Consider the following 144,179-nt stretch of genomic DNA (forward strand, 5'->3'; position numbering starts at 1 on the left):
TAAATCGAATCACACTTTTCGCGTGAGTTGTGTGAGATATCGGACGTTGCTTTACACTACACTTGACACAGGGCAAATTCCAATCGAAAGTGATCATCCCTATGCCCTACTCACAACGAAGGCAGAGCTCTTGATGTGGGCACTCTGAAGTAGGGCTGAAACAATTAGTCGACGCTATCGACAATGTCGACAATAAAAATTTGTCAACAAAAATTTTCGTTGTCGAATAGTCAATTGATCTCATTTAACATAACATGAAATCACATTAAACTCTAATGATGACGTGTGAGATCAGCACTGCTGTAACGATGGCTGGCACTGGCAATGATGATGATGAAGACGAAGACGATGAATTGAAGAACCCAAGTGCAATTTTATTAATTAAAGTGAGAACCAATAAACCCTAACTATAAACATGAATGAAACATAAACAAAACATGAACTTGACTATAACATGACTATAACATAACATGACATGACATGACATGACATGACATGACATGACATGACCTGACCTGACCTGACCTGACCTGACCTGACCTGACCTGACAACTTTACACCAAACAATACTTGACAAGGGACAATGTAAAACATGAGGGCTTAAATATTAGACATGGAAGAACACATGACAAAGATGACCAATGAATGGACAGAACTCTAAACAAGATAATAAAACAATCAACCAATGAAAACAAGACACAAGAACATGGAGGGAAACAGGAATCACATGACTAGGGAACCACATGACATGAACCAGGAACTAGAAATAAACTTTTCAAAATAAAAGACATGAAAAACATGAATTAACAAAATACACATGACAACTGCAGTTCATGCCTGACTGAGGAGAGGAAGAATTACACAGCTCACAGTCCAGATGCACTCTAAACTTTCACAGCTTCAGGTGATGTAGATCGCAAAGTATGAGGGAATTATAATGCAAAAATTCAAAATAAGTAAATACAGAAACACACTCGTTGTGGAATAAGTGGAGCTGAAGCAGCCTCTCCGCTGAAGCAAAACTTGTGCGTCGAGCATCTTTAAAGGAAACACCCCAATGCAGTTATATTTAATGCGTTATAACTTTTTTAAAGTTCAAATAATACGGAAGCAGATCATGTAAATAACTCCAAACTCCAAAACTGGCATTTCTCTGTGGGGTCAGTGCCTCTTCTATGAGTTGCGTGAAATGTGTCCCAGTCTTAGGGGGATAGATAGAAACTGCACCCTGCTGATGCACATTCTGTCTGGGACGCTCGTTCCTCGAGCGCGCATGCTTAATGCAGCTAGATTGTAACGTGATGGCTCGCGACTTATTGAATCATAATATATGTCACTGTGCATTTCTTATCATGAAGAAAATTGGCAATACACAGCTTTATTAATAAGAGAGATTAAAGATGGATTGAAGTGAACAGAAAGGTGAGAGAGGGTAGTCTTCGCCCCATTATACACTGCAGCAAAATACGTTCTTTATTTGTTTTGGCTTGTTTTCCAATATAAATATCTAAAACTCCTTTAAAACAACGTACATTTTATTTAGCAGCTATACTGCAGAAGTATCTGAGAATGCTTTTAATATAAATATTAAATATACAAATATTTCAAAACATCTAAAAATCCTTTAAAAAAAAGATGCATTCACCTGATAAGCAGCATACAAGATAATTAGACTTGCTTTTAGAGAATAAATCTTGAATATAAGTGTATTTTGTCTTTACTGCACTCGCAGTAGTATAACCAGGTGAAAAAATACACTTATTTACAAAATACACTTATATTTAAGATACATTTTCTTTAAAGCAAGTCTAAATATCTTATATGTTGCTTCTCAAGTAAATGTATCTTGTTTTAAGGATACAGAGCGGTTATCTGAGTTACCGTAGACTTTGTCAGTTTGAACCAGTCTGGCCATTCTCTGTTGACCTCTCTCTTCAACAAGGCATTTCTGTCCACAGAACTGCTGCTCACTGGATGCTTTTTGTTTCTGGCACCATTCTGAGTAAATTCTAGAGACTGTTGTGCATGAAAATCCCAGGAGATCAGCAGTTACAGAAATACTCAAACCAGCCCGTGTGGCACCAATAATCATGCCACAGTCCAAATCACTGAGATCACCTTTTTTCCCCATTCTGATGGTTGATGTGAACATTAACTGAAGCTCCTGATCCGTATCTGTATGATTTTATGCACTGCACTGCTGCCACATGATTGGTTGATTAGATAATCACATAGATGATTGTTGGTGCCAGACAGGCTGGTTTGAGTATTTCTGTAACTGCTGATCTCCTGGGATTTTGACACACAACAGTCTCTAGAATTTACGAATGGTGAAAAAACTAGAGGGGTAGCTCTGTGGATGGAAATGCCTTGTTGATGAGAGAGGTCAATAGAGAATGGCCAGATTGGTTCAAACTGACAAAGTCTACGGTAACTCAGATAACCGCTCTGTACAATTGTGGTGAGAAGAATAGGGGTTTCCGTTTTTTGGCGGCACGAGGGGGACCAACAAAATATTAGGCAGGTTGTTTTAATGTTGTGGCTGATCTGTGTATATAGAGTATATATACATAAACACACACACACATGCTAAAAGTGATTCATAAAGAGACTTTCAGTTTTCACATCTAAATGTGCCATTGTTATATTTTATGGTCAGGTCTATGGTCAGTCAATAATAATTATAAAAGGCTTGTTTCAAGAACACTAGAAGTGAAGTGGCTATCCCTGTTTTAGCTAGGTTTATGTTCAATAATATACTTTTTACATAATTTACCAAATTTAGTTTATTTTATTATTTTATGTATGCTTTTTATTGGTAACATTTGTATCATGCATTGATATTAACTATGGTCCCATTCAATCATACCCTCATAAGTTTCATGCAGTCAGTGCTGAGTGAACCAGGGCACTTTGCCTTTAGCTCTTTGGATAGACCTCAGCAGTGCTGGAATTTCTCAAATGCAGGGTGAGGCTGCGAACATCCCACAGACATACTACTGTATATAAATATAATGCCAGACTCTAGTGTTGGTTCAGTTGCTCTATGTGTGTGTGTGTGTGTGTGTGTGTGTGTGTGTGTGTGTGTGTGTGTGTGTGTGTGTGTGGGTGGGTGTGTTAAATGAACCACAGACTCAGGAGGGAAGGGTGGTACTATAGAGTCATGTAAGGCCAACCCATGGTAAAAGCAGACTAAACATTCCATGTGAATTAGAGGCTACTGGGCCACACACCCTATAGTGCCAAAGGCCTTAATCAAGATCCTCTGCAATTCTTCCACATCCAATAACTTATTCTATTTAGAGAAGACATTTATATTAATACATTGACTTCTTTGATACACTGAAAACATTTTAATTAAATATAGCTAAGACAAAATATGCTATTAAATAAAGGATTCTATAAAAGAATGATTTGCATTGTTATATTCTTCCAGCATCAATTTCAATGACAAATAATTAATGAGATAAAACTTTGAAGTTCTTTAATCTATTAAGTCTGACCTGATAAAACAACAATATATTTTGTCACCATTCACTTGCATTGTATGGACTTACGGAGATGAGATATTCTTCTAGAAATCTTTGTGTTCATTGTGGATTGTGCAGCTCCTGTTTATCTGGTTATGTAAAGCACACACACACAGCTGTGAAATGCAAAGTGCCAGGTGGACACATTCTTGAGTATTATTTATAACCAGAGAGGTAATTATTGCCATTATCACAATATAAGCTGGGACAGTATACAACATGACTAGTAACAACATTAGAAGCACAAACATTCAAATGAACATGAATCATTCACAGTAACCTCAATGCTTGCATCATATAACCTCTAGGTGGCGCCATTGTCCTATCAATTCTACGAGCAAGACAGCCATCCCTCAATTTTGTGAGAGTTTTTTGAGCAATATGCAATGTAAATCCAGGAAAACAGCCTAATGTCTCAAGAGACAGTGATGAAGTACTAGCTTTCTGAGTTTCGTCTTGTGGGTATCAGGGTTTACCATCTAATTTCATATGCTTGACAGAGGGTGTGAGTCTTCATTGTGATTTAAAACATCTCTGAAACAAAGTGACACAAAACAAACACAATGTCTGATTTAAATGCACAGGACAAAGTTATCAAGCTGTCATGAGACACATACACAAAGGGAGGTACTCAGGCAGGTACAGTACATATATTCTGCTCCTGCCCACACAAAAAGTGCACAATATCGCCTGGCCTTCTGTAATGGGAAAATAAATAGACCTATCCAATGCTGCCATCAGGTGTTTGTCCAGAACTGAAAGGCCATATCAGGAAACATATAGAGGCTATAACTCACACTGTCTCATTTGTTGAGTGTATGTGTGGCTGCGAGAATGAAAATGTGTAGGCTTATGTATTTTTTGTTTTTGTGCGTGGGAGGGAGATAGAGAAAGGTAGAGAAGAGACAGAGCCAGAAAAGATATTTCTGTTTCTGAATATGATATTAGTGTACATAACAGCTTCTGTAATGATGCATACTGTATGCCCACTCATAACCTGATATGGACTATGATGGCTTATACTATTAAGCTCTTATTTTCAAAGGTCATTTATTGAAGTACAACATTATTGGAGGAAAATCACAGCAGGTCAGTTTGAACGCCTCAGTTATCCTCTTCTCCAAACAAAAATACAATTAAACCCCAAACCAGAGGTTATGCTTGTGTATGAAAGAACCCCAGGAAAGTGAACGAGCAAGGCAGAGTCATAAAATGGATGAATGCTTCCTCATTTTATCGCCGTTGAAAGTGCACTTGCCTCCATCCGTCACCATCCTCAAAGTGTAGTGGCTTTGGCACTGCCTGGCAGGGTTATAGCTCATATCCAGATGGACATTACCAACTTTTGGTGCTTAAAATTTCATGACCTTCAGCAGCAGTAGGAGATTTATAGTCGCTGCACGACATCCAGTGCAACACGAAAAGGGTTTATGGAAAACCTCTTGAATTTAGAATTACAGAGAATGGATGTTCTGTACTGTATGTTTTGATGCATTTTATATAAAGACTTACTGAGACAAATATTATCTCTCAGTGACTTGTTCATCTGCCAAAGTGTGTTTATGTGAGGTGTAATCAGGTGCTTCTCAACAGTGAAATCTCTTGTACCATCAGAAGTTAAATTTCCAAATCGTGACTTCATCCCAGTAAACAGCTGGTAAGGATGAGTCTGGAGTCAGTACAGTTCCTTTTTTTCTGACCATGAGTCATGAAGGAGATGCATCTTAATTTATTTAATGAGGTTTTTTTTTTTTTTTTTTTTAAAGATATGAGATTCCTTCTTGCTAAATGCATCACCAACGGATTATCAAGTCTAGTCTGCGCTCATCTGTTGACAGGTTTGGGAAGGTTACTTTAAAAAAGTATTCCACTACAGATTACAGAATACATGCTGTAAAATGTAATTTGAAATTTATTCCATTAGATTACTCAAAATCAGTAATGTAATCTAAATACTTTGGATTACTTCTTCAGTACTGGCAAATTTTTCACTTGTTTTGACTATAAACAAGTAAATAAAGTAAGAAAATTCACTTAAATTTATCTTGCTTTAAGGATATTTTGATATTTTTACAGAAAAACAATATTTAAATTCTCATTAAGAATAAGATTTTTGCAGTAAATCTTTGCTCTAATATCAAAGGTCTTACTCAAGAAAAAAAAGTTATGCTCCAACGTGCATTTTCATCATAGATATATTGGTTGTAGCTTTATATAAGATGTTAAAGGCTACATTGGTTTGTATTTCTTGTCAAAATACCCTAACCTCATAAAAAATATTGACAAGGCGTGTAATCGTGTATTTATTGGATTTATGTTTCATCTGTCAAAGCGTTTCTAACTGTTTTCTTGTTAAGCTGTAGAAACGTGCTCCTCTATTAAGCTCCCAAGGGAAAATTCCTCAATGATGTCATATCCACCTTTTCACTCACAACAGTATTAACTTGTATGAATGTAACACATCTTAAGAAAGTGTTTCACTGCTGTTCGAAAGCTCCTCAGATTGCATCATTTATATGGATACATGTTTTCCAACTGAATAGTCTAAACATTAAATGAACAAATGACAATAAAATGCAAAGTAATCTCTTCAGTAATCAAAGTACTTTTTGAATGTAACTGTATTCCAATTACCAATTATTTAAACTGTAACTGTAGTGGAATACAGTTACTAATACTTTGTATTTTAAATACGTAATCCCGTTACACATATTCCGTTACTCCCCAACCCTGTCTATTGATGCATTATGGGCAATTGGACACACAAGCCACCAGACTCTGACCTTGTGCAGTCAATCTGTGCTGGACATTACAGCATATCACTATCTCTCATAAAACTAAAAATGAACCACAAACTCTTGCATATGATTATGTCCATTTTCTGATATACATTTGAAGATACACAGAAAGACCCACCACTCCCTTCCTTTCCCTGATGCTATTGAAAAATGTCAACAAATAAGCTACTAACAAGTTTTAAAACAAAAGGCACAATTTTGGTGGCATTCTCTTCCTGACTAGCTTAATATTCAGATTCAACTATGTGTAAGGTAGGTGTTAAGTAAGGTAGGTGTTATTTCTCTTGAAAGTCCAAACACTGTGGATCTGTGGTCATATCAAAACATTGTTTAAAAATCCTGACCAGCACGACAAAGTAACATTAGCTCAGGCAGTCAATGGCATGAGTTGGGGGTGGGATTATCTGTTTGTTCATCCAATGGCAGACAAGGGGAATGTTCAGGACATCTGTTGAAAACATTAATTATTTCTACAATTTCATTTGTTGACATTAGTGGTGCAGAAATTACACACTGCAGCTTTAAAAGGATAGTTCACCCAAAAATGAAAAATTCTCTAATTTTTTACTCACCCTAATGATATTAATTTAACATTAATTTAACAGCTGGTGTCATATGGATGACATTTATGCTGACTGTCTGTGATTTTTGGAGCTTCAAAAGAGAAAGGGCAGGGTGTGTGCTTTTGTAATCACCCCATTACTCAGGTCACAAAAGGTGCCAGAAACATCACTCATGGGAGGGGTAGGGACATCCTCTGCACCAGGAGGAAAGAGAGCTCTTTGACATGTTGCAATTACTGTGTAATTTAATTTAATTTATTGTAGCAACAGCGCAGTAATCTCTCTAGACCAAATGGAAAACCTGCGGAAAAAAAGAGGAAAGGATAGAGGCATCCTTGCATGTTTTCTTGAAGATCATCACACTCTTTTGTTCATTGTTCTCTTTGTGAAAAATTGGGTGTGGTGGGATGCAGGGAATTAGATGGTACTATGACAAGCCCGGCCTTGACAGAACTCTCCTTTAAAACACATCTCACCTGTTGTTTGCCTCTCTTTTTCAGCTAAATAAAACTCTTGCTTCCCTCTCTTGCTCTTTGTATAACAAAGTGTTTCTCAACTGGTGGGTCTGTTCCGACAGGGATGCGAAAAAAAAAAAACAAAAAAAAACATTGCTAAGTGCAAATAATAAAATAAAATTAATCATATAATCTTGCATATTTAAGATAACAAAATAAATCGGTTTAAAAAGGAAAAAACGCTTCCCATATCTTTTGTTGTTGACTTTAAAGGTGCACATACACACATCCAAATAATTAGCAAATGTCACTTGTATTGCTCATAATTAGGGTTAGGGATTTGAACAAACCACTAACCACAGTTGGACACTGTTTGAGCTATGAACATTAATTCTATCTCAAATTGTGTGCCTTGTTTAGGAGAGATCACTTTTCAAAGTGATTGAGCTTACAGTTGTTATCTAGTAGACAGACAAACAATCCATAGATATTGAAAAAGGGATCCAAGCCATATCTAGTGACCAGAATACTTATCATAGAGACTTGGGTGTGGGCTCTTTTTACCTGGGCCAGTAAGCATAAGCAACCACTTAAAACACCCTAGCAACCTCACAGGAACATTGCTGAGACCACTGAGAACACTTCAGCTATAAAATAGTAACACCTTGGCAACCACCCACAAAACCATAGCATCATGGCTAGGACTTTTGGACAGACAAGCGCCACTCAATTTTCTTCAGAAAATGTAGAAATCAAGTTGTATCTCATTTTCCTTACAGCTGACAGCCACATGTGAAAACAATCAACAGAGTACTACAGAGGAGACAGATGCTGTTAATAGTAATGGGCTGCCTTAATTCTATAGAAATGTATTTGACCGTGAAAGTTCCAGTCAAACAGCTGAAAATGTTTCTCTCAGCATGAATAACTCTCAAAGATTCAATTAACACCACCTCAGCTTATGCACTGCCATTTATCAAGCACTGGTGCAGCGCAGTGTGTGTTTGTGTGTGTTTAGGGGAGTGGTGCAGAAGGATTTGTTTAGAATGATCTATTGTGTGTGGGAGACAGTAAATGTATTACACTGAGAGGGGCATTAGAAATGGCTGCTTAGCCGGATTACTGTATGCTGCTAGTTTAGTTCTCCCTTCCTCTCCTCCCTTTCATTATATTTTTCTCTCTATCCATCCTCCAGTCGACCCCATTCACTCTTTCTCAAAACTCAGGATGAATTAATGGGGATCAACCATGCTGCATTCTTGATCTAATGTTATACCTAATAATGGGTTTACAGTAACAGTTTATTAATATTCTGAAGAAAATATGAGTGGTGCTTGCCTGAAACTAGTGTTCTGGGTGGTTGCTAGGACATTGCTCTGAGGTTGCTAATGTGTTGCGAATGGTTGCAAAGTCCCTTTCAAAGCAAGTCAGTCCACTCGGGCAGACTGGGCAGCTATTTTCTATGTAAACAAGTGGCATAAAAGTATAGACCTTGTCTACTTCAATTGGGGAAAGACTGTAATCTCCAAAACTGTTGGTCAAGATTATGTACATAGATCAAAGAACATATTTAAAATCAGCAGTACTTCTTTGAAAAATCTGACTTCTTTAACTCAGATCATGCTAAAAAACAATATTTTTCAGGCATGTTCCGCTAATGTGCATGTGCTTTCTTGAGCTGACTGACTGTATCTGTATCCTTTTTACATCCGTTGGCCGTTCCAATTTCTCCCATTTATTTTAATACCAGTGGTCTGTCCCTGCTAAACTGTCTCTGATGGTTGTTAGCACATTGCTATGCAGTTTCTAGAGTGTTCTGGGTAGTTGCCAGGATGTTGCTATGAGGTTGCTAATGTGTTTTGAACAGTTTTTGCACATTGCTATTCAGTTTCTAGAGTGTTCTGGGTGGTTGCCACGACATTACTATGTGGCTGTGAATGTGTTTTGTACGGTTGTTAACACAATGCTATGCAGTTTCTGGTGTGTCCTGTGTGGTTGCTAGGATGTTGCTGTGAGGCTGTTTATGTGTTTTGAATGGTTGTTAGCATGTTGCTATGCAGTTTCTAGAGTGTTCTGGGGGGTTGCCAGGGCATTGCTATCAGGTTGCTAATGTATTTTGAATGTTTGTTAGCATGTTGCTATGCAGTTTCTAGAGTGTTCTGTGTGGTTGCTAGGACATTGCTATAAGGTTGCTGATGTGTTTTTAATATTGTTAGCACATTGATATTCAATTTCTAGTGTGTCCTGTGTGGTTGCTAGGATGTGGCTATGAGGCTGCTAATGTGTTTTGAATGGTTGTTAGCACGTTGATATTCAGTTTCTAGAGTGTTTTGGGAGGTTGCCAGGACATTGCTATGAGGTTGCTAATGTGTTTTGAATGGTTGTTAGCATATAGCTTTGTAGTTCCCAGAGTGTTCTGAGTGGTTGCCAGGATGTTGCTATGAGGTTGCTAATGTGCTTTGAAGGGTTGTTAGGACATGTCCTTTGCAGAATTTTCTAAAATGTTCTGAGTTGTTGCTAGGGAATTGCAATGAGGTTGCTAATATGTTTTAAGTGGTTGTTCGCACACGGCCATGTTTTTCACATGGCAGTTTTTAGAGTGTTCTGTGTGGTTGCTAGGGCAGTGCTAGGTTGCTACTTACTGGCCCAAATCAAAAGAGCCCACTCCCAAGTCTATGTTATATCCTGGCGCCTGGTTATGGCTAAGGTCCCTCCATCAGTGTAAGTCTATGGGATATTTCACCTGTTGTTGTCCGCTAACCAAAAATCTAAGAAAAGTAATAGGCTACCACACCTTTCCTCAACAAGCCACATCATTTGAGGTATCATTCAGATAGTCTGCAGCACGAACAGTGCGGACGAGTTACACTCCTTTTAGTTTAGTCTTAGGTTTAGGCATTTAAAAAAAAAAAAAATCTAGCCTTAGCAAGCACTTATATCTCTTAGTTTAGGGACATGATTCTTCTGTCTCAGCCGATGCCGTACATCCTACACTTCCACTCACAACTCATTGAATCAGCTCAGCTTGTTTCTGAGCCATGCAGAAGGCCCATTGCGTATTCAAACCCAGACCTTCACACAATCTGTCTGGAAACGAAAGCTTAATGAAGAGCCCAGGGGGTTTGGCTATCAGAGTGATGCATGGCAGCATCTGAACGGACACCTTCTCATACTGCTGTAGTGGGTGGGAGAGCAACCCGTTGAAAAACGATTAGAGGGTTAGGAACGTGACCCCTTCAGCTTGCTAATGACATTTCTACAAGCTAGTCCAGGGCTGTCCGCTGCTTTGCTGAAGGGAATATTCATATTGTGCCTCTCACAGGAATGATGCAGAGATGAGGAGCTGTTTATTATTTGAAGATGATTGCTTCTAGTAACTAGTTGATGCTCTTCAGTAACATACTGAGCATGAATTTGGAAAATATTTGAACCTTATACACTGCACAAGGGTGGTTGACATGAAATACTTTTGGGAAGTTGACACTTCAGTGGCCAGTTTTTTAGGGCAAAAAACAAAAACAAAAAACACAACCATTGTAAAATAGTATCAATTCAACCAAACATTTGGAGTGAGAAATGAATGTTTTACAGATTCATGAAAACTGGTATATTTGCATATTCACTTATAATTATTGCCTTGGTCACAAAATCAATATAAGTAACAGAACATGTAAGGCTCCCAGGAGGAAATTATTTGTGATTTGTCCTTTTGAGCAAGCCACTTTCTCATCCTGAGGGGGCTGGTGATAGTAGGATCCAGGTGCAGACAGTAATTTAATGATGAATGGTTCTCAGGGTCACCACGCTGTTTGTAGCCTCTCAGTGAAGACCGAATGGCTGAACCTGCTTGTCTCTCATTGCTTTAGTATGGCAATGATGCCTTGTGGGGTTCCTGTGCTGCAGTCCAACAGGCCATTCAGTAGGTTTAAAGTGAGCTTCACTGACAATTATTGGATACACAAAAGAATTGTGGATGAAATTAAATTAATATGCATTGCTGAAGGCAATTGTGAGCACAGACAGCATTTGTAAAATCAAACATGAAATCAGTGTAATTATCGTTAACAAAAATGAAAACGAAAACTAAATGAAAACATATTTGGAAAAACAAAAGCTACAGTACATAAAAATTCATGTTTTTTGGAACAAATGTTTTATAAAATTATATATAAAATATTTTAAAGCTGAAGTGTGTAATTTCTGCGCCACAGGTTCCACCAAACGGAATTGAAAAATAAACATTGTTTTCAAAAACATGTCAAAATACGCCCCATTTTGAAGTATAAGTCTCTGTGTAAAAATAATGGGTGTATCCCAATCTATGGGCATTTCTCAACTATCCCATGAAAGTAGGCAATCTCAATGTAGTAGGCAAATTGTGTAAAGTGGTTGAAAAAAGCCCATTCTGGTTTGAAAATGCCCACTAATTTGTAAATGCCCACTTTTATGCAGAGACACAAGTCTCCCCCTTTCTGTTGTTGATCGAACAAACCAACCACCCCAACTCACGTCATTGGTTGAATCAGTGTTGTTGTGTTGGGCTAGATGGGCAGCTCAATCATAGAGCTCAGTGAACAGTGTTCACAGTTTTCGAAAAAATTAAGCTATGAATAGCTTACTTATATTAGTTGTCTCCTCGTATTAACCTATATATATATATATACACAGGGTTGGGGAGTAATGGAACACATGTAATGGGAATACGTCTTTAAAATACAAAATATAAGTAACTGTATTCCACTATAGTTAAAAATAAAATAATTGGTAATTAGAATACAGTTACATTCAAAAAGTACTTTGATTACTGAAGAGATTACTTTGCATTTTATTGTCATTCGTTTCATTTAATATTTAGTCCTTTCAGATGGAAAACATTTATACATATAAATTATGTGATCCAAAGTGCATTTGAACAGCGGTGAAACACTTTCTTATGATGTGTTACATTCATACGAGCAGACAGAGAAGTAAGTTTGAAGTATGTTTGGAGCAGAAGAAATAGAAATAAACCTTGTGTAAATTGTCAGCCTTACGCTAAGCTAAAATGCTATTTCTAGCCATTTTACATGCAAGTTACCAGACACAATCATATTTGTTTTATCAAGAAAATTCACATTGGATCATAATTTCTTTTTTCTAGTAAGACCTTTGATATTAGGGTAAAAATCGTATTCTTGATAATAATTCTTGTATTGTTTTCCTGTAAAAATATCTAAAAATCCTTAAAACAAGATCAATTTGATTTATCTTGTTTTAGAAACAACACTGCATAAGATATTTAGGTTTTTCAGAGAATGTATTTTTAACATGTGTATTTTGTCTTTCTGTACTGGCAGAGTTTTTATAGTCAAAACAAGTGAAAAAATCTACCAGTGCTGAAGAAGTAATCCAAAATATTTAGAACACATTACTGATCTTGAGTAATCTAACGAAATACGTTACAAATTACATTTTACAGCATGTATTCTGTAATCTGTAGTGTAATACATTTCAAAAGTAACCCTCCCAACCCTGTGTGTGTATATATATATATATATATATACATTTTATTACAATTTAAAACCTATACAATTAACAATCAAAATGTAAGTAAAATGAAACTAAATGAAAAGGACAAATAAAAAAATAAAAAAATAAAAATAGAAACTAAATTAAAAAGAAAATCCTGTAGACTCTAAATATCTTACATCTTTTTCTAAGAATTTACTCGTTTCTGTTTTGGAGACTCCCACTAAGATACGATTGTGTGTATGTTCAGAGTCTTTGACAGCTCTACAACTTCAGTACCAAAGTACTGCGTGGGCTCTCATCAGGTGTGTGGCGCTGAACAGATGCACACCACAGGTGGGCAGAATGTGTGAGTTGTTTGTGTATATTCATGAGTGTGCCAATGTGTGAATATGGGTCACACTGATGGTAGTCAGAGATGATGAAGAGCCCAGCAGGGGCATTCTGTTTGTATTTCACAAATGCTGCAACCTGAACGAACCTTTAATTAGCACTACTGAACTAACATGACTAATGAGTTTCAGAGGGAGTTCCAAGATTTGCCCACACTTGGACAAGACCACAGTTTTATGAGTGCCCTGTCCTCTGCGCAATAATCTACACTTTTTACAATTGGATGGACAAAAATTCTGATCCCAAAGTCTATGTACATTTTTAGCTAATGTTTTAAATTATTTGCACAACCGTTTGTAAACCACAATATATATATATATATATATATATATATATATATATATATATATATATATATATATATATATACACACTGTGTGACAAGGTTCTTTGTCTCTCTCAAGGAGGAAGCGGAAGCCGGATAACAATTCAATGTGAGTCTTTTATCTGTACACACAAATCTCTTGTTTTGTAGCATAATGCTCCCACACACACACACATTCGCTGGAAGCTCAGCTCTCTCTCCACACTGGCGGTCTGGATTGCCCTTTAAATCACTCTCCGCTTTCACTGCAAACACAAAACAGCTGTTAGAGGTGATTTCCCATAGGTGCCAACCCTTACCACACTCACTCCCTCTGCCTCGCTCTCCACAGACATCGCTCAGCCATGCCCCCATCACCACACACCCCCATCGCCTCACTTAGGCCAGGGAGCCATCCGGCCTGTCACTTACCCCCCCACCCCCATTTCTGGAGAGGAAATCTGCAAAAGCCATCTGTGCCCCCGGACTGTGGACCACCTTGAAATTAAATGGCTGGAGAGCTAGATACCAATGGGTGATCAGCGCTGTAGCAAATTTGGTAGTATAAATGTACACGGGATGGGTTAAAGTGCCTGCATATCTCCACCATTATATGTAGAGAAACAGTATGTGTGAGCTATGAATTAAATTGAACTGTCCTCATTCTACATTATTACGTAAGGGAATTTATAATGGAATTAGCTGCGTTCGGCAACCATTATAAATTAGATAAATGACAAATAACTAGACTATTTGTCTGAATAAAATTCTCCACCATTAAAATCGTAATACAACATCTCGTTGTATCCGCTCACAATTTCTATTGTAAGGAATTAGCTTTAATAAGGGAATTATGATTAAATATCTTATTGGAGTAATATTATTCTCATGGCTTATTGAAAATATTACACATATTTAGGTACAGCTTTGAAGCAACATCTTTTAAAAACAGGGATGAGATTATTTATCAAAATATACCACAGTCAAATTATATTTAAAAGGGGAATATGAATAATTAATCATAACTCGTTATAATCAATTATAAATATTTGGATCGGTTAATAGAATTAACTTGATGTAGCTGAATTAACATTGCAATCAATTAATCTGTTCGTCTGGCGAACACTCAGTATTAAAGTCTATCAACTCTCAGAAAGGATATTTTTCGTGGCCACAGAAAAATAACTCTTTCTTAGCATATAGCTGTGATCAAATCGTTAAATTGATGTTGATTTACAAGCAGACCAGAATCAACTCCCAAGAATGTACAAAAAGGGTTTATTTAACTAAATCTCGAACACATAACTAATCTAAACAAACACATACACACAAATCACGCATACATGGGAAATGGAAAAGTGAAAGTGAATGAAACCAGAACAGAACAGGGGAAAGAAGCTATGACAAGAGTCATTTAACCATCTGAAAGAACCATCAGTTTCTTACTTCAAAGCACCTTTGTTAACAAAGGGGTTCACAGCTTATACTAAACCAGAGGACATTTCTCCAAAAAGTAAGATTTTTGTCCCCATGTGCGCTTTCAAACTGTAGTCTGGCTTTTTTATTGTGGTTTTGGAGCAGTGGTTTCTTCCTTGCTGAGCAGCATTTCAGGTTATGTCGATATAGGACTCGTTTTACTGTGGATATAGATACTTGTCTACCTGTTTTCTCAAGCATCTTAACAAGGTCCTTTGCTGTTGTTCTGGGATTGATTTGCACTTTTTGCACCAAACTACATTCATCTCTAGGAGACAGAATGCATCTCCTTCCTGAGCGGTATGATGGCTGCGTGGTCTCATGGTGTTTATGCTTGCAAACTATTGTTTGTACAGATGAATGTGGTACCTTCAGGCATTTGGAAATTGCTCCCAAGGATGAACCAGACTTGTGGAGGTCCACAATTTTTTTTCTGAGGTCTTGGCTGATTTCTGTTTATTTTCTGATGATGTCAAGCAAAGAGGCACTGATTTTGAAGGTAGGCCTTAAAATACATCCACAGGTACACCTCCAATTCAGTACACCTCCTATCAGAAGCTAATTGACTAATTGTCTAAAGGTTTTAAATCATTTTCTGGAATTTTCCAAGCTGCTTAAAGGCACAGTTAACTTAGTGTATGTAAACTTCTGACCCACTGGAATTGTGATATAGTCAATTAAAAGTGAAAAATGCACAAATTCCTAAACGACTTGCTAAATCTATAGTTTGCTAATATTAAATCTGTGGAGTGGTTAAAAAAATGAGTTTTGCAACCTAAGTGTATGTAAACTTCTGACTTCAATTTACAGGGCATTAGCCTACCCATATGCTTCAGCATACATCATCATAATACATGCTTAAATACAGCATTTTATGCATTTATCACATGCTAAAATCAAAATTTTTAACCAGGCTTTAAGGACATGTATACGAGTTTAAAACAATAAAATTGTCATTACACATGTTCACTTAATTGGAAAACACTCTGGGCTATAAATCATTAAAGTGATATCTGATTAATACTAAATTTACATACCCAGTCCTTGCATGTGTGCACAAAACGAGGTCAAACTACACACATGTAATCCATATGCATCCTTCAAAAATGATCCATAACAAAAACTTGATTTTAACATATGACTCTTCTGAACACATATTTAATGCAAATTATAAGCATTTTGTGTAAAATTGTATATTTACCCAAAAAGAATTCTCAAACGATGAACAAAACCGGGAGCTCTCTTGCACAACATATTTTCTCACGTCTTTAACCAGCACACATGTGCAACACAAGAAAGTGCCAGAAAGCAGATGTCGTAAAACTCCCATGGAGAAAATAAACAAACAATTTTATAATGATTTTCCTTTGTAAATCCTAACTCAAACCTAAACCTTACCATAAAGTCTAAGCTCTTACCCAAACCCTGAACATAACCATTATTTAAATTAGCATAGATAGTATGACCAGGCCCAGATGAAATCTTCTGACTTTTTCACATTTTGTTGCTGATTAGGGTGGAAAATCAGCAGAATTATGTATTAAAACACTGTAAAATGATCTACATCAGTGAATCCCAACTCTGTTCTAGGAGGTCCCCCAACACTTCACATTTTGTATATCTCCCCTATCTGACACAGCCAATTCAGGTCATAGAGTCTCTACTAACGAGCTAATGAGTTGAATCAGGTGTGTTTGATTAGGGAGATATCCAAAATATGTAGTGTTGGGGGGCCTCCAAGAACAGGGTTGGGAACCACTGATCTACATGATTATGAGTAGCAGGAAGCATAATCAAATTAGACAAAATTCTTAACAACTGAACATATAAAGGACCTGGGATGTATAGAACTTTATGAATAATGCAAATTCAAATTTCAAATCGAGTTCTGCGGGCACAGAGTTTGTGTATACTCTGAATATGACTAAACACACACAAACTCATCTTTGATAGTGGAGTTTATAGTGGTACAGAAAAGCATGTTGACCTATTCTGCAATATCCATAGTGATTTATTGGATCCAAAAATGGATTTTCAACAATAAACACTAATATTAAATTGCAATTGTGTTACAACATCCAAAAATGGATTTTCAGCAATAAATACTAATATTAAATTGCAATTGCGTTACAACAAAAACCTGCACTCATGTGATAACACACAGTTGGCCTCTTCCCTCTGGGGGTGGACAGGGCACAGGTTCTGGATTCGAGAGGCTCTCCGGCTACCATGGGTTTGATGGACGATGGGATCTTCAGGTCTAATGAGCTGTGTAGGAAGCAAGTGGAGAGAAGAATATTTCCTGCAGGGAGTCAGCCAAAAACCATTTAACAAAAGGAAATATGCAGGAGGTCCAGCAGAGAGGTGCTTTCATTTTCTCTTCTCTCTTTACCCTTTCCTCCCTCAATTTCCTGCCTCAATTTGTGATTGCAAGGAAAGAAGATATAGGTATATAGAGAAAAACTGTTTCAATCTGCGAGAAGCAGACAGTGCTGGACCAGCATGAGGATTTATGTGTAGGCAGCAGTCAGCTTTCGATATTTTTGGATATGTAATAAAATAACAAGCCGTTCAGAAACAGATAAGAATGAATTTGTATCTGGAGTAGATAATTTAGCTCTTGTTATGGCTGATATTGAGTATTTGAGGGGATTGAGTAGTAATAATTTACACAAGTATTCAGTGCTAGCTTGTACATTATCTACACTACCATTCAAAAGTTTGGGGTCACTTGCCTGAAAAGTTTCTCATGATCTTAAAAACCTTCTGATCTGAAGGCGTATGCTTAAATGTTTGAAATTAGTTTTATAGACAAAAATATAACTGTGCCACCATATTAATTTATTTAATTACAAAACTAAATGTTTTTGAAATGGATGACTTGGACCAAATAATAAAGAAAAGCAGCCACTAAGTGCCCGACATAGATGGGAACTCCTTCAATACTGTTTAAAAAGCATCCCAGGGTGATACCTCAAGAAGTTGGTTTAGAAAATGTCAAGAGTACATGTCTGCAAATTCTAGGCAAAGGGTGGCCACTTTGAATAAAAAAAAAAAAAAAACACAGTTTTGATTTATTTTTTTAAAATATTTTTTCACAACATAATTCCCATAGTTCAATTTATGTTATTCCATAGTTGTGATGACTTTACTATTATTCTAAAATGTGAAAAAAATAAATAAAAATAAAGAATGAGTAAGTGACCCGAAACTTTTGAACGGTAGTGTACATTTATCAAGATGTAAATTATCTCACTGAAAGGAAAGTCTAGCTTAACAATATATATGAAATGTAAAGTGGCAATATGTTAGCATGAAAGAGACAGGGAAGGACACGTTTCATTAAGAAATATTTCATAAAAAATGGAAATTCTGTCATAATTTACTCACATTTATGTCTTTCCAAACTCAAAAAAGAATAAAAAGAACTAACCAGATTGAAAGCAGGTGCATAGCCTAGTGCATATTCAGACCTTTAACCTTCTCCAACAAACCCAAACCCAAACTGTACTATACACAATGACAAACGCACATGCGCACACACACATACACATACATCAACTGCATTAGTGTCTCTGGAGCTTTGGCTCTTCATCCATCTACTCTCAAGATGCTCTATTTGAGATGCACTCAAGGGAAAGCAAGTGGCCCAGATTCACTGGCCGCTATCACCAAGACTTAAAAGCAGACTCTCAGTGTGGCCCATATACAATGAACACAAACCCATCTACTAAGCAGATCTGATCAATTATATATTATCATAACAGCCAGGGCTGGATTTGCGCACGGGCTAAGCTAGGCTGCAGCCAAGGGCCCCACACTGCTGGGGGGCCCCCAAATGTGTATGTGAGTGGTGCAGAGTGAAAGCTGATTGGAGTGGGAGCTTGATTTTGCCTGGAGGGAAGAGTGTTTTTTTCTGAAAGTCAGAGTATCAGACTGTTTCTCTCGTTCAAAGAGTGCTCCATCACGAGCATTACGTATGTTTATAAGATAAAATTAAAAGAAAGAGAAATATTATTGTAATTAAATATTAATTAATTTAATAAAATAAATAATGATGGCTTTGGTAAGACAGGACTTTCTGTCATACAAATGTACAAGTATCATGTTGCATGCACAGACTGCAGAGACTGCTTATTGTTTTAAATGTGGTCATTTAAAATAATATATATATTCTTGGAAATAAGAGTACAATGCCTTTCCAATGATCAAAATATATGAATACAATTTATTTTCCTGATAATTATTTGTTCATATATTTTTTACCCTAATAATTATATACTGTAGAGGTATGCTATTATTTCATGTATGTATGCATGCATATTTAATAGTAAGGTGCAGAATATTAAAAACCCAGAGCTGAGTTTGAATGATTTCAGAATGCTCTGAGCAGAGAAACACTGCCACTCACATACACTGCCAGAGACTATTTAGCAGAGATGGGCCACTTCTATTTTAATGAATGGGAGGAATTGGAACGCCCAACCAAGAAGTTCTAGCACCCAGTGGTCAACGGATGTAGAAAGGAAATCCCGGCCTTACAGGTAAAAGAGCCAATCACCTTTTAGATACAGACATCGCCTCTCAATCAAATACAAGCTACGTTTAGCATAATATGAGGTAAAGAAGCACAATTTATGATTCCAATATTATCAGATTTTATTTTCTGATATTAAATATGTTCTTTGATCATAATCTTGACCGACCGTTTTTGAGATTTCGGTGTCCCCCCATCAAGTAGATAGGAGCTGCACTGGCATGACTGGAAATAGCCTCCCGAGAGCATTCCAAAGATGGCCGACAGTGGACTGACTTACTCGAAAGACTTTGACACTGCTTATGTGTCTCTCTGTATATTTGTAGACAATTGCAGACAGAGTCTGAAGAATTTAATGCTAATGCTATGTTTTCTCAGAAATACCATTAATTTTTATAGGTAGGGCCCCAACAATGAGTCTAGCCTGGGGGTCCCTACCCCTCTAAGTCCAGCCCTGATAACAGCAGCATACAGTTCTTAAGAAAAGAACTGGATGTGCCAGTGCTGTGGAAAAGTATTTGCCCCATCCTGATTTCTTCTGTTTTTGTGTATTTTTCATACTAAATTGTTTTAGATTATTAAACAAGATATAACATAAACAAAGGCAACCTGAGTAAACACAAAATACAGTTTTAATATAAAAAACTAACTGCCCCCTTAAACTTAATAGCTGGTTGTGCCACCTTTAGCAGCAACAACTGCAACCAAATGCTTCTGATAACTGGAGATCATTCTTTCACAACACTGTGGTGGAATTTTGGCCCACTCTTCTTTGCAGAACTGCTTTAGTTCAGCCACATTGGAGGGTTTTTGAGCATAAACTGCCCGTTTAATGTCCTGCCACAGCATCTCAATCGGGTTCAAGTCAGGACTTTGAGTAGGCCACTCCAAACTTTAATTTTGCTTCTTTTGAGCCATTCAAAGGTGGACTTACTCCTATGCTTTGGATCATTGTCTTGCTGCATAATCCAGCTTCGCTTGAGCTTCAACTCACGGACTGATGACCGCAGGTTCACCTTTAAGATTTTCTGGTAGAGAGCAGAATTCACACTTCCCTCAATTACTGCAAGTCGCCCTGGCCCTGAAGCAGCAAAGCATCCCCACACCATCACACTACCACCACCATGCTTGACCGTAGGTATGATGTTCTTTTTGTGGAATTCTGTGTTTGATCTGTGCCAAATGTAATGGGACCCCATCTTCCAAACAGTTCCACTTTTGACTCATCAGTCCACAGAACATACTCCCAAAAGGTTTGAGGATCATCAAGTTGTGTTTTGACAAAATTCAGATGAGCCTTAATGTTCTTCTGGTTAGCAGTGGTTTTCGCCTTGCCACTCTTCCATGGATGCCATTTTTGGCCAGTGTCTTTCTGGTAGTGGAGTCATGAACAGAGACCTTTATTGATGTGAGAGGGCCCTGCAGTTCCTTGGATGTTGTCCTTGGCTTTTTTGTGACTTTCTGGATGAGTCGTCGCTGTACTCTTTGAGGAATTTTGAAAGGCTGGCCACTTCTGGGAAGGTTCACTACTGTGCCAAGTTTTCTCCATTTGGAGATAATGGCTCTCACTGTGGTTCTTTGGAGTCCAAGAGCCTTTGAAATAGCTTTGTAACCATTCCAAGACTGAAGTATTTCAGTCATGTTTTTCATCATCATTTCTGGAATTTCTTTAGACCTCAGCATAGTGTGGTACTGGGTAAGACCTTTTAGCCAACTTCATGCTGCTGAAAAAGTTCTATTTAGGTGTTAATTTGATTGAGCAAGGCTGGCAGTAATCAGGTCTGGGTGTGTCTAGTCCAGCTGAACCCCATTATGAATGCAGTTTCATAGATTTGGGGATTTAGTAACTAAGGGAAAATACTTGCTTATGACCCTTGCTGATGTAAGTGACATGAGAGATTCTAAAGAAAGACATTAAAACTGTCTATAAAAGTCACTCGTCTGCTAACAGCTGCTAACCTCAGTGAGAAATGTATCATCGGAAGGTTATCTAGGATGCCTTAAGTTTTTCTCCAGAACTCCATGTGGCACCAAAATTAAAATATGAGAAAAATAATGAAGTGTCCTCTTGTTTTTGTGTCAAGTGCATGTTTTTGCTGTCTCTGCGCATTAACTGCAACATGAGAAAGTATTTTAACATTAGAAAAATTACAAGTGCAAGAGACACAGACATGTAGTATTTGTTTTAACATGCAAAAAAAAAAAAAAAATTATATAAAACATATTATGGGAACATATTTTGTCAGATTAAAATCACTAGGATGATGGACCAATTTTTGCTTGGACAAACAGTCATTACATAAGACATAGATGATCAATGTTCAAACAGACTGCGTGAGCGGGGTGAATTTCTCATTCTGTGTTCCAAACACACACACTGTGAGGCATTGACGGCAGTCATGATCACACATAGCCATGTTGATTGGCTCTCACTCATTCACACATCCACTCTCCGACACTTTCTCCCACTTATTTGCTTTTTTTTTCTCCTGATACGCATCCCTCTTTCCCCTCAAGAAGCTGCTTCTACTATCAGTCATGTTAAAGCTGCAGAATAAATATCCATCTTTGTGTTCACAAAGCAATTTAGGTTAAATGGGGCTTTTTTGGGACACAAACAAGTGCGTTTGGATCAATTTGTGTTCTGCAGCCATCTGTCAGTGAAAATATGAGGTGGAGTTGATCCTAGGTCACAATACCGGGACATTGGGTAACTAATTTTAGGGCTGGGCTACACTTTTCTGTAGTTCTTAAAATACTTTCTCCAATCCCAGCCCAAAGGTGCGCTTAGTAACATTTGTGTTTTAGATTGTGATGACACCTAGCAGCGTAGATGCAGCCTAATACATAAACAGAAATTCACATTTACCAATGCTGTTGTAAAAAAATACACTAATCACAGTGAGCCATGATTAATTTGATCTGCAAGTGAAAGCATCCAAATGCAGGCAATTATTGAGATAAAGAGAGTAAGATTTGGCTGGTCATGTGATCTCAACATGGCTGCGCTCATGAATGCATGCGAGATGTACAGTAGAATAACGCAGCTTTTTTTATAGCCTTCGAAGTGATAGAATAGACAGTTACTGTCAGAGTGTTGCAGCCCCATAATAGAAAGAAACAGGCCAATCAGCGATATCAGATCGATGTAAATAGAAGACGGGGAAAATAATGAAGTGAATGAGAAGTGTTAGGGTCAGGGAGAAGATTTTGGAGGGAAGTTGAAGGAGAGGAACGAAAATGGGTGCAAGATAGAAAAGGGGGAGATGGGCAGGGAAGATAATGATGAGGCTGAGCTGTGTTGAGTTTGAGAGTGCTCTGACAGTGTCCTTTTAAAACACCCTTTCTGCTTTCTTCAACAGAAATGGAGAGGGAGAGGGAGAGAGAGAGAGAGAGAGAGAGAGAGAGAGCAGCCATCTGTCAAGACCTTACATTGCAGACTTCCAGCTATCTGATAGCACAGACAGAGAGAGAGAGCGAGAGAGAGCGAGAGAGAGAGAGAGAGAGAGAGAGAGAGAGAGAGAGCGAGCGAGCAAGCGAGCCTGACAACTCTGTGTAAAAAGCTGCATTAGAATTCACTGGGCAGAGACAAAATGCATGTAAGGGCAGGACAGAGTGCTGAATCCTGCTGATATTACAAGAAGGCTTTTTAAGCACAAATTATTCAAAAGTGGTCTTTTTATGAGAAAATTCACTTGCTTCACACACACATGTACACTCTGACTCCATTTTGTCCTTGGGGTGGAAAATAAACATTTGCTGCTGGATAGTCTTTGTTCTCAGAGTTTATTGGCATTTCAATAAATTAAAAATGCTGGACAGAGTCAATGGTGTGCTGAAGCTTATGGTTTCCTTGCTGTTTCGAGTTGGTTTTGAAGAATGGCTAATTTATTTAGAAGATAACATAACTTAATATAAATATAATATAAAAGCACAATCCCTCACCTTGGCTGAAAGAAAGCAAGACACCAGCATCTACTAGCATTCTAATGTATGGCTAAGAATTTGAGTTACTTTCTTGACTTCAGCCTGTAAAGGAAAATGTGAGTCATGAATTAACGATGAAATGAATTAATCAATTTGAATAACCTTCACCAGTTCACTGAATTTCTATGTCTACGCTTGAGTTTAAAGACTGCAGACTACATGCTAATGTATTAGCCTTCCAACTGATCAAATAGAAACATTTAATCCCGTATGAGAGTGATAAGGTTTTTAAAATAATATCACTTGGAATCCATCTTTTCTTGATAGGACTCTTGTCCTGGGAGTCCTGAACTGTACCACTGCAGATAGATATATATATATAGAAATATATATATTTTTAATCTTATGAGGCAGCCTTAACAGACATTAATATCTGTAGTTTGACAGTCTCCTTCTATAAACTGTCAGTAACAGTTAATGTATTTTACTCTTAAAAAATGATTGGACAGATTTTGCATAGAATACATCCATATTTCATCTATCTTTCAACAAGTAACAGCACTCAGACTAGGTTGAGACAAGTTCAACTAACATGATTAAGAAAATGTGCAAATCTTACACATGCTAACCCAGCTTCTGTCTCTACACCAGCGTAAAAATGGCTAAAACACTTTTGTAGTAGTCTTTATTATGTGAATTAGTTGGTATAGTGAAAAACCAAAAATAAAAACCAAAAAGGCAAATCTAGTCATTTAAACTATCTTCATTCTTCTCTTCAACAGTCCAATACTCAGTGCTATATCAGTAAATACTAATAAAGTGCAAAGATTTCACTAAATGGTTTTAACCGAGCAAAGCAATCAATGCTATAAAATTTGCAGACTTTGTATGTCAGCAATTTGACTGAGATTTACAAGGCTAAGAATATTATACTATTTTGGCATTAATTATACCAGATGTTCAATTAAAAAGCTTAACTTTTCAGGTAATCTTGCTAAATCTAAGCAAAACCTGACATGCTGTGCCACCGTACACATTCAATGTAAGGTCTAAGTTATTAAGATGAAGTTATTTGTTAAACTTAAATTCATTTTGTTCTATGCTCCCCTTTTCTCTGCCTATCAAGTTCTTTGAAGATATTGATATTATGAGCAAGAATTTATTTAGAAAATCAAGTCAAGAGTCAAGAATAACAAAGAATAACTAAAATGTCTGAAATATGGGACTTTTTTGTTTTTTTGTTTTTGCTGTATTCCTCATTTGTAAGTCACTTTGGATAAAAGTGTCTGATAAGCAAGTAAATGTAAATGTAAATTTTTATGCAATAATGTTTGATAGTTGATAGCTGAGTTCAGCTAGTAATTGAAAAAGAATGTTAATATTTTGGTAGCACTCAACAATAAGTGATTGAGTATTGCTGAAAAGGATGATGAATGGCAACATATAGCATCCATCATCACAGATCTATCTGATTGTGTATTTCTTTGAATAGCTCAGAGCAATGTTTTCTATAATCATAAAAATACAAACAGACATCCTTGCTCATGATTCCAGACCCTGATTATCCTTTTCATTCTGTCTTTCCCAGAATAATCTAGAATAATCACAGCATTATAGCGATAGATCAGCCTGGTCTCCATAGGCCTTGTGTATATGTGTCTGTTCATAAGAAGGAAGTATATCAGTGTGTCTAGTTGAGCACTCAGCTCTGCAATGAGAATGGAGAGGTGAACCATAGGACATCCAATCAGCTGACTACTCTACCCCATCACATCCTCATGACGACACCCTGGCAATAGGTGATAATGATTACTACGCCGTTCTTAATAATCACAACTGGGAGTCAAAATATGCAGGTGCACATCTATTAGGGGTTTGTTAGAATCTCACCCCTGCACTGTCACCCATTATAGTCCTATAATTGGAAACCATCCTTTTCCACTGAATACAAAACTATGAATGAATAATGAAGCCTAAATTATTCTAGCCATAAATTGAAAATAAATCTTCTTCTTTTTTGGCTCACACATGAAAAGTAGCATGTAGCCACAAATGAAAGGATTTCATTTCATAGTGACAAGAGCTGTGGTTAAAATCTGCATTAAGTCCCTTGAGTGTATTGCAAAGCGTTGTTAAGGGAAAAAAAATAAAAAAATAAAAAAGAGCCAGCTGAAAATATTCATGCAATTCAAGCGGGTTCGTTACAGCATGAACACGCTTGATGGCACAGACATTAAAGGAAAACGCTGGCCGTAGAACTGCAGAACTTTCAAAACAGTATTACAAAACATCCTTCTGCAATACTCCAGTAGTCATGAATTTCACACATATAGTGCTTAGGTTGTTTTATGTCAGAGTAAAAGCATATCAAACTCAAGGTTCTCAGCCTTCAAAATGGTTATCTGACTTCTAACTGGTTCAAAATGACTATAAACTACTAGTGGAGTGCTGATGGCAATGATGTAACCATTAAAGAGATAGTTCACCCAAATTGAAAATTAATTTACTCACCTGAATGACTTCCTTTCTTCTGTGGAACACAAAAGGAGATGTAAGGCAGAATGTTATAGACCGACAGCCTCAGTCACCATTTACGTTTATTGAATGAAAAATAATCTGCCAAGCATCCCCTTTTGTGTTCCATGGAAGAAAGTCAAATGATTTACTCAACATAAGGGTGAGTAAATGATTACAAACTTTTCATTTTTGGCTGAACAATCCTTTTTAATCAATTTAAATAAAATTAATAATAATAAAAAAGTATCTGTTTCTCTTTGTGCAATAAAATTGCATCCTTGGAGTTCCTTCTGGTGTACAGTATAATAGTAATATGGCAGAGAGAATGTAACTCACTACACGTCTTGATCGCTACTGCTTTTTATTTCATTTGGCTTTGAAGTGATCTGAAAAGGTAGGACTGAAGGAAAGAGGAGGGTGAGAAAGCAAGGAAGAGTGAGTGAAAGAGACAGAGATTTCACACAGCACCTTCCTTCATTCAGGAAAGATCAAAGGCAACATGATTCCTTTTCTTCTCCGGGATCAGAGATTGTTAATGCGTCTGCTGCTCTATAAAGTGATGTCGTGCTAAGATGAATGCAGCTGGTCAGAATATAACATCCCACATTGAAAATTTCCCCTGTCAAAAACAATTTCTATATTGTACTGTAAGTCCACAACAGCCCTCAATTTTAAAAGGCAAAGCTTTTTTTTTTTTTTAAATTAGCATCTCTTTTTCTGTCTGTAATGGTTGTCTTTGATTTCACCTTGCTTGTAAAGAACCTTTTAAATTAAAAGAGGTGTTTTGGAGCTTTTAGTCCATGTCTATTAGCTTTGAGGTAATCTACGTATATGTTAGTGTACTCCGAAAAGTTTAAAAAATTTACTTATTAGTAGATATCTTTCTATTTTTGGAAAATGGACCAAAATATTTAATGACTCATCTTACACTTTTTTGTCCAACCAGATGCTCTCTAGAATAAGAAAGTCCCACCCCCTAATACCACCTGCAACCGACTAGCAAGCAGCAAATCATGGTTTATGACTGATGTAAACTAGAGTCTGTTGGCTCTTTTAAAAAAGGGATGAGCCGTTCAATATGTCACGCCCAAAAGTACTGTTTAAAAAGGAAATACGTCAACACATGAAAGAAAACTGTGCCTGTCTATTTCTTGGGGTCTTTAAATTGTGTATTTTGTCAGAGGCAAAGCAACCATTACAACTTTATAGAGAAGCTTTCTCCTCTTTCTAGAGTCCCTGGCAGTACATCTGCTCATAGGCGCTGACGTAAGAGAAAGCCTCAAAGGAGCTCTCCGTGGTGCTGATATTTCTGCTGAAGCGTGGTGCTGCTCTTATTGCACAGGATTACAGGCAATGAAATCAACACAAGCCTGCATGTGAAGTGTCCAGCCACCAGACTGATTAAAAGACAGGCCCAGTGGCACTGAAGAGAAAAGAAGGATGAAAATGACAAGGAAGGATAGATACTAATAAAAAAAAAAATTTATAAAGGCCCTCTAAAAAATCTAAAATAAAGTAAAAGGCGAAGTGTGTAATTTCTGTACTACTAGCATCACCAAATGGAATTGCAAAAATGACAGCTGTGTTTACAGTTTTTGGGGAATCAACCTATGTCTCATTTATAGGGGTGAATACAGGGAAAGTGGGACACTTTCTGCTAATTTGTCATTGCAGTTGTTTTTAAAATATGATCCAAATGGCTTTATCAGTGTCATTCTATATTAGAACATAATGTTGTTTTTTTGGTAATGGACACATGTACACATAATGATAGATACATATGCTGTTATGTTATGTGACCTGTTTGTTCTTGTTTTGGGAATTGTTGCTGTGTTTTCTCTTTCTGTTTCTTTGTCTTCCCAGATTGCCACTAATTTGTAAATTCTATGCACCGCCTTTCAGTTACCATTTGCTGTTTCAACAGTGCTGCCTTATAAAACGTCTCTTTTTGCAGTAGCGATTTGTTGCGACTCCGGGCCGGTCGCACTTCACCACGCTCCCCACCAGCCATGTACCAGTTGTCCTTGGTGTTGTTACATGTATTCATCCTAATTCTCTTTTTATATAGAGCTGGCATGGGGACAAATATTTTAGCATAGAAAAATGACACACCACCATTAAAATTGATGTATCAGGCTGATACTTAATGTTTTAAATCTAGTGATAACTGATTATACACAAACTTTCAACTTAAAATGCAACAAGTATCCTCAGTGTTTTGAGGATCTAGGTCTGAGAAACATATTATCAGAATATGCATAGAAAATAAAATATTACTTTCAGAATTACTATGATTATTATTGTGTATCCCCTCCACATATACAGTAGTGCATCTTTGAGCTCCATGGGACAGTAAATGCAACAGAACATGGTTAATGCAAAACTTCCAATCTTAGCTAAAATATTTAACATTTAAACTTTCTTCGGCATGTTAAATTAATTCAAAAGACACCAATACATTTGGTTGTTTTTCAGTGGAAACCTTTTATTTCACATGACACAATAGTGTACCAAGCCATTGAAGAAAACAAAACATCAATTTGACAAAAGGTGCAACATAAAACCTAAAAATAAAGAAATATTTTAAACAACATGAGAAACAAACACATTTAATAAACTATTCACAACATCAAGATCATTTTTTCTCGGTAAGGAAACTGAACATCCATCAATACTGAAAGAATTAAACACCGCACCTGGTAGTGCCTGTAGGTAATTTACAAATGAAATTTAAGGGTTCTTTAACCAAGTCTGGAGTCTTCTGAACCCATTAAGAAAAAAAATGGTGATCAGCAATAAGTTAACCTTTATTTTCAATGTAGTTTTACCATCGAAACATGACAACTGAATGAAATTTGCTAAATGTTACCTCATATTGTGTCATGATTTCCAATGAAATTGTTGATGATTGATAAATGGAAATTGAACACATTTTCAAATGCGGCAAGCGAATTTGCAACACTGCTCAAAGCTGAAATGATGCTGTCGTCTGTGATTGCTTCTTTATATTTTGTTATGGGGCTGAAAAGAGTGCTTTAGGGACTGAGCTGTCTGTATATTGTTTATGGTATAGTACATATGGAGATTTAGTATAAAATGTTCTTCTGAGGGGGTGAAACTGTACAGAGAAAGGAAAAAAAATGTAAAGAGAGGAAAGAAAGAGAGAAAGAAATACGTCGCAAAACATATTCTTCATAAGTATCTTTGTCTTTTTTATTTACCTGATAAGCAAAACATTTTGAGGCCTTTTTCTTTCAGAGAAAGTATTTTAAAAATAAGTGCATTCTGTCTTGTAGCGCTGACAGATTTATCACTTGTTGGAAATTCATGATATATTTTCTGAAATAAAGTCTTAAAAGTATAGTTCACCCAAAAATGAAAATTCTTTCTTCTGAAGAACACAAATTATGATTTTTAGAAGAATATTTCAGCACCATACAAATCAAGTGAATGGGTACCAAAAAACTGACATTCCAAAAAGCACATAAAGTCAACATAAAAGTAATCCATATGACTCCAGTGGTTATATGCATGTTTTCAGAAGTGATATGATTGGTGTGTGTGAGAACAGATCAATATTTAAGTCAATGTTTTGCTAGAAATTCTTCTCCCTGCCCAGTAGGGGGTGGTATGCATTAAGAATGTGAATCATAAAAAGCACAAGAAGAAGAATGTGAACATGATCTGTTTTTTCACCCACACCTATGGTATCGCTTCTGAAGACATTGATTTAACCACTGGAGTCTCATGGATTACTTTTATGCTGATTTATGTGATTTTTGGAGCTTCAAAGTTTTGGTCACCATTCACTGATATTGGTGAGATATTCTTCTAAAAATCTTAATTTGTGTTCAGCAGAAGAAAGAAAGTCATACACATCTGGGATGACATAAGCGTGAGTAAATGATGAGAGAATTTAAATTTTTGGGTGAACTAACCCTTTAATATCTTATGCAGTTTTGCCTCTCAGATATTTTACTGGTAAATAAGATACTCATTAGCAATATGTTTTTTTTTTTTTGTTGTTTTTTTTTTACATTTTGCCTTTGAATTGGACTAGAGGCACAGAGGATCCACAGAGCAACAGATGTGACCATTCTGTGAGTAGAGACAAAGAGAGAGAGATAGAGAAGGAAAAGAAAGAAAAAAAACCCAGACATTAGTTAAAAAAGAAGGGTAGCTACTCATACACTCACATATAATCCAAGCCATTTCTGAACAGTGTGTATGTGTGTGTCAAGCATGTAATAATCATCAATACACCCTCTTACTCTCTCTGAATTTACGTTTTAGCTCAAATTATGTAGATGACCTTGGCCAGCCATAGAACATGTGCTTTATTAAGTAGAGAATTCTCTCATCTCTCATCTCTTCTGACACTGAGCACAGTTCTCTTCTACAGCATTCATCTCTCTTCATTGCTTATTGAAGCTTCAAACCTGCTAATCTCAGTGCATCCAGGACAATTTGCTGTGCCAATACTCTGCAAGCTGTCCATAACTATAAAGCTTGCAATACCAAATGGGGGGTTTGTTTGTGCAAGTTCTCAAACTGCAGGTTTTGCTTCATGAATACCATGTATCTGCACTGAAATAATAAAATCAAAGCTGTGTTTGGGCACATAACCAAAGCCATTGCCCTTGACTGGTTTGGTATTTATATGTTTAAAAATATATTCGCCAGACGTCCATGAAACACTTTTATGGGCCTTTGAAATTTGTGCTCATTTTTAATGAAAAAGTATATCAGTCTATACAGGTTTTTCAATGGTTGATTCTCAAATAAATTATTATTATTATATTTATTACATTTTGTCCCCTACTGTCCTGAATATGTGGTTGAAGTCTAAATAATACAAGTAAATACTCAAATCTACAATAATACATACTTAAAGTGCTTTGTCTTGGTCAATTGAATGATGTCTGTGGGTGGTTATGTACAGTTGTGCTCAGAAGTTTGCATACCCTTGGAGAATTGGTAATATATGTACCATTTTAAAAGAAAATATGAGTGAGCAGGCAAAACACATTTCTTTACTTCTTTTGGGTTCATATTTAACTGTAGGTTATAACAGAATGGCACAATCATAAAACAAAACATGGCAACAAAGAAAAAAATGAAATGACCCCTGTTCAAAAGTCTGCATACTCTTAGTTCTTAATACTGTGTATTGCCCCCTTTAGCATCAATGACAGCATGCAGTCTTTTGTAATAGTTGTCTATGAGGCCCCAAATTCTTGCAAGTGGTATAGCTGCCCATTCGTCTTGGCAAAATGCCTCCAGGTCATGCAAAGTCTTTGGTCGTCTTGCAAGAACCGCACGTTTGAGATCTCCCCAGAGTGGCTTGATGATATTAAGTTCAGCAGACTGTGATGGCCACTCCAGAACCTTCACCTTTTTCTGCTGTAACCACTGGAGGGTCAACTTGGCCTTGTGCTTTGGGTCATGCTGGAAAGTCCAAGAGCGTCCCATGCGCAGCTTTCGTGCAGAAGAATGCAAATTGTCTGCCAGTATTTTCTGATAACATGCTGCATTCATCTTGCCATCAATTTTCACAAGATTCCCCTGCCTTTAGAGCTCACACACCCCCAAAACATCAGTGAGCCACCACCATGCTTCACAGTGGGGATGGTATTCTTTTCACTATAGGCCTTGTTGACCCCTCTCCAAACATAGCGTTTATGGTTGTGACGATAAAGCTCTATTTTGGTCTCGTCACTCCAAATTACAGTGTGCCAGAAGCTGTGGGGTGTGTAAAGGTGTTGTCGGGCATATTGTAACCGGGCTTTTTTGTGGCATTGGTGCAGTAAAAGCTTCTTTCTGGCAGCTCGACCATGCAGCTCATTTTTGTTCAAGTATTGTCGTATTGTGCTCCTTGAAACAACCACACCGTCTTTTTCAAGAGCATCCTGTATTTCTCCTGAGGTTACCTGTGGGTTTTTCTTTATATCCCGAACAATTCTTCTGGAAGTTGTGGCTGAAATTTTTCTTGGTCTGCCTGACCTTGGCTTGGTATCAAGAGATCCCTGAATTCCACTTTTTAATAAGTGATTTAACAGTACTGACTGGCATTTTCAAGGCTTTGGATATCTTTTTATATCCTTTTCCATCTTTATAAAGTTCCATTACCTTGTTACGCAGGTCTTTTGACAGTTTTTTCTGCTCCCCATGGCTCAGTATCTAGCCTGCTCAGTGCATCCATGTGTGAGCTAACAAACTCATTGACTATTTATACACAGACACTAATTGCAATTTAAAAAGCCACAGGTGTGGGAAATTAACCTTTAATTACCATTTAAACCTGTGTGTGTCACCTTGTGTGTCTGTAACAAGGCCAAACATTCAAGGGTATGTAAACTTTTGATCAGGGCCATTTGGGTGATTTCTGTTATCATTATGATTTAAAAAGGAGCCAAACAACTATGTGATGATAAATGGCTTCATATGATCACTATCCTTAAATAAAACACTGTTTTTTTGCATGATCAGTCATATTTTCAAAATCAATGCCAAAATTTCACAATTTCTGCCAGGGTATGCAAACTTTTGAGCACAACTGTAAGTGTGAAGTACCTTGCATTGGCAGAGGGAACACTCAGTGCCGTGTTTGGTCCAAGCGGAGCCACTGAAGCGGGTGACTCCGTACTCATCCACGCAGGTCTTGGTGATGTCATTTTGGACGGTGTCGGCCAGGCAGGGGTCCGCAACGCAGCGTGGACAGCACTCGCCCTCTGGAACCACTGTAAACTCACAGTCAGAGACTGCCGGACACGATATCGACCAGCAGTCCACCTCTCCCCTCTGGAAAAAAAACAAAACACAAAATACACAAAAGCAAATTATACACTTTAAAAAAGAAAGTCATATGGGTTTGAAATGACATGATGCTGAATACATTTTCATTTTTGGGTAAACTATCCCTTTAACATGCCACAATTAACCTGTACAGTTACCAATCAATTGTGTTTGTACTGTATCTGTATGTTTGTGTGTTGTGCTCACTGATCCACAAAGATCCAGAGTGAAGGATCAATATAACATACTGAGTTCTGTCTCCTTAAATGTTCTTGAAGACTTCATGTAATATCAGTTAGATAGCAGGTGATGTGTAAAAATATATATCAAGCCTTTGATTCTTTTTTGATGTTTTGCAAGGACGAACTGATGGATTACCTGGAATGTCAAACCTCTAAGTGTGGGAAGGTCATTCCCATGGGAAAAAAGTGTGAGTATGACTGACAGAGCAAAAGAAACTAAGAGCTATGGTGTGTTTTCATAGTTCACATAAAAAGAAAATTGTCATTATTTACTCACCATTATGTCATTTCAAATCTTTATGCTGTTATCATCACAAATTTAGACATTTTGAAGAAAGTACACACCTCTTTACAATGAGAGTTGATAGTAACCATGGCTGTCAAGCACCAAAAAGGACAAAAAGATACCATCAAAGCACCTTGAGAATAGTCCACACTATATTCCAATTCTTCTGAAGCCATAATATAGCTTTTTGTAGAAAAAAAGACTGAAATTTAAGTTGTTATTTACTGAAAATCTTCCCCTTCATTGCAGCTTTCAAATGTCATTATCTAAAAGAGATTATATTCTAAAACAGTATATTCTTTAAAAAATAATTGTGTTCTACCGAAAAAAAATAGCAGCATAATGATTTGAAATGAATGAGTTTGAGTAAATAATGACAGAATTTTCATTTTTGGGAGAAACTATCCCTTTGAAGTTCAGGCTGCATCCTGTAACAGAGCAGGTTACATTCAGTAGACCTTGATTATGTGAATGCAGTTATTTTTTGCTGTGTCTCCTGGAGTGTTCTAGATTGTTCCGGAAACATCTTTTGTTCCTGCACACCTCATCCTTTTGTATCTTATCTTAAAACACAAAGCACTTTTTCCTCTCTTTTTCCGTGCCTCTCAATCTCTGAATTCTGTGTTTCTTCTACTTCACAGAAAACAAACAAAACTGATGAGAAGTAGGGTTCAAAGTGAAAAAGGGGTTGAAACTGACTTAAAAAAGTGCTGTCTGAAAGAGACTGTGATAACATGTAATAAAACAATAGAATAAAAGCAAAACACACAAAGAGGATGTAGTGAAACCTAATGACAAAAGGAATTTTTCTATAGGCTTGTTGTGCACTGAATTGGTTTGATATTGTTCCAATCTTAAAGATGGCTTAATGGACACAGATGACACCTTTTCCAGGATTAAAAAGGACTTTCAATTGAAAGGACTTTATGGAGCAATTAATCCAGAGCTGGGCTTTAGCCTCAGCCAGGAAAACGTCCTGGTTACTTGCGTAACCTCCGTTCCCTGATGGAGGGAACGAGACGTTGTGTCGATGTAGTGACACTAGGGATCACTCTTGGGAGCCCGAGACACCTCTGGTCTTTGATAAAAGGCCAATGAAAATTGGCGAGTGGTATTTGCATGCCACTCCCCCGGACATACGGGTATAAAAGAAGCTGGTATGCATCCACTCATTCAGGTTTTATGCTGAGGAGCCGAGACAAGGTCCGGCCATTTCAGCAGGTAGTTCAGCATTGTGGCAGGAGGGACACAATGTCTTGTTCCCTCCATCAGGGAACGGAGGTTCCACAAGTAACCAGGACGTTCCCTATCTGTCACTCACTCGATGTTGTGTCGATGTAGTGACACTAGGGGTCCCTATACGAAATGCCACAACTGGCTGAACTGTGTTACGTGAACTGGCGGTGTGTGATGGGCAGACCACTGTGTGCCTCGTAGCCTGCACACTAGGCCGACACGTAACCTCCCCCAACATAGTTATGAGTGTCGAACGGCCCTTTGGGGCCACTCCCCAAAAAAGAAGGGGGATTATCTGACTGGGCCGCCAGGTCTAGTCGGGGGGGGTGTCCCTCCCAAGGGGAGGACACCGCGGAGACCACACCTCGCCCAAAGTGAGGGGGGATATTTAAGTGGAAAAAATATGTCACATGGTCTTGACAACCATGTGGAAAGTCTCAAGGTAGATCCTACACAACGGGGGAGGAGTTACTACAAACATGGAGACTGGGGCAGAGGGGCTCTGCCCAAGGAAGACGCAGTTTGCCAACAGGGAAATGAATTAGCGGAAGATATATATCGCATGGGGTTACTTACAGGGAACTGCAACATGTGGAGCACCTACCCCAGAACAGTGCTCTTAGTTAGCACGTGTACTGGGCCGGCAGCGAGTCTCTCCGAAAACTGGACTGCCACAGGGCTCGGAGGAAGTCAACCAGGGAACATAGTTTGTGAACACTACTGGGAATTAATGGTGCACGTCTTCAGCTCAGAGGAGGTGAAAGGCGCTATATGCAAGCGATACACCCGACCGGCTATCCCGGACTTATCCACTTGTATTGCGTGCCACTACCTGGGACGAAACCGGTTCCATCCGGAGGTTGTAGAACCTTGCAAAGGTGTTGGGTGTTGCCCAGCCTGCTTCTTGGCAAATGTCTGTTAGAGAGGCACCCCTGGCCAGGGCCCAGTAGGCTGCTATCCCCCTGGTAGAATGGGCTCATAGCCGTACCGGGGGCGGCATGTCCTGGGCGTGATATGCCATAGCTATGGCGTCAGTGAGCCAGTTGGCAATCCTCTGCTTGGTGACAGTGCTTCCTTTCCGATGTGCACCAAAGCAGACAAAGAGCTGCTCAGAGAGTCTAAAGCTCTGCGTGCGATCCAAATAGATGTGTAAAGCACGCACCGCACACAGCAACGATAGGGCTGGGTCTGCCTCCTCCTGGGGCAATGCTCGCAGGTTCACCACCTGGTCCCTAAAAGGGGTCATAGGAACCTTGGGCACATAGCCCGGTCAGGGTCTCAGGATCACGTGACAGTAGCCCAGACTGAACTCCAGGCACGTTTCGCTGACAGAGAACGCTTGCAGGTCTCCTATCCTCTTGATGGAAGTGAGCGCAGTCAGGAGGGCAGTCTTCAAGGATAGTGCCTTAAACTCAGCTGACTGCAAAGGCACAAAGGGGGCTCTCTGTAGACCCTGAAGAACTACAGAGAGGTCCCATGAGGGAACGAGGATGTGGAAGACCTAAGTGGCCTACCGCCCACGGTGGTAGACATGATCACTCAGGTTAGGGATCCCTCTACGAAGCACCTATATGCCTTGAAGTGGCGTCTGTTCGCTAAGTGGTGTTCTTCCCGACGCGAAGACCCCCAGAGATGCGCAGTCGGGTCAGTGCTTTCCTTCCTGCAGGAGAGGCTGGAGGGGCGGCTGTCCCCCTCTACCTTGAAGGTGTACGTGGCCGCTATAGCGGCACACCACGATGCAGTTGACGGTAAGTCTCTTGGGAAGCACGACCTGGTCATCAGGTTCCTTAGAGGCACAAGGAGGCTGAATCCTCCCAGACCGCATCTCGTCCCCTTGTGGGACCTCTCCGTGGTCCTTCGGGGCCTACGGGGAGCTCCATTTGAGCCCCTGGAGTCAGTTGAGCTAAAGGCACTCTCCTTGAAGACTGCCCTCCTGACTGCACTCACTTCCATCAAGAGGGTAGGGGATCTGCAGGCGTTCTCTGTCGGTGACACGTGCATGGAGTTCGGTCCGGGATACTCTCACGTGGTACTGAGACCCCGACCGGGCTATGTGCCCAAGGTTTCCACGACCCCATTTCGGGATCAGGTGGTGAACCTGCAAGCACTGCCCCAGGAGGAGGCAGACCCAACCTTGTCATTGCTGTGTCTGGTGCGTGCTTTGTGCATCTATTTGGATTGCATGCAGAGCTTTAGACTCTCTGAGCAGCTCTTTGTCTGCTTTGGAGGACAGCGGAAAGGGAGTGCTGTCAACAAAAACAGAGGATCGCCCACTGGGTCATTGACACCATCGCTTTGGCATATCATGCCCAGGACGTGCCACCCCCCTTGGGGCTATGAGCACACTCTTCTAGGAGTGTGGCGGCCTCCTGGGCTCTGACCAATGGCGCCTCTTTAGCAGACATCTGCAGAGCAGTGGGCTGTGAAACACCCAATACTTTTACGAGGTTCTACAATCTCGGGGTTGAGCCGGTCTCATCCCATGTGTTGTCAGGTACGAGCAGGTAAGTTGCAGGACAGCTGGCCGGGTGTGCCACTTGCGTATAGCGCCTTTCCCCTCCCAGAGGCGAAGACGTGTGCTTTTTACCCCCGGTCGTGTTCACGAAGTCATGGACCCTGGATGTCCTTCCTCCTTAGCCCTGTGGCAGGCGAGTTTGCGGAGAAACTTGTTGCCGGCCCAGTATGTGTGCTAACTTGGCCCTGTACTGGGGTAGGTGCTCCACATGTGCTGGTTGCCCATATGTAACCCCGTGTGATGTATCTTCCTCAAGACGGTTCCCCCGTTGGTGAACCCGCATCTTCCTTTGGGCAGAGACCCCTCTGCCCCTGGTCGCTGTGTTTGTAGAGCCCCTCACCCCTGGGTAGGACCTACCACGGGGACTTCTCCACATGAGACACTGCCGACAAGACTCGGTAAGACCATGTGACATATTTCCACACAATGTCCTCCCCCTTCGGGCAGGGTGTGGTCTCCGCAGTGTCTTCCCCTTGGGAGTGACACCCCCCCCCCCACCGACGCGGATACTATATGGCCCCTAGCTGACCAATATTTCCTTTTGGGGAGAAGAAAGAGAAGAGGCCGCAGCTGGGGCAGCCGGTCCCCATTTTTGGGCAGTCGACTTGTCCCCAAGGTGCAGGGGAACGTACGACGCTCGTAAGAGCATTGGGGGAGGTTACGTGACAGCCGGGTGCCCTGGCTACGAGGCACACAATGGTCTGCCCGTCTCGCACCACCAGTTCATGTAACACAGTTCAGCTAGTTGTGGTGTTTTGTATAGGGACCCCTAGTGTCACTACATCGACACAACGTCGAGTGAGTGAGAGATAGGGAACGTCCTGGTTACTTTCGTAACCTCCGTTCCCTAATGGAGGGAACGAGACGTTGTGTCCCTCCTGCCACAATACTGAACTACCCGCTGAAATGGCCGGCTCCTCAGCACAAAACCTGAATGAGTGGTTGCAAGCCAGCTCCTTTTATGCCCGTATGTCCGGGGGAGTGGCATGCAAATTCCACTCGCCAATTCCCATTGGCCTTTTCTCAAAGATCAGAGGTGTTTGGGGCTCCCAAGGGCGACCCCTAGTGTCACTACATCGACACTCCATCAGGGAATGGAGGTTACAAAAGTAACCAGGACGTAAACAATTGTTGGAAAAATTACTCGTGTCATGCACAAAGTAGATGTCCTAAACAACTTGCCAAAATGTAAAAAATTAGTTTTAATGACTTCAACCTAAGTGTAATATATATATATATATATATATATATATATATATATATATATATATATATATATATATATATATATATATATATATATACACACACACACACACACACACACACACACACACACACACTGTACATAAATATATATAAAATATATATATATAAAATTGCCTTGCCTATAAAATGAAAATAAATAAATAAAAAAACAAATAAATAAAAGTCAGCACAGGCTATTAGAATAGCATAACTCATGGCTTAGCACAACATTTTAGTGTTACTATTCACTATGCAGTAGCACACTGTCATTTGTAATTGTGTTTGCACTGACTGGGCAAAAATACCCAGATTTAGCTTTACATTGTCGTAATGCATTACCACAAAGTTGGCCTCGCATGCTGCACTCACCATGCACTGGCACTGCTGGCAGTTCTCTACCCAGGTTTCTCCATTTCTGTAAGCTAGCAGACTGTTCTGGTGCAAACACTGGGAACTCAGGCGTGGATCACATTCAGGACAACACAGCACGTCCACCGTGGGATTCTCACAATCACACACCATCCGTCTACACATCACCAGCCCTGACTACAACAGGAGATAGAGAGTGAGTAAAATGTGTGTAAAATACTGTATAGTTTAAACCTGTTAAACAAATACAAAGTCACGTTTTCAATAATTGGTTCCAGACTTATGAATTGAATTAAATAAAAAAAATTGTATTTATTTTTCATTTTGCCATCCATAATATATATAATTTTTTACTTCACCCTATTTGTTTCTGTATTGTAATTTCTGTGTATTTCTGTACTGTAATTACTGTATATGCTTTGTCAATATTTTCCATTCTGATAATCATGCCAAAAAAACTTTGTTGACTTGTCCAGCTCACCTGGCAAGAGCAGACCGAACACCTGTCGTCATCCAGCACCCAGATCTGCCCGTTGTGTTTCACTTTTCCATCATGGGCGCAGTCTCCTGTGCAATTCTTGCCATGTGGACACCGGCAGTCGTATCCTCCATCCACGTTAAAGCACACAGTGTCATTAGCACAAGTGTGCCTCCCCATCTCACATTCATCGATGTCTACCAACCAGAAAACAGAGAAAGAAACCAAACATAATTTAACCAGCTGACAGTCACTGTTTAATTCCAGATTTGTGTACTACAGAGCAACATTAAAAAATTTAGCTTTCATTGTTTATTTACAAACACTCATAATAGACAAGTTACCTTCACACGACTCTCCATTGGCTGAGAACATTCCATTGTCATGGTAGCCATCGCGGCACTCGCAGTGGTACCAGCCAGGTAGGTTGATGCAGGTGGCTCGACTGTCACACTCGACAAATCCATCTGAGCACTCATCAATGTCTAAAGAGGCAAGATGGAGACACAGGTAAGAAAACCCAAGACACTTAGGAGAAAATGCATATGTTGCCAAATTTACTTGGACCCGCAGTTCTCAAACTCTTGATGATCAATACCTAAATAATGTCAAGAATTAGCTCAGCGAGTACTGACGTGGACTACCACCCCTGGAGTCGCGAGTTCGAATCCAGGGTGTGCTGAGTGACTCCAGCCAGATCGCTTAAGCAACCGAAATTGTCCCGAAAGTGTCATGGCACTTGTAGGGTCAGTTTGACACTTAAGAGACATACAAGGGAGAACATAATAGAAGTGTTACCGTGCAAAATTTCAACTGAATACTAGAACAGTACAATGCTATGATATGTTAATATGTCACAACTGTTTAATTATAATTACAAAAAACTGCCATGTAGTGCAATGCTCATGTTTTATTACACTAAACTGTACTGTACTGCTTCCAAACCTTTTTCAAATTCTTCAATGGATAAAAATATTCATATGCATATTTGAGTTCTGTCCTTGCAACAAACACAAAGTAAGTGACACAAAAAGAGCTTTGCCATGGCCGTTAATGACATCTCAAAGGAGCATACCCAACAGCTGTAGATAATGATGCTCTTCACAAACAATCCATGTCCTTGGATTCTGCTGTCATAAAGAGCTTTGCACAGCATCTCTCACAGAGCCAGCCAGTTCAATGACAACTCAAAACACAATACAGAGAATTGACTAGTGACTGATCAACTTTAACCTTAGACTACGGATTTACCAAACACTGTTTGGAGTGTTTTTCACCTTACCCATTAGACTTCAAGGGAGAATTTTGTGTTGTACTGTGTTTCAATGTCAAATTTACCGTCTGGAATAAATGCAAGGCATAAAAATAAAATGTAAAATAGAAGTTGATGAATTCTGTGCTTGTGTATGTGCAAGAGAGAAAGAAATTGCATGTGCCTGTAGCCTTGAAACTCTGTGAAAGAGCGCAGAATATGATAAACTGCTTTAACCCTAGTGCTGTGTTTAAATTTTTTTAAACTAATTTGGTGTTCCCGGTCCAAAATGACCGGCCTATTAAAAATTGCTAATAAATCTCTCATTATGCTATATTATCACAAAATATTAAATTAGATCATTTTGTCAACTTGTTTTATTTTAATTAGCACAGGTTTTGTATTTCTGTTTGGAGTTTGGAAGTTTGTTTTGAAATGCTTCTATTTTGTACAAAATGGCACAAAGTCACAATTGTGGTGTTCCCAGTCAAAAATGACCAGCCTATAAAAATTGCTTATAAATCTCTCATTATGCTATATTATCACAAAAATGACCAGCCATTGAAAATGAATGGGACAGATCAAAAATAAGAAAAATTGAGTGTTCAGGAGCATGTTCATCATGTTCATGTTCACATATATGTGCATGTGTGCTTGCAAACATAAAGGCCTCGGGCCTGTGCACGCGCACATACACACACAAACGTGCACTAACACAAACTCTTTTGAGTATTACATGCTTTCTTTTTCACAGAGATTAACTTTATCCTACCCTGAACTCCATCCAACATCCATTCATCCATCCAACATTACCACACACATACACAAACACACACACACTTGTTTTTATATAATTGTGGGGCATATTATGGATTTTATACAGATCTAATGATAATTTCTATTCCCTAACTCTAACCCTACCTCTAAAGCTAACCCTCACAGAAACCTTTTTGCATTTTTACATTTTCAAAAAAACATTGTTTAGTATGTTTAATAAGCCATTTCCCTCGTAGGGACTGCTGGCTGGGCCCCACAAGGTAGGTGATCTCAGGTTTTACTATCCTAGTGGGGACATTTGGACCCCACAATGTAGTATAAACATGTACACACAGACACACACACACACACACACACACATCAGAACTGTCTTTGCCCCACAGTGACTCCTCTCCAGTAGAATCTTTCTTTGATGATCTTTCTTTCATCAAGCATTGTGTGTTTTAAATGCAGAGCACACATTTGCAAGGCACATGCAAAAAGCTATCGTCAGTCATGTGCATGAGGACACAAAACCACCAGGTGTTCGTTGATTTGGTTTGTTGTTGATTAGAAAATATTACAGAAATATGAACAGTGTTTGGTATTTTTGTTCCATGAAATGTTCTTTATATGACAGTGTTAATGTTTAAATAGGCTTAGGCCAGTTTTCTTTGTCACAATGGTCAGATTTGACAGGGAACACAAGTGTTACTTTGTGCCCCTTTTCAGAAAATAAAAGCATTTTAAAATAAAACCATTTCAAAATTAAAGTCCTGTTTCTTGTGATCTTCCCCATTAATTTTCAATGGCCGGTCATCTTTGACCGGGAACACAACAATTCTATTGATTCTATTGGAGAGGGGTCACTGTGGGGCAAAGACCGTTTTGGTGTTTGTGTGTGTGTGCGTGCATGTTTGTGTGTGTGCGTGTGTGGTAATGTTGGATGGATAAATGGATGTTGGATGCAGTTCAGGGTAAGATAAAGTTCATCTCTGTGAAAAAAAGCATGTAATACTCAAAAGAGTTTGTGTGTGTACATGAGTATGTGTGTGTTCATGTGTGCATACATGGGTGTGTGTGTGTGTGTGTGTGCGCATATGTGTGTGTGCATGTGTGTGTGAATGTGCACGTGCACAGATCCGAGCCCTTTATGTTTGCAAGCACATATGTGAACACGAACATGTAAGAAAGCATGTAATACTCAAAAAGTTTGTGTGTGTATGTGAGTATGAGTGTGTTCATGTGTGCATGCATGTGTGTGTGTGTGTGTGTGAGTGTGTGTTAGTGCACATGTGTGTGTGCATGTTTGTGTGTGTATGTGTGTGTGTGTGTGTGTGTGTGAATGTGCACGTGCACAGATCTGGGGCCTTTATGTTTGGAAGCACATATGCACATATGTGAACACGAACATGTAAGAAAGCATGTAATACTCAAAAAGTTTGTGAGTACGTGAGTATGTGTGTGTTCATTTGTGAATGTGCGTGTGCACAGATCCGAGGCCTTTATGTTTGCAAGCACATATGCACATATGTGAACACGAACATGTAAGAAAGCATGTAATACTCAAAAAGTTTGTGCATGTACGTGAGCATGTGTGTGTTTGTGTGTGCGTTTTAGTGTGCATGTATATGTTATTGTGTGTGTGTGTGGTAATGTTGGATGGATAAATGGATGTTGGATGCAGTTCAGGATAAGATAAAGTTCATCTCTGTGAAAAAGAAAGCATGCAATACTCAAAAGAGTTTGTGTGTGTACGTGAGTATGTGTGTGTTCATGTGTGCATTCATGTGTGTGTGTGTAAGTGTGTGTTAGTGCGTATGTGTGTGTGCATGTGTGTGTGTGTGAATGTGTGCATGCAAAGCATGTAATACTCAAAGAGTATGTGTGTGCGTGCGCATGTGTGTGTGTGTGTGTGTATGTGCACAGATCCGAGGCCTTTATGTTTGCAAGCACACATGCACTTATATGAAAATGAACATGTAAGAAAGCATGTAATATTCAAAGAGTTTGTGCATGTACGTGAGTATGTGTGTGTTCATGTGTGCACGCATGTTAGTGTGTGTTAGTGTGCATGTGTGTGTGTATGTGTGCGTGCACAGTTCCGAGGTCTTTATGTTTGCAAGCACACATGAACATATGTGAAAACCTACATATAAAAAAGTATGTAATACTCAAAGAGTTTGTGCATGTACGTGAGCATGTGTGTATTAGTGTGAGTGTGCATGTGCTAGTGTGCATGTTTGTGTGTGTGTGTGTATGTGTGCTTGCACAAATCCAAGACCTTTATGTTTGCAAGCACACATGCACATATGTGAAAAAAAAAAGTTGGCAAAAAGATCTAATCCAATATTTGGTGATAGTATAGCATAATGAGAGATTTATAAGCTATTTTTATAGGCCGGTCATTTCTGACCAGGAACACTAAAAGTGCAACAAGGTGAATTATAAAATTATATATTTTTGGGGGAGGAAGTGGTGATACACTGTGTAAGCAAAGTCAGTAAGTTTAAGTCCAATGGGATATCATTAACTAGCATTTTCAGGCAAAAGAAAATACTTTTCAGGTCAAAATGACCGGAACACAACATGAGGGTTAAGGATCTCATGATTTAGTTTTCCTAGTGCTGCATGTTAGTATTGCATGAGCTGAGAAACCTTTAAAGCATTTCATAAGAAAATACATTTCTGTGAATTTTTCATGTAGATGTTCCAGATTTCTCAAGCATTTTTATATATCTCCCTCCTCTCACTAAGATTTCCACACTTTTGTAAGAATTTCACTCCCTAAACATTAAATCCCTCGTCCTTTATAAATAGAGATAAGAAAAAAAGATGAACAACCGTGAAAATAACCCAAACAATGCTGAATAATACATAGATGTAGGCAGTGCTAATGACATTTATTCATTTTCTTCTTTAAGCACCACCACACACACATGCGCGCATGCTCCACTCATCACCCTCAGAGGAACGGCTGGCATTTGTGCTGTCAGTAAGCAGTAGCAAGTATTGATTGACTGTGTATTCACAGGCAAACCCCCAAGGCTCACGCTGTCCTGCCATCCTGTCACTAATTTGTCAGGGAATGTCACAAATAGACACAATACATAGTCTCCATCTCATTTAGTCCTTCCTTACGCCCCAAACATATGGGTTCCATAAAGGTGAAGTGTGTTTTTCAATATTAAGTAGGCCTACATTCTCCTTCCCCTTCTTAATATGCAGTCAGTGACAACTATAATTAAGCCATTGATATCCCTGAAAAATTAAAAACACTGTAGCTCTGTGCCGCTATTGAAACAACACAGCAACATTGGCTCAACTAATGGTGAAAGGTTAGAGGAGGGACTATCTGTTTGAAAGATAGTCCCAGTGAAAGACAGGGAGAGTGTTCGGGAAACCTGTTTAAAAACAATCATTATTTTTGCAAATCCATTTGGTGACGTTAGTGGTGCAGAAATTATACACTTCACTTTTGAGTGGGTGCAAGCCAATAGTGTATTCTAATTTCAATATTGAGGGGGCCAAATGTAATAATTCAAGAATCAACCATTTAAAAAACCCACATCATTAGAACACTAATCTAAATATAGAGCGGCGGCCAACACTTTTTCAGCCATACTGGTTCTGAAAGTATTTTTCACATTCATTTTCTTCCTAAGTTATTTAATAAAATCATTCATAAAAACGTTCTTAGTCATGAACCAAACCAACTACCTTCGAGGTGTATCATAACATTACAAACACAATTTGATTTGAAGCAAAAAAGTATTGAAAATTGGAAGAAAAAAAAGAGACAAAGGTACAAGACTGTGTACTTAACATTTTTATTGAGAGAATTAATTACTAACCCATGAAGAATTGCATAATCAAATAAAGAACGATGGGACAATATAAAACTATTGATTTAAACTTGTTAAATATACATATAGAATCAATATATTCCACGTATATTGCAAATGATCATATATTTACAAATATATAAGCAGTTTGAGTGTGTAGGGAGAGTGACTTTGTTGCATCATTTGCAGTGTGACATGGAAGTTGGTGGTCGCTGCTGGGCTCTTTTGCTGTGGTTTGTTTGGGATATTCTGGTTGGAGGATTTCCCCCCACAGGATCATGGATAGTGTAGTTATTCATCTCAAATTCTGCTATTAAACAATGTTTTAAAAATGAAGTTGAAATAACACAGATTGATGCCTTCATCAAAAGCTATCGATTAACAGTCTTAGAGCTCACGGTAGGTCTGTCTTTAAAGTTTGTAAGTTATCGTTATTAATAAATTCCCCTATGAGAAAATAAAATGAAAGGGATTTTTACTTTTACTTTATTGTGGGAGACGTGCTCCCTCAATGTGTATGGTGGTTACGGCCCTTGTCTGAATACTGTGCTTTTGCAAAAGATGGCAGACGTAGAGAAGTATTTATTCATAAAATAAAGCTATGATGGAACCCGATACCCCTTTGAAAATTTTACGAGAATGGTTCCATTTTTATCAAAAAAAAAAAGAAAAAAAAAAGAAAAAGAAAAAAGAAAAATTAAGGTCAGGTTTCAGAACACAACATATTTAATACCTGTCCATCAAGTTTGACATTTTTTATCGGTGAGGACAAGGTCCAACCTGAACATACTGTAATTAAAGAGCTAGAGAGGGTCAAGGTGTATAACACACTACAGAACAGAACGGACTCTTTACGAGTGAAAGTGCCAAGCATAACAGATTATCCAATCTCGTTTGAGTGGACTAGAATAGTTATGGGTCCACAGTGGAATCTTCTAGTCTATTTCATCAGGGACAATTCTTCAAACAGTAAGTCATCAATCCTTTCAGTCCCTTCACATCTCGGCTGTTCCCAACCATGCTATCTCCTTTATCTGCCCCGCTCTGATGTTTTTTTCTTCCCTTCATCGATCCCCTCCATCCTCATCCTAATGAACAGATTCACAACAGCTGGGGAGCTCAGCACAGTAGCATGGCCTTAGAAGCAAAAGAGGGACTTTGAATACATTTGTGTGTGTGTGTGTATGTGTGTGTGTGTGTGTGGGCAGGCTTAAGTGGTTTACAAGGACTTTTTTTAGGTTACAAACTGGTAATTACAAAGGTATTATGCTATAAATGTGGTTTATGAGGACATTTTTAGTGTCCCCATAATTCAAACCACTTAAAAAAAACATACTAAACGATGTTGTATTGAAAATGTAAAAATACAGAAAGTTTTTGTGAGGGTTAAGTTTAGGGGTAGGGGTAGGGTTAGGGGATAGAATCTATAGTTCGTACAGTATAAAAATCATTATGTCTATGGAGAGTCCTCATAATGATAGCTGCACCAATGTGTGCGCGCATGAAAGCCTGGTCCAAAGTCATTCCCTAACAAAATCTGGCACTTTTTTTTTAACAGGAAGCTAAAAGGCACACTTTTGAAGAAGTGTGAGAAGACAGATAGCATATCCTCAGAGTTTCCCCAATAGAGTGCAACAGAAGGGTCCCAGAACTAGAACTCCCATTCATTTTCTCCATAGAGATTTTTAAAGATGACGTATAAACCATTCAAGACAAGACCTAACATGAGCTCAGAGGTTGTTAAGCAATGATATATGCTTCTAGAAGCCTCAACTCCAGCAGAACAGAATTTCCTGTGAAGAACTACACTACCTATAATCCTGAAGAGAGATCCACCAATCAAAGAAGTCGCTGTACACTTACAATTCCATACACTCTCAAACTTCCTATCCACCTTATTTTTCAGTGAAACTAGGGCGCCGCAATAATCAACCTTGAATGTGGACCACTTCCGGTATAAGCCACTTCTAGCTATTTTAGTGATACAAATATACTACATTATGCTTCTTTATAATACAGGCTGGCAATATACTGTATGTTGCCATATTATTATCATTAATTATGATCTTCATAAACTCATTGGTTTTGATCTAATCTAGTTTTACAGTATGTTGCATTTTGCCATCGTTGTATCACATTATTGCATAGGCAGAAAGAATGAGAGATCAGGCGCTGACAGGACAGTCCTCCACGCTGTCTGACCAGTGGCGATTTCTCAGGGCCAGAAAAGCCTTCTCTGCTGGTGTAACATGCCTAATAAATAAATATTTTTTCATTATTTCATTCTCATTGACCTTTTTGCCTATGTATTTTCAATCGCTTTCCACTTCTAATTCATCTACAAAGGAATATCAAAAAACAAAAGTTTATCAAATCAGAATTTATTCCTTGATGCTTACAAGCAAAGTGTGACAACTGTCTCACAAATCGCATGCCCGAAAACATGCTCCTTAGCCGAAGCAGCGTGTGAGTCTGAGCTCCACCTCATCAGGCCTTCAGAATTTCCACAGAATCCCTCAACACTGCAGTGAACAGGATTCTAAAGTCAGATTGTCAGATTCATCAGCCAATCAGATTTATTTATTTGCTCTTGGGTGGTGAGGTCTTTAGGATATGTCCCAGTCCAGGCCTTCTAGCTGGCCTTGAGTGACGCAATCACGCTTTAAGTGATGTACGTAATTTGAAAGCGAAGAGTGCAAGATCTAGTTGACGAGTCGGCTGTCACTTCTGTTATTGCCGTTGAGAAAGAGATCCTTATGGATTTAAAAACCTTAGATGATCTGCATGATCATGTGATTGATTAATTAAACAGGAAAGGAGGACTGATTTTCACTTCAAGCAAATTGGTAAGTGCTTTTTGCATTGTTATAGCAACATCAGGAATTTTCTAAGTGTAAATTAGGCTGCTTGAGCATTGTCAGATCAAGTTTTGAAACGTAACTGTGTACCCTGAAGAAACAAAATTTATTGCAAGCAAAATTTTAATCGCAAATATTATTAGAGAGCTTTTTCTTGGTATTAGACCTCCTTGGTTCTGGCTTTCGTGCCACGTAATGTATGATAGGCATACGGTGTCTTATTCATTGTGAAACTGTGTTTTCTTAATGGCATGAATCGCACTGAAGGCCTAGACTTAAAATGCACAGGCTGCGGCTGCGTCTGACACACCTCCACAAACTATACACAACCAGTAGAGAGATGAAAGCCACTGGGCAAATGATGCTTTAACTTTCTTTACACCAAAACTGCATCTTGTTTCATCTTGGCAAATGAATAAACACATTTTTCTTTCCATTCTTGTCAGAGAGCATTCTCACATTCTTAGCAGTGTATAGTAAACTGACACGCAAATCTCACATTCAGCATGGCTTATGAAACATTGCCTTTGGAAATAAATAAATAAAGGCATCATCGGAGGTTATGGAGGTACATATAAATGGAGGTTTACATGGAGACAAGAAAGACTGCATCGTTACGATCTCGGTAAAGAAAGAAGCAGATTTTATTACCGTCTCTGCGATACAACACACAGCAACAAGTAAATGATTTACTTACTCTTTTACTATAAATGCTGACGTTAGAAAATTATCCGACATTGGCACATCATTCTGCTGTACATCCTGTGGTTGTGTGATAGTTTATAAACTTATATCACTAAATTCTGGTATTATTAACATTCTATTTATTTACATTGCAGTCAGTAACAGCTGCTGCTTGCTTCCGCGTTGCAAAATAAGGTGGATACTGTACAGTATTTGAATATCTGAATATTTTTCAATAAACTTTCAATTTATTGTTTTTAAACTTAATATCAGTTACCTGGTCAGTAGTTTTGAAGATTATGGTAATATACAGTATATATAAAGAACAGTTTTATTTGCAATGTTTCATGGGATGTGTAGTTTATCACTTTATAAAATAATGCACACAATAAAATAAAATCAAAGTACACATTCTTGTACCTTTTCAGATTTTCATATACTTTTTTGCTTTAAATCAAATTTTGTAATGTTGTGATTCATTTAGGAGGTGGCTGGTTTAGTTTGATGCCTTAGAACTCTGTACTGAATTTAAAAAAAAAAAAACTTATATTGAGAATTGAATGAGAAAAATACTTCTGGAACCAGGCCATTGAAAATGTGAGCATTAACTGTTACGTTCTATAAGAGTGCCAAGTTAGAGGAACAGATTAAGCCTAATTAAAAGAAATGAACGTTTCTGTTTTGACAAGGCTTTGAGCCTTAATCGGGATAAAACTGAGGTCTGTGCTATACAATAAGGGGAGACATTCAACAACTAAACACTAATTAGCTCCACCTCATTAAACATGATGAGAATCGCCTTGGAATACACAAACCCTATGAAGCAGATATAATCAAAGCGCTTAAATAAACAGAGAGTTGTATGAGAGGATAGAGCCGGCAGCTGTTTTAAATCTCTTTTAATACACAATGTTACACTCCTCCCTGTGGGATTGTCTCACTACCAAAGATCAGAAGATATTCTCATTAAAATTTGATAGGGGGTAGGATTCAATTCTTCCTTTATATTATGAATAAATACTAATAAAAGAATCCCATATTGGCTCAAAGGCAAAGTTAAGGTGTTTGCTGACAGTCTGGGACAGTGGCAAGGCCAGAAATCTCAAAGTGGGTGGACCTTGGTGCCTATTTATTGTGAATATTACGAAGCGTACCCATTTCCACAGCCGTTATGAGCTGTTACACACTAGGTTTAAATGTTTTTTAATGTTAAATACACACTCACAGAATGTCTTTAAAGATCACATCTGTAAAGAGTATGTCAATATAAAAACAAAGCTCAATCCTGGACATTTAGGTAATTTAGAAATCCTGGCCAGACGACCTGTATATGTAGCTGCTGTGTAAGTGGTTTGTGATGGATGTTAAATACCCTGCATACTAAACCACAGAAATGCCATGCAATCTACAGAAACTTATTCCGCACTCCTACGTTGTTAAAAAATGTAAGTGAAACAAAACCATACAATGTGGATCAATTATCTGGGTGCTGAGCGGATCCGTTTACAGTCATGACTGTATTTCACCCATTTCTAATTATATTTAAAACAGTAATATGATGATTATCAAGCATATGAGCTATTTATAGTGCATCGAAATGCAGTTTATTTTATATGAAAGCTATTAGTATATTCTGGCCATTTTGAATGGGTGGACCAGCTGTCAATCTGGGTGGACCAATGCCACGCTGGCCCTTATGTGGCCTCACCCTGGTTTGGGAGATTGCATAAAAGCTGCAATCACTGTAGACATTGTGGGGGACACATCAAATCTGAACACAATCAAGGAACCAGAGAGGATCAGGGTGCAAAATACACTACAGAACAGAATGAAGTCTTCCCAAGTTGGTGTAGACTAAAATAGTGATGTGTCCACAGTGGAATTCTCTACTCTCTTTTATCAGGGATGAATTGCCCAAACATTTAGATCAGTGGTCGACAGATATAGGTTTTTCAATGGTTGATTCTTAAATTATTACATTTAAATTCATTGAATATGGTTATATCCTTACATTGTACCTACTTTTACAAGGTAAAGCTTACTTATTTCTGTCCTCAAGAGCTTGATTTTGCTACACACCCATCGCATAAAGAATTAACAAGTAGCCTGCAGAAACATCACGTTCAAGAGGAAGGACCCCCAAGCCTGAGGCGTTTAACCCCTGAGGACCTAGTATAATTGGGTTTCCTTTATGAAAGAGCACGTATGAAGGATCTGAGCCAAATCAATGGATAATACATGGTGCCAATCTTCTAAGAGGTAAAAGCTAAAATATGAAAAGAAATGTAGACTCCCAACAGCTTCCTTTTCAAAGCAAGATAAAAAGAGGGAAAGACAGAAAAAGAGACACATTTTTTATTGTGAAAATATCTATATGCCAGGATATTTGATAGAGATGATCATTCTCTATCTCTGTGGTTCAGTCGATTACTCTCATTAAAGCGCAGAATAACAATAAAAAGACAAAGATCTTATCAAATAATTTCTCTATTTTACCGGGAGTGTAATATCCCCTGAACTAATGGATTGCTTTGCATATACTGAGCTGGTAGGGAGTTTTAACAAAGTTGGCCATATGTGTTGCCATCAAGCTGGCAGAGAGAGAGAGAGAGAGAGAGAGAAAGAGAGAGAGGCTTACTGACAGAGAGTTTAATAATGAAATTCCTTTAATGCAAGGAATAAGAGGTTTCACAGGGACAGAGAACTGTCTATTCTTTTCCTCTCATGTTTGTTTGTGCAATATTTATCCTCACTCTGCTTTTGTCATAATATTACATTCCCCATCAGAGTAAAAAAAGAACACATGGGGGAGAAACCATAAGGAATTACAGACACCTGAATGAACAAAACAAAGATTAAAACACACACAATTTATCTCTCTCACACATATGAATGCAAAAAAACATACCACAACACAGAGACAAAAAGGCCTCTTCATATGCCAGTTACACAAATACAGGGGATCCATTGACAATTACAGTGTTAGTGGATCATTTAAATCATAACATCGAGATTTAATGTTAAAATGTATATGAATCTATGGGGAAAAGTATATATATTAGGTGCTGTGACTTGACATGTCAAGTTCCCACAAGTATTTCATGTCAACATGTAGCCTACAGTACACATAAGGACAAACTCCTTTATGTGTTAGCTCTCGTCGCAAACACACACACACACACACACACACATATACACATCCACATAACATAGCTGTGAATTTGTATGTCAGCCAGTGCTTCCTCCAAGAACGGTGAGTCAGGCAAACCACACCTTACTCTCTCTCATCTCTATCTCTCCACCAGCTGTCTCATTTAGTCCCCATGCCTCCTCATTTCCTCTCTCTTCAGTCCTCTTTTTCTCTCTCCCTTTATCATGCCTCTGTCACTCACACATAGAAGTGAGGGGGTGCTGGACCCTTTGTAAAATCCATCAGCAGATGGCCTGCTGGCTAATGTTGTGCAAAAGGTTCTGAGGTCTCTCTATCATACACACACACTGATCCCCAGAGCCATAGCTTCATGTCCATGTCTCATCTGCTGTTCCAGAGTTCATTGCACCCTCAGTGGCTTGCTTCTCAACACAAGTCTGATTCCTGTCTGCAACTCATCCTACAACTCTACATCAAGTCAAGGGAGAACTCTAGGCGTTATGTGACAAGTTTCCAGCATCAAGTTATTCTTCTGTCTGCACTAAAAGTGAAATGCAGTACAAAACCAGAAAATCCAATCCATTTATTTGGACGTAAATGTGTAGTAAAACATACAGTGGCCCCAAAATTGTTTGGACACTTAAGCTTCACGTACAAATGTATAAACGTCATTAAAATAGATACAAAATATGAAAAAGTGGCATTTATTTAATAGAAAGATTGCAGAAGCACACAAGTTACCAATCTTGAGTAAGCGCATCACAGTTAGCTAACCACATTGATAAATGAAATGCTACTGTGAATCGTAACTCACCGTGCTAAGAACCATTCGGACCGATAGTCAAAAAGTGTTGTATGACGCAAAACAACTGACCACCAACATGTTTTGTCATGTGCCGCAGTTGTGGTCACTGTAGGTAAGGCAAAAACTCAGATTGTGGAAGAGATGTAATTTACAGTATCAGTTGGCATTTTAGCAATGTAAGAACAATTTTGCCAATGGCCATTGTGTGGGGGGTGGGGGGTAGTGGCCCCCTGTGACCCCCCCAAACTCTGCACAAAATTCAAATTTCACAATGCAACTCATTTTTCGCATATCTGAACGCATACATTTGGATTATTCATAGATGTTATCCAGCAAACTTTAACTATATCCAGCAAACAGCAACTATACATATATACAGCATTCATGTAATAGTGGCAACTTGCACAATACACAGGGTGGCCGAGAAAAGATCTTTGGGCATGAGATAAGTATCTCACCCTGAAAACTATCAAAAATAAATCAGCTCTCCTCAATGGCTTCAGTAGCTCCCAGGATTCAGCTGAGTCCAAACAGTTTAATATGAAACACTTGAGGTGCGACTGCACATTATTTAGACATGCTGCACACTTTTCAATGCACTCTATTTCTTGTACCCTTATGGAAAAGTTATAGGATCTGACCTGTATTGTGTCTTACCTGTCTCACATCTCTTTCCAGTGAAGCCCTGTTGACAGACACAGGTATCAGGAGCAATGCAGGAACCACCATTGAGACACTGGCCCTCACAGAGCGCTGCCCAAACACAAGATACAGGGGTCAATACACATATTTCAGCAAGACTAAACCACATACAGTAAGTACAGATGCACACTGGAAATTTGCCTATTTTTTTTTCTTCTCAACTAGAACTCTGCAAACCATGGGTGGTGCTAGGAGTGGGCTTCCGAGGCCCCAAAAGGTTTAACCTTTTCTTGTTCATGTGTGGCAACTTTTGCCACTAATACATTATTCGTCGAGCTGTAATTCTGCGCTACAATTCAGACATTCTCTCAAAAGCAAGACATTTGACTACTGGCAAAAAGTCTGGCTGGTACACATTATTATGTTACATTACACATCATTTATTCTGCAACAAAGTGAAATTTTATTTAAATTTGTTTAAACTTGTTACTCTTGGGTGGGTCTGAGGCTGAGGTTAGTGGGACCTTTTTAGTTTTAGATCGAGTAATATTTAAAGATCTACTTAATAAAAATGACATTTAAAAAGGACATACAGTAACATTTATAATGGAGTATATCATAGGGCTCTACCAAATAATCGAGTACATAATAGACAATTACAGCTATCTCAATTAAATAACAGAGTGTCTATTTGCACCCTGGTGTAAATAGCATCTGCCACACAGCGCAGCTATTTGCACCCCAATATTCTGGTGAAACCACAGAAATATATACGGCAAACTAAACAATAGATGTTGCTGCAGTGGTGTGGGGTGTAAAGACAGTGTGTGAATGTGTACTATTGTCCTAGCGACCTCTGTTCGAATCTGCGTTTTGTCCCTTTCTTTTTCCCATCTGATTTCCTGTTTCCACTCTTGATATTTCCTTTAATACTACTTAAAAGATAAAAATTAATAGAAATGTTGATTCCATTGCAGTGATTTGGTCACTGTGAATGTCGGGGAGTGCAGAGAAGAGTTTGATAAGGAGGAAGGGTATGTTAATCGCACTCCCACGGCTCCGCATCGCTTGTGTGTAGATTGCATCACTGTATTACTAATATTGTAATAACTTTTTTTTTTTTTTTTTGCCAGAAACCATAGTTCTAGTGCAATTAACCATGATGTTAGTAGAGTGATGTGGTGGTAATATAGTAACCATGGTTAATTGTGTGGTTACTGTAAATTTACAAAAAATACCATGGTGAAACCATGGTTACTGTAGTAAAACCAATGTTATTTTTTCTAAGGTAAGGTTAAGGTTAGGTTTAGGGATAGGGGTTAATGTAGTGTGTCTGTGGGACTCTGAATAAACACAATAAACACACTGCAGTGATACCCATACTGTATGTAAGTATTTAAATATGGGTGCAAATAGTATCTGACACTATTTGCACTGGGGTTTAAATAGCATATAGCATTATTTTCACCAGGGTGCAAATAGCATCTGCCATTAAATAATCAGGAAAAGAGTCAATTACAGAATTACGCTGTGTCAAAATGATTTTATATCAATAGCAGTTTTTTTTTTTTTTTTTTTTTAAGCAGCAGCAGAATTTAAATATTGTAACCTATCACATATATGTCGGATTCTCACTTTTTGTGTATATTTAATTCAAAATTTGAAATAAAAAAATTGTTCGAATTCGAATTCGAAAATTACTGCTAAGAGTCAATGTGAAGTTGACTATTTAGGCACGGTCTTGATTTAATGATGTACAAAAACAGCAATAAAGCAATTAAGGAATACAGTTCTCAGCTTGTTTTGGATGTGTAGCCTACATAAAGAATATGGCATGCAGATACCCCACACAAAATAAGTATTTTAACATAAATCAAAATTACTATATCAAGGACAATAATCGACAATTATGATTTTGTCATAATATTCCAATCTTGTATAAAAAAAGATGGTCCCATATGCACCCACAGTGGTCATTAGGTTTGCTAAAGTATGCATTAGAAGGGAGTGTTTTCAGAAGTCTCAGTTTCTGTGGATAAGAGGTGTAAACATAGAAAAATCAATGTGTTCAACCAAAAACATACAGTATTAGAGTGGGCATGGCCTTATTAAAAGCTAATACTTGTGTGCAATATAGTCCGTAATGCAGGTGTTTGCACTTACCTTTACAGAAAGTGCCGTTACCCACAAATCCTGGTTTACAGGTGCAGCTGTGTCCACCAACCATATTGAAACAAAGAGCATTTTCATCGCAGACATTCAATCCACGTGCACACTCATCATGCTCTGAAAACACAAGGAGTGTGAGTCAGTGTGTATGTTTTGCACACTTTCCACAAACTTTTCGCAAGTTATGCACTTTCCATCCTCCTTTCTGCTGTTTCTTCTCTGAGGGAATACAGCCCCATTTCAAAGATGAAAAGCTTGCAGAAGGAGGGAGAGAGAAAAAGAGACAGAGAGATATAATAAAAGCGCTGAAAGGGGTTGGTGTCAGATGTGTCTGAGCATGGTGCTTGGGGAGTAACTGACACTATCGTACAGAAATATAATAAGCCACAGTCTTTGCAGAAGGTTGTTTGCACATTTGAGAATGCACGATAATGGTTAAAATGATAATCATGATTATTTTGCTTAAAATGTTAATCACGATTATTAATCACGATTATTCTGCCGTTTGATGTTTTATTCATTTATTTATTTATTATTGCAGGGCTGCACGATTTGGACAAAAAAAAAAAAAAATAATTGTTGCTACAGCTTAGATATTGATTCTAAAATAAAAAATACAATTACATTAAACAGCAGCTCTCATGTTGAACAAGGTGTTAAAACTACAAACTAGGTTTTGACCATTATTAAGTGATGATTTGCAAATTCTTTACTTCCAATATAAGGGTTTTCACGCTTAAGTTCTCATTAAAAAATTATTTACTTTTATTATTATTCCAATAAACAACAGTAATATATTTCTGTAATAATTTAGCAGGCGGCAATGCTAAACAGTCTCAAGCATTTATTTTGATGTAAAAAAAAACTGAAGGAAGTGTGTGCTGTTTCTGTTGACAACAGTTTTGACAGGGTCTGTTGCTCCATCCAAACATGGTGAAATTAACTTATCTCCTCCTCAACCCACAAAAACCTGGTGCCATGTGCTGGGGCATAGATTCAAGGGGGGATAGGGGGAATCTATATTTGTTTAAGCCAAATCTACGCCCTTGGCCATGGGTTTAGTTTAGATTTTTTAGACATTTGTAATGGCCAAATGTACCTGAAATTACACAAATGTGCAATGAGGTAAATCTGGAATGCTTTGTAACAACACAAGTTAGCGATGCGCACGAACCGAATCGAACTCAAAGCACAGCTGTTCTGTGTATAATATATAATGAGAGATGGAATTCATGGCTATTCAGCTATATATTTATATAGCAATACATTTATTCAGCTGACTTGCTGCGTAATCAGTAAATGGCTGAACAGACAGAGTTGTTGAATGACTGGTCTCAGAACAATTTGAAAAGCACCTGATTTCCATCCTACCTCCATATACAGTCTCCAAAGGCAGCATGTTCCAGCTTTCTGATGCGAGCCTTATGTAAATCAATCAAAGCGACGCACATACGAAACATACTCGTAAACATCTGCGGCTCCGTATGTCAGTGTGTGCTCGAAAGTGAAAAAGTGATTGGTCAGTGGTGAACAAAAGAGAGCGTGATTGGACACGTGAGGTGAAAATAGACTTCAAAAGCGCTTGTGATTTGGTCTATCATCTGTAGTAACAGAATTATCTGCCTATTATGTAAATTAACAACAATTTGCAACTTTACCTGGCTGATAATTTCTGTTTGCTAGCTCACTAATATCACAGATGGTTATGCTTAATTAACCGCGAGAGGGAGAAATCGTGATCGTGATTAAAATACGATTAATTGTGCAGCCCTATTTGAGATGCTGTCAAAGAGGTTTTGTACTTTTACTCTCTCTATCTGGGAGGCAAAGGCTCAAATAGCTGAAAGGCCAAAAGTTTTTTTATGTGTTTTTGTTTCAGAAGATTACAATTGGTTGCAACTTTTACCATATTCATTTTAGTGAATTACTTTGTTTTGTCTATTTGTTCTAATTAAATGGTTGAAAGAAATAAAACATATTAATTGTTTCGTTTGAGTGACCACTCAAAAATGTTCCCAGATGTCCTCAAGCATTAATATATATATATATATATATATATATATATATATATATATATATATATATATATATATATATTAATAGTGGAATAATAATTTAATTAAATACTGCTGTTTTTCATTATGTTTTCAAATAAAGTTACATAGAATTATGTTCAATTGTTGCATTGTTTATGGTTCTCAAATGCCATAGTTTTACTCCTAAACAAAGTTGTCCTTTACAGTCAAGTGATTTACAAACACTCAAATGAATCATTTAAAATCATCCGTTTAAAGGAAAGATTGGCCTTATATCACAAATCTAAATGAAGTTAATGAAATTTGCTAGCAAATAGTTGGCATCAAAGCTAATAGACATGGACTAAAATCCACAAAACTCCAATTTTGATTTCAATTGTGTGTAAAAAGGTTAAGAAATTGTATGACTCATTTATAATAGTCATAGTAAGACAAGGACAAGGACAAGCTGTTTTCAAAGGTAAGAATGCAGATACTGAAGTTGCAATAATACACAATACTCTATGCCAGCGGTCACCAATTAGCAGACTGGTCCGGACCCCGGATTTGTTCCATCCAAACTGTGTGACATCATGACAACGGTTGCTCCATCTCACCGTTTCTACACTTTAGGTTAGCAGCACGACAAAAAACAGAGCTGTGTACACCACAAGTGCTCCAGGGCGTAGATAGCACTGATCTTTCAGTGCTATATCTTTGAATATTTTTCTCTAGCACCGAACACGCTTCATTAATGCCCTTTCGAGCTCCGTACGAATTGCCTCTCTCCCCCGGCCCACGACATTAGGGGCCGCACAGTACAGCTGCAGACGCGGTTATTTTAACAGCAGTAGACCGCAATGGAGAAATACAGTGAGCAGCAATATAGATGGGCGGCAGAGATAAGGACTGATTTAATAGAGTACTCGCCCGTATAAGTTGGTGTTTTTGCATGTTACAGCTGATGATGTCATTGATAGTGGTAGCTAGCTAACCAACCTTAGGAGGTTTAGCAAACGTAACGTTAACTTTGCTAGTGTCATATCTTTCAAAAAACCTGTTGCCCTTTTCGCACTTGACTAAACGGGCTTGCCAGCAAGCTACATGAAGAGTGTCAACTCTAATAACCTTGATTCTCGTCTGTTATCACATTTTAACACATAACATTATGTTATGAGCTATTTAGTTCATTATTTTATATATATCTAAAGTTTCAGTTCAAAATAAATGCTGCTAGGAGCTCCCTCCATTTTATTTTCAAGAAGAATTTTTTTTTTTTTTTATGTTGTTTTCCAATATTTTTCAAAAGATAAAATTGAAATGTTCTGTTTTGCAGTATTTCAACACATGTTCATAGGCATTTAAAGGACATTTTGTGTTGGAGTTTGTGTGAAAATTTTCATTTTTACTGCAAATGTATATCGGCCCCAAATATCGGTTATCGGTCCCCTTGATTACTAATAATCCTTATCGGCCTGTAAAAATATCGGTCGACCCCTAGCGTGGACTGTAATCATGTGGCCCTATTTTCTCAACACGAGGACAGTCCTCATCTGTGCGCATTGTTGGTGCAGGTGCCTGCCATTGACTGTACCACACAGCAGTCAAATTGCAAATGCATCGAACGCATTCGTACTCGCTCGCAGACAAAAGAATATATTTTGAAAGGCAACGCGGTCGACGGGGTGCGGTCCAATAGTGAACGGGAAAAAATTAAGTATACCCAGGTCTATATGATGGCCTTCAGGTGACCTGATGCAACAAAAAGACTTCACTCAGTCTGTCTGAAATGTCAATGAAATGAAGTCAATGAAAGGTCCTCTCTTGCAGAGCCTCTGTCATTAATATTTCTCTTTGGGGGAAAATGTTCCCAAAGCAGATGGGAGCTGAGAGAATCTCAGAGAGAATTGTGAAGCTACTTCATGAAAACAGAGGTGAAACATCAGTGATCCTCATACATCCATTATACTGAGCAATCAAAAGAGTGAAAGAGAAAAAGATTGAGAGGGAGAGAGAGAGAGAGAGAGAGAGAGAGAGAGAGAGAGAGAGAGAGAGAGAGAGAGAGAGATGTCTGTCTCTGTAATAAACAACTGACTGATAACAGAGAGCAGACATTTATTTCTTTTTTGTTTAGATCTTCTTTCCTAAAGCTGTTTATGAAAAGATGAAAAGAGCGAAGACCCAAAGGAATACGAGTATGAAATTAAGGCTGATAAACAATTTGGTCCAATATCCATCTCCATTAACTCCCCTGATGCCAGCTCTGTTTACCTCAATCAGTGCTATTACTGTCCTGCCAAGAGGAGTGTTTGACTGAGACGGATTGTTCACAGTGGATGTGTTTGTGTGGTCTGATCATCTGAAGAGCTCTCATCTGCTCTAAGTATTGGCTCATCTGCCCATGACAGCTAAAGTGACACCAATTATCCTCCTAATTAGTCATAATAACAAAGATTTTGTCTTTTCCTTTCTTCCTCTCACACATATTCATTCACTTTCTTTCAGATCTGTGGGCTGGCAATGGGAGATTTGTCAGCTATACCGCCAGGTGAATAATAGAAAATCTGAGCTCTCTCTAACTCAATGCTTCTAGGTATGTCTTTAATTATGGGCACTTTTGGCCCTGTGGACTTTTAGAAAAAAAAAAAAAACTTTTGACACTCAAAGTAGTTTATTTAATTTGTATTTGTCTAACTAACAATAGTGCATACATCACAGGATAATTCAGTCATTTTTGTCATTTTATGATCCACCATCTGAGCCAACAAATGTAATTTTTCACCACATCTCAAACTATATTCAGCATTTTGTTTCATAACATTGGTGGATTTCCTTTATGCTGCCTTCATGTCCTTTTTTGGAACTTGAAAGTGTTGGATCACATTAACTTGTATTATACAGATATAAACACCTAATTTCTCATTCAAATTTTTTTGTTTGTGTTCTGTAGAAAAAAAGAAAGTCATTTGAATAAAAGAAGGCATAACTGTGAAAAACATTATGGCGAATTGTTGCTTTAATAAAAATCAACCCATGGGTCATAAAAGTGCACATAGCATATAGAACACCCTTCTATCGCTTCCTCACTCTATTTCCTCTGTGTCATCTCTTCTATCTCTACAGATCCCAATGATTACAGTTGTCTTTTTCTCCAGCACATGTCACTTTCCATTTTCTTAAACTCATCCTCCAGTGAACCAAAACGGCATAATCACCTTAAGTCATAAATCTTTACACACACTCATATCAAAACAAACTTTCAATCTCTAGTGTCTCATTAAAATCTCATTCAAAATTGTATTAAAACATCTAATTAAAATGCACTTTAACTGACGAATGGTGCTGATTGACTGGATGCTCTTTAAACATCTCCGGATGCATCACTAGACAATTCAAAGGTCTTTTCTCTGACGAAGATCAGGTAAACAATTTGAACCCTATTGTTCTTTTCTTTTTTCTTTTTTTAAATAACTGAACAAAATTACATTTGTTCCTATCAAAGATGCCACTTATCAAGCATTCAACTTGTCTAACCAGCTGATCATGATTTCATGATCAATGCCTGCTTTTGGAACTGATGGTTCCAAAATGTCCAAGCTGCTCTTTTCCGTACAATGAAAAAGAATGGCGAATAACAACTTAAATTTCAGTCTGTTCTCACACAAAGCATTCATATGGTTTCAGAAGACTTGGAATATAGCACATGAGTCACATGGATTACTGTCATGATCCCCATCCACTTTAATTGTCTGGAAGGAGGCCACATAAATATTAATCAAAACTTCTCCTTTTGTGTTCCACGGAAGAAATAAAGTTACATGGGTTTGGAATGACATGGGCATAAGTAACAGACATAATTTTCATTTTTGGGTGAAATAAACAGAGGTAAAATCTTTTAGATCTCTGAGCAGGAGGCAAACCAGTGTTTTAAAGAAACATTTACATGAACAGCTCTGTAACAGCACATAAAAGATGATTGGAGACTAACGTCCTTTAAGCTTTAAACATCCGCTGACTGCTCAAGAGGAATTAACGAAGTATTGCGTGAGAGAGACAGAAAGAGCCGAAAGAGAAACCCCAGTATGTGTCTTATTAAATCCAAAATACCCTTCTGAATATTGACAATAACAAAAACTAACTAATGACTGGAACCGTGCATGTAACTGACAAAACATTTTCACTCCTACAAGGTTGTTCATTGCGGAGTAAAGGATGTAATTAGTAAATATCAGTGAGCCAATCATGAAGGCAAGACAGAGCTTTGATGAACAGATATGAAACCTGTATAGGATTAATTACTATAATTTTAGTCATTTCCATAACTTTTGATGTTTTAAATTACAATAAGATGAGCTGATTAAAAGTGAATAATGTCTATTCCTGTTATTAAAAAACTGCTTCAAATGAATTCCAATTTTAACAGATGTGACTGCAGCCTGCAGATTATCTCATAATAATCCCACAGGCAAAATATGCAATAACTCTCTGTGTGTGACTGCACACATGAATAATTGAAAATAATAATGTTTTGCTGGTGTTTGCAATCTGAAAGCAAACACTCCTGGTAATTACAGAATCTGATCCACAGCTTTCTTCCAATCAACAACAGAAACACAATTTTCTGTCACGGTCTCGGTGAGTCCGCTGGTCCAATTTGTCATTACATGTTCTCTCTGTTTGGTTCAGGTGTCGCTGGCTCGCGTAATCAGTGCTGCCATGGAAGCCTTGATTGTTTCCATGGTAACGCTGATCATTCCAGCTTGCTGCGAGCGAGCGGCACCTGATCGCCATTAGTTCATGTTCTTGTGCTAAAAAAAAAGCTGGACACAGCATAATAAATAGAACAGAACGCAGGTATCTTAAGATGTGTTTTTAAAAGTTGAAATTTTTTAACCTGATAAAGCATCTAAAAATTGTGGCGCTCCTGTGTGAGACACTATAAAAAATAGTGAGACATGACACAACAGTCAAATACGCCGATCTAGCACATTTACCAAGAAAACAATGTGAAAACATTGTAGCCTACAGTGCGGATGGATGTAAAAAAGTTGTGAACAGACCCTTTTACAGCTTTCAGCCAGTCAACTACAGCTACACAGCTTTTAGCCAGTCAACAACAGAAACACAACTTTCAACTAATCAACAACAGTTACTGGGCGTTCAGACCAAAAAAGTTGACAAAGTTGACGTTCTTTTTAACTGGAACATTATCTAGAAATTGTGCCGCTTCTGCGCAAGATGCTAAAAAAACAGTGAGACGTGAAGCAACAGGTCAAAGAAGCCCGTCTAGTGCATGCTTACATAGAAAAACTATTTTTTTTAAAAACAGAGTGGGTGGATGCACTGTAAAAAAAAAAAAAAAAAAAAAACTTGATCAATGTGATTAGCTCCTAACTCAGCTTTCAGCCAATCATCACCAGATTCAATCAATAATCAAGAGGGAAGAGGAAAGAGGTGATCAAAGACTAACTACGTTAAATTAATTTGATAACTGCAGCAAAGTAATTTTATCAAATGAATGTAAAGGGCAACAGAACAGCAGGGCACAGTTTTAAATGAAAAGACATCTCTCATCTTTACGTTTTGAGGGAAAGACAAAACCCACAGGAACAATTTCAACAATTACAAACAAAATCTGAACTCAGTTAAGTTCAAATAAGATCAAAGATTGTAATAAGATCAACTGGTAATTAACAGCAGAAACAAGGATTTTAAATTCATTTTACAAACAACCAAAGACTATAATCTTATCACCAGGCTACTTGCTCGAAAAACAAAACAATGAAAAGTAAGCAATGAGGTAACAGAAAGCGTATTCCATAGAGTACTTTTCAATCTAGCCCTTTTCATTACAAAGTCTCAACAAAACACAGTACTCAGATGAACAGAGGTCATTACCTACTCAGAACAACTGCTAGAGAGGCCTGCTACAGACTACTTGAAAAATAATTACAATAAATAATAACAGTACAGCTGAGTGGCCTTGAGCACAAATGGCTTTCTGAGACTATCAGCAGATGCAATTCAAAGCAAATGCTGAAGTGTGGTTGGTGACACAATTTTCAACAAAGTGATGACAGCACCTTCCAGCCTAGGTGCAGTTTTCCTCAGGTGTATTGCATTTGGTGTGTGCTTTTCTGTATGTTTGAGACTGAACCCTTGCTTGTCTCTTCCTTGCAATTAATTCAACTTTAAAATAGGTCACAGAAGAACTAAAGCTCTGTTTTTGCATAGCTGCTCCCCTGTGTTCTGTTTTGGGTCCATATGCTGTACTCTTGAAAAGATTTAATTGCTTTGCTCAAGTTAAAGGTCAGGAGAGTCTACTGTCTGTACTAGCACATCCTTTGCTATCTTTCTTTTTTTCACTCTCTTTCTCTAACTTTTTAGTCTCTTCCTCTGTTTTTCTCTTAACTCATTCCCTTATGAGTGTCCAATATCTAAACAGTTAATTATAAAATTAATCTTACACAGTATCCTGATAATTTTGCTAGCTAAAATGCATAATCTATGTGTAATAAAATATTTAACACAGTTTCCTTATTTTTATTTTTTTTAATCTAGGACATCTGAAAAGATGTGGACACATTTATCAAAATTGTCTGAATATTGTAAGAATTTAATATCATGATCATAAAGTTTTGATGCACTTTGTGCAGTGTATTAAAAAGAGGTGAACCCCCCCCCCCCCGGATATATTGATATATGAGTGTGTACTCACCTGTGCAGGAGTAATCGTCAATACGAACATATCCAGTGTGACACACACACATGAAGGATCCCGGTGTGTTCATACACAGTGTGTTCTCCCTGCAGTAGTGCTTCCCTTCTGCACATTCATCGATATCTGCAGCCATGAAAGAACACCAAATACACTCAGTACTATGGTCTGAATAAAACTCAGTTATCAAAACATTTGGGAAAAACATTGCCAGATTCACCATTCACACTGCAGCTGCGACCCATTAACAGTGTTGGTCAAGAGTGTTGGAAGAGTCATTACATAATGAGCGTTCTGTTATTTGAACATTACTGTTAACACTGTTGCTGGAAACTGCTCAGACTGTAACATAAATAACAGGAACACCAACACCATCTTTGAGTGTTTTAATCAATATTTAAAACCACTGCCTACGACTGATAGGTTCAGTTCGATCATAGCTTGATCTAAATTTGTTTTGCCAGAAAGGTTTAGCAGCCTTGATGATGGAATGAAGACGGAGAAATATAAAATGAACCTCTTATGAAGAGAATGCACTGTACTGTGTATGTGCGTTCTCTATTCAGTTTTTTAACGACATTAGCAAACTATCAGAAAACACAGTGCACCTTTAAACCTTTTCACTTTTTCTTTCTGTCTCTTTCCTCCACCTCTCTCACTTTCTCAGCCTCCAGCCTTTTCTTTTACACTTTTCAGCGTTACACACTTGTCCTTCGGTCCTCCCACTCTCTTCTCCTCTAGAACAGTTTATATAATCTTTCTCACATTTCATAAATCCTCATTGCAGAGCAACATTCTCTTAATCATTATTTTTGTCTTGTTTTCAAGTAAAAAGATCAGAACATTCTTAAAACTACATAACTTTACTTGAGAAGCAAAATCGTATATAATTTTAAGGCTTGATTTCAGAGAATATTTCTTGAAATAAGTTTATCTTTCTAACCCCGCTGGCAAATTCTTGTCTTAAGCATAAATCTAACCACATTTTGTACGGTTTATGCTTAAAACAAGCATTTAAATGGGGTAAGACGAATTTAAACGGGGTAAGACAATAAAAATACATTTTTCAACTTATTATTTTCTTACACAATTTAGCTTCTTAAGTAAATGCATTTAGTTCTAAGGATATTTAGATATTTTACTGGAAAACAAGACAAAAATACTAATTACAAATTTATTTATTTTTTATTGCTGGTGGTCCTTTAGTCCACAGGTTTTTGATGCCAAGGACTCCCAAATATTATGATCACCTCGTGAGGGTCCCCCTTCCAAAAGTATATTGTAAAAGCCGCTACATATTTTCATGTGTAAATATTTATATTGCATGAGAAAAAAATTTAGTGTGATGTTATATAGTATACTACATAATTAAACTACTTAAAATCAAATTCTGTTAATACTTTTTTTCTTTTTACATTTTATTAATTTTCTGTGGACCCTTTAGCACCATGGGGTTCCCCAGACCCAAGTTAAACACCATTGCTTTAGCCAACTTCCCAAGACCATGCTTCAAAAAAAAAAAAAAAAAAAAAAAAAAAATTTCCTCTGAACATATTTACAGTATACAGTAATTCCAATTGAAATTCATTTATTTCAAACAAATGAACAGGAGTTATTTCACAAAGCCATTCTGATATTGTGTTTTCAATGAATACCTATGACAGTATTACAGGGCAGCTGTAAACAAACAACAAAGCCATCAAGGCAATGCATTTGCTTTAACAGTAAACAGTGGTGAGAAATGTACTGTTATCTGTCCCTGTGCGTCTGCCATGGAGGACTCAGAGCTCAAACTGAGGAGGCAAGAATTTACTCATTGCTCTTGTAATTGAAAATGTAACGCCTTTTTTTTTTAGCTGCTTTTGTTCTAGAAAATATAAATCCCCACATTAATTATTCTAAGATATTATTTATTTATTTTTATTTTTTTCATAGTACTGGGATTATTCATATGGCTGTGGGTACTGCAAAATACCAACAACAACATTCCATGCAAACAGGCTGAATTTCTCCCGACAAAATCTTTCATATAGGCGCCCGTTTCAGTTGTTTGTGCATTTTTTTAAAGACTTTCCCTATCCTACTTTAATGAGCAGAGACAGCTATGAGTAAGATATTTTTAGGTTGATTTCCCTGTAAAGTGTAATGAATGATATGACTCCGATTTTATCATGTCACACTGAAATCATAAAGCCTGATAGAATCTTGCTTCCACATTACTTCCACTCTGCTATTATCTCCAGACAGTAACGGAAGCTTTTGCAGCATAAGCAGTGACAATAAGTTATCCTGGATGTCACCTCAAATTGAATATTGATTGCCTATGTCAGAGGCATGAGGCAACGAATCGCAGTGTTAAAGGTGAGAGTCATATTAAGAAAAACTAGGCTGTTTACCTTCCACATCATACTTTAAACTGCAGTTGTCACCATTTTCTTTGCAGTTAATTCAATTCTGTTTCAATTCTGAAGCATTTAGATGACTGCCTTGACATCTAGCAACATGCTCAGCACTAAGTTTCACAGCACACAGGGTAACCAGGGACACAGTCACAAAACAGATTCATGAACAACAGATTTTACAAATGGTTCACATAAGCAGTAAAGTCTAAATGATGACTTGGCATATGTAATTTAATAACATGTTTATAACTGCTTTATAACTTAATACCCATTACTAACAAAAAATAAAATAATAATAATAATAATAAAAAGTACCATGGTACTAATATAGTTTTTTGGACATTTACCATAGTAATACAATGCTTGTTTAGGCATGGCGCCATGTTAATACCATGGTACTCTTTGAAGTACTTTGCCATATCATGTAAATATAATGGTACATGAATATGGTAATCATTCAGAAGTGTGATAAATATATCAAGGTACCATGGTTTTACCATCTGATACCATCACTGTACCATGATACCACCACATACCTTTTGTAAATGTTTTTAATACTGTATGTTCTGTCTTTCCAAAAATACAACACTAATAGCAAATAAAATCCATATAACCAAAAGAGAAAACTTTGTTTGACAGAAGAACATTTGCAGGCAACACACACCACCACTAAGGTAAAACTAAAGCTTGTCTTTAGTCTTGAAAAGAGATATCTAGCGCACACTGGCAGGGCTGCAGTGTGTGTTTAGACAAGGGTACTGCCTATTAAAGCCAGCTATCCATAGGAATCCTTCTTCACATCTGTACATACACACACACACACCCTCACACAGTGTGAACTCCAAGGTTAATTATAGGCATAAGGATAACAGCAGTGTTGAAATATTCATTTGATAAGACACTGAAATCACCAGTTATGCCACTTTCATCTGCAACTCCTCCATTTGTGTTTGCAGCCTGTTTAGAGGAGGAACTACACTGCAGGTTGTGAAAGCCTTGTTATTTGTTTATCAAAAACTGAAAATTAAAAGCATCAGAGAGTAAATCGTAGGTAGGTCAGATAACAGATGCCAGCAGGTGGAGAAACAGAAGGTTTGATGGAATTAGACTGGTTGAGAAACATACACTGTCAGTCAAAAGTTTGGATATGACTAAATTTGTGTTTCTCATAATCTTAAAAACCTTTTTATGTAAAGAATTATGCTTAAATGCTTGACATTAGTTTTGTAGACAAATATAGATTGTGCCTGCAAATGAATTGCTTTAAAAACAAAGATAAAAAAATAGGGTGGCTACTTTGAAGAATCAAAAATCTTAGATAGTTTTGATTTGTTTATATGTGTTGGTCACTACATAATTCCCATGCTTTTTGTGATATTTCATAGTTTCGATGATTTTACAATTATTATAATTCTTTCAGCTGCACCCATTAGGGGTCGCTACAGCGGACCATCCGTGATCCGCATATTTGACTTGGCACAGGTTTTATGCCGGATGCCCTTCCTGATGCAACCCCCAGTGGGTGGGGGACTCTCACTCATACCTACGGGGCAATTTAGAGTCTCCAATTCATTTAACCTGCATGTCTTTGGAGCACCCGGAGGAAACCCACACAAACATGGGGAGAACATGCAAACTCCACACAGAAAGGCCCAGTTGAGCCAGGACTCGAACCCAGGACATTCTTGATTTCACAATTATTCTAAAATTGTGAAAAATGGCAATAATAAAGAAGTAGTAGGTGTGTGCAAATGTTTTATTTGATTTGTAGTGTGGGTTTCTTTGGCAGGTTTGTCTATAGAGGTTTGAACACAATACCTTGGCAGTAAGCGCTGTCATCCCTGAGCGGATGGTATCCGTCCTTGCAGCTGCAGCAAGCTCCTGCCTCTAGATTAATGCAGTCAGAGTTCTCTACGCAATTGTGGCTGTGACCCTCAGTGCAGAAATCGTGCCCTGACAGAGAGTCATGAGAATTTAGAGTTGAAGTGCCCTACACAATGCCCTAATGTGAATTTTAACAGAAAATACATACTTTAAAGACCTCTTTCATTGGTTAGACAAACACAATTTTCTTCCCTGTATGGAAATATTTTGTATTGAAACAGGAAGTTGGGGCAGGACATATTGAAGGGCTTAAGGTAGCCCTTTTTTTACATTAGCTGACTGTCTGCAGTATTTACAGAGTGATTTACAAAATGTTAATACATAGTTAAATTACAGCGTGGCTCCGTGTGTGAACTCAGAATCACTCTACCATTCGATGTCTTTTTAAGTATCACTGTTAAATTGAGGTGTTTCGTGTGTGCGGTTATGTGTGGAGGGTGCAAAAAGTTGATGAAAGCTGTCATGTACACACTTGGATTGGTGCACATACATATTGTTTTGTGTAATGGACAAATGTGACTGGCCTTAATGACTCCAACCACTGCAGAGGTCAGTTTAAGTGTGTGTGCATGTGTGTGTGTGTCGTACCTCTACACAATTTGCAGCAGCGGTCTGTGAGTGTGATTTGCTCTGACTCTGCGCAGTTCAGCTCTGGACAGGAAGCCATCTCAACTCTACGCATACTTCGATCCTGCAACACACAAACATGTGTTTATTCCATTCATACTGAAAGTCAAATTCCACGTTCTGCATAAAATTTGAACATAACGTTCTGGCCCAGTTTATACTTGGCTGTTCGATCACAAAAAGTAAGCCAAGACACATGTTTACACCTAGTAGTAATATGCAAATCAAATGCACCTCCTGGGAACACTTGTGATTGTATTTTGAAGGGAGTGTCGCCATGGGAGTCACTTTGTTAAAAAAGTGGTGGAGAACATATTTACTGTTTTAATAAATAGTCATTCTAGATGACCAATTCAAGGGCTACAATAAATATTTTACACAATTAATTTGATAACTTGATCCATTAACCCAACACTGTAAATCCTGAGATTTTGTTAGTCAGTGAATAAATTCATTGTTCAGCATATCTTAAGCAAGAATGACTGGTTGGTCTCACGGTAAAGTTTTCATCTCTGGTACAAGGAGTTTCAGGTTCTTATATGCCCTAGAATATTTTTTTATTTGATAAATTAAGATTGCATCTGTACAGTGGATGTATATCATAAGTAGGGTACATCTGTTTGGATTTTGCATTGCGATTTAACTGGAAAGCAGAGCAAGCTGTGTAGCAGCCAAGTAAATAATTCACACATCTGCATGCACGAGAGAACATCGCTGCCCACTGTTACTCAACACCTCTCATAACAGCTGTAACAAGCACTCATTATTAGTGGTCGATAGGCCAATACATTTTCTTGAAGGTGCTGAGAATCACCTGCTTGCATGTGAAGCGAATGAGACATGTAAACAACCAGTCACGGTTCGTTTTGTTGTTACGTGCCATCGCATTACTACAATAATGGATTGGTGTGCAACACAGTGTCATTTAAATGGTCCGCATATCAGAACCGCGACAGACGCTTTTGAGCTCATAATGTTAAAGTGCTCGCTTGTTTCATTCTCCCTCTCTCTCCTCAACAGTCTTGTCTAATGATAAAAAGGCAAATATCAATAAAACAAATATCATATATCGTCTGCAAATCTGCGCATATCTCATTTAAACAGATGTAATAACCCAGCCTCACACAACTTCAGCAGATCCAGCATCCTGTGGAGCGCTCATTTATTTACCGCTAACAGTCAATCCTCAGCAGTTCCCTGTCATCTTTAACTTTCTTTTGTAATGATAAAAGGCAAATAATAAAACTTGTATTATATAACGTTTGCAAATATGCAGATATCTCGCTTAAACATGTAATTTACAAACCTCGTGAAAATCCCAAGCATTTTATTCCCCTCGAGCTCTCATCTAATATCTTCCTCTGAAGCTCGTATTCTATCAGCCAGAATCAAAACTTCAGGATCAGGATCAAAAGTTGATCTGATTCACAAATCATAACGGTCAGTCTGTGTCAATCCAAACAGGCAATCCAGGCCGTTTAAACTGTCAGGAGATTGTTGCTCGAACTGGATGCGCACGAGCATGTGTGTGCAACTTCAAGGCTGCGTCCGAAACAAAGAAAATGCTGCCGCTGGAGGCTGTATACAAACTGTTTGGAGACCAGTTTCTTTAAAGAGGTCATGAACAGATAAATAAAAATTACCTTGATCTTTTGACATATAAGAGGTCATTGTACCATAAAAACATCCTGTAATTTTCAGAACTCAAAACTTTCTCGTTAGTCTAAAAACAGCTTATATTAAAGCCAATCTGCCAAAACGACAGGATGTGGAATGTGCCACTTTCTAACGTAACAGTGTGGCTAAACACAATCAATGCCTGCTTCTACATCACTGCCTGTTTAGCCCCGCCCACCGATTCACACATGTAGTAGGTAAATAACGAGAGAGGCAAACGCAGGTTTACGCAGAAACCAAACAATAAAGATGGCTCCGAATACAAGACGCTGTGCATTGCCAAGTTGTGGAAAAACACAGTCTTTGCATTGCCTTACTTCTGATCCCAACATTAAAGAGTGGATGAACTTTATTTTTAATGAAGTTCCAGACCGTGTCACTAAGAACATGGTCCTTTGTTCACTTCATTTTACAGCGGATTCGTTTACAAACAAGGCACAATTCGACGCAGGATTTTCAGAAAGATTGAAACTAAAAGACGATGCTGTGCCGACTATATTGGATCCGACAGTAATGTCGCACCACACAAGTGCGTGTAACTGTTTTTATTACGTGGTCACTATTGCTTTGTCTGTTATTACAGATCGTTTGATATGTACTGAGTATTTATGCATTTTTAACCTAAATCACAGCAGCGTCCATCTATGAAGGATGTAGGCTGTGAAACATACATGCAGCAGTTTACATCGGTGGGCACACAGCTGTCCTTTAGAACTTTGGGACCTAATCATAGAAGCAAAGGTTTTTTAAATATGCAAAACTGTTAGCCAATCATACCAGTGGGCGTTTACTTCCGAGTCTACAATCCGCCACGCCTATTCAAATGGTGTGTTATGATGAGGGGGGTCAAAACAGGACAGAAAATAGCCTATTACTTCTAAAGTATTGTTTTTTGATGTAAAAATCTTGATAACATTATAAGTGGACCTCAGAGAACAGTACAAAATAAAAAATAAAAATGGCTGTTCATGACCCCTTTAAGAGTTCCATTTATTCAAAACAGCTGTCAGTTAAGCCATTAACTGATTAGGCAGCAAGGTAGCAAGTCAGCTGCCTGCATTTTCAGATGCAGCCCAAGGTTAAAACGCTTCACGTGTGCTACAAGTAAATGTCTTATTCACTATGCACTGTATGTACAATTGGTTTGATGTGGTATTTTTTGAGAAAATACGATTGCTAACATGGACATGCCATCCATGGTTGCTGGACTACTGTGTGTACTGTTATTTCCTTCTTCCTAATATATTAACAAATTCTTCATGTGCAAATAAATTACTACAATTTGATGACTTAACAGAAGTTCTGAAGAAACTGCAATCTACCATTTAAAATACATCATTTTTTAGTTTTGTGTGAAATTTAGTAAATATAGTGCTACATTAGCAATTTTATCTTTGTAATTTATTATATTAAATTGTGTGATATATCAGCATTGTATCGGCCACCCTGCTCTCTGGATGTCGGCATCAGCATTAGATTACACTAAAAACGCATATCGGTCGACCACTACTCATTATAACAAACTACAGTACTGGATCACCACTGATAATAACACACATGATCGAAATGGAAACTCCTGCTTAAGATCTGAAGATGTCTTCTGTGTTAGACACTTACCTTTCAAAATTGTTTTTCAAAAGTGGTGGGGACAAAACTGGCAAAGGCAAAAAGTGGTAGGGACATGTCCCACCCATCCCACCTGTAAATGACAGCTATGAGGGTCACTGATTTCATGACAACAGTGACTGCGTCAGTTGAAAAGTACAAAATAATTGGTGCGCCGGTCCTCCCAAATATACTAGAATTTTAACGGGACAGTTATTTTCTTTAAAAGCCACATGTAACCGGCAAAGTTTAAAATCCTTGTTTGAGTACAGTGGTTGATGGAGAAGTGTAGTTGGGACACGCATCATGGTGGATTAGTGATTACACAACAAAAGTAATGTGGTCACATGCATTTCTAACTACCTACAAATGTGGCTTGAGTGATAAGATCACAAAACATTTTGGACACCATTCGCACATGTATTTAGAGCTTTCAATTTGATCGGATCACTCAAAACAGTTTTATGATGTTACTTACCCTGCACTCAAACAGCAGACAGTTTCCCTCAGAGTCGTGTATGCTTTTACGATCCCCATCCACATAAACCCTTCCTCTGAACAGACAGACAGCTAAATAGAGAGATATATACACAGAAGAGAAGCATAACTGAGACAAAAACCAAGATATTAAGAGGATAGAGACAGAGAAAGGATGTTTTATGGGCGGACAGACATGCAGAGAGAAAGACTAGTAAAACATCGATCAGATCAGCATGTTAGATTAAGCCTACCAGAGCGCAGTGTTAAATAAAGCCCTGGTCATCAGTCAAACTGCTATTAGCTCATGGACATTAGCCCTGCTCATTCAAACTCAACATGCTGCACACTGGCCTTGAATTATTAATGATACCAGGGAAAGTGTGTGACTGTGTGTGTGTTGACATTCGCATTTGTGGCAGTGGTAACCAAGCAACACAGGGATGTGGTCAGTTTGTCATCAAGACTGCAGTGTGATTATATAAAAGATTTTGGTGGAAAGAAAGATAGCAGAAAGAGAATCGAGATGATGCAGATATAAGTGAGACACTGAGGTTTTGCCTAGGTTATGGGGACCAGCCAGTGCTTCCCATGAGGAAAATGGCTTTGTAAACATATTAAATAATGTCTTAATGAAAATATAAAAATCCAGAAAGGTTTTTGTTAGGGGTAGGTGTAAGGGTAGAGAAAAGATCTTTAGCTCACTATAAAAACAATAGAAGTCAATGGAAAGTTCCCATCATGATAGAAAAACAAACACATATGTGTGTGGGTACTCACGCTGGCACTCTTTACAGCATGCTCCAGGCATGTAGACTGGAGCTGTATCAGGGGGGCACTGGGGTGGTGGGCAGAAAATACTTTCACACTCCACTGTACCATTCTGCAAGTGAAACACACACACACACACACACACACACACACACACACCATCACCGTACTGACAAAGCTGCACAGAAATTCACATGCAAAATCAGCTATCGTAAATTTCACGAGTATTACTAACAAGTCAGATTGGTTGGCTTCCTGAATAGTTCTTACAAATATTATCAACCTTAAAATCTTTCCAACTTTAAAACTGCAATTCACTCAATCTGTGGGTCTGTTCCAAAACCTAGTGAGCATCCTCCAGAGGCAGCATTTTAAGGCATCATAGGCAAGCTCCTGATTGTCATGGCTCCGGTGAGTTTGTTGGTTTGTTCTATTTGTTTTGTTATTTCTCTCCCTCATGTTTCGCAGGCGCTGCAGGCATGCATGATCAATGTTTCCATGGAATCATGATCATGCCACTAATTAGCACGCTAGCAGCACTTGGTTCTCTGCTGATTCACTCCATACTTAATCCCTTCGTTTTGTCAGTATCTTTGCTAGATAGTTGTTTGGTGTAAAGTAACTTACCTCACTCTCTCTGCCTAGTTGGTCCTGTCTCGTGTATCTGTTTGGTTGCCCATCTCTGCCTATGTGACGGGAGTGTGGTTGTCTTCCAGTTTGTTGTAAGCTTGTACTTTGTGCTCACGAATCTTCAACAGAGGATTCCTCATCTCTGCCCTCGGGTCGGGAGAGTGATTGCCTTCCAGTCTGTTGTGCGCTTGTTGTCTGAACCTCACTACGCTTCAACGGAGGATTCCTCCCGAATCTGCTCCTGGCTACAACGATGCAAACACTCGCCTACGAACACACTATCCCTGGATCTGTCCATTGCGCGGCCATAGCACAGTTTCAAAAGCTAGGTATCTTAATTATGCTGCCTCTTAAGATATCTCGTTCTGACCAAATTCTAAGGTAGCAATATATGTATTCTTCCCTGGGTAAGCGATCCCAGAATGCACCATGATGAGACCGGTGGAAAAATAAATCCAAGACGAATCGACAGAAATTTTGATTATAAATATACTTATAATCCATTCAATACTGAAATGTATCAGTAAAAAACAGTTTAATATGACCCAAAACTGAATATTTTACCCAAAATGTATGTGTACTGTATGTATTTAGGCTCATTAGAAGATCGCGTCGTTTCTCTCGCATCACCTGTATTGAAATCAGTTGCGAGTCGAGTGTCCCATGCGCTGCATGTGAGGAGCACTATTTGAATGATGCACGGAGCTGCCACCTATGTAGTGTTCCAATCGCTCTTTTATGAGGCATCATTTCAGTAAGGATGCTGCCATAGAAGACAGCTGTCTATGTAGCAGGAGACAGTGAAGCAACTCACTAAGTTTTGGAACATTATTATATTTTAAAATTTCCAATAGTCCCAAAACACTTGGATTTTGTATAACTGTCTGTACGCTCAGAGTTTGGAATGACATTTCTCATTCACTGTAGATGAATCTCCCAAAATTATCTTGTATCAGTGTTCAAGCTCCCTTCTTGCCAAGACGTGAGCTTACTGAGCATGTGCAGTTTCTGCATCCATCTATCCAGGCATCGTCTTCTCTGTATATCTCTCCATTTAGGTTGCAGGTCTTTTCACAGTAACAGCCATCCAAGTACTTCATCTTCTCTTCTGCAAGTGCCAACTACAGCATAATGAAGACATGGAGAACAAGAGAGGGGGAGATTGAATAATGAATGAATATGGAGGGATGATATACCAAAAAGAGCAAGTAAAAAAGGACGTAGAGGGAAAGTGGAGATTTAGGATAAAAGCAGCATTTTGTGGTGGTCACCATTAAAAAGACCATACACCAGGGGTGCTCACACTTCTGTGGAATGAGATCTACTTTTTCATGATGTTATTGTAGCAAGATCTACCATACACAATATAAAAATAGTCGGTAGTGATATTTTATGATTCTCTATACCTATATTGATACCACGACAAATAATAATTCTTATTTTATTCAAGACAAGTCAACTGTCTATAATCAAATTTGAACAAAGAAACAAAATAATAAAAAAATAAAAGCAATAAATAGAAACAAATTAAAAACAATAGAACAACAAAAATTCAAATCAGTAGCTTATCAAGTATTACTTATTCAAGTAAACATTCAGAATGAAATTAAATGTGACATAAAACTACTAGCTACTATTCTTCACTGTCTGATTATATTTCATTAATACTTTTTAAAGCTACTAAATGTATCCATCCAAGAGAAGCAAGTGGTTTATTTGTTTTCTTTTTCTTTTTGTTTGATTAATACAAATAAGTCTATTTGATTACATTTCTACCTCAAGTCCGACATTTTGATACAAATCTGCTTTTTTGTCACACTGTTAATATTCACTTTAGACATTACTGACCGTACTTACATTAATACCTCACAAAGATGAAAATTTTTGGCAGAATTTTGAAGTGCATTTGACCATTTAGACGTACATCCGCATTACCATGAGCGCTCTCGGAGCACACACGCATGTAAAGTGCACACCGATAGGCCGCCTGTCAGTCAAACAGAGCATGGCTACAGAAGCAGGGAAATAAAAAGTCCATCTTTACTATTTTTATTATTTGTGTCTTTTCTCTATCTATTCTATTTCCCTTTTGACCTGTTATCAAGATCGACCAGTATTTCTCTTTGACCAGTCGATCAACGTAATGAGTTCCCTGCCACACACTCTGTAAACTACTGAAGCAAAGCCAACAGGCCTCACTAATCCACAAAACTTCTACAAATCTACCTTGTTTGATGTTTTGGCCAGAATATCTTGAAGCTCCATAATCTTCTGCACAAGGCCATGGAAATCGTTGCATGTTGGACAAGCTGCAAATGGGGTGAACATTGATAAATGGCATTTTCAGACTGGCAAATAAACAAATTGTAAAGTTAAATGTATAGTTTACACAAAAGTGAAAATTGTATCATTATTTACTCAAACTCATGTGTTTCAAACCCCTAGAACTTTCTTTCTTTGGTGCAACACAAAAAGAGATGTTAGGCAGGATGTTAAGTCTGTCACCATTAATTTTCATTGCATCTTTTTTCAATTCGATGAAAGTGAACGGTGACTGAGGCTGCCATTCAAACAAACAACCACTTTTGAGTTCCACGGAGGAAGAGAAGTCATATGGGTTTGGAACAATGTAAGGGTGATGACAGATGACAGAATTTTAATTGTTGTGAGAATTATGCCTTCAAGTTGTTGTGTGTCTACCAAGAACATGCACTTACTACGGTTGAGATCTGGACACTGGATGATATATCCATGAGGTATGACCACCAACTGAACATCTTGCATCACACCCTGAGAAAAAGAGAGAAGAAAAAAAGAAAAAAAAAGAGAGGGATAAAAATAGAAACACAGTTAGAATTTCATTTCATTCAATCATGGGTGACACTTTTGGCTGCCAGTATTTATCACAGTAACTGATTAATCATTATGTAGGACCTTTCTAAGTGAGACTAGCCTTATTTCAGTCCAACACAGTCTGGCTTAATGAGACAAGTTTAGAACTTTTATAGATTTTATGGTCTATTTTTTGGAAGTGCAGTAATGTGCTGTACCCTGAAGAACCCATGGGCATCATTTCTTTGACCCAGCCAGACATTTGTTCCTCTGGGAAAGTCCATAGATGGGGTCTCCACAATTTTTTCATATATTCTGACAACAGAGTACAAAAAAGGAGACACAAAACCAGAGTAACCATTGGTAAGGTGAAGAGAATATGTTTTGGGGACACATAGCCTAACACTCTTGCACACTAACTAACAAGAATTTAGGCTGACATTGTGACCTAACCAGGAGAATAAATTGACAAACAATCTGAGTTTTTGTCTGAATTTTTGTCAAGCACAAGAACATTTTTCCAATTGCTTGGTTTTTATTTCTGTGACGTTGTGCAGAGTGGACCCGTCCACTGTAACATCTCATTGGTCCACATCACTCTATATTAAACATCAAATTTATTCTGATTGGCTGAGAATATGTCGCTCATTGCTGTTTAGGACACAGTGTTACTGGTAGCCAAATAAATTAGATGACTGCCAGAACATTCAACTTATTTATTACCTAACTAACAGTTAACTTATTAACTAACACACATAATTCACACTGACACACTAAAAAGCAGCAAATCCATTTATCTTAATGCTTTCTCCTCAAGCCATTTACCTGTTGCAGTCAATATGGAGCACCACCTGAGTGGCACTGAATGCAAAAGACACTTTGTGCCACTGTCCATCTGCAAGACTGTAGGGGAAGACCTCTCTTTGCTGCCGCTGGTCTGCAGTTTGAAACAAGAGACGGATTTCATTACGTAGACCGTTGCTCTCTACCTCCAGAAACCTGTGGAGGAAGCCAAGAAAATTGTATTACTTTAAGAAAACACATAATCATGAAACAGTTGGTTTAGATGAAACTGAAGTTATTGAAAACCAAGAACTCCAGGTAACAACTGCTTCCATAATGTATTTTGTTAATGCTTACGTTCTCATGGATGAGACATTCGGTTAAGCTGCCAAACTGTTGTTATTAAATTCTATAATGTGGCACAGTAGATAAGGGAGATGAAAAGAATGTGTGAGTTCTGAATGAACATAAAAAGGAGCAATGATCCATGAATCTCTTGGCACAGACTTTGAGTGCTGACCTTAAAGAGCTATTAGAATCAATACTGAGTGTGTTCAAGAAATGTCAGTACACGCCACAATCTGAAAAGCTACAGATACTGTATCATCAGAGCAGATTAAATGTTCTCTCAGACTAAATATGCAGATGAGAGAGATATTTTAAAGATATATTTAAAAGACAGACAGACAGACAGACAGACAGATTTTGTAAAGAAATGTATACATACATGCAATATATATTTTATTAAAAATATATAACAAAAATATATAAAAAAAACATTTTGAGGAGCCTTAAAATCAAAAGGTTTTTAAGATCACGAGAACCATAAAATTATGTCGAGAGTGTCCAAATTTTCAACTGGTAATGGTTATACTGACTGCAATTTGCTCTACACTCTTCATGAATATATTACTTTCCAAAATTGCATATTAACTTCTGTGGCCCTGCCTCGAGCACAACTGACTGCTAGTGTGACATCTAATTTTGGGTCAGATACCTCTGTTCCCCATAGTGGATGGACAGCAGCACTCCAGAGCTCAGTTTCTCCTGTTTAAGGGTCAGCAGAAGAGTGAACTCTGTTCTCCCTCTCAACTTCTTAAGGATTCGCTCTGCTGCCTTGAGGGAAGCCCTTGCATTCCTTAATGAGCCTGACAGTAAGAGTGACAGAAACATAAAGACAGAGAAAAGAGAGAGAACTGAAAGGGTTGTAAAAACTTTCGACAGACATTCAAATCAGAGCCTGTTCCCTATCTAAAAGTGATAATTCACCCCAAGAAATTGCTTACCCTCATGTTGTTTTCAAACCTACTGTATATAATTTTTTTCTTCTTCTATGAAGCACAAAAGGAGATGTCAGGCAGAATGACAGCCTCTCTGTCATTCAGCCACCATGCACTTTCATTATATTGCAAAAATATGCAATTTAAATAAATTTTGACTTAGACATGCTGTCTAATAATTCATTTTTGTGTTACACAGTAAGCAAAATGTTGTATGGGTTTTGAACATAAGGGTGAGAGAATGATGACAGATGACAGGTGAACTATCCCTTTAAGGAACAGTAAAACAAGTGGAATCTTGACTGACATCTACATCTTTTAATACTGTCCCGACTATAAACAGGGAAGAGTTAAGAGACAAATTAACCCACGAGATATGGATGGTGTCAATAGCTGCAACTGTCCCTGTAGGACAGTTCTGGAACTAATGGGGTTAGTTTGAAAAAATATTACTTTCCATCCAAATTCTAATTATGCTGCCAAAGAAAACCTTCAGAATCAACTGACAAATTCACCATCTGCATTTGAAAAGAGAAACAAGACTCTTGCCTTTTAGTGTACATTTGTGAAATTTACAAAGACGAAATTAGGTCCACTTAAGTTCATTCAGGCTATATTGCCTTAATATATGATCTTACAGGCTTTATATTAAAGGGAACACAGAACAAGTCACAGAGAATTTTTTTTTTTTTTAAATAATATTTGACCCATTCATCATTGTGTTGGTTTGGTAAAGCTCTAATTTGTACCCCATCTTTTGCAAGATCACCAATCTCACAATTATGTAAAACAAACTTTTTATTTCACTCATTATACTTGCATCATAATCCAGTCTTAAATATCATGCATACATCTTAACACAATCTATACCTTTTAATTAAACTTATTAATCATTTAGGCATGTGATTACAGTACTTTTTACCTTACGGGTACTCTACCAAGCAATAGACCAAACAGAGGCAGAGAGACAGTAACATAATGTATGGAACTAACAAGGATGGCTATTTTGAGCCAAAGGTAGGGTGACCAGATTCCTGCTTGTGGACAACAGGACAGCCCCCTCTGAGCAAAAATGAAATTGACGTATCCTTACCTAGGCGCAGATCAATGTGAAGTTGAGGGTGCATCCGCATCTGTAACTGTTGTTACCTTGTACTTTTCACTGGCAGCAATTATTATCGTAAAATGCAGAGCAGTCCAATCCAAAATTAAGATGTACGAAAAGCATTGCCTTCATGACTGTTACACTGAGTCCAGATTTGTCCATTCTGCATTCATTAATGAGAACACACGCTCCACAGATGCAGATGTCACAGGTAGGCATAAAACAAACTCCACGACCTTGACTAAGACTCCGAAGTTGAAGGTCTTGCTCTCCAGCTCACAAAAAATGTCTGACCATCTCTCAGACATGGCCATCTTGTTCATGTTCCACTCAGTGATACGACAAGCAACAATGTTTTTCACGCAAGCCCACTCATCAAAGAGCATGGTTTCGTCAATCAGTTTGAGAGCGGGGAAGTGTTCGAGGCTACTCTGAATGTCTTTCCACTCTGGGATGTCTCTCAGTAGGGCCCACTCAAGTTTTTCTGTGTTCTTTAAATGAGCGGCTCCATTTTTGGAGGTAATCCAATGATGCTGAATAAAAGTTTCTCACTGCACAAAAGAAATTATCCGCTCGCATGTCACCAGCTTCAACCAAGGCATACAACTGCTTTTTAATGTCAAAGGGTATGAATGATTCCTCCAGCCTGGCCAGCAAGACTTTTCTCAGGTCATGAATGTGACCCATCCCACACACACACACACATTTTGAATTTGGGGGACATTTTTGCCTTGAATCCCTCTTATTTATGACCCTGCTACAGACTAACCCTAACCAAAACCCTAACCCAACCCCTAAAAAATCCTTTGAATTATTAGAATAAAAAATAACAATTTGCTCTACTTATGAATAATTTTTCAAAATGAGGAGATCCCCAGATGTCCCTAAAGGGAGGTTTTGTCAGGTTTAGCTCACTTCTGGGGACAAATTTTACACACACAGGCACTTTCAGGCCAACCAGGGAAGGCTAGTGTTCTTCAGCTATCGTCGGATAAACCTCAAGAGAGTTTCGCCGCCTTCGTTAATCAATTGCACTGTACAACAGTGATCTGACCCTAACCTATGTAACCTCTTCTATCCACAAAGGAAACACCATGGCCCCTTGATATGAAGCGCTCCAGGATTGCTCACAAATATCAGCTTTAAAGGCTACTAGAAAACTGCAACAAAACATGTTATTTCTGACACCTGCCTGGTCAATTCCCATTGGACTGATACATCCTCTCAGATGTGCTTTCTGTCTAACCCATGAGCCTTTCAGGGTTGGATTAATGTGCTGTAAATCAAAGTCTAGTCGCTTAATGGCAACATTTAAAGGTCAGAGGCCAGCTGAAGGCTACAGATGAATATCAACTAGGAAATTATGTAAATCCAAGCATCGACTTCTTGAACCTAAGTCCCTATGACAAAAACCTGTCATTTGTTTTCAGACACACATCTGTTAAATGTTTTGTAAATGTTCTATACAGAAATCAATTAAAGTTACAGCATATAATTTCTGCACCATTAGTGGCACAAATGGCATTACAAAAATTATGTTTCCAAACAGGTTTTCCAAACAATCCGTCCTTGCCTTTGTTTAGACAAACTTGTTATACCCCCCAAATCCACCCCATTGATTGGGCCATTATTGCTATGTTGGAACACTCTAACAAACAGAGCAATGTTTTGAAAGTGTAAACTTGGTATAAACATTTAAAACAAGTAGTTTTCTATCTCAGACATTTGTTTTACTTTCTCATTATCAGGCCACGAGGACACATGGTGTTTTTTATGGCATGGATCTGTAATCAATCCCCATAAGTTATCAAACACAACAGGTCAGCTATGCCCCAAGAGAGCCTACAGTAAATCTGATAACCGATATACAAGAATTACACTCCTGGGAGCAAGATTAACATAGAATGCTATAAGGACACAACACAGTCACTATTCTGGGAGAATTTCAATCGAAACCTTTAAAGACTTTTTTCTAACGACATTGAGTATCTATACTACCAAATCCACTGATGATATCAGCAATTAAAGTACATGAAAAAAGCACTATAATTGTTTATAAACCAGATTACCCGTGATGCAAGCATTTAAATGTGTGTCCTAACCTTTAAACACACACACACACACACAATTTTTTTTTTTTTAAACCTCTACAACTGATGAATTATTCATGGTCCATTATAATGAAAAAAATGAACAAGTGTCTCTAGTCCAATTAACATTGCGTTAAACAAGAGACATAAGTCCATTATTTCTTGCCACAGAGCTGCAAGATTAAAACAGTGGCTCTGGTTTGAGGCAAGACTGCAGGCACATGTATTATGTTCATTGGTCTCTGCAAAGCTTGCAGTAAGGTGAAACTGTCTGTACAGTCATCATACTGCAGACACAAGATCCAGACATGGAAGCTTAGCTGGGGAATGTAGGATGAGTGACGTAGAGTCATTGTCTGAGCCAGACAGCCTTAGCGCAGTGGAGAAACACTTAGCTGATGTCCCTCTTGGCTGCCGCATGCTCAGATAGCTGATGAATGAGCAGGAATCTGATCCTGGCACTTAAAAGTCCTGGTCAGCACCAGGCCTGAAGGATGAGGAACAGTCTGGCCAAGTTTCTGACTTTTATTGTTTGGTTTTGCTCCACTCTATCCATTGGCCTATTAATTCATTCAGCCAGAGCTAGTTACTCAGCGAAACACAGTCACACTCACACATTCACTTATTCGAACAGAACTGTCTAGGGCTGGACAGTATGACAGAATATACACTATATTGCCAAAAGTATTCGCTCACCCATCCAAATAATTTAATTCAGGTGTTCCAATCACTTCCATGGCCACAGGTGTATAAAATGAAGCACCTAGGCAAGCAGACTGCTTCTACAAACATTTGTGAAAGAATGGGCCGCTCTCAGGGGCTCAGTGAATTCCAGCGTGGTACTGTGATAGGATGCCACCTGTGCAACAAGTCCAGTCGTGAAATTTCCTCGCTACTAAATATTCCACAGTCAACTGACAGTGGTATTATAACAAAGTGGAAGCGATTGGGAATGACAGCAACTCAGCCACGAAGTGGTAGACCACGTAAAATGACAGAGCGGGGTCAGCGGATGCTGATGCGCATAGTGCGCAGAGGTCGCCAACTTTCTGCAGAGTCAATCGCTACAGACCTCCAAAGTTCATGTGGCCTTCAGATTAGCTCAAGAACAGTGCGTAGACAGCTTCATGGAATGGGTTTCCATGGCCGAGCAGCTGCATCCAAGCCATACATCACCAAGTGCAATGCAAAGCATCGGATGCAGTGGTGTAAAGCACGCCGCCACTGGATTCTAGAGCAGTGGAGACGCATTCTCTGGAGTGACGAATCACGCTTCTCCATCTGGCAATCTGATGGACGAGTCTGGGTTTGGTGGTTGCCAGGAGAACGGTACTTGTCTGACTGTATTGTGCCAACTGTGAAGTTTGGAGGAGGAGGAATTATGGTGTGGGGTTGTTTTTCAGGAGCTGGGCTTGGCCCCTTAGTTCCAGTTAAAGGAATTCTGAATGCTTCAGCATACCAAGAGATTTTGGACAATTCCATGCTCCCAACTTTGTGGGAACAGTTTGGGGATGGCCCCTTCCTGTTCCAACATGACTGCACACCAGTGCACAAAGCAAGGTCCATAAAGACATGGATGAGCGAGTTTGGTGTGGAAGAACTTGACTGGCCTTCACAGAGTCCTGACCTCAACCCGATAGAGCACCTTTGGGATGAATTTGAGTGAAGACTGTGAGCCAGGCCTTCTCGTCCAACATCAGTGTCTGACCTCACAAATGCGCTTCTGGAAGAATGGTCAAAAATTCCCATAAACACACTCCTAAACCTTGTGGAAAGCCTTCCCAGAATAGTTGAAGCTGTTATAGCTGCAAAGGGTGGGCCGACGTCATATTAAACCCTATGGATTAAGAATGGGATGTCACTTAAGTTCATATGCGTCTAAAGGCAGGTGAGCGAATACTTTTGGCAATATAGTGTAACATGCAATGGCAGAAATGTGTCAACTGATAGGGATTTTGCTGTACCATTTATACCATGGTAGATACTGTATATTTGCACAACTAATCTATGGAGCTATGCAAAAATACTGAGCTGGACATGTCCCAAACTATCAACAATCAGCAACTATTGTTGCTTACTAACGAGTCTGAAGTATCCCTTTCATATTAGTTTTATTTGTTGAGTCTCCTGATTTAAACTCAAGTGTTACGTAAAGTGAAGCTATTTTTGCACTGATGCCAGATTTATTCATTTGAAATAAACACTTTTCCCTTTTGGTTTTCATCCATCAAGTTCCAAATAAAAAGGACAATTATTTTTTATATTCGTAAATAATATAGAAGGTCATTTAATTTTTAAAGCATTAAATTCACTGAATTATCCCAAAATAGGCATAACCATATGATTAATTGCAATTGAAACCATTTTTTGTTGATTTTCCAGCTATAATAACTATATTGTGATAAACTGTAAAATGTTACTACGATACAAAATTGTTTAAAAATGTTTTGACTTGAATCTGTCATCTTTCCCTCTCTTCTCATTTTATCATTTCTCCTCCTCCTCTCCTTCATAAATAGAACAGTGTGGATGTCATCGGACATTGAGAGGTGTCTCATCTGCATTCTGCAGATTTATGACCTTGTCTCGAAGCCTGTCAGTTTGATCCCAATTCCACAGTCCCACTGGTATTTACTAGAGTGCCAATCAATGTTGTGGAGGTGCCACCAGCAGGTTTAAGTGGTTTACAAGGACTTTTTTAGGTTACAAAAAAAGTTGTTGTGGTTTATGAGGACATTTCTAGTGTCCCCATAATTTAAATCTCTTAAAAATCATACTAAATGATGTTTTTTTGAAAATATAAAAATGCAGAAAGGTTTATGTGAGGGTTAGGTTTAGGTCCTCATAATGATAGCTGCACCAACATGTGTGTGCGTGTGTGTGTGTGCGTGCGTGCGTGCGTGTGTGTGTGTGTGTGTGTGTGTGTGTGTGTGTGTGTGTGTGTGTAGATTATCGGTAAACATTTGCACACACATACATTACATGCTGTATGATTGTATTCCCCCATGCAGAACTTTAATCTCTCATACACCATTCATCAGAACAGAACTGCAAACACAGGCCAACAGTGCACATACTAAAACTTGTCATCATGATAGCTCATTGAATTGGTGATGATAGCATAGTACTTAAGTAACCGTAAACTACAAGACTCATTGTGCAGTCCTAAGCTGCTGAAAAGTGGTCAAGATAGAAAGGAGAGAATGACCATCACCTTTGTGACCTTGAACAAGGCACTAAACCTCAAATTGCTTAAAGGAGGCTATCAATCTGGATAAATTACAATTTACAAAAGGAGCTTATGAGCATATGATGTAGAAAGATCTGCTAAAACGGCCCTCCAATCAAATAGAACAGAACAGAACAGGAATAGAATTAAGTACATTACACTGGAATTCGAAAGACCAGGGCAAAAAGAGAAGACTGGACTACACTACACTAGTTAAAACAAGACTAGACTAGACTAGACTATAATAAAATACAACAGAAAAGGGTTGAGCAAACTACAGAAGAAAAGAGCAGAATAGAATTGAGTAGAGTAGACTGGAATTCGAAAGACCAGACCAAAATGAGAAGACTGGACTACACTATAATAGACAAAAGAAGACTAGACTAAACTAGACTAGACTAGAATAGAATAAGGTTGAGTAGACTACAGAAGATAAGAGAAAATAGACAAGACTAGACTAGAATAGAATAGGGTTGAGTAGACTACAGAAGATAAAAGGAGAATAGACAAGACTAGATTAGATTAGATGATTAGATTAGAATAGAATAGATTGACTGTGATCAACAGTCTATTACATAAAAAAAAAAATAACTTCAAAACCCTTAGAACATTTAATTTCAAAATTCACAAAGGAACTTTGGTAACTGTTCTATTTCTCATAACTCTAGAGCCCTAAACAGCATCATTCTAGCATTCACAGTGGAGCCAGATGTTATTCCCTTGTCTACTCACTGTCCTCATTAACTGCATCTCCTGAATGGGAAGACAATACTTTGATGGGTAAGAACTTGCTACTCAACACAGGGCCCTGTTTACTCCGGGGACTGATGCTTCACTGTTGGGTTGATCCACTTTTCATGAGAGATTAAGTGGGATCTGGAATTATGCTGTTCTAAACCAGATGTCTGCTTGGCTGCTTGGCTGTTTCCTCCTGCCAGATGTTTACAATGGATTCCAATTTTTCTAAACTGATGAGGCTCACTGTGAATGCTTTTCTGTGGAAAGCTTCTCTGATGTCAGATCCACCCTGATTCTAAATCAAAAGGAAAGAACCACTTTCATCACAGTTTGGTTGAGTATTTAAATTCCAGTAAGGCATACCTTCAAACAGATACGCTCTGGTGTCATTGTGGAAGCCCTGGACTTGAGAGACTCCGGCACTTGACTTAACAAGATCAAACTCTTGGAAGATGTCCACATTTAATGCTGGGTCAACCCCAAAACCTGAAACTAAGGAACACAAACATGAGGAATAGCTTTCTGTAATATAAACAAAATGTAACCAAACACCAGTTAAACATACTAGGTCACTTTACATTACCCAGAGTTCTCAACTATTTTGACCAATGAATTTCAATGACTTTACCATGACCTTTGTGATTACTGAATAAGATGTTTTAAAATAATTGTGATTCAGATTATATTCGATTCGCTAATTAATCATTCAGTCCGATTTGTTGACCGGTTTGTCCAATTCATTGAGAAAAATAAAACAAAACAAAAAAACTGATCAAAACTGAACATTATGGTTTTTAATGTACAGAACAGAAGCAAAAAAAAGTATATTCACTATAGAAATTTAAAAGACTTCCCCATGACTTTTCCCAGCCTAGTAAACATCATTTAAAAATTCCTTCTTTTTTCCAGGTTTTAAATGACTGTAAGAATCCTGCAGTCTACATAGACTACATTTGACAATAATTAATTCCTAGCATCCCTACAAACATAATGACATAATCTGCAATAAACACGTTTATATGCAACACTTTTATAATTGTATAATCACAAACTAATCTATTACTCAGAATGTCTTTGTAAACACACAGTTGCTTGAACTGTAATGTGACCATAAAACCCCACTCAGGAAAATATAAGCAGTGTAAACCAAGTCTGCCCACTACACTATTTTAAATTCAGTACTAAGAAGCCTGACAAATTATAATCTTACCATACAAAACTCCGACAGTACAAAGCAGGAAATAAAGTTTACATAATCCCATTGTGAAGGTGGAGAGTAAAACGCCTATTCCATCATTCTGATGTGTTCTTCATGGAGAGCGAGCGCGAGGTGCGCATCAGTGATACGTCTCAAACAACATCACTGAACCTTCATTTACACTTCGGCAAAAACTTTCGCGAATAAAGGCGGAGAAATAAAACAAGAATAAAACTCCATGTGGCGAAAATTGAGTTTTTGGAGATGACGGTGTCCTCTCGTGAATGAGCGGTTAGTGGGAGAGATGCAGGTGCGCGAATCCTCCTTCAAGTGCAGAAAGCGAGTGAGACAGATCGCACAAACCTGCATCTGCTGAATCCCGCCACCTGCTGGTGATCACACGTACAGGAACAGATATATATATATGTGTGTGTGTGGCATAATGTTGAGTACCACAAAAATGTATCCCTCCTCCTTTTCTTTAAAAAAAGCAAAAATCTTGGTTCCAGTGAGGCACTTACAATGGAAGTGAATGGGGCCAATTTTTTTAACATTAAAATACTCACTTTTTCAAAAGTATAGCCACAAGACATAAACAATATGCATGTAAACATGATTTTAGTGTGATAAAATTGCTTACTATACCTTTCTGTGTAAAAGTAAGTTACAGCCAATTTTACAACTTCCTTATCATGATGATGTAATGTCAACAAACCCTAATATCCTAAAACAACTGTAAAAATGTCAATTAAAAAAAACTTTACAGCTCAAATAATACACAAGTTTTAACACAAGAATTAATGAGTGTTTTTATAAAATTATAAGCTTCATATTTTTGTGTTTAAAACCCTCAAAAAATTGGCCACATTCACTTCCATTGTAAGTGCCTCACTGCAACCTCGATTTTTGCTTTTGTTTTTTTTTTTTTTTTTTTTTTAAGAAAAGGAGGGATGAGTCAAAATTAATTTTTTATGGTAATCAGCATTGACAAATGCTATCGATTGAGCTTAACTTGTATTGAACCCAGAACATTCCTTTAATGACCTAAAATAACTCATGTAAATTAATAGAGATCAACTGATAAAATATTATTTTACTGAAGGCATATATTTACTGATAGGCTTTTGTTGCTCAGTGATCTAGATTTAATGCCCTTAAAAAACTGAGACTGATGCATTGCCATGGCATCAGCAACAAATTTGAATATGAAAAAAGAAGAAGAAGGTCACCTGGGCCAGAATTAAAGATTGCAGGTCAAATCAAACAAGACATGCTTTTAGCAAGTATTATACAATGGGCTTTAACCTAAACACTGCTACCTTGATAAATGCAGCACAATACTGTGTTAAAAGGCTTGACTGTCTGAAAATATTACTGGTGCATCTGTTTTCTGACCATGTGAATGGGTTGCAACACTGCACACAGAAGGGCAATATTCAAGGTGGTTATGTGCTAGAGTGTGCCTTCCACTACACAGCAGTGATAGCTCATGCATTATTTATGAATCATTTGTATGGCAAATCGATAAATCTGACTGCGTGATTAGCAATAAGCATGATATTTATGTAAAAACATAATCAGAAAACAGTGGGAGAGAGAAAGAGAGACAGAAAAAAACTGCTAGATGTCATTGGTTTCACAATGACAGCTCAAGGCATCACAGTTAGAAAGAAGGCAGTTTTAAAGGCAATGCACAGCTGTCCTCAATATCAGTTCAGGCACTACATAACAACACGTGTTCCCAACAACAGCATGCCTGCATGACGAGCATTTTTATGGCCTCCGAGATAGGCAGTTGTTATGGGCCTGCAGGCACAATATACAGTAAGTATTGATTTTCTTAATGCAGATAGAAGAATACAAGTCACATATAAGACTTCATTGGTTATATATTTGGTTCATATTTGCACATTCACACAAACACATAATATGCAATACGGAATGAGGGCCAAAGAAAAATTCTCACTTGTTGGTGGTGGATTACTTTTGCTATTCCTTCTAGTAGATGACTGATTCCTGTTGGGACAGGGGTTTCATCTACATCAGTGATTCTCAAATGGTGGTCTGCAACCCAAAATTGGGGTACAGGTCTGTTTTGACAAGGTTGTGGACAGCAGGGGAAAAACAATGCTAAATGCAAATAATAAAATGCAACAGTCAAACTATATAATTGGGTATAGATAGCAAAATAAAGAGGCTAATCAACTTATCGATAAGAGAAGAGAAAATGCTTCCCATCTTTTGTTGTTCGCCATGTGTCCAATCCATCGCTACGGTACTAAGCCACAGATTCTCTTGTCAATTGGAAATATGGCCAACATATGGCTAATACAGTACTTATGCAATATTTGGCCCAGGGTTTGTTCAATGATTTAGACTGGTAAATCAAACTACTGGTATTGTTTATGCATTAAGAAAATTGTAAATGTTCCTGTTCAGCAAATGCCATCTTAATAATATTGCATATTGTTACATCTATGCCATTCATAATAATATTAACATATTAAGTGCATTTATAAAAATTATTGTCCTGAATCAAGACCAAGCCTCAGGTTTCTCTCTGCACAGTAAATCACATGTTTTAGTTTGAGAGTTTTACATGGCAACTACTGAGAGTCCTTGCCTTCGCCCGACATAGCTGGGATAGGCTCCAGCACTACCCACGACCCTACATGGGACAAGCAGCAATAGAAGATGGATGGATGAACTATTGAGTGCTTGACATGTTCACTGTCCTGTCTGGGTTTTAATTAATCAACACAATACTATCTCATCTTCACCAGCCACTCAGAATCAACTGCAGATCTCCTTATCCAAGAAGCCCACTCTCAACCCAAACAAGCCCTCACTCCACTTCACTAAAGAATGACACTCTACAACACTTATGAAAACACTTATACAATGTACAAGTGCAATAATGGGGGATGATCCATTTCAGGGTGAGTGTTACACTGGCATCACAGAGTGATGATGTATGTCTCAAAGAGATTCATTTATCTTGCATACAAATCTCCATAATGTCTATTCCTCATTCTGTGTTAAGAGTCGGTATCTTGGTGCTTCACATGTCTGTGTGCTCTGGTGGCAACACTTTTAAGTAAACAAACAAAATTTGCAATGTGACTGTTATAGACTCTAGCCGATGCAGGAAGAAATAAAGTGTATGTTTATGAAAGATTGCAAAGCAGTCTGAAGAGACTGTCTTACTTTTACAAAAGTACACTTTTTAAAAGTGGTAACCTGCAACTTTTACCTGCTAATTTTCCCTGATCTGACACTTAAAATTAGTTTTATTGGTGTAACCTAATGTTCAGATTGATTCAGTGATGTTCAATAATTTGTTTGACTTGAAGCAAGTTAAAGTAGATGTTAACATATGAAGCATATTTTTCAAGTTACATTTTTTTCAGTGTAGCTGAATTCTATTATTTATGACATTATATTTTTACATATTGCAAAAAATGATTCAAATTACATTTATGAGCACAATTCATATCAACTTATGCAAACATAAAAAATTTACAGATAACTTTTAATTATCGAGACGTAACAAGTAGATTGAAGTAATGTCAAGTAAAATCCCATTTAAAAAGGACAAAAATAAAAAAACAAATAATAAGAAAAATAGGCAGAACAAAAACCATATACTACTATCATGCTGACATCTAGTGGCTAAATACAGACACACACACACACACACACACACACACACACACACACACACACACACACACACACACACACACATACACACACACACACACACGTGCACAAGTTTTCTTTGCTATCTAAATGAGAACGTCAACATACCATTGACTTCTATTGTTCATATATAAAGCTTATTATAATTACTTTAGACTTACCCTAAACCAAACCATACAGTATATCTAAATCTTTGCATTTTTAGAATATATAGTGTGTGTGTGTGTGTGTGTATGTATATATATATATATATATATATATATATATATATATATACACATATATATGTATATATATATGTATATATATATATATATATATATATATATATATATATATATATATATATATATATATATATATATATATATATATATATATATATATATATATATATATATATAATTTTATTTTATTTTATTTTTGCCAGCTAAACTTTGCAGAACAGTTTTAAAGAGAGGTATTTTCTTTCTTTAAATATGCATTAAGCTCATAAAATCATGAAAAAAAAAAAAAAACATTTATGTAAATATTTATTTGTATAAAGTTATCTGAAAACAATATGGTGGACATTTGCATTTCATTCCATTTTAATTCTACTTCCTTGAATTCAAATTTTCAAAATTTAAATTCATAATTTGCTGCCTTAATTCAAATTTAGATTCAACTGGAATTGAAATGCATTCTCAGCTCAATTCTAAATAGTTCACAGCCCTGATGGCAGCAAAGGTGAATGAAGAACTGGCCATGAAAGACCAAAATGATTCATACAGTATGTGCTCATATGCTCAGCAATACAAATAAATAAATAAAATAAAATAAAATAAAAACCTGCGCTTATAATTTCTTATGAACTTCATTCCAAATGACCCCAACCCAAATCTTATGAATACCCAACTATAATGAATACTCTCTCAAACCTTTCCTGTTCATGTTTGTTTACATCAATGCATCATATGACATCTCGATAAGCCATATGAGCCAGTGTGAGCGGTCAAAAGGCAATCTCATTGCTGCCACAACATTAGCGTGATTCAGCAACGTGGCAGTTTAGCGGATGTATAACACTACATGAACATGCAATCAAACGTGAAGACCTCTGCCACCCCATGTCATGCCATATTAACTAACTACTACAGTAGGCTAATAAAGTGCACGTTCTTCCTTTTTCCACATTCTTGCCTCTGCTTGCCCAGCTTGCCCCTGAGGGACAGATCTGCATTATCAACACAAAGCCCAGTCCACCTGAACCTGACTGAGCTGCCTGTATGCTGCCTGTCTGCTTCTACCATATCCAGCCTTCCAGATCACCCCAACTCAACTGTATGCTTATGCAGCTTCCGAGCACCATATGCAACTCAGCTGAACCAACTGCAAATATAACTCTCTGGCCTACCAACAGTGTCTTCAACATGGACCTTCCAAAAGGCAGTGTTCCCAAATAAATCTGAACTAAGTGTACACCCAGCTATACTGGACTGTCCACCCAAAACCTTTCTGGGTGATAAAAATGTCAGAGAAACAAGGCCACACCAATTCCTACTGTGAGGCCAGGCAATTGAGAGCAATGTCATTGTTTTGCCATCCATGGATATGAGTATCATTTTTGACATTTAAATCCATATTACAGTGACTCCAAAATGTGTTTGAACACTTAAGCAAGGCTTAATTGCAATATAATTTTAGTATGAATGACATTGCATTAGATAACAAAATATCAAACTAAGTGACATGTATTTTAGCACAAGCAAAATATTCAAGCAGAAAAAAAAATTAAAAATTAAAATTAAAAAAAGATCATTGTTAGGATTTAAATGATACAATGTAATTGTAGAAATATACTATTCTGTTCTGCTCTGTTCTATTCTATTCTATTCTCAGCAAGTCCTCCCCAAAAGAGTAGTTGTTGTGGTGAACAATTGGCCAAAATTAAATTCCATGAATTTCAGATTATTGCATGGCCCATCTCTAACTGTCAAGGCAAGGAAAAGTGGCTCCATTTTGATTGGATTGTGGTTGACCAACACAAACAGTTGCCAAGCAGCCATCAGATAAACTGCTCAGACAACTGCCAGACACCTCAGAAAATAAGGTCCTGATCTTCTAACACATTGGAAAGGAATTTTCATTAGCACATGAGTGGTTTCTTAGCAACATCTCAAACCCACCATCCTAAGGTTTGACCTAAGAACAGAGATGAGAAGGATTATAAAAATTCCATTAAAAAAAGACCTCTCAAAGCAGCATTAACTTACCATGTGGCAAAAGACGAAACAAAGAAGCCACGAAGACAAATCTTTACACACAAACTTTTACTCCTAAACTGGACACCAACTGCAACAGATCCACTCCATGTTTGTTCACAGAACTGTTTATGTAAATTGTAGTTGTTTGATTAGCACAAAAGTTCAGACAAATTGAACTAATAAGTTAAAAATTAATGCATGGGTAATATTTCATCTTTCAGTATCATATTTAGACTCTATGTATTCAGAACAATGCCAAGAATATTTTGGAAGTGGTTTGGAAAGTGAACAATGCAGAGGTAAAACTGTGTAGTTTAAAATATGCAAATGAATTCCACACAGAGAAGGGAGAGTGGACCACACTGTGTGCCCCCCTCTGATGTCAGCAGCCAATCATAATCCTGAAACAGGAAGGTGCAAAATTGGAATCTCCTCCCCACCGGAAAAATATGAATCTATCCTCCAAATGGCCACACTTTTGTGCTGAGTCTCCACTCAAGGAGACAATAAAAATGACACTCCAAAATTCTGAGTTTTCAGCTCGCAAGTCAGGAGGCAATAACAGAATAACACTTCAAAGTTCTGTGTCTCCAGAGAAACACTAACAGACCATCCAACATTCTGGGTCTCTGCTACACAGAGAGAGAGAGAGAGAGAGAGAGAGAGAGATAGAGAGAGAGAGAGAGAGAGTAGAAGATCTGGCGAGCAAACTTTCTCTTTATGTTTCGTGCATCTGCATGTTCCAGATAAAGAAACTTAAGGCAACATACGGGCTGTATATCTGCGTATTCCAGATTGCAAGAACCCTCTCGGTACTTCCGGGAGATCAGACTTCCTCAGCTCTTTGTGTTCAAGACTGTGAAATGGAATCCATTTCCTTCCCCACTGTAACATTACCCAGAACTGCCACTGGAAGATGTCGCCATCAACGAACCCTTCAATCGATCAAGCAGAACATGAATATATCACTATCCAAACTTATCTCCAGAGACCTTGGTATTAGTGTATACTATCAGTTTTTGATTTTCTAATGTTTTTAGATTGCATAATCTGTGTATTAAATGTTTAGCAAATAATCTTGTAGTTATTTGTTTAATTAGAAATAAGTTATTCACCTTATTAATTAATTAATTATTGAACAGAGAAACAGCTATTTTTCTTCCCATAAGATAATAGTCATACTTTGTCATTGCTACATCCATTTCAACCACTTGGATGCTTTCCATCCTTTGCACTTTTATTTACCTATTAATTTACATCTTTCTTTAACATATTAGTACCATGTATTTTTTATTAGTTATTCTTGTCTATCTTTTGTAAATAAAACACATTTTATTACAAATGTGTCTTCCTTGTGCTTATGATGTGGAAGGGCTGTAAAGGGTAAGGCCAAATCTCACAAATCCTTCAGATTAATCAGATAAACAACTCCCTCAAATTTACATATTTCTAATTTACTGAATGGTCCATATGGATCATTCTTTTACTGTTAAAGTGAAATTCTTTAGCTGGTGCCTGAAGACGGAGGGAGGAGCCATCTGATTTTAATGCTCACACACACATACACACACCTCAAGTTACATGTGATCAAAAATCACCAAATACTTTGCTGTCTTGTGTAAGGCCCAGTTCATTTCAGTTGGTGCCAGTGTGATTCTCATTAGATTTGAAAGGAAACATTTTCATCAGACTGACTGTGGCAGTCTAGGGTCCGGGTGTGTGGAATCATGACCCAGCCCTGCCCTCCACCCTGCCACACTGACATTTTTAACATTCTCATAATCATCATCATCATTGGCATGCCCATTAAAGGAGCGTTGCCTTTTCCACTATACGCTGCCAACTCTGTCTGTCCTGAGCTCGCTTTCAGGCATTGAAGAGACCTAAATCGAGTGGGGCAAGATCGGATTCGATAACTCTTTTCCACGTTGTTCTCGGTCTGCCCACAGGTCGTTTCTAGGTCTTTGGGTGACCATTTATGATGGTGCATAGTGCTCGTGCATGGTCCTCTTTGGATGCCGATCGAACGACATGTCCAAAATATTGTAGTCGCCTGCTATGGATCTTGACTGAAACTGGCCCTTCTCCTGTGCATCTGAAGATCTCATCGTTTGTTGTACGCTTGAGATAGGATATCTTCAATATCATTCTCAAACACCACTGGTGGAATGTGTTGAGATTCCGGTTAAATGTTGTAGTTAAGGACCATGTTTCTGCTCCGTAAAGCAGGACTGTTAGAATGTGGACACAATAAGGCAAATTTTGGTTTGAAGTCGTATATCTGAGTGCCAGATGTTTCTTGTCAGTGATGTAAAACATTTACTGATTTGGACTTTGCCAATGATATTGCCCTTCTTGTGGAGACGCTGGAAGTCCTTGTCCTGTCCTTGGAGATTGTGGACGAGGAAGCACACTAGCTAGGATTGGAGGTTTAACATTCTGAGTATGAAAAAAAATTGTTTGCAATAAGCTACAGGTTTAATACACATTTAGCTATTATTATCATTTTTCAGATATTAGCTACACTATTCCCAAGCCCACATTGGCACAACTTATATTAATTACATTTGTAATAGGCTTCAGCAGGACACAATTGCACTAGTTGCAATTACCGGTAGTCGTGCTATTATTCATACTTACACATTGCATACATTCATGTTTATTTTACATCAGTCATTTAGAGGAACAGAAGAAAAAGTGTAGGAGAGGATGTCCCTCTTCTTAAAACAAGTAGAAACATCATTCAAGACGATGTATTTAAGCACAAGTCATGCAAACCGGATATGAGCCAGGCCAAAGCGTTTAGCACTTATGTTTGTGGGTAGTCCTTAGGAAGTCAGAAAACAACATTGTGTAATTGCCTAGACATTTCTAAGAAATCTTTCTCACTTATTTGCACCACTGACATTTAGATTGCTCCAATGTTAAAAGGTTTTGGAAAATATATGCAATTTATATAAAGTACATTTAGTGACTATAGCAGAATACTTGAGAGTGCATTTGGGCATCTTAATGTGGGGTTATGGATGGAAATACCACTCTGCTGTGTACCTACTCAAACAGAAAAGGAAATGATTCAGAATATATACTTTTTAATGGAACTTTTCCTTTTTGTGATTTTATTAAATGCAGAAGTTTATCTTTAAACTTTTGCTGAGATGTTTGAAAGTTTGATTGATGACTTATTGCCAAAGCCATCTAGAAGAAGCAGCTAATATAGATCACCATCATTAGGTCATTAGTAATGGGTTTCTTGATAATTACTTGTGATTTTCTATCCCTCTGAACATCTGGGCATGCTCCAGAAGTGTACAATTTACGACTGACTGTCTATAGATGTTGATTTTGAAAAGACTCATTCACCTATAGAGGAGACCAAGCCATTAGATTTATTGATTTTAATGTGTGTGCGTTCCCTTTCTGCACTTTTGAATAAAGAAAATAAAGGTAAAATAAAGAAAATGGCAATTGCTGTCCATGGTGCTGTATCATCTTGGCTGTGGTTGCATTTCATGTTGTTTCAGTATAAACACATTTTTGAGTGTTTTCCATGTTATTTTTTAATGAAGGTCTTTTTTGTTTTTTAGAGATGAATTAAAATTCTAATAAGCTGTCTCCATGCAAAAGTAAAACATGCATATATATATATATATATATATATATATATATATATATATATATATATATATATATATAATGTAAATGTCTTCTGTGTATATTTTACCCTGTGTTATCAATTTAAATTAATATTTAAAATGTCATGCAATGTGGTTTTTGGTTCTACAAAAATTTTGCAAATGTTTAGGCATTAACGCATGATGCAGTACACTAAGAATGCCTGAGATCTCACACCAAACTAGAGGAGGTAGTTATAACACAACACCTTGACAAACCTCAGAGCTGTGAAAATACAGAAACACAACTCTATTATGATATGGAGCTATATGATATGGAGAGGCAAAAATCAAGAGAAACACTAGAAACACAGGGGAGCAAACAAAGCCGGAAAGTGTGCAGACAATATGTGAAAAATTTGTATTTCTGTTTTAAACAATGTTGCTTTACATGAGTTACATTGCACAGAGCCCCGCTGGGTGTTTGGGTCCAATTGTTCCCCCACGTTTTGCTGTGTGTGAACAGTGACTGAGTCATTACTTCTGTTCAGCTCTCACGTGGAGCCAGAGCCTGGTCCAGTAGCACAGGAAACAAGCAGTTATCAAGTCTGCCAAGAACAGAATGAGACCATCTCCACAGATCATCTAGCAGGCCAAATTGATTTCTTGCTCACAGTCTGAAATATATACGTAGGTGTTCTTTGAACCCTACTAGATTTAATAAGCACTCAGCTCTGCATTAAACCCATTAACAACCTGTACAAGAAATACTAATGGGACAATTTTGCTAGTGAGCAAAATAACAAGTTCTTGCACTTTTTAAATTCTGACCATTAGAGAAAATTATTGACCTAAAAAAATTAGTTGAAATGCATTGTATTCTATGCAATATTTTGAGTATGCTTTTTAGCTTCTACTCTCTCTTCAGTGTGATCAAGTTTAATAGACCAAACAGCAATGTCATTTCGTGTCACTTCTATGACACTTTTGTCTTACGTGTCTGTTTGCGTGCTTGGCTGGGCTCGAGCCTCGGACTTCCGAGTCTGAAGCCCAACACTTGATCATTATTGCGCATGCTAATAAAGATGGAGTAAATGTAGGTGGGTCTGTAATACAAGCTTTAAAATGTATTGTTTTTCACATTATTAATGATGTGTTAAAGTAATTGTGTTTCGATATAATGACATCGAAATATAAGTGTTTATAAAAGTCAGAATCAGACAGCTGTTGAAAATCTTTAGTGTTAATTTCACCAGAAAACTGCGGCAAAACGTAAAGTGCAGCATGTAAAAGTTAGTTCGCAAAAATTTTGTTATAGTAACGTTCATTCTATGAGGTCAGGTTGGAACACATTATTGATGCAAGACTTACGCATTGAAATTATGGTGTCAATGAACACCTTTTATATAACAATGAAAAGGGATAATTGAATGCTTGAGCACTTATTGTGTCTTGTATTGGGGAATGCTCTTAATCTAGCAAAGAAGTTTGAAAACATCATGTCTTGTCTTTTAGAGGACGTATGCTGAGATTTTCATTAAGCTACTTTACTGTACTTAAGTTAACAGACAAACAAAGTTTAGCTTATTTCTTCAATTATACACACCATCGATGGCAGAATTAATTTTCTTTCATCCTTAACTTGTTGGTTTTGTTCCTGATATCACATCAAACACTTTAAGAATATAGAGAAACAGACTGCACTTTAAGTACAGGAACAAAAATATTTTTTTGACCAGTTTGGAACAGTCATCTTGAGTGTTTTATTCAGTCACCTCATCTCTATTACTTCTGTCAGCTTGTTCCCTGCACTTTATCATGAGGGAACATTTTGTCAGCATGCTATTTTCATCTTTGAACATTTAGAGGAACACTTATTTTGACAGTTTGTAAGTCATCCTGTCTGTGTTTGACCCAAAGACTCCTGGCTGACGTCACATTTGCATTGAGTCTAACGTCGACCTGTCAACTAGCCGTACATATTGTGCCCTGAGGGTAGGGTGGCGTACAGTTCTTGTCACAGTGGCACTGAATGTCCAACCATACTCTCAAATAAATATACGTGTACAACAAAACAAATGTCTGAGTTCAAATGTCTGTTAGCGAGACCTCTACAGCTCAGCACATGCAATAAGACAAGCAGAATTCAAACACTAACACACAGGTTCTTACCTATGAGCATCTAATTTAAAGAGACATTTACCCAAAAATTAAAATTCTTTCATCATTTATGCAACCTCATGTTGTTCCAAACCCCTTTGGGTTTCTATTGTGAAACACAAAGGGAGATATTTTGAACATTGTTCATGCTGCACTCTCACAATGTCTCACAATGAAAGTGGATAGGGACCAGTGGCTGTCAAGCTCCAAAGAGTTAAAAAAAGTACCATAAAAGTAGTCCATATGATTCATGCACTACATTCCAAGTCTATTGAAGTAATTTGATACCTTTGTGTGAGGAACAGACAGAAATGTAATTTATTCTTCACTAACAATTCTACCATTCTTCTTCATTGTATGGAAAAAAGCAGCTTGGACATTTTAGTAGCAAGAATGTCATACGAGTTTCGAAAGACAGGAAAGTGAGTAAAAGATCACAGAATTTCATTTTGGTGTAAACTATCCCTTTAATCGTAAAATGCTGGACAAAAAGAATAAATAAAATAGTAATAAACACATTATGATTCATAACAATATCTATTAGAATATTAGGTATATTTCAATGCGTCTTTTTTTATTCTAGTGCATCACTAAACATGGTTTATTCATAATGCAGCCTCTGATGGGGAAAATGACAGGACAGTTAAAGGGTTAAAGGTAAACTATCGAAACAACACAAAATCTGAACGGGCAGCCTGCAGGGAGTGGAGACATTAGTCATTATCTGATTGAAGGAATGGGCACAATGAACTATGACAATCATGGCATTACGCACGCATACTTTCATACCCGCCCCTTCCGTTCTATCTTTCTCTTTAATGGGCAGATTCAAACAGCAGCACCTATCGACCCATCTGGACACTTTAAATAGCAGCCCGACCCCCTGCTTTTCCATAACCTATCCTTTCCTCTCAGCATGTCCAAGAGCCTGAAGCAAGGTATTTCTAAAAACTGACAGAGAATCTGATTCAAAGAGACTGGCTAGCTTTTCAAGTCCATGTGGTTACCTACAGTTAAACTCTTCTCTGTCTCAATCTGTGGATGTACACTCATGTTTTTCCATGCCTGGGTATTGCCAAGGAACTTATGTATTTCTCTAACCATCTTCTTTATTTTTCTTTGCTAATCTATTCTCTCTCTTTCTTTCTTTCTCTCTCTCTCTCTCTTTTCTCTCTCTCTCTCTCTCTCTCTCTCTCTCTCTCTCTCTCTCTCTCTTTGCCAACAGTGGCTGTGCTGCTTGTGGCACTGCTGTGCCTGGATCCTCACGGCCGTGTCGGCTCTGCACCCATCTGTGCACATGGGCCATCAGGATGCCACGTCCCGTCACTGGCAGATCTCTTCGATAGGGTCATTCAGCACTCTGCCAGAATGCACAGCCTATCCAATGATCTGCACTCAGAGTTTGTAAGTCACATCTGTCTCTTTTTCTATCTGTCAGCTGCATATACTAAAGTTGTTTTTCTAATGCAACTGTCATTGTAAAGAGGTTGTAATATAACCATTGACAGTGATGTTATTGATATAATGAGGGACTTGTAGGTTTGTAGGTGACACTGGGTAACCTTTAGTTTTTGAAATACTGCATTATATCTAAACCTGTAATACAAGCACAAATATCTGACAGATAGATAGATAGATAGATGATAGATAAGAATATATATACACTAAATTAAAACTAACAAAAACAAATCTACTATAATAAACATAAAATTGTATCTTATTAAAAAATAAAATAAAAATAAAAAAGAAAGAAATTGTGATGGATAATGACTTTAAAACAAAGTTAATTTATCTGCCGCTTAAATGTGACATCAGCTTGTTCTTTTAACTTCAAAATCTTATTTAGAGTATCAATTGCTTTTCTCAGCTTCTTCTTTATTTTCTTAAGGAACAATATTTCCTGCCCAGCAAAAACCACATTGGAAAGATCTATCGCAAATGTCACACCTCTAACATACTTACTCCAAACGGCAAAGAGAATGCACAGAAACTAGCAGTGAGTCTAACATATTGTATTACTTACATACATCTGGAAAAAAAATGCACACTTAATTTCATTTTGCTGTGTCTTTGCCTATGCCATGTCTCTTTCTCCCTCCTTCATTTTCTGTCTCTATGCATATTTGTCTGGAATGTGATTCTGCATTGTGCTAAGAATTTGCTTAGATTGTTTGATCTGTCTCTGAGCTCTGAAGTGCATTTATCATGCATCAAGCATCTTACTGAGCAGTGTTCTCTGATTCAGATGCTGCCTTGTTACCTCTGTGCCTTTGAGTCAGGCACTTAACCGCAGCCTGCTCCAGTGGGACTGTCCCATCAATTAGCGTACTTCAAATCATATCTGCTAAATTAAGTAACCAAGCAACCAACTCTTCACACTCTTAAACCTGATTAGTTGATTTTATATAGTTTTCAAGAAATGAATGCCTGTCCAAATTGAACACATGTAAACTGTCCTTTCATAGCTCCAATTCATGCATAGCTACTTACTATACGGTCTGCTACTACTCTCCATTGTATCTCAGCGTGAAGAGTTGACGGAGGTGATTCTTAAATTGCTGATGGCCTGGAGGGACCCCCTATTCCAGCTGCACCAGAGCATGGCTCACCAGCAAGATTTCAACAGCTTCAGCAGTAACAAAGCCCTGGAGATGGGCGACATGGCTCACGAGCTGAGGAAAGGGGTTGAGAAAGTAGCTGAAAAGGTAAAACTCAGTGAGTCAAATGCAAGCAGGTAATAAGGACAGGACGGGGTTAAGAAAGGTCTAAAGGGAGTATATATAAAGTGTTTATGTATATATATATATATATATATATATATATATATATATATATATATATATATATATATATATATATACATACAGGGTTGGGAGGGTTAATTTAGAAATGTATTCCACTACAGATTACAGAATACATGCTGTAAAATTTAATTTGTAATGTATTTCGTTAGATTACTCAAGGTCAGTAACGTATTCTAAATACTTTGGATTACTTTTTCAGCACTGGTAGATTTTTTTCACTTGTTTTGACTATAAAAACTCTGCCAGTACAGTAAGACAAAATACACATGTTAAAAATACATTCTCTGAAAAACCGAAATATCTTATGCAGTGTTGTTTCTAAAACAAGATAAATCAAACTGATCCTGTTTTAAGGATTTTTAGATATTTTTACAGGAAAACAATATAAAAATTATCAGCAAGAATACGATTTTTTTCCCTAATATCAAAGGTCTTACTAGAAAAGAAGAAATTATGATCCAATGTGAATTTTCTTGATAAAACAAATATGATTGTGTCTGGTAACTTGCATGTAAAATGGCTAGAAATAGCATTTTAGCTTAGCGTAAAGCTGACAATTTACACAAGGTTTATTTCTGTTTCTTCTGCTCCAAACTTACTTCAAACTTACTTCTCTGTCTGCTCGTATGAATGTAACACATCAGAAGAAAGTGTTTCACCGCTGTTCAAATGCACTTTGGATCACATCATTTATATGTATAAATGTTTTCCATCTGAAAGGACTAAATATTAAATTTAAACAAATTTGACAATTTTTAAATAAATTTTAAATTTGACAATAAAATGCTAAGAAATCTCTTCAGTAATCAAAATACTTTTTGAATGTAACTGTATTCTAATTACCAATGATTTAAATTGTAACTGTAGTGGAATACAGTTACTTATATTTTGTATTTTAAATACGTAATCCTGTTACATGTATTCCGTTACTCCCCAACCCTGTATATATATATATATATATATATATATATATATATATATATATATATATATATATATATATATATATATATATACACAGTATATATGTGCAATATACACATTTCCCCAGAAGAATAGTGAAGCCTGACATCACCTCCATTGTAAGGACTGCAAATTGTCCTTATGCAGAAAATGGTTAAATAAATATAGTGAAATATGACTTAAAAATGAAAATTCTTATCATCCTGATATTGTTCCAAACCCATATGACTTTTTCTTCCATGAAAGGAGATGTTAGGAAGAATGCTAGTCTCAGTCACCATTTACTTTTCTTGTATGGAAACCAGATGCATTGAAAGTGAATAGTGACTGAGACTAACATATTGCCTAACACCTACTTTTATTTTCCAAAAAGGTAAGAAAGTCATAAGGGTTTGGAAACAACATGAGGGTTAGTCAGTGATGACAGAATTTTAATTTATGAGCAAACTGTCCCTTTAACCCTCAGGCAATATAGATTGTCAACCTTTCACTGAATTTTAATAGAATTAATAGATTTTCAGGCCCTAGTTCATACCCTGTTCATGGAAGGTGCCATAAATACTGTGATTCATTAATTCTTTCTCTCTCGCCTTCTGTCAGATGAGGGTACTGGGCATGCTCGGCAACTCTGTGACAGGTCTGTCTTCACCTGAAGTCATGCTTCCTGTATCTGACAGTGGAGAGGCCATGAGTGACTACGAGCTCCTCTACTGCTTTCGCCGTGATTCGAACAAAGTCCAAAACTATCTAAAGATCCTTAAGTGCAGAATCGTACCTGAGCATGATTGTTAAGGAAAAACCTGGGCCTTTTACCTGCACTGATGGACAGCACAATGGACACATGCGCTGATGATTCCCACTTTTCAAAGCATGTTTGATTCCGTGCCATCAATTCATCAGACTTCATCAGATCCCAGTAAATTAACTTGAAAGCCATATTCAATAGGATACCCTTTTTTGCGTCGTTTCATGCACTAATACTCATGCACAAACCAATTCATTACTGTAATGATCAAAATTAACGTACTGTAGTATACACCAGGACTGGAGAAAATTCTGTTTCACCTCTAACAGGAAATGACCTTCAAGTCAGTTCATCCTTCAAATTTTATGTTAAATTATGTAGATTATATTAATGTACAAAGTGCTTTCTATTTGTATTCCTTAAATAATTTAAATGCCTCTTATTTATATTTTTTATTTCAAATTTTATCTATTTCAGTTGCATAGCAAAACTTAATTTCATTGAATGAACTGAAAAAAAAAACAAAAACAAAATTCTAATAAAAATGAAGATTCTTCAGCAGTGAAGCAATGTTTACAGTTTTCATTAGAATTCAAAAATAATCAGATTGGGGAAAGTACAGTACATTTACTACACTACACAACATTAACTGAAGATTAAACATCTGGAAATGATATCATTTTAAAATACAGGATTCTTTTGGGATAAACGGTTATAGATTTCCACTGAATACATTGTCATATTCAGCGGCTATTTGTTTTGGCATGAGGTTTATGGCTTTTGCTTGAATAAAATGTGATTTTTGTGTTTGGTTAAATGCCAAGTATGCCCTGGAGGCTGATTCCTGATTTTATTATCTTTTTAAATATCTTTATTTATCTAGTTATTTTCTCATTTGACATCATTAAAACACTATGTACAACCTATGTACTGATTGTGCTGAGCAAACATTTCACTCATGACAAATTTGGGCAGGGCTAAAACTACACATGGGTGAATAACTATTCTGGATGGGAGTATTGGATGTCTCTGTGCTTGACCTCTGAATGCAATGGCAAGTTACTTTTCATACAACAGGACAGTTAAGATAGAGTTCACTCTTAGCCGGGGGCCAGTGCTACTATCTGAACTTTACCATTTGACTAAACATGTGTCACAGAATCAGGTGTGCTGTCATTTATTAAGGGGGAGAAAGAGCTTTGATACAAGACAATTGTTCTGTCTGTAAAAATAAAAAAGAAGAAGAAGAAAAAGGAAAAGAAAAATGTGTTATTCACTACTCACAATTCACTGTGTAAAACACTTTAAAGATGCTTTAAAATCAAAATTAGACTTTTGGCTGAACTTTATAATTTGTTACTGTAGCTTTGAGGTAATCTATATGCTAGTTTACACCTAAAACTTGACTAAATTAACTTTCAGCAGATATATGCACTTAACATTTACAGCCTTTCCTTTCTGGCAAAATGGGCCAAAAGATTTTGATGACTCATCTTGCACTCAGGGGCATATAAAATGCTCTCTTGAATGCTCTTTAGAATGTCCTCTCTTCCTATTACCATCTGCAGCCGACTAACAAGTATCAAATCATGGTTGGCTGTGATGTAAACTAAAGCCTGATGACTATAATAAAAAATTAAAATAAATTAAAATAATAGGTATGAGCCCTTCAATAAGTTTTGCTTAAAACACCTAATATGAAGCATGTCAAACCAGAATAATAATAATAATAATAATAAAACACTCATCAAGCAATTTAATAGAGTCTTCAAAGTGAGACACAAGATTGCTGACACATGTTACAGCAGTGTATTACTACATAAGGGCCTTGTGGTATAATCGTTTTAGTCCTCCTTCACTGAACCAGAGTTTATGAAGTCCATCCCTCCAATCCATCCATCCATCCGTGTTTTCCCAAAGGGTTTGTGTTTATGTAAAAAAAAAATTGTTTTTAATAAATAAGACTAAGAATTAAAAATAAAAATACTCTCCAGAAACAGTGTCATGAGTGAGTGTATTAGGTGCTGAGGTATGCCTGTGCGTGTGTATTTTGCAAAGCACACTGGCTCCTCTGGATGTCAGACCACACACACTTCAGCCAGTCTGTTTAATTCAGTGATTCAAAGGTATGTGGGTCAGAGGGCAAAGCACAATATCTTTTAAAGGTCCACTCAGTAATTTTTTCCCATTAAAAAAGTTTTAATGAATTGTAATTGCCATATATGTTCGAACCGGAAACTAATTCTGAAGAAGAAGAAGAAGAGCGAATTGTACAGGTTCGACTACAAGTCAGTGTATCACAATGGTAATGTATTTTATGTATCGCTGTCTACAACGTTAGAAATTTAAGTTATGTAATGTAATAGATAACATGGTCCTTCGGCTTGACTACGTTATCAAACAGCTAAAAATGTGTTGCTAATGTTAGACAAACCTTGTTCCCATTCGCCACCTCTAACAAGTTAGCTACCTTGTAAAGATAAACATCCAGAAGTGCCGTTAGGAAGAAACGCTTTGAACACCATAGTTCATCATAACTAACATCATTATATACAATATGTATATGTTTTGAGTAACGTTTGCCTTAATTTACTTTGTCAACATACCCAAGCCATATAAAATTTCCTGTCAGCATTTTACATGAATCATAATGTAACTTGGCATGCTAATGTTGGCTAACTTTATCTAGCACACTGCAGATTTGTTGTTGGACACAGTCAACAGATAAAACACAAGAAAAAGAAACTTAACCAACATGTTGGCTCGTACTCGCTGTTTCCCCAGCATAAATTGATGGAACCGTGTTAGGCTTCAATATAAGTTTAGTGGCAAAACCCATCTGTTTTTGGGTAAAATTTTCAAAACAGTTCTCTGGAAAATGACTACTGCAAACCCGAGTTTTCTCTGGAAGTTTTGCTGGGACATTACGATTTTTCCAAATAAACTGCACCCATTTTTCTCTGATTTTCAGATCCTTTGGTAATACATGAAGGCTCACCATTTGTCCTTTTGCAACTTTGCATCCGGAAACAGAACATCTCTTGCAAAATACCGATACGTAGCTACACCTGGCTTCTCCTGATACCCCTTGCTTCACCGTAGTGTATGCTATTGATATGGAAAGCCACACCCCGCAAGTTGACAGGATTGGTTCCTTTGGTTTGTGACGTATGAAACCCTGGCTGTCTGAATCCATGTTTTTGAGACTGTCTTTGGTAGACTGCAGTTCCTAGGCGAAAATGCTCAGCCATGGCGTTGACTGCTGATTTCACTCATGGTATGTCTTCTAGCATATAAAAAACACCATATGGACAAGTTTAAAAACTTGATTTTCACTGGAGGGGGTCTTTAAATGTTGTCTCAGACACTTAGATTCCAGCTGTATTTACTTCGACTAAACTATGAAATTGCTACACACAGTGTTCAATTGCATTCTTATTGTGCACATAGTTGACATATTTGGGTTTACACTGTTCCTCATCTGTCTAATTCTACTGAGCTTTAATGTGTCTTAACTTTTACATATTCATCTCTAACAGTAAACATACAACATGTCATAGATAATAGTTTGTATGTGCCATATACAATCTCATACTAGAACTGTACAGTAGCAACTGTGTGTATGTATATATATACTGTATATATATATATATTTGACTGACCATAGATTACATTCACATTCATAGTACATTCATAGTACTGTCACAAAATAGAAATAATATGCTTAAGGCTGATATATTAGGTATTATATTATTTATATTAGTTAATATGCAGCTCTTCGAGTGGATGGCGTCATGTCAAATAAACAAAGTGATGCATCTCCAGGGTGTTTGACATCACCAGAATACTTCTTATGACAACACAAACCCAAAAGAAATTGCTCTGAAATATTACAAATTCACACCATTTACTAGTGTTGGTCCTTTAGCAAACATGTACAAAACAACAACAAAAAAACAAGTTGAAATTTACAGGTAAACCTCCCTTTACTCACACAAATCAGTTTAGACTACACTGAACTCTAGCTGAAACCAGTCTAGACTGGCAGAAAGGAAAAGTCAAGGGAAACTCTAGAACGACAATGGCAATTGCTAAAGTGTGTATCATGCCATGGGCAAGAGAGTAAATTACAGTACATTTAGCAACAATGACTGTCCTCTTCCTGTACGCCTCAAGAAATATGAAACGCAGTTATGACTGTTGTTGTATGAACTAATGAACCCAAAGACTTCTAAAGATCAAATCAGGACCTTTTTTGCATTAACATGCACATTAATGGAATCTAAATTTATGAAACAGTGCTCTTGCTGTTAACATAAATGTGCTAAACATGATCAAGTTCTTCAGTGGTGAACTTTTTTTGTACAATCACAACATGTATGTCAGTGGGGGGCAAGGAATTGTTCTCATCTATATTCCTATTCTATTCATTCATGCATCTATGTACAGTCAAAGCAAATCTTGCATGCTAGCAATGTTGCCACTGGCTCTCTGACTTTAACTGCTTGTGAGTTCCAGCATGCTCAGCTCTCAGATTGACTGTGGTGGTTGACATATGCCGAGCCATCAGCCATCTCTTCAGATCTAAGGAGCTGTCCGTCAAAACATAGCCCAGTATGTTATAGGACAGCGATCCACTGCTGTGGCAGAGTAAACAAACACTATGTATGCAATTTCCTAAAAAGTCTCTAAACATGTAAGAAGCCACATCTGGATCTCAAAGCTCTTTTTAGCCTTGATATTTTTTCTTTGATTAGCACTATCAGTATTTTTTATCATAATGACACTGAGCAGAAATTTTGTATATCATAAAAAATTATTTTCTTTGTCCCATGGCCCCCTCTAGAGACAAATCAGAGGTTTCAGACAGTTTTCTGTAAATATGTTGCCATGTATAGAATATAATACTACTGTAGATACGGCTTACTGAGCAGTATATACTGTATTCTGGCTCCGATATGACTAAAAACTGTTGAAACAGTACACAATATGCAACTATGAAGGTTTTAAAAAGTAGTATGCAATATTGCTGTTACATGACCTCATCATATTGCATGTTTAATTCTGGGAGAACTGTCCAGTTACACAGAATGGTTATTTTGCATTTTTAATCCAATTTTGTGTAAAAATATCTCCGATCAAAAAAAGCAGTCCCATCAAAACACTGGAAATCTGCTGGATATAAAAGCTCAAGTCGGGCACATTGCATTTTAGCAATCAGCACAAAGCACATAGTGCTTTGTTTCATACTGTACAGTACATTTTGGCAAATAGGTAATCCGGATATTCTATTCATACAGATAATGTGCATAGCCTACTATACACAGTATACATACTGTGGACTGCAGAAATAGTATGAGTAGTATGGTAGTATGCTATTCCGAACATAGCCTATTTCTGTGCCACTTTAATTCCTCCATATGATGGCAGTACATCCCAATGTTCCCAGTATGCCTTTTCATCAGAGCTTAGCAAATGTAGTGCTACAGCTAGAAGGCGTTGCTTAGCCATATTTTGCAACATGTTTGTGCAATGTTTGCTTGTTGTCCTGAGAGCATGACCAGTGTTAAGGATCACAACACAAACAATAACAAACAGTAGACTGCAGAGGAAAAGGAACCAGACGTGGGTATGGTGGGGGGGGGGGGGGGGATGGATATGATGCCATGGTTTGTGGGTTTTAGGGAATATAAACCAGACGTGTATCTTAAAGGAATAGTTCCCCAAAAATAAAAACTCTCATGATTTACTCACCCTCATGCCATCCCACACTGTAAAACATGATAGCTCCATTAAGTTATGTTAACTTATTTCTTATCTTTAACTCCAATTGTCATGACAAGTTTTGGATATTGAACTCAAGTTTATAAGTTTTCAAAAAATTAAACTTAAAGTAATCCATTGCCTTGACTACTTGTGAGTTTTGTCTGTGTTTTCAATGTTCATTTAACTCATGTCTGTAAGTTATCAGCTGAAGAAGGGGGAGGGGGAGGAGGGGTGATACTGAGCGGGAAATACAGAGAAGTTGCCACCTTTTGAGTGAGCTGGAGTAGTTGAATTTCTGTTGAGTAACACAAAGGTGGCGAGGTGGTGAGTTTGTATTTTTTTAATTTGTGTTGATAAAATGTAATAACGTTGCCACTTTCTTGCGTGTTGAAAAGTTCAGCACATTGACCGTGCTCTGCGAATGTGACTGCACCAGTTCTGTAAAACATTGGAGAAACCTGGATATTATTTTGATGAAATGGATGTTTTTACAACCAGTCTTTAGAACATTGTTCTTGTTAAAATACATTTAATATTTTTGAGCAGAAAGTTTTTTTTAAAATTATTAGTCAAGATGAGAAATCAGTTTAAGAAACAAATTAAAAACATTAGTGCTCTTAACTTAAAATGGCAATTGATATGAATATAGTCATTATCTTAGTTATCAAGTTATCTTAACTTGAAAGTGTGAGTTGAAACACAGGTTATCTTCAAGTTGAGTTTACTCATGTTTTTAAGGCAGCAGGTGAACTTTTGTTTCTAAGTTTAACCAACTTGAAATGTTTTACAGTGCAGATGTGTATGACTTCTTTCTTCTGTTGAACACACACAAATATTTTTAGAAAAAATATTTCAGCTCTGTTGGTCCATTCAGTGAAAGTGAATGGTTGCCAGAATTTTGAAGCTACAAAAAGCACATAAAGATAGTATGAAAGTAATTTATTCGACTCTAGTGGTTAAAGCCGTCTTCTGAAGTGATATCTTAGGTGTGGGTGAGAAACAGATACATATTTAATTACTTTTTTTTTTTTTTACTATAAATTCTCCTTCCTGCCCAGTAGGTGGTGATATGCACAAAGAATATGAATTGCCAAAAGCAAAAGAAGAACGTAAATGCAAGTGAAAGTGGACATTTATAGTAAAAAAGGACTTTAATATGTATCTATTTCTCACCCACACCTATCATATCGCTTCTGAAGATATAGATTTAACTACAGGAGTCGTATGCATTAATTTACTGTTGCCTTTATGTGCTTTTTTAAGCTTAAAAGTTCTGACCACCACTCACTTGCATTGTATGGACCTAAAGAGCATAGACATTTTTCTAAAAAACTTTGTTTGTATTCTGCAGAAGACACATCTGGGGTGTCATGAGGGTGAGAAAATGATAAGAGAATTTGTATTTTTGGGTGAAATATACCTTTAATGGAAAGCTCATAACAGCCTCCCCATTAGATTAAACTGAATCAATATGAGCATGATGCTTTCTAAGCAGAACTTAGTAGCTCTGCAGAAGAGTTTGGATAAGTTGACATCACACACACACACACACACACACACACACGAGAGAGAGAGAGAGAGAGAGAGAGAGAGAGAGAGAGAGAGAGAGAGAAAGAGATATTATTTTATTTTATACTGTGTTTTATTAAATTTGATTGTATTTTGCACACTATATTATTATGATTATTATGCTATTATTAATTTCACATTTAATTGATTTGTTAATTGATTTGATACTTTTTGCAATATCCTGTGTAAAATTATCATGCCAAAAAAAGTGCTTTGAAATGTAGTGAGTGAAAGCATTATTAATATTGCTCCTTTTTAGCCTAGTCGTATTTTTCCAACTTTATTTTATCCATATTGATTATTTTTGTTTCACTGTTGCATGTTACTTATTTCACCTGTGCCTTTGGTGAAATACTGTATATGCATGCTTAGGTCATGAAATTGTGCAGTTATTTGTCATGCCAAAAAAGCACACTAAATCGAAACATAACTGAGAGAGAAAGATGCAAGGGAAAGCACTGTCCATACCTAACAAAAATGCAATGAGAGAGAGAGAGAGAGAGAGAGAGAGAGAGAGAGAGAGTCGGCTTCATCCAGGCTGCATTCTTTACTCTGGAGAAAAGGGAAGAGGAGGGGAACAGCATCGCACCGGTAGTGGGACGGACATGTAAAGTATGGAGTCGGCTCGCACGTTTCTGAGCTGCCAGAGGCGAGAAGAGCGCATCCCGACACACGCGCATGATTATTGATGCGTCTCTCTCCATAGAATAGAACAGAGCGCAGATGTCCCGATGTGCGTTTTAACAGCTGGAGTTCTTTTTAACTTGACACGGCGTCTAAAGAACGCGGCGCTCCTACGCGAGACGCTGTAGAAACAGCGAGACGCGGCATAGCGGTCAAAGACGTCCGTCTTGCGGACGCAAAGACGCGTTCGGTGCAAACGGCCCCTTTGACGCACCGAATGCGAGGAATTACCCTCAAAATACAGACACGTTATTCCGCTTAAATAACGACCGGACAGTGAGTTCAGGATATTTGTGACTTTCTATTGTAGCTCGGCATTTCGAGGCGCGCAGTACTAAGAAACTATGGAAACGGTTTCCACGCACGCGGAATCGTCCCAGTTAGGGAATATCGGAGACGATCAAGGTGAGCCGCTACCGGTGGACTCTCCGTCCGGGGAGATGCTGGCCTCTCTCGGTGTGCGGAGAGGATCCAGCGTGAAGAAACATCATCACAAGCACAACCTGAAGCACCGCTACGAGCTGCTGGAGACGCTCGGAAGAGGCACATATGGAAAAGTGAAGAAAGCCATAGAGAGGCATACTGGACGAGTGGTGAGTTGACCCATCATGCATAACTCCTTATTTAAATGCAATGCATATAGTTAGACTTATTGAGCAATTCTAATCTTCAGTGTTGGAGTTTGTGTGGCTATGACTGATTGGTCAATCTACTATATTAAAACATTCCTTTGAAACATGGTGAAAGAGGATGCACCTCTAATGACCATCATTACATGCACAATTTCACAGGGCAAGTGGAGGCTTCCGTCCCTCAGTAACGTGTCAGCTAATCCAGGTCATCTATGCATGGTTAGAACAGGTCATAGGTTACAAAGCACAACAGGTATGTTCATGTCGCAATGAGATATCGATCTGGACCTTGCACTAGCCACCAGCAAGAAATGCATGACGAAAGAGATAAATTTGGAAAAAACTAGGATAAATCACTTCTGCTTTCATGCAACTAGGTCAGTGCACTAATCCCAAGACAGACCTGCATCTTGAGTGGTGCAGAAATGGACAGAGTGGGTCAAATCTGTGCCCTGATTTCAACAGCTGCTCGAGTGCAAGACACGCTCAGAGTCACATCTGTCCCCATAGAGCAGAGTCCAAAAACATGGTTACCCAATAAAGAAACCACTCATAAGAGCTACAACAAGACCAGCACAGGGCTTGACTAGACAGCATGGTGTGGTTGCCTGCTGTGTTAAAAAAAAAAAAAAAATGTCAGTGTTGATGGCCAACAGTAAATCTGAACAATACAGATAAACAGAAGTGTTTGTGTGGTGATGATTCTGGAAGCAGTAAGGAATGTTCCAGTTGTTTGGCATGTGAGAGCACAAGTAAAAACAACTCTTGAGTGTGTTCTTTGCCTCACAGGTCATACACATTTGTAATAGAGCTTCTGTCATTTTCTTTGTAAACTGTCTTTGCTGAGTCTCTGGGGGAGAATAAGAACTGGTAGACATTGTGGACAGGGACAGATGATAAAGTATATACATAAACTCAAACACACACACTCTAACACATTCAACAGAGCTGACAAATTCTGGAGTTGCAGTCCCGACTCAGTGAACACTGCTTTGTCTGAATGCATGGACTGTTGAATCCTCAAGAATGCATGACTTAATGCAGGGAAGAATTCATAACATTGTCTTGTGAATTAAACCTGAGGAATTATTCTTACATTGGTTCGCAAAAATGCCTCTTTGCATGTGCTCTTTTATATTACTGTATACAATCTTAGCTTAAACACTTTAGTGAATCAAACATACTTTTTTTAAATACAGAGGTATGTATACACATGTTAACTTAAATATAATGGTCTTTTTACTTTTAAACATTAATTTAAAAGGAGGGCTAAAAATGCCACCAAAAATGACACAAATTTCCCTAAAATTTTAAATGTCGGTCAAAAAATACATAAAAATAAAAATAATTTTATTGAATTCCTTATTTGTAGCATCTGATAAATTTGGTAATATTAACTTCTCTTCCTGTCTAGTTAGTTGATGTTGTGTTGTTACAATCTAATTGTTCAGAATTACAATTTATTATTATATTAAATAAATTGATTAAATTAAAGTGTTTGATATAGAAGGATAGCACACTGATTGTGTTATATGGTTAGAAAGACATACATGTATGCCCTCATGAAGGTGAAAATGCCCCTTAACATCAGAAGGCAAATATTGCCCCTTAAAGAAATAGTTTACCCAAAAATGTTTCTATCATCATTTACTCACCCTCATGTTGTTATGACCTTATTTCTTATGTGGAACAAAAAAGGAGATGTATTCACTTTCATTGTATGGGAAAATGATACAATGAAAGTGAATGGTGAATGAGGCTAGTATTCTACCTCATCTCCTTTTGTGTTCCATGGAAAAAATAAAGTCATATAGGTATGGATTGGAGCAACATGAGAGTAATGACAGAGTTTCCATTTTTGGCTAAACTATCCCTTTTTAAGGAGCATTCTTGGTTCAATACAAGTTAAGCTCAATCGACAGCATTTGTGTTGATTACCACAAAAATAATTCTGACTCGTCCCTCCTTTAAAAGAAGGAAAAAAAAAGTTTACAGTGAAACAATTACAATGGAAGATAATGGGACAAATTTGGAGGGTTTAAAGGCTGTATTGTATTGGTATTAGTGTATTATTTGAGCTGTAAAGTTGTCCAAATCATCATTTTTGCAGTTTAAATTAAATTACTGGGATTACAGGGGTTACAGAATTACGCCGTCATGTCAACAAAGTTGTAAAATTGGATATAACTTTATACAGAAAAGGTTAGTAAGTGATTTGATCACAATAAAAATCATGATAACACCCATTTGGTTAATGTCTTGTGGCTATGGATTGGCTCCATTCACTTCCACTGTAAGTGCCTCACTGTAACCAGATATTTGTTTTTCTAAAGTAAAGGAGGGACAAATCAAAATTAATTTTTGTGGTAACCAAGATTATGCCACAAATGCTGTTGATTGAACTTAACTTGAATTAAACCAGAAATATTCCTTTAATAAATTAATTTCTAGCACTGCATGTGACTGTATTTTCATTGCAGTGGATTTTCTGTGACACATTTTTTCCAAAACTGTTCCACGTGAGTGCTCCGGTGAGTAAAGGTGCTCCCTAATCCCTTAAACAGTGGACAGGTAAAACAACACAGCTGTTGTGAGAGCCTCAGACAATGAGCTGGTCTATGTCTGTGAGACAATGAGAAGGCTTCAGTTTAACCAGAGGTTGGAGAAGAGCAAAGCCAACAGCCAGCTGGCATAGGCATCAAACACAGGTTAGCTTAATGATCTGTAGCCATGGGCTGGTGGTAACAATACCTCTCAGCTGTGTGGGTACTGAGTGCTTTCTTCAGCGAGGTTAAGGGATCACCTGCCTTCCTGTCTGCTGCAATGCAATTTTAATGAGTTTATTCTTTTACCGTAATTAGGGTTAGAGAAGACAAGACACTATCCCAAATTGAGGTCTTAAAGTGCTCTTAAACACAGCAGGCAGGCAGGCAGGCACGCACACACACAACCACACACACAAACTCTCATACTTTCTTTCACTTTGTTTTACAATCTATTTAAAAACCATCCATCATGGTAGTGACAAACTCCAGAGTGTAACTACAGTTATCATATCCAGAGCAGCAATTTAAACACCTCTGTTTTTATCACAAGCTCTGTGCGATGGAGAGGGTTACATAAATCACCGTTAAGCCTGTTACAAGCATGTACTGCATATGTCATAAGATTGTACGTTCCCAAATATTCAGACATAATCTGGGGGAAAAACAACTTCCCAAAACAATACATTGTATGCACACCCTGGTTGAACGTGGTCATTTTGCCCCTAAAAGGCTTGGGGTGGTAGATCGGTGCCTTAAACAACACTGGTTGGACGGGAAGTCAGCTCCGTCAGCACCACTTCCCCTTCTGTGTGCTTTATGAGTCATTGAAGGAACATGGACCACACACTTCCTGTAACTTTAATCCCCTCTTTATGACCAATACAGCAGACATATGCCAGACTGCACTGTAAAAAATTAAAAGTTGAGTAAACTTAAAGTAACCAGCTTCAAAGCATTTTTGAGTTTACTCAACATCATGCAAATTAGTTTTACCAACTTAACAATTCCAGTTGGATCTCAAATTCCATGAACTTAAAACAATAAGTTCAGCGAACTCAAAAATATCAATGATCATTAAGTTCAATAAACTTAAATTTTTAAGTACAGCTGTCCATAATTTTCAATATTATTGAAAACAATATAATATATGTATATATATTTTTTAAGTAGATCTATATTTTAACATAAGATCATGTATCAGCCCTACCAAAAGACCAAATAGTTGGGCTAGCTTAAATGGTGGTGTAGGTTGCAAGTACTTCAAATTTTTAGAAGTTCAATCAACTGCATAAATAAAGATACTTCATCAAAGCGAACACAAATTACCTTGATGGTGACTTTAAACAAACTTTTTACAAAAAACACATAAAGATCAAAAACATCTATTAATTCAAATCAGATTATTTACAAATGTTTTAAGTCATAAGTTGGCATGCTTTGACCAAACACACTTAAATAAATTCAAGAGCAGGGGATTGTGGGTAGTGTCTTCAGCCACAGTGCTTCACCAGTGGGCATGCTCAGTAGCAGACGCAACAATGTGAAGTTCATAGTGCTCAGCCTTACAAGGTTCCCTCAGATTTTGACCCATGAATTTTCAAGACCTTTCCATGACTTTAACAAATGGATAACATCATTAAAGGAGTTGAAATCTAAGATTTAAATTCCCACATATTTCCTGATTTTCTGTGGTAGAGCCTGGCTTTATAGACTTACAACAGTGAAATTTAAACTTCCATTTCACAGAGGTGCACAATGTTTCAAATAGGGGTGTGTTGGAGGGTCAGTGATCAAACTGATCATGCTCAAAAGCCTGTATGTTCTACCTTCACCACCAGACTTGATATTGTATGTGCTCACTGTTTAAAAATGTAAGTTTCTCTGATTTAAATGGCATAAAAGTTGACTTAATTGATTGTTTTAAGTAAACGTACTTTTTTCAATATTATATAGTTCAATCAACTTTTAAAATTGAGCTTGTCTGACAAAATTGAAGTTAGATTTTTTACAGTGTGAAGATGAACAAAACGGAAATATTTTCAGCATCCTTAAGCACACATACATAGGATCAGACTTTAAAAATCAAGTTAAATACAATAGGACTGCAAAATTAATTAACTGAATAAATAAGTTAATTGCCAGAATTAACTAATCGTGAACATTTTACATGTACAACATGTTTTTGTGGTTGAGCATTGTAACCAATTAGGCATGTCTGTTGTTTGCTTTCTGGTTTTTTTATGCTGTTAACGGAATGGTTTAAAATTAAAATGACCTCATCATTAACACACCCTCAGGCCATCCCAGATGTGAATGACTTTCTTCTGTTGAACACGAACAAAGATTTTTAGAAGAATATCTCAGCTCTGTTGGTTCATTCAATGCAAATGAATAAAGCACATAAAGGCAGCGTAAAAGTAATCCATATGACTCCAGTAGTTTAATCTCCCAGCAGGAGTTCTTTAATGCGCACTGTAATTAAAATAAATCTTACCTCACACTTCACAGCAGATGCACTGGAGGACAGATTAAATCACAGCTGGTGCACTGAAGGTCAGATTATATATGATCAAACATATAATGTTGTTTTTAGATGTTTATAATGATTGATTATGATGAACAGATGCGATCACGAATGCACTTGCTGGCAATGCACGCCACCATATTTTTATTGCAAAGCAAGATGGGATTCTGAGTTTGTATCGTCATAGAAGCATACAAAAGGAGGAGCATAGAAGGTTCTAAACACCTAGCCCTTCCACTCTCCCAGCCCCGGAAGTGGTTGTGAGGGATGGAATGGGAGAAGTTTCGAGTGGACTGACTAGTTTGTATATTCTTTGATGTCAGAATACATGGCCACAGCGCTGAATCTAAAAGTCCCTTTTCTTTTTTTTTTTTAACTATAAATCTCCATTTTCAATTTCCATACTCATCTTCTTTTGTTTTTTGGCAATTCATATTCTTCATACATATTGCCACCTACTGGTCGGGGCTGGTCAAAGGTGGATATTTATAATAAAAAAAGGACTGAAATATTGATTGCTTCTTAAGTCATGGATTTAACCACTTCCAGACATGGAAGTAAACCAGTCGAATGGATTACGTTTTTGCTGCCTTTATATGCATACACATCTGGGATGGCATGAGGGTGAATAAATGAGAGAATTTTCATTTTTGGCTGAACTATATCTTTAAGAGAGCCATTTATGTAAAATAATTCATGAACAGTTCTCAGCTTGTTTTGGATGTGTACCTACATACTGTATACCAAAAAAGCATTTTAATGTAAATTCTATTTATCTAAATAAATTATTTATTGTGATATTGTAATTGCAATTGTGATTTTTGTCATGATCATGCAGCCCTAAATGCAATTTCATTAGAAGTAAAACAATTTTATCCACTAAGTAACAGCATGCTTAAATTCAGGACATTGAGATCGGGTAGTGAGCATTGGTTCTGCCCTGTGATAGAGCTTGTTTGGGAATTTGAAAATGGGACATTTAAAAATAACTCCTATGATGTGCCTCCTCCCGAGAAAGCCATTCACCTTTACAGAAACCCAGTTTTGCTCAAGGTTAGAGGCACTCACTGAGAATCTAGACCATCATCTCCCTTAACTAAACAAGAAAAAACCCTGAAAAATCTCCAACTTTCAAAGGAAAATATTCCTGAAATTAGAGTATTCCGATGCTTTCTTCTATATGATGTATGCTGTGTTCTTTTAAATGATTATATACATACAGTTCATACAAAAAGTAAGTGAACCCTTTGGATTTACCTGGATTTCTGCATTAATTGGTCATACACAGTCTACTTAAACAGCACCTCCAATCCCGTGGTCTTTTCCAATCTGTAAACTTCTTGGCACCATGAGAGGGAGTTGGCTCTTCTGCTTTCTGTGATCTATGACCCAAACTCTGAGCCTGGACGCCCCTGAAAGACAAAGAGCTTTTTAACCTTTGACCCATGTACAGCCATCAATACTGCTCCATAAACCTGAGAAATTGAGCCACTGTGAAAGAACCAAGCATCCATCAATATTTTCTGCACATTCCAATTAACATAAAGTAGCCGCCAGAATGACAGTCATTACCATTATTTTGCAGAACAAATAGTGTGCTACACCCTTTAGGTATTATGCAAGTACAAATGAGTAAGAAATGCGAGGTATAGGGCAAATGGGTTTCAAATAGTTGATTTTAATGTGTGTATTGTTTTTCAGGTGGCGATTAAATCCATCCGTAAGGAAAAGATTAAAGATGAACAGGACATGGTGCACATCCGTAGAGAGATCGAGATCATGTCTTCCCTCCGTCATCCACACATCATCTCTATATATGAAGGTAGGCCTGTACATGCTTGTGCTGACTCATAGTAATTGTTCTCCACTCCTTGTCTTTTTTGAGAATTCAATGACACTTTAAACACTTTTCACAGTCATTGAAAAAGCAGCATTGCACCCCCTTCTTCTTTCACTGGGATAAAATGACTCCACCTCATCTATTCAAAACTCAGCCCAGTTTGGATCTATGCTGTCTTTACAGATCAGAAGTCTTCAAAGCCATTTACTTTGATTCTCAGCATGAATAAGATCCACACCCTTTACTGCCAAATGTGGTGTTTCTCAACTGCCAGTCATCAGTGATAGACCCGTTTCCAGATCAGCTCCCTTCACGTTTGATTTATAAGTTGTTGACATGAAATACTTTTGGGAAGGTGACATGTCCTTTGCTGTAACATTCTATACTCCATAGCATTTTGCGATTTGTAGTTTTATCATTAACAAACATGCAGTTTAATGACCTCACATCATTTAAGGAATAATTATACTTTGAAAAATTGATTCACACACTGCAGGACAATTTAAAAACTTGTTATAAAAACTAAAATGAAAAAAAGATTTAAAGGTGCACTCAGTAATTTTTGGAAGTAGAGCTTACACTGACACCTAGTGACCTGGATGCTGCATCATTCGAACATAGTCATTTTCAGTTACCAATGCTATTGTAGAAATTCACTATGCACAGTAAACCAGGATTAATTTAATCCATGAATGAAAGTGTCCAATAACAGGGCTGTTACTGAGATTAAGCGAGTAGTATTTAGCTTGTCATGTGATGCTAACATAGCTGCCCCCATGAGGCGCCCTTGCTCCATGTAGAATAAAAGAGCTTTTGCAAGGTTACTGAACTCTTCATCTCACATGAGTGGTCATGATTTTATATAAAAGTTTCAAAATTACTATTCATTTCTTTAGAAGTAAAACTTTTAAAAAGGGGGGGAAAAAATTACTGAGTGCACCTTTAAAAACTAGTGAAGGTAAAAAGGTGTTTCAAAAATGATGATTTGTTATAGCATCTAAGATTTACACTTTGCCTTATACATTCATATAGATTTTAACCTAAAATCTTTATTTTGATAAAAAAAAAAGTCCATAGACATTTTATGCGCCAACTACCCTTATGTGATTTGACTGCAACCCTGATAGCCCAAGGGTGCGGATGTTGATCAGGCAACAACCTTGTTGGGAGTATCAACCTTCTAATAGAGATAAAACAGATGCTTGGAGCCATTACAGTCCTACAGCAATCTGCATGTTTGAAAAGTTCCAAGCATGTAGCTGTGCCTTGCTAGAATGTTAATCAAAAACACATTAAATTAGACTCCAAGCACAGCACATCATGAGCAGGATTCTCAAAACAAAGACTTGACAAAGCAGCTTTATCTCCGCGTTGACAGAGGGAGACACTATGGCTGTGGACTCATGCCACGCTCACAGCTAGGGGTGATTAATACTGACCCTGGACCAGTCTGAGAGTTGGTGCTGAAACCGAGTGCACTCAGTCTCTTGTGTCTAATACGGATTAGTTGAGAGAGGTAATTACTCAGTGGTGGAAGGAACTGGCCTTGAAGGTGAACTTCTCCCATTTCTGAGGGCCATGTGGAGAGCTATTCCAATGACTGAAGCGATGAGCAAACTCTATAGCTTAAGATATAGTTAATACAGAGTTAAGAGTCATGACCCAGACAATCACAACAGATACTCGGGTGTGTAAATACACGTTGTTGAAAGTGACGCCAAGCTTAAGGAAATCCACCTGATCTGTGGGAATCTTTATTGCTCCACTGACCGGCGGCATGGCAACCAGCCTCTGGGCAGTAAACAATAAAGGATCCCTGTGAGATGCTCATGCTGTGTCAGCAGAAGGTGGAAGTGTTGAATGGAGGATCTGAATGGAGCAACAGCTGAAAATAATACAAAGATTTGCTGATGTCCTACTCTTTCCATTGAGATTTGCTAGATAAACATGATAGCTCTTAACGTAAGAGTTACTACTGAGAATACTGGTCTGTGTTGTGCATTTTCCAAAACACTTACCCTTTTTCTTGGAACAAGAATGTTTACGCCACCATCCCTAGTCACATACTCACATAATTTCTCTCTTCCTCTTTGCACTCAACACATGTTAACACTTGGGTCTCACTAGCAATGACAGCTCCTAATCAACATGACCCTGACTAAATTTGACTTGACCTAATATTTGTCTGCTACATTCTGGTAATGCCCCAATGAGAGCCTGAGCGAAACAGTTAAGTCAATGACAGAGCTATAGCTAGTGAGACATACATAATGGAAATTTGCTATTTTCACTTTCCATGTGCCCTACCTTTAAAACATATCCAGACATTTTATAATAGTCAGAAGAGATCTGACAGCAAAGAGTGCTATGATGTTGAGTATTCTAACCAATTACTTATTGTCTCTCTCTTTCTTCATCCATTCACAGTCTTTGAAAATAAAGATAAGATAGTGATCGTAATGGAATATGCCAGTAAGGGTGAGCTGTACGATTACATCAGCGAGCGCCGCAGACTCAGCGAGAGAGAGACGAGACACTTCTTCAGGCAGATCGTCTCGGCTGTCCATTACTGCCACAAGGTGAGAGTCTACAAACATCACATCCAAAGCAATAGGGTGCAAAGACCTCATATCAATAGAAAGATGAAACACTCAGATGTTAATGTAAAGAAGATTTTTAAATTTTTGTGTATGTCCCTTTTGAAATTTTTTTTTTTTAAACTAGCCTAAACTGATTTGCTGGTCTTAGCGGATCTTCCATCCTGGTTAAGATGGTCTGTTGTCTGGTTTTAGAGGGATTTTAGGCATTTTAAGCTGGGAGGCCAGCTTGCCCACCATGTAACCCAGCTGAGCACCAGCTTGGCCAGGCTAGAAGACCATCTTAAACCAGCTTAGGCTAGTTTGAGCTGTTTTTATTTTGTTTGTTTTTTTAGCAAGGCTTTGATCCTTTTTGAGAACTTTAGAGCAACATATATTTGGACAAAGTACATACTAACTATATGACAGAGTAGATTTTCGGTAACACTTTACAATAAGGTTCCATTTGTTAACATAAGTTAATGCATTAGGTGTCATGACAAACAATTAACAATATATTTGTTACATCATTTATTAATCTTTGCTAATGTTAGTTAATAAAAATACAATTATTCATTGTTAGTTCATGTTAGATCATAGTGCATTAACTAATGTTAACTAATACAACCTTTGATTTTAAATATGTGTATGAATGTAACATTAACTAAGATTAATAAATGCTTAATAAGTATTGATCATTGTTAATTCATGTTAACTAATGTTGTTAACTGATGTTATCAAATGGAACCTTATTGTAAAGTGTTACCGATTTTTCAAACAAGGTTCAATTCTAAATGTGCAGAAAAATGGAGACTTTGGGATTTGGGGAGCTGAAGATAAGGGTTTTTCACACTTGAAATTGTTAAAACAGGGCCACTGTTAATGCTGGGTAAACGGAAGCCTAGGTTATTCTGTTTTGTGTTTCACACTCTTTCACCCATACTTTACCCTGGGTTAATAATTAATCCTGGGTTTTCATGTTCCAAGGTTTCACACTGTACATTTGGAAACCCTGGGTTAATGTTCCCCAGGTATCATAACCCTGGGTTAAAAGCAGGGCTAACGCCCTTTCAAAATTATAAGTGTGAAATGTTGCTTTACCCGGCAAAATGTCGATGACCTGGGGTTAAGCCCAGTGTGAAAAGCCCTATACATTGTTTTTGCATTATTCCTGCTGAAAAGACTAGCAAACCAGCTATGTTTTACTGATGAACAGGATGGCAATGCTGGTCCACCTGCTAGACCTGCACCAAACCAGCATGAACCAGCTTGGACCACATGCAAATTCATTAATTCATCCCCTTTTCTCCCCAATTTGGCATGCCCAATTCTCAATGCACTCTAAATCCTCGTGGTGGTGTAGTGACTCGCCTCAATCCGGGTGGCGGAGGATGAATCTCAGTTGCCTCCGTGTCTGAGACAGTCAGTCAGCACATCTTATCACGTGGCTTGTTGAGCACTTTACCGTGGAGACCTAGCACGAGTGGAGGCTCACGCTATTCTCTGCGGCATCCACGCACAACTCACCATGCACCCCACCGAGAACGAGAACCACATTATAGCAACCACGAGGAGGTTAACCCAGCATGACTCTACCCACCCGAGCAACCGGGCCAATTGGTTGCTTAAGAAGCCTGACTGGAGTCACTCAGCACACCCTGGATTCGAACTTGTGACTCTAGGTGTGGTAGTCAGCATCTTTACTTGCTGTGCTACCCAGACCCCTCCGAAAATGAAGCCCTCTTAAAGTAAACAACTGAAATCTGTGCAAACTACACATTAATTGCACATGAACAGAGCTCTCTGTGAAGTAAATAAGATGATTAATGACCAGAGGACTTGCCATGATATGAGGGAGATAAACTACATTTCCAAGAATGTCTTGATATTAAAGGTTTTGGAGCAAGGGAGCAGCTGTGTTCTTCTGTCTCATTGCCAAACTCCTCCCCATCTCACATTTTCCCAGTTTCCAAACATGATACTTCAAATTGACAGATCACATTGATCCAACCCTGGCTAATTTAATTGTTTTCTCTTTTATTTCACATTTAAGATCTTTTATGCAACAAGAACATATTTTTATAGTTTTACAGAGATTAAGTGTAGGATTATAGCAGGAGATGCTGTTTCTTGATCAGCACAATAGGTCAGCCTGTACCCGGAGCCGTGTCAGCTGGAAAGCTGGAAGTCCTGGGAGAATTCAGGGTGGGCTTGACCTTTGTTTCTATACAGCTGTGCTGATGATGTCATCACCTCAGCCGAGGGATTCCAACCCCGCTCTTCAGATCAAGGCAGGCCAAGAGGTCACCATGGCAACATTTGAGGAGATACAGTACAGAGATCAGGCCATATGACAGATGGGTTCTGACACCGCATGAAGGGGAATGTGCTTTTTGCATTTTCTTTCCTTTTGAGGGGCGTATGTCACGGATGCTAATCAATAAGAGGACACTTAGATTTTGTTATGTGCTTTACCCTTGTTGTTAATTTTGTATAGTGTTTTGCACATTGATTATTAAAGAATATTAAAGATATATTAAAGAGTCTTAATACAGGACATCAGATGACAAAACAATGGGGCAACCATGTATCATAACAGCCCTGCTAAAAAATTAGGCTGTGTTGTGGAACATGGTTGCTTGTTTAAACTAGTCATTAATTGATACAGTTACCAGTTGGTCATTCCAGCTTAAGTTGGTAAATATTTTTTTCAAAACATGTTGCGTGGTCGATCAGTCAATGACCAGCTTGAACCAACTAATGACCAGCTTGGATCAACTAATAACAAGTTTAGACCAGCTTTTGACCATCTTAGACCAGTAAGAAACCAGCAACCATGTTCCAAGCTGGACTTTCCAGGAGGAATAAGAGCAGTTCACCATTATTTCATTAGTGCATGAAGGGGTGGTTATGTAATGCCTAACAGAGTGAAGTCGATCTAAAAGATCTTAAAATAATGGTTCTGAAATTTTTTTACAGAACGGAGTAGTACACAGAGATCTCAAGCTAGAAAACATTCTCCTGGATGACAATGGTAACATCAAGGTAAATTATACCATTCCTCCAATGATCATTTTAGATTTCTGTAAAACACCTCAAAATGTTGGCCTGTTCTGATTCTATGTTTTTTTTTTTTCTATGTCTAGATAGCCGATTTTGGTTTGTCCAACCTCTACCACAAGGACAAACTTCTTCAAACATTCTGTGGAAGCCCACTGTACGCCTCTCCAGAGATTGTAAATGGAAGACCGTATCGAGGTCCAGAGGTAAATAAAATTGAGTTTGAGCTAATAATCTGTTATGCGATCCCAGCAGACATCATCATTTCTAGCCATTTTAAAGGCTTTAAAATATCTTCAATTTTAAGCTCTTAAAATGTGGGCTGGGGATCACAATCCCAGAAATCCTGTCTCAAAAGGTAACAAATGACAGAATATAGATAACAGATAACAAATAGACAAAAAGTATTTCCACTGATTTTTGAGCAAGGTGAGACCCCCCACCCTGATTCTACTTCCCAAATGAGCCCAATACACTCCACATTCAGTCACTCCCTACACATCATTTTACAGTGCACAGTCAGCCAGCATACCAACATCCTCAACAATACTATGAGAAACAATAGACTCAAGGAATGAGGACTAATCTCCAAACTATTTTCAGAATTTTAAGCATTTTTCTAGCCCCTACATGATTAATATTCCGTCAACAAGTAGCCAAACACTAAGCCCGTCTGGAGCACAGGAATATCTCAAAATTCCCATACTTTTCCCGGTTTTACAGACCGACGTGATCACACACACAACTCTACAAGCTTCTGGACATTCAATCATATACACACAGACACAATGATCCCCCTGGTCCCTAAATCATCCTTACATAACTGCACCCCCCAATCCATGGGAAAGGCAGCATTCTCCCTCTTGCTGGTCAGAGATCAGTGGAACAGGGCCAACAATCATAGAGCTTCTCACATCTCCTCACGGTCAGGCAGGTCTGGAGTTTGGGGAGTGGACATTTCCTGTGCTGTAATCAGCCATTGTTTCCCTTGATACCTCCTCATTCCTGACCAGCACCCCTGGCTAATCAGTAGAAGTGTAGTAGGGATCAGACCAGGTCAAGGAGGAGAAATTATTCAACAATGAGCAGGAATTGTGAGTGGAGTTATTCAAGCAGATATATGTTAGATTAGCTATTGTTCTCATACTTTGTAGGTGGCTTGATTAAATGTTCATAAATATAGGTGGAGTTAACTTTATGGCTCAGACAGGAAAATAAAATAGCACAACCTTTTAATCTTTTGCTGAATGATGACCATTGGTCTTATTGGCACGCGTTTGACTTGTACAAAGAAGACCAGCCTTTGAAGCTTTTAAATACACTCAAAACTAGTTACAGTGCTCACTAGGCACCACTTTATTGATATTCCTAATACATTCTGGTTAGGGTTTGTTCTAAACCCCTAACTCTAAGTATTACGATTCTGCAATTGATTAAACCTGGACCGCTTATGGTATGTCATTCTATTAATGAAAATATAGTAAATCTGCTGATTGAAAATGGTTACAAAAACCAGTTCAAACTGGTGTTAGCTGTCAAATGTCTTTATCTCCCATTGGAGCAATTAAACAGTGTGGTGTTGTGTTCACAGGTTGACAGCTGGGCACTGGGTGTTCTCCTCTACACTCTTGTGTACGGAACAATGCCCTTTGATGGAGGAGATCACCACAGACTCATTCGCCAAATCAGCAGTGGAGAGTACAGGGAACCACCGCAGTCATCAGGTGTGTATGTCGTCTCTTATATACTGTGTATGTTTCATGTCAAACTTCCCATATATGCAAAGTTGTCACAGGGGGAAGATTGTGACTGTGCCTGGTTTAAGCCCTCATGTCTCCAAGACACAAGTATACTAACTAATTTTAAATCTCTCCATCTTTCCAGACGCTCGTGGTCTGATCCGCTGGATGTTGATGGTTAATCCAGAGCGTAGGGCCACAGTCGAGGACATCGCAAATCACTGGTGGGTGAACTGGGGATGGAAGACCAGCGTGTGTGACTGCCAAACCCAAAGGGAAAACAGTTCACCAATGCTGGCCCGCTTCATTGACTGGCAGAACCGCACTGAGGTCCAAACTGGCAAAGCCCAGCGCCCGGATTCTGGTAATAAAACTAATGTTACTAATATAGGCTTGACTCCAGCCTGGCGCCTGAGAAAGTCCATGAAGGAAAACGATGGAGGGATTTGGAGTGTTGCAGACGAGAAGCCTGGCCTCAAAAGACCAAAGAGTATCCTGAAGACTCGGGCGACCAGTGGAGACCAGCGGTCTCAGAGTTTGTGCGAGGTAGAGCTCAGACGGTCCATTTACTACCAAGACTCTGAGTGTGGTTCCAGTCCGGAGCGAGAAGACATGCTCGGTGGCTCGCCAGCAAAAATTGTCTCCATGTTACCTAAGAAAGGCATTCTAAAAAACAACCAGCAGCGCGAGTCAGGGTATTACTCCTCGCCAGAGCGCAGCAAGTCCTCTGAACTGCTAGGGGGAGCCACTGTGCAGCCTCCGTCAAACATCTCGCCCCCAAAACGGACTATAGGCAGGAAAGGTATTCTCAAGCGGAATGGAAAATATTCTACACAAAGTGCCACACCTGCTGTGGGACTCCATGGGGAGGTGCCGGTAGACTTGAGTCTCTCAAAAAGCCAAAGCAGACCCTCCAGCATCATCTATGAGGAGACTGGACTCTCCAGCAGGGGGTTGGACTGGCCACCCACCTCTCCAAAACCCAACATCCGGGGATCCCTCTCAGCAGAAGACTTGCTTCAGATGGCTGGGTACAGGGGCCTTCAAACCATTCCAGGCGACAAGGGCGCCTGCAGCCCTCCTGGTTCCCCTGGAGACAATGGCAGCTTTTCCTTGCTGGGCGATCTGGATGATGTCACCCAGGTATATCAGAAAGCCTTGGACATCAGTAGCAAGCTGAGCTAGACTTGGGCATAGATGATGCAACAAAGGCCAGGCATTGCTTCCATTGGCCACTCTGCATAATGATCATTTCATTGTATAGAAGGAGATTGTTAAATGGAGAGACAGGGGAGAGACTGGAAAAGTGAATTATTCTCAGCTTGTCCACCCATCATAGTGCTGCTGGGGAATGTTTACAGTTCGAGAAAGTAGGAAGTTTCAAGTGTCCATTCACCAACTCGTGTTGATGAGCAGTTCTCATGATATTCTCGTTTTAAACTCGACAATCGAGGGGGGAACAACGCAAGCACTTTAAGGCAGATGTTCTCTGTGATGCAGCACAAAATATACATGACAGCTGGGACTATGTTATTTAAATTATTTATTTGTCATTTACGTTGAGACAATTTGAAAATGCCAATGTCATTTTATAGTCACTTTTGGAAGAGCCGTTGTCATTTGAACATGTCATACATTATTAATAGGTCAGATAAAGGCAGTTACAACATCTGTATCATGTATAACCATTTTATAATACCAGTGATTTCAGAGAAATACATTCTCAAGAGATAACAAAATAATGTAGACGGTACCAAAAACCACACAAACCAAACATCATGATCCCAGAGTTTCTTTTTAACTTACTCTGCTGAGACAAAGAGCCGATCTAATGTTAACACATACTATCTGTTGTTTGATCATGAACAGTGAATCATATTTACATGAATGGTCAATGGCAAAGGTTGTATCAGTGTTATGACAGGTGAGCTTTTCAAACACTCTCCGTCTCTAAAGCGTGCACATATGGGCAATTATATGAGCTCCCTGAAGTGTGAACGTGTGGAAGAACAAGCTTTAACCTATGGTGTAATTTTGGCCCAGAAATAAACCATGTTTCAACAACTGATGAAACTACTGAGTTTCATTAACAACTGATACTAACAACTGAGGCCAAACTATTCTTTTTAAGAGGTGGGGAGTTAAAAGGCACATACAGAATATGAAAATAAAGCTTTAGAATTGTTTTTTTTTTTTTTTTTTTTTTTTCTAATAGGGAATCAAAAGGTCATGATAAGAACTGTAAAATCTTTAGGATGTATCAGATATTGTGCAATTGCTTTATTGTTTAACATGCATTGACAAGCTGAGATAAACTAAAGATACTATGCCATAATTTTAAATTTTTTTTTATTTTTTTTATGTTACATTATGTTGTGGTTGTGCCTCTAGTTTAATTGCTGACAGAGATTTTAGCTTAATTTCAAAAACATTGGCTTCATGGGGCATTATTACTGTGGGTTATGCGTTAACTATAATAGGCTAGCTTTAAACTTAAGTATGTGCTTAATATTAAAATCTGCAGTAATATGTAAAAGGCATTTCTGCCAAGCTAAGAATCAGTGTGGCTTTTATATGAAGTACCTTGTAACAAGTATATATATACAGTATATACACACAATTAACTGGAAAAAGAATGTGTTTGTCCTATAGGATATCTGTTATATAGACCATGGAGAAAACTTGACTGGATATGTTACTACATATTTAAATTTTGTTATTTAATATGTCTTGTATAATAAACTGTGCATTGTCGTGGCTATTTGTTAATCTGTTTTTGTTTGTGTGTGTGTTTTAACATTGATGTTACGATTGTCTTGATTTGTGCCTTCTTTGACATGAGACTGTCAATGTTATTCTCAGTTCAAACTATTTGCAGTATTGTGTAAGAGTTTTTTTTTTTTTTTTTTTTAAATAGGCATCAATGGCAAAGAAGTTTCTCTATATCGTTTGTTATGAACAGAGTTAGGTGGTGTATTAAACTGTGTTGGACGTGCTCAGTGCAAAACACGGTCACTTCTAATAAATGTCTCAATTTAAATGCCACCTGTGTGTTTGTGAGTTCATCACCACTAATTACATTATATGTAGAACACAGTATACTCATAAAAAATATAGTAAAGAAAATCTGTCATCCTAAAATCCAACTGTTCCTGCATCAGACAAAAAAAAACTTGACTCTACGGACAAATATAACCCTGAATCACATAGAGGATCTTTTGTGAATATGGAGTAGGCTGGGCTTGTATTGCGGTGTGATTTACTTGTACTCTCAGTTTAGACTGTGGTTTGTTGACCTTGTCATGTCAGGCAACGTACATTTGGTTTTGTTTGTTCCTAAGCCTGCATGATCACAACACAATGCAAGCGCATGTTTCACACAGTAATGCATTTGCTTCTCATATGACTTTTTCTAAAACAGTAGCGTAAAGGAAGATAAGCATTAAATGAAACAAGAAGTATGGGGGAATGTGTTTATTTTGTATTTAAGAATGGCTGAAAAGGGGCAGTTGACATGAAATGTGCAGTTAATGCAGTGTCCAGTGGTGGTGTGGCAGTTGATTTGTTGCTCTGGGAGGGGAGTTTGCCCAGAACGAAACCATATTTCATCACATTAACGACAGACATGTTCCACATAGTTTGAAAACCAAAAAGTGATCAAATACTTCTTTTGTCTTAATTTTGAACAGTAGGTTATAACGGGGCTAAAGGCTCTGTGGTGTAAAAGGCTCCATTGATTGTATTTTCTCCCAAAACACTAAATCGCAACAACAACTACCACAGGACTTTCCTTAATACCTGTTTGTCACTATACACTGCAAAATATTCCTGTTCCATGAGATATTTGTATGTAATGTCTAAAGTTTGATTTTGAGGCAATTTGATCTAATTTTTTATAATTTTTTAAAATGTTGTAAATGTATGTAGCTAATGCAAATCCCTGAAATTAACACATTCATTTTGAGACAAAATACTTATTTATAATTGTAATTTTAAAATCAAACATTTTTCAATAACTGTGCAAAAAGTGAAAGGATAGTATTTGGGATAAATAAATAAAAACCCTGTTGCAGGAGCTAAAGGCTCCTATTAAACACACTGTTTTTCTTAAGTGGGGGAATAGATTTGTTATGAAACGTTTTCAAATTTGGCTCACATTGGCTCATCCAATCATAATAGAGATTAGTTTCTTTACAGAATACTTGAGATGTAATAAAATGCCAAATGTGTTTGAAATTAACAGGAAATTGTTGACTTTTTCTGAAGCGGTTATTTTGAATAAGCATCATCTTAACTGGTTACACAAAAAAGCATCTTGCTGTCTCAAAATTATTTGTATTAGTTGATAAATTGTGCCCTATAACTATTGCCCCAGTATCTACACAATATCACTTTAAACCCCCTAGGGGACTTTTACCCCAAGTGAGGGAGCCTTTTACTCCAAGTATGGGGGTAAAAGGCTCCCTCATCACATTTAATTTATTTTTTACTGAATTTTAATCGAAACAACCTTCTGTTATTATTTCTTTTCACACAAATTATGTTTCTCCATCAATATTCAATAATATATAAATATATATTACCTTGATACATTTTGTGACCAGCAAAAAAGCTAAATTTCCTTAAGGGGTGCCTTTAGCCCCGTTGTACCCTATATATCTACTGTTTCATTATTTAAACCTATAATAACAAACCTTTTGTTAATTGGCGTGTAACTAAAAACAAATTGGTCACTTGGTTTGATTTTTTTGTTATCTAATGCAATATGAGCATTATTGCATTACAATTACAATGCAATTCATACATTTGTAAGTCTGGCCAAAGTGTCCAAATACATTTTGGGGCCACTGTACAGTATATACATTTTAAACTAAAATCTTGATATTAAATATTATGTCAACCAACCAAACGAAGCAACTTTTTATTTTATTTTTTTCCCCCTTTTTCTCCCAATTTGGAATGTCCAATACCCAATGTGCTTTTAAGTCCTCGTGGTTGTGTAGTTATTCGCCTCAGTCTGGGTGGCGGAGGACGAATCCTAGTTGCCTCCGCGTCTGAGACCGTCAACCCGTGCATCTTATCATGTGGCTTGTTGAGCGCATTGCCACGGAGATATAGCACGTGTGGAGGCTTCACGCCATTTGCTGCGGCAACCACGCTCAATTCACCACGCGCCCCACCGAGAACGAACCACATTATAGCGACCACAAGGAGTTTACCCCATGTGACTCTACCCTCCTTAGCAACCGGGCCAATTTGGTTGCTTAGGAGACCTGGCTGGAGTCACTCAGCACACCCTGGAATTTGAACTAGTGAGCTAGTGATCTCCAGGTGTGGTAGCCAGCATATTTTACCACTGAGCTACCCAGGTCCCCCAAAACGAAGCAACTTTAACACCAGGTTTCTAGTTGTGTGTAACAGGGGGTATAACAGAGTTCAGTTGATAGTTTGTGGAGGATTTGAGGGTAGGAGAGCAAGCCCAAGACTGTGTTTAAAAGCATGGGCTGGGCAGAAAGAACACAGGCAAGAAAAATAATCACAGCAGCAAGCCAAAGTGGAACACAGTGTGTGTGCGTGTGTGCATGTGTGATTGTTTAAGAGGACAGTTGCCCGCATGAATAGTTTGAAACTCATTATTTACATCTTAATGTCTCCTGTCTATGACTAAGTAGGTGTGTGTGTTTATGGTTGTGGGTACGCACAAGAATCTGTGAAAAATCATCCTTGTCCACACCTCCTTTAAACACAAACACACAACCCATAAATCTCAGCTAATTTTAGCTCAGCGTCTGCCCACAGTATGCATGTATGCATGAACTGCTGTAAAAGTCTAGGCTACTCATCTCTGAGGAATGTCTGGCCTTTGCACAGCAACCACTACAGAGCCACAGAAAAAAAGAAGGAAAGGTAGAAACAAAGAGGGCTGAAAAGACAAAAAAAGGTGAGAGTGCTTTCAGTTAGACTGCGCAATACCTCACCAAAAACCACGGCTACTGGCAGCCAAAAATGGCTGCAGGCCTACAAAGGATAAATTGCTTTAAGTGACTTGTGTCACTTTATGGGTGAAGAGGTGGATGTTAGGACAATTCTAAGGGCCCTGGACAGACAGAAGGCCCAGCAGAACCCCTGAGTCTTTTCCTACATGATTTTGTGAAAAATGGCCACTTAACACTGGTTAGATAAAATGAAGACTACTCTTGATAATAAAAGCTGATCTAGTGTTTGGAATCCCCCTTAAGACATTCAGTGGTTTATCCCAAATCTTTGCTCTGGACGTCATAAAGTTTTGACTGGCTCATGTGGAGCACTACATAGCGTGGCACAGACCACAAACTCTCTAATTTCTAACATATTTTTTTAATTTGACTCACTGTGGAGAATGTCAAACATCTTATAAGGCCAAACAGACCTTACATTCTGAGTAACAGTCATAGTAAAACATAGTGTGTGCCGTTACTGTAGCATCCCCAACTTAGTAACAGGTACAGTATGATTTGAAAGAAATGATATAGATTAGGGTGACCATATGTCTTCAACATTCTAAAATGTATATTATAATTTTTTGTATAGTTATTTCTGTTAAATGCTTGAAGTTATTTTCATACACTTTTCAAACTCAACTTTGTTTTTAGTGTCTCTTATTGAATATGCGATCATGATTATGTTCACGTTTTTTAATAATGCTAACTTTTATGAAAAAAATAAATGCTGTACGGATTGCAATAAGATAGGTGGCCCAGAGTGCAGAGTTGTCATGGGCCCAAAAATCCTGACAGTGCCCCTTCCTGTACATTCCACAACTGTGACTTAAAAACTTGGAATTTTACCTTTATTCAACATAACAACCTCTAGGACATCATAACCTCAAGGAAATTCACAGAGCCTACTTTTGAGTATCCCTAAGTCCTGTTTAAAATCTAAAGGAGATCGTGCCTTCTTTGTTGCAGCACTTCGCCTGTGGAATAGCTTGCCTTTTCATATTACTGTAGATCTTGTGCCAAAATATATGCTTTTAAATCTAATCTGAAGACTCATCTTTTCTCCCTTGCCTACTGTATAAGTGCACGTAGCAGCTACTATATTATGTTTATTGTTTTATTGTTTTATATTCTGTCCGTTTTTGTATGATGTTTGTATTATGCTGTATTTGGAGTTGTTTAGATTTTCTTGTGTAGAGCACTTTGGTCAACAGGTGTTGTTTTTAAATTTGATTGATTGATTGATTGATTGATTATACACTTAGACTTAGTATTTCAAAATATTAATGTTTCCTCATCACAGCTAACAATTATAAATATGAAGTATTAATATTTCCTTCTAGCAACTTCATATTTTGTAAATTCAACACATTAATTTTTACTACAGTAGCCAAATTTCACCTGCTATAACATTTTGAGTCACTTTGACTCTATATGCGCTATATAAAGAAGGGAATTATATTAATAATTATTATGTTTCTATACTCCAAACCATTGCTGAGATATAACCATACAAATGTTGATTGATAAAATCATTTGAATGCTTTCCTTTTTACTTGAGTGCACTACACTCAAAATGTGTTTCTGGGACAAAGTTATTCACACTTATAGGTCGCATACTACTTTACTTTACTTCAATTTTAAATTTGCAATGCCTTTTTTTCAAGTCTCAGACTACTGTGGGCCTCCAAACTTGAGGCCCCTGGCTATCAGAGGCACCAGGAACCAATTGGCCTGTGTCAATCCATGTGGCACCAACAGCCTAAAGAAAAAGGCCAAGAAGAGGAAAGAAAGGGAATTTGTACACTTTTGCACTTTAATTGTTCTCTTTTTTGTGTGAAAACTTGTTGATGATTACATTTGTGTGTGGTCCAACATAACAGACTAAATACAAATAGGATGTAAGGGGATAGCTTTCTCTTTCCTGGAGGAGCTCTGAGGATTGAAAAACAACAAAAAAGACCTTTTACTCTCATTCAGAGAGTGCTCAACCCATCTGGTTTTAATTAAAAACAACCCCCTTTTGTTCTCTCGAGGAATTGTCTTGGATCACTGCAGCAAGATCAAAGATAGATTTTTTTTTTTTTGCTGAATTAGGATCAGCTTACTGTTCTAACACAAACCTAAACCACTGAAACAGAAAGACATGACCAAACTGTTCTCAAAACAGCCCAAAAAGGTGACATTTACCAACATACCTGCTAAAAAGTCTGGCCAAACTGGTGGGCCAGCTGGTGTCCCAGTTTGAACAGTGGATCCCAAAACCAGCCAACAGACCAACCTGACCAGGCTGCTACCAGCTAAGTCCATCTTAGGATGTTTTTTAATAAGACACCAACCCCTTTATTTTTATCTTCATGAGCCATGTCCTCTTAGGTGAGATGAAACATGAGGAGACAGTATAAGAGCTTCCATCCTCTCTGCTATCCCAAAATCCACCTCTTCCTCTGTCTGCTTTCACACCAATATCAAAACACTCCAGCTATTTTCCCTCAAGTTCCTTTCATTCATTATTCAGTGCCTGTTTGGTCTTTCCTCCTGGAAGACCGTTAACATTCTGTAGATGTTTTAATTGGGGAAAGGAAAGAAAATCTGGGCTGAGTTCAACTAATCTTATCTTATCTCATCTTAAAAATGTAAAGCGGGGGTGACAGATGCTGGCACAGTGCCCATTCTTTCAGTCTGAAAGTTGTGTAAGTATTGTCAGCTGAACAATACAGTCCTGATATCGAAGGTCCTGATCTCTGACATTCAGCTGTTATGACTGCTGAAAATGTTCCTAATGGTATAAGTTGTACATGTTGTACTCTCTGACATTACCATATCTTAAAGCTCACACACTTTCCCATGCAGACTAATGAACCCCTAACACAGAAAGAGACTGCATGTTTGTCTAGGGGAGACCGGGTCTTGTTGTCACAAGGGCTATTTCTAAGAAACGTTAAGGTTTTGAGTCAAAAATCCAAAACTGTCTTAATTTAGAATAATTTTGGGAACTCTTTCTTCCAAACTAAAATTCCAATATCATCTAATATTTGCTGTACTGTAGCTGCTGGGTAAACAAGCAAACATAATCAAACCACACTGGCATACTGTATATTCAGGCAAAAGTCAACTATATAATGAAGGTAGATTTTAACTGAAAGGTCAAACTAAGTTCTCATGACAAAGGTTATTTTCATAAATGTCAGGTTGGGGAAAGTTGTTATAGTTCTACACAATATTGTATGTTGTGATTTTATAAAACATTTCTTATTAATTTTTTAATTATTACAATTTCTGTTGGCCAAAACAATGTGTTTTTTTGTATTTATTTATTTTTAATCATTTTTAGCAGCTTAACTTGCCCCATATACTGTAGTATGACAAAATGCCCAGCTACTTGGTTCAACGTGTGTTAAAGTTGAAGTGTGTAACTTTTTTATTGTTAAAATATTTTTTTGTACAGCCATTTGTATATTTTTTCTTTTTTCGAAAACTGTAAATACTGTGTCTCTGTGTCGCTATAAAAATTATAGATATTACACACTTCAGCTTTAAATGAATGGCATCTTTTTCCTGCATGGGCAATAATTATGAAAATGTTCTTTTTTTATTTTCTTTTTTTAGCCAAGACTATAAGGTATGTGCCTATACAGAAATTGACTTTAAAAAAATAAATCTACCTTGAAAAAAATTCACACTAGCCCAACTAGCCCTGGTCTCCCCAATACATCTTCTGTATGTGTAGAGTAAACCGCCAGAGAGACATACTATAGACCAGAATGAAGCACATTCATTCCAGAATTCATGTGACCATGAGATTGAGCGTAAGATTATGCAAGCATTTAAGTAATTCAATTCTTTTAAAGATTAGACTGAATCAAAACCTGGTTTGGATCTTTTAGGTGAAATACTCCACATCCAGTACATTCCATGTGTTGAAAAGTCTCATTTTAAATGCATGCTGACTCTGCACTGGCTGAATAGATCCGCCTAATCTATTCCAACATACAGCATGATGATTGAAATGAGTTGGCACTCTGTGTGAAAATGATAATCATCACACATTACTGTGCTTGAATACAATATTTGTAGTCAAACTGGTCAAATCAGGTTAATTTAATCCAAATAGCTGGTAAGACTGCGCTTCAAAACAGCACAACCGCACCTCAAATGTCAGCCAGTCAAAATCAGATCAAGGCAAATGTTATAAACAAAGGACATTATGGTAATGTGGAGACCTGTAGACCCTGAAGCAGTCAGAGAGATCATACATTTTGTAATCAGATGAATTTAGTTTACTGGGCTAAATGCAATCCAAAACTCTGAGAATTAAAAAAGATGGATTAAACCCATTAAACCAGTATTCATCATCAAATCATTCTACAATTATGTAATGCTTAGATACAATAGGATACTTTTTCTTTTATATCCATTACAAGAATTACACTGTGTTCAGCTGCTTTGTTGGATTTGTCCAACATGATCACAAGGGAAGTCGGCATGTTGTTTTCAAGAGTTTCAGTACCCTGGGATCAGTACCCTGACAAGCGGCATCTCCCATCAGACATTTTTGCTTTAGTTTCAGCGTTTACCTTCCCTTTTGGCTTGAATGGAAGCACATTGCGTCAGCAGGGTGGGAGGCCCAGTTTGGATCCCGCAATTAAATCAGAAACTAATCGCGTTCGAATAATCAGTGATGAACGTGACTCAGAGGTTTGAATTTTTTCCTCTAACATTACATTTTTATTCCACTGATGGTAAGGTTTAGGTTTGGGGATTGGGTTGGGGGGTACAGTTTATAAAATAAACATTTATCTTCACTGTATTAGGCTACATCCTGTACAGCTGAAAACAAATCGCTTTACAACTTGTTTTTGGCGCCCCTCCTTGGAAAAATTTTACAGAAAAAATTGAGCTTGCATGTGCCCATATGCCCAACAACATGTGAGTGGTGCTTGCCCATGTAAAACTCACCACCATGATGCTAGGGTGTTGTGGGAGGTTGAAAGGACGTTGCTGTACAGTTACTAAGGTGTTCAAAGTGGGCTTTTTTTTATCATATTGCTGTGCAGTTGCTAGGGTGTTCTTAGTGGATGCTAGCTGGTTTGACTGGCTCAAGTCCAAAGAGTCCACCCCCAAGTGTCTATGATATTCTAGTACATGTTTCAAAGTTATTTGGTATCTTATTTTATTTGTCTTTTACATAATTTGCCATGTCAAAATCTTACATCCATTCACTCTTGTCTTAGCAGGTACCACCAAAATTATTCATTTTAAAAATAAAATAGAATAGAATTGAAATGCAAGAATGGCCATTCAATCAAGTCCATATTCTTAATCAAGGTGCATACCAAGTCTGAAGCTATTTCAAAGGAGTAATCTAGAAAGGAAAGAGTTTGTCCTCAGGTTTCTGGTCATTACCACATTAATTCTCTCATAGCACCAAGGAAGAGTTATACTGCCAAAAAAAAAAAAAAGCAACCATTGGACACTGAACCCAAGCAGGAGTGAAAGCTTTAGAATTTCGAGCAGGTCTAAGGACATAGAAGAGAGGGAAGATGTTTAAAGATAGCTCAGGATATATGGGAGTTGATTTAAGATTCCCAAGCCAATAAACTGCCCTGCAGCGATCAGAGAAAATGGCCATTCCAGACATTCCTCTGCGACTAATCAGTGAGTCAGTCTAATAACCTACTGTCTGAACTCAGTGAGATGCATCAGGGGAGGAAGAGATTAAGTCTCAAAGAATCAACACTCTTCTGTGCAGCCTCTTCAGGTCCTAATCTGGCTCTCCAGATTCTTATAAAAGGCTGTTTGCTTCTGCATGACTGGCCGACTTAGGATATATGTGATACATGCCACTAAAAGTGAAATATCTGCAACCAAAGCTGTTAAACAGGAAAAGATCTGAAACCAAAGACCAGGGTTGACAAGGTTTTAATGGCATTTATCTGTTTGTTTCCTGACCTTAAATCCAGAGTTGATAATCCAGATTTTCACACAACCTCATTTAACACCAGGAATTCACTTAATTATACACATTATGCAATAACCATTTCAAACAGCATTATGCTAAATTTTTCACAAAACAACTAAAAGAACACAATTAATGATCCTTCGCACTGGTCAAGTGTGAAAGGTTATCAGGTGAAAACAACCAAGAAATCTCCTAAACAACATTCTCTTTGTTTTAGGAAAAGGAAAGGATATGAGTGTGAGCATGGGAGCATGGTTAATTATCTTGTGTTAAATTAAATGGAAAACAAATAATACCCCTTGTTTTCATGTCTGCACATTCATCTCCGGTTTTTTTATCATTGTTTTTTAATTACTTCTGACAATCATGCCTGCATAACCACAATTCTACTAGCAGGGCGAAAGTCAAAGCTTTGGAATGTGGTTGTTCTACATATGCTATTTTTATTCCACTGTTATGCTAACACTTCCACAGTCTGTGCCCACTGACTTGGCCATTAAAGGAAAAGCTAAATAGCTGTTTTGCATGTCACTCTCTGTAAATGCACAGACAGGTCAAAGTCTGCCCATGCCTGCCATCTCTGTCAGAGCATCACGCAGAATATGGCCAAATGTGCGAATACCACTTCATATTAAAATAAATATTTCAAGAGTTTTCAAGAGAAATAATAAATTATTTCAATGTCCAAGCATGTTCTTTGTTTGGAGTATAGGTTAATTAATTATATATCTATAATTTATTTATTTTTTCTCACCAATATGGAATGCCCAATTCCCAATGCACGCTAAGTCCTCGTGGTAGCGTAGTGACTCGCTTCAATCCGGGTGGCGGAGGACGAATCTCAGTTGCCTCCGCATCTGAGACCGTCAATCCGCGCATCTTATCACGTGGCTTGTTGAGCACGTTACCACTGAGACATAGTGCATGTGGAGGATTCACGCTATTCTCCGCGGCATCCACGCACAACTCACCACGTGCCCCACCGAGAGCTAATCTCATTATAGTGACCACGAGGAGGTTACCTCATGTGACTCTACCCTCCCTAGCAACCGGGCCAATTTGGTTACTTAGGAGACCTGGCTGGAGTCACTCATCAGCAGGCAATTAATTATATTAACAAGAGCAGCACCGTGTTGATAATAGGTTCATAGACAGATTGGAAGAAAATTGGAAGGAAACCGTATGAGCACTCTCACAAAACAGAATTAAGCTACAACAAAGAGAAATTAAGTCTCAACACAACAGAAATGAGCCACAACACAATGAAATTAAAGGAATATTCTGTGTTCAAAAGAAGTTAAGCTCAATTAACAGGATTTGTAGCATAATGTTGATTACCACAAAAAATAATTGGAACTGTTCCCCCATTTTCTTTTAAAAAATTAACTAAAATTGATGTAAAAGCGAGGCACTTCAAATGGAAGTGAATGGAGCCAAATTTTGGAGGGTTCAAAGGCAGAAATGTGAAGCTTATAATTTTATAAAAGCACATTTATTAACTCTTATAAAGTCATTTACTTCATTGTTTTTACAATCGTTTTTTGGGGTTTCAGCATTGTGTTGTCATGGTAATGAAGTTGTAAAACTGGATATAACTTTACACACAGAAAAGTTAGTAGCGATTTGATCACACTAAAATCAAGTAAACACGCATTTTGTGAACGTCTTGGGGTATTTTAAAGGGGTGATGACATGCCTTTTTTATAATTTTAATATGTTCCTTGAGGTTCACTTATAATAGTATTTTTTTGCACAAAAAACAGTCATGTATTTGTAAAACATGATCATTTTCCACTTCATTCTGACCCTCTGTCAGAAACACTCTCTTTTGTTGCTGCTTCTCCTTTAAGACCTGACAGTAAACACCCACTGTTATGACTGGCTCTCTGCTCTTAACTGACCTGCTCTCTCCTTGCCATCTCACTGCTCACCGCTATTGAGCTAGTGATAAGGTAAATTAGGCTTTGATGTGTTGTTGTGGAGGCAGTCAGGTGTAAATATCTACCACAGTGTGACATCACAATGTGGAGGAAGCAGAGGACGAGTCGTCTTGGCAGCTTGGTTTCAACAAATGCTCTTTTTGCAGTGAGGAGGAAGTTTTGAGTTCTGAAAGGTACAAAATTTTTTTATGGTACAATGACCAGCAGCGTCTCTACGTTAGGGGCAAGTGGGGCTGAGCCCCGCCAGAGGTGGCGCTGTAGTGCAAATTGCATGGCATCATCTTAAATTTATTTGAAGAAATAATATATTTTCGTAACTTAAACGTGTTTTATGACCATTTTATAAGAAAAAAGTATATATTCTTTTGATTAAATTATATTATTATTAATCTATGTTGCGTAAAAGCCATTTAATCATTCTCATTTGCTATGCATGGAGCTAGCCCTTCATCCTCAATGTTAATCAATGGAGATCTGGAGAACGTCATGCGCATGTCCAACGAGCGTTCAACGATGGTCTGAAGGGCAAGATTGTCTTTGCCCCTGAGCTAATCAAATGCTTTGATCGTATTTATGTCATCTGTTGACATGAGCCTCGGAAGTTACCGGGTGCAGAGTAGACATGCGTAGTAAACTGCATTGGTAAGTTTTAAAAGCTAACTTTATTATAATGTGCTGCTGGTTGGATTAGTTAAAGGTGCTATATGTAAGATTGACAACAAGCGTTTGAAATGGGTACTGCAGTCCAAATTCAAAATATTGGAGATGCAAATTAGCCAACTCAGCATCCGTTTTAGAGGATTTCTGGGCTTCAAGCTGTCTCCATCTTCCAAAGGCACCTCCAATATTTATCCTTGTTTTACTACGCCTCTGGTCATGGTGGTTTTTAGACGGATGGTGAGGCTTTTTAGGTCGGGTGGAATCTGTTATCTCTGATCCAGTTCGTTTGCTGGCTTCCATGGCTGCAGCTCGTGTTGTTTGCCTGCAAACTTGTTCAAATCTGGCAACCCGGAGGTGTTGAAATACTACTGGTGAGTGGGCAATGGGCGGGATCACACAGGCCAAAACATAAACAGAAATTGTGGCCCAGAATGGAAACTTCAAAGTAGAATATACTGGCTGTAGCACTGTTATCGGAGAAGCCAGTATTTCAGCTTAGCATGTTTCCTAATTCTCTAATGACATAATATGGTCATTTTATGATTTAGTACAGTAAAAATATTACATATAGCACCTTTAAAGTGCATCATTCATCATTTCATTGAATTGTATGCCATGGTGTTGAGGTGTTGTGTTGTTGATGCATTGGTTTGTATTAGATTACAATGACAATGACGATATTGGGATTCTGTCGTTTTGATTAGTTTTGTTATGCTGTTCATTCGAGTTAGTGAGATAATATGCACATCCTTTGACAATTTTCCTATTTGTGGTTTTCTTTCACAGTTTACTTGAGCTTTTTGACATGAATGTGCACGTGTTAGTGGTGTTTTGTTGAGATTAAATTATTAGGGATGTTTGTGTGGCATCATGTTCAGAGGTTGTGCAAGAAAAAAGTCTTTATTCATCACTCTCTGTAAAATTTCTGTCATGATCTATTTTTATCAGTTATACTTGTTTTCATTTTATAAGTACTAGGGCATTGAGGGGTGCAGCATCCATTATAATGGCACATAAATGACAGTAGATAGGCTTTTATGATAGATTCTTTTAATCCCCTTGTTTGAGTCCAGTGAAACCAATGAGTTCTAGTGTGAAACTTCTACCTGTCAATCAACCGCTGTGCTAAAACGAGTTTATTTTTTAGCCTTGCCAGTTAAAGTGCATACATACATGCACGAGTTCACAGAACTTCATAGTCCCTGATGTGAACATAAAGTGTAACATGAGAAGCACAGTTAACACAGTTACTCTACTAAAATAATGAACAATTCTACTCTAAACATGTTGTTTGTGCTTATTAAATGCATGCATAATTGGCTGAAATGATGCGCTGCTTTTTTGTGTTTTCTTTTTTTTATTATACAGTTTGCACTTTATTATTTTATTAAGTAATGGTTGATGTATTCAGTCATGAAATCAGATACCCTCTACTCAAAATCCAAACACAAAAGGGATGCACAATACCAGGTGTAAATGATGATGGTGCCATATAATACAGTTAATAATATCTAATACGAATATTCATACCAGGGAATAAACAGGGCACATGTACAGCAGGAATGTGAGGGACAAAGAGTGAAGTCAAAACTGATGCACTAGGTTAAAATGTTTCTCTTCTTTTTTATCTGTCAAAATGACAGACAGAATTTGGAATTATTTGTCAATGTTTCAAAGATTGGTCAAATAATTGATTGTTAAGTGATCGTTTGTGCCAGGCGCGAGGCCACATAAGGGCCAGAGTGGCACTGGTCCACCCAGATTGACGGCTGGTCCACCCAATCAAAACTGCAGGAATATAAGAACAGTTTGCAAATAAAAAGGAACTGCATTTTTTCACATGCAAAATAGCTCACATGCAAGATAATCATCATATTCCTGTTTTAAATATAGTTAAAAAAATAAAAAGATTGATATGAGTATGGTGAACTGAAATGGGTTACGGCACGCTTCTCACTGAGTCGCTCATGTTCTCTGTAATGCGCAGCTCTCTACAGTCATGCCTGTAAACAGATTCGCTTAGCACCAAGATAATGTATCCACGCTTTGTCTCACTTAATTTATTATTATTATTATTTTATGTGGGAGTGTGGTAGATGTTTCTGTAGATGACACAGCAGGGTATGAAATTAGCGGGAAATTTTGCTCATCATCTACCCGCAACTGTGTGGCAGGCGACCTGTAAGACTTCTCAGAGTGATAAATGACAAGAAACGCTGTTAGACACTAATATGCACATTTGAAGAAGCACACTTGATCATATTTTGGAAAACAGACGAAAGAAAAGCAGTCGATGTGCGTCGATTCGCTGTGTGCTTAGAGGTTTATTGGCGCATTGGTGAGTTCTCACTATTTCTTCGGTGTTCGTATTCTGGGAACAATTTTCAGGAATAGTGTCATCTATGAGAACGCTGAACATGATCTCAGACCATCTCAGGATGCAAGGACATTGGGAAGACAGGTGAATTGTCATATGTGTCATAATTCCGTAGCTACAACCTCAGAAATGGTTCTTGAACAAAAATTTATCTTCTATGCTTTTCTACTCTTTAGCCTTCATTTGAATGTAACATTCCCCAAATCTATAGGACAGCTGTTAAATAGAACATCTGATTCACTCGTGTTTTTCACCAGAACACTTATTTTACATAGACTACTAATCAAAAGAAATATTTTGTGACATTGCAGCAGCTCCACGAAGCCCAGAACGTCAGCCAAAGTAGAGTTGTCAGATTTTAAAGATTCGATCTTTGGGGAAATAGCCAACACTAGGTTTCCCGATAACGTTGCAACTTAAGCCTTTACAATAATCTTAACTGACAATGTTTGTTATTTTACAATGGAGTAACGCCTGTTTCCCAAACCAGTACGTGGACTGCTCTTTATAAAGTTGAACTTAAGTGCTTCGTTAAGGGAGCTGTCCGGTCCAAAGGTGCTGATCACTTTGGCAAATATGTCCAGGTGTTTTTCTTCTCAAAATTAAAACAAAACTAACAAACATGGAAGTTGTTTGTAACCTTATCGAGGCACCGAAATGTATTAACTATTACATAATTAAATTAAATAAAT

The 144,179-nt window shown here is 37.8% G+C and overlaps 3 protein-coding genes across 3 annotated transcripts; 2 read left to right on the forward strand and 1 right to left on the reverse strand.

Moving 5' to 3' along the window:
- Positions 1 to 28,469: 28,469 nt before the first annotated feature.
- Positions 28,470 to 87,726, reverse strand: nell2b (neural EGFL like 2b). The gene is made up of 20 exons (XM_051691427.1): positions 87,413 to 87,726; positions 86,566 to 86,694; positions 78,758 to 78,908; positions 77,803 to 77,976; positions 77,196 to 77,292; positions 76,863 to 76,935; positions 76,372 to 76,454; positions 75,138 to 75,266; positions 73,525 to 73,627; positions 72,746 to 72,837; positions 68,947 to 69,049; positions 68,293 to 68,427; positions 64,073 to 64,198; positions 55,334 to 55,456; positions 53,186 to 53,281; positions 39,522 to 39,662; positions 39,181 to 39,374; positions 38,700 to 38,876; positions 32,582 to 32,809; positions 28,470 to 30,106 (listed from the first exon to the last, which is right to left on the reverse strand). Exons 1-20 carry the CDS (start codon positions 87,462 to 87,464, stop codon positions 30,065 to 30,067), a joined length of 2,448 nt encoding a protein of 815 aa, XP_051547387.1. The 5' UTR covers positions 87,465 to 87,726; the 3' UTR covers positions 28,470 to 30,064.
- Positions 87,727 to 100,038: 12,312 nt separating this feature from the next.
- On the forward strand, positions 100,039 to 103,867 carry prl2 (prolactin 2). Its single transcript, XM_051691447.1, has 5 exons — positions 100,039 to 100,060; positions 100,348 to 100,526; positions 101,011 to 101,118; positions 101,648 to 101,827; positions 103,490 to 103,867. Exons 1-5 carry the CDS (start codon positions 100,039 to 100,041, stop codon positions 103,679 to 103,681), a joined length of 681 nt encoding a protein of 226 aa, XP_051547407.1. The 3' UTR covers positions 103,682 to 103,867.
- Positions 103,868 to 111,577: 7,710 nt separating this feature from the next.
- Positions 111,578 to 129,607, forward strand: nuak1a (NUAK family, SNF1-like kinase, 1a). The gene is made up of 7 exons (XM_051691434.1): positions 111,578 to 112,246; positions 119,057 to 119,177; positions 121,623 to 121,774; positions 124,751 to 124,816; positions 124,918 to 125,037; positions 126,423 to 126,555; positions 126,716 to 129,607. The coding sequence occupies exons 1-7, from the start codon at positions 111,998 to 112,000 to the stop codon at positions 127,753 to 127,755; spliced, it is 1,881 nt and encodes a 626-aa protein (XP_051547394.1). The 5' UTR covers positions 111,578 to 111,997; the 3' UTR covers positions 127,756 to 129,607.
- Positions 129,608 to 144,179: the final 14,572 nt, after the last annotated feature.

This window comes from Myxocyprinus asiaticus, chromosome 47, assembly GCF_019703515.2.
Source record: "Myxocyprinus asiaticus isolate MX2 ecotype Aquarium Trade chromosome 47, UBuf_Myxa_2, whole genome shotgun sequence".
Taxonomy (NCBI): domain Eukaryota; kingdom Metazoa; phylum Chordata; class Actinopteri; order Cypriniformes; family Catostomidae; genus Myxocyprinus; species Myxocyprinus asiaticus.

What these genes read in the sequence shown, in the direction of transcription:
- prl2 (XM_051691447.1), top strand. Translation starts at nt 100,039, where the DNA reads ATGTCCAAGAGCCTGAAGCAAG. An exon ending in GTCCAAGAGCCTGAAGCAAG is followed by an intron (nt 100,061 to 100,347) that starts GTATTTCTAAAA and finishes CTTTGCCAACAG; the next exon opens with TGGCTGTGCTGCTTGTGGCA. An exon ending in TTGAGAAAGTAGCTGAAAAG is followed by an intron (nt 101,828 to 103,489) that starts GTAAAACTCAGT and finishes GCCTTCTGTCAG; the next exon opens with ATGAGGGTACTGGGCATGCT.
- nell2b (XM_051691427.1), bottom strand. Translation starts at nt 87,464, where the DNA reads ATGGGATTATGTAAACTTTATTTCCTGCTTTGTACTGTCGGAGTTTTG. An exon ending in TGACAGCGCTTACTGCCAAG is followed by an intron (nt 64,199 to 68,292) that starts GTATTGTGTTCA and finishes TCATGGCTGCAG; the next exon opens with ATATCGATGAATGTGCAGAA. An exon ending in GTTCCCTCTGCCAATGCAAG is followed by an intron (nt 30,107 to 32,581) that starts GTACTTCACACT and finishes CTCTACTCACAG; the next exon opens with AATGGTCACATCTGTTGCTC.
- nuak1a (XM_051691434.1), top strand. Translation starts at nt 111,998, where the DNA reads ATGGAAACGGTTTCCACGCACGCGGAATCGTCCCAGTTAGGGAATATC. An exon ending in CTGTCCATTACTGCCACAAG is followed by an intron (nt 121,775 to 124,750) that starts GTGAGAGTCTAC and finishes ATTTTTTTACAG; the next exon opens with AACGGAGTAGTACACAGAGA. An exon ending in GGAACCACCGCAGTCATCAG is followed by an intron (nt 126,556 to 126,715) that starts GTGTGTATGTCG and finishes CCATCTTTCCAG; the next exon opens with ACGCTCGTGGTCTGATCCGC.